Genomic DNA, 144,179 nt, shown 5'->3' on the forward strand with positions numbered 1-144,179 from the left:
AAGCAAATTATTATTCTTCCCAATGATATGCTACGCTAATAATATAAATGCGTACTAGACTTGTGAGATTGAAATTGTGAACATTGCATTAACTTAATTGTTCCAAGTAGGTTTACACCACTTGGGGTGTGTACGTTTTCACCATCACTCGGACGTGTTTCATCTAAAATACAAATATAATAACAATTGCGACATACTCTACTTTTGCAATAAAGAATGTTATAGTGGAGTTAATGTCAAAATAGTGGTTTTATTCACTTCATTAGAAGTAGAATTCTTCGAAAAGGACATCAATGGTTGAATTTTGATCACCTATCTTGCAAATCAACGGTGCTTTATATAGTAGCCTGTAGCAAATGTATGCATATCTTATACTACAATGGGAGTCAATTCCACGATGAGAATGACATCCGTGGTAAAATTCTGGTTGTTCGACCACTACAATGTAGACCAAGATGCAAATCTTCACATATCATGTACAAATGGCATCGATGATAAAATTTTCATTGTCCAACCACTGTAATGCAGCCCAAGATGCAAATCTTCACATACCATGTACCATTTCTCATGCCAATTAAAGTGCCTTAGTTATCTTCTCAAGGTGAACCTTAGAGATTCATCGTCACCCTCACGTGCATGAGGATAATGATCAATGTTCTACATGAACATTCTTCTACATCAGTGGTAGTGGTTACTACCCATGTCTAGTAGGGTGACAACATCACCCAAGCCTCATATGAGGAATCAAGGTTAACAAAGAATCACTCATGCTGGCACATCAAAGAAATAGTGAAACACACTAGCACATAGAAGAGTATACATGTTCCTCCTCCTCCATGCCAAGGCAAGAGCTAGATCTAACGGTATTGTTTGTAATGGATTTGCTAGATTTGAGGCTGGATTTGGCATCACATCAACCACAGTAGCTATCTCCTAGAAGTCATAAGAATGTAGAATGGGTCTTATCTTGAGCTTCAAGAGTGTATAGTTGGTTCCATCCATTTCTAGTTACCAATGTGGTTAAGCCCTTGTGGCTATAGGTTGTGTCATCCCTCTAAATCTACTCCCAAAGAACTGTTGAAATATACAAGTGAATAGGGTGTGTGTGGGAACAAGCCCTTGGTTAGAGGCTGTAAAAGAGAATCTGTAAATGTGAGAGAACCTGTGAAAAGGTGAGAAGAATCTACTGGGAAAGAATAAAGGGTAGCATGAGAAGATTTAGGAAGTGTGGAGATATTTTGAGAAAAGTGAAGAGGTGGAGAGAATCAAGCACAAGAGGTGGAGATATTCTGGGAGAGGTGGAGTGAATCAAGGAGAAATCAGTGGGATTAGATGCTTGGATGTAAACACTATAAATTGAGGCATTGGCCTAATGAGAATTTTGCTGGTTTTTGATTATCCATGCCTTTATTAAGCTATTTGTTAATTACTCACTAATCACATCTTAATTATCATCTAATCACTTTGTTAATGATGTTAATTCTAGCATTTGATCCACCATAGCTCATCACATTGCTGTAATTTCAACATGGTATCAGAGCCATGCCTAGAATCCATCAATTTGTGAGCTCATTATCTTGCTAATCATTTTGCTAAATTAGGATTAGTAGAAAATTATAATTTTCCCTCTTTTTTCAACTAGTCTCTGCACCCCCAGCCAGTGGAGGAGCTCCCTCTCCTTGCACACTCAACCATTGCCCAAACCCTTCTAGCCCAAGATAGCTAAATCGTGCTCCAGCCATTCGAAACAGAAGCGCGAACCGTCGCCGGACGAAGGAGAAATCGCGATTTTCTACAGCGCTGTTTTTTCTGAGAAATTTGTAGATCTTGTCTTCATCCAATCAAATTGCTCTAATTCCTCATAGCTCTAGGGGTTTTCAAGCATGCTCTACAAGCTGGTGAAGTCAGAATTCAATTTGATCAAGTCTACAGTGAGATCCAAGCATCTAATCCCACTGATTTCTCCTTCATTCACTCCACCTCTCCCAGAATATCTCCACCTCTTTTGCTTGATTCTCTCCACCTCTTCACTTTTCCCAGAATATCTCCACACTTCCTAAATCTTCTCATGCTACCCTTTATTTTCTCCCAGTAGATTCTTCTCACCTTTTCACAGGTTCTCTCACATTTACAGATTCTCTTTTATAGCCTCTAACCAAGGGCTTGTTCCCGCACACACCCTATTCACTTGTATATTTCAACACCTCCCCTCAAGTGAATACTCCTAGAACACTTGGACCCTATACCAATTTCCCTCTTACTTGATAGTCCGCGACCAGTGCCTAGCACACCTCCCCTCAAGTTAACTTAGCACACCTGGACCCTGTATCAAGTAAGAGAGAAACTTGGTAAGTTGGATCCATTAGGAGAGGCCCCTCTCCTAAAGTAGATTTCTACATATGAACTCTCTCTCAAATTAGCCCCAAACCCAACTATATAGCCCATAACCAATTCACACTAAGTAAACCACGTGGTTGGCCTCTATACTAGCCTCGTTATGTCCACACACAGGACATAACAAGAGGGGTTACTGGAGTCCTTCCCCTTATCTTTATTTATGCTAGGAGAGATGGTGGAATTAAGTGGAATCACCACCATCCCTACTCTTTTGATGCATCTCCTCCTCCACGAGCATGCCACTAAACTCTTCAAAAGTTAAGACTCGGGAGGATTCCTCACCTAAGTGTTCAATGAGGTAACCAAGCTATCATACTTTTGGGTAAGATCCTGATATAGCTTCGTGCCAAATCTTCACTTGACTTGTTGATCCCAACCACAACCATCTAAGCTTGTAGATCCTTGATCCATGCAATGAACTTCTTGGTGGCTCTAGTAAGATCCTTGATCCATCTAATGAACTACTCGGCTACTTCACCATCAAAAAGCTTCTTTGATGTTAGCTGATTCTCAAGCATTTGTATCCTTGTCATATTCATTGTTTCGTTATATTGGTTCTATAGAACCACCCAAGCCTCATATGAGGAATCAAAGTTAACAAAGAATCACTCATGCTGGCACATCAAAGAATCAGTGAAACACACTAGCACATAGAAGAGTATACATGTTCCTCCTCCTCCATGCCAAGGCAAGAGCTAGATCTAACGGTATTGTTTGTAATGGATTTGCTAGATTTGAGGCTGGATTTGGCGTCACATCAACCCCAGTAGCTATCTCCTAGAAGTCATAAGAATGTAGAATGGGTCTTATCTCGAGCTTCAAGAGTGTATAGGTGGTTCCATCTATTTCTAGTTACCAATGTGGCTAAGCCCTTGTGGCTATAGGTTGTGTCATCCCTCTAAATCTACTCCCAAAGAACCACTTACCCCCACCAAGCTTTGTCTAGAGCTTGAGATCTAACACCATGTAGGAAAAATACACTAAGCGAAACTTAAAGACAAAAGAACTTGAAGCAAGAAATATGGAAAGTAATGTTGAATCACTATTGTAACCAAAGTTACTTATAAATTAATGGCGTCTACCCACATGTGCACTTTATCAAGGAGCTTTGATGGTAATCTAGGTAGATTCTAGATAGAGATACAAGGGCACACAACATAGTGAAGATAAATCTAAAGCTATTGATCTCGATATGAGATAAGGACTACCAAACTAAACTAGTCTATTAAAAAAAGGGCACACAACATAGTGAAGATAAATCTAAAGCTATTGATCTCGATATGAAATAAGGACTACTGAACTAATGACTATCGAGATAGGGGAGCAACCCCATCATCACCTGTACAGTGATAATGATGAGAATTTAGGGAGATCATCCCTACCCAACTCGTGGATAGGGAGTCTCCCCCCCACCCACACTTAATTTTGGGAAAAGTTATGCATTTCTTGCTCATATTGTACAACCCCTTAGTAATGTGAGAAGAAATGGAGCTTAAACATGGAAACGGTAAAGTGAGAGTACTTCCTAAATGGTAAAGTGAGAGTACTTGCTAAAGCCTATACATGATCTAGCCACCCCCCCCTCCCTCCCCCCCTCCCCCGCCCCCCAAAAAAAAACCACTGTCCTTGTAGCCGTCTGCACCTCTTTTGTTTCCATTCCCACCTAAAGCAACCCACTCTATCTTTGAAACCTTAAAAAGGATGAAGAAGCCAAGCTTTAATTGTCATGGAGGGGAGACCATCAAGAAAGCTAAAAGTAATTCTATAAGCTCTTAGAACATGAAGTTATGTAGAAACCTCCCAAAATCTTGATACTATGAATACACACAGCTTCAAGATGAAAGCGTGAAAGACCAACATCAATAACGCTAGGTTGAAGTTCAAGTAGTATGGGTGGAAAACTCACCTTGATAGCACTTTGTTAAATTCAACTACACTACTTGAGTTCTATAGGAGGATGAATACCTCTCTACCTAGCCCAACCTTCCTCTGTTACAACACATTAACTTTATTCTAGGAGAAAGACTAAAATCCACACAAAGAATGAACTCTCCCCCCACTCCCCCCCTTTAGCAGAGAGAGAGAGAGAGAGAGAGAGAGAGAGAGAGAGAGAGAGAGAGAGAGAGAGGAATGATGAGACAGAGATCTCAGAGGGAGTGCTAAATGTAAATGGTAGGTGTGAGAGTTTCCATGTGAACCTGAGAGAAAGGAGGTGTGAGCATTGAACATGTTGTGGGTGATGTGGGGCACTAAAATTGGAGATATGCATTAGTGTTAAAAGAATCATGATAAAATTGATGTGGGGCTTCTCACATAGAAAAAGAAAGTAATAGTCCTTTGCATAAAAGTGTACTAAATTGTGTATTGTTAGAGTTCATTTTCATGAAACTCTCTTTTATCATAGCATCTACAAAAATAGAATGTTGTTCCAAAAGTTGTCAAAATGTTATCAATTCTAGCGCTAGCTATTATTTGTCAACAAGACAAAAATGCACATTTAATACAGTTTATCAATGAAATCCAATTTTTGAAAATAATTCCGAAGTCTTAGATGGAAGAAGAACAATAGATGTAGGATGCCTGGCCGTCTATAGTGAAGGCATTTGAATGTCGAATTTGTAACCTTGATCGCATTGTCCTCCTCCTCAAGGAACATAAAAAAGAACACTCATGCCATATTAAATATCCTAGAGCAATTGTTGCACAGAGAATGAGTTTATAAGTTGAACTTCGGACGGGCGCGGTTGATAAAAAGGAACTTCACAATTAGCTTTCAAAACGTGTGAACGTTACCTTACTTCCTTTCTCTACACTATTTGGTCATGTGCCCGACCAACATGTGTGGAGTGGCTATTAGAAGTTTTACATGCAGTGCATCATAACTGAGCACTGGTGTAAATCTGCGCATCTTGTTAGGGTTTAGGGGCGTACATATTTATATTTAGGGTTCGTGAAGCCCATGTTTCTCGTAGACTTCAACGATACATCTGTGTAGGTATGGGTTCACATACTTAGGGTTTGAGGAGGTATCTCCACCACACATATTTAGGGTTTTACAACAAGGTTCTCGTTCAACGGTGCTTGTTTTAGGGTTTTCTTGCTCAGGGTATGAGGAGGCATCTCTGCAACAGAGCGCTCTCTCTCTCTCTCTCTCTCTCTACACACACACAGACACACACACTCATTCAATCTCTCTCTCTCTCTCTCTCTCTCTCTCTCGACGTGGTTCGGTGACCCCTTTGGCAGGGGCGCCGGCCGAGCGCCTAAACGGAGCGGCTCACAATTCTGTGCCGTAGGATCCTGCGCTAGCGTCGCTCATCAGTATCCCTTCCTACACTGCAGCCGTGGATTGACAGAGCGATGCTGTCTCCGGTTGCATGTGCGGGGCGTGTGGGGGGTGTCATATTCCATCGCCTTGGAGAGCAGCGTCGCTGCCATTACTCTTTGGGACAGACCATGCCGCCCACATTTCCTCCCTCCAGGTGCTTTATGTCCTATTTGTTTAATTGGTTAACCTGCGTAACCTTCGTAACCTTAATTTAAACTAGGTGGGTATAATACCTGGTGGTAAACCCGGGGTGCCTTCTTCATTAAAGAGTTAAGTCAATGCGTAAACACTCTCGCGAACAGCGGAACTTTTGCTAGATTCGATATATATATATATATATATATATATCATCATTCACGTTAATCCACCTGCGAACCGTCTTTCGCCTTGTCTTCTGCCCCCGGGGCTGCCTCCCCCTTATGTATTGTATTGATTTTGCTCTACCCCGATCCTCTCATTCTCCATATGGAAGTGAAATAGTGCATTGAACTCCCCAATCTAGAGACCAGAGGGCTTTTTTTGTGTAGCGAAGTTAGGTCAGATAGAAAGACGTGATGAGAGTAGACAATGCGCCAGGATGTGTATAGACATGTACCAACAGTGTTTTGTAGCTCAAAACGAGAGTTAGACTAAATGAAGAAGTTTCTAAGCAGAGAGAGATTTAGCCTTCGTGATATGAGCATCCTACAAAGCTACCCTTGGACAAACATCAATCATGATAAATTTGGGATCTATTCCGTACTAACAAACCTTATGTATCGGTGGGTCATCATATGCATACATTGTTACATGGCAAACAAATGTATAAAATATATTAAATGGTTCTATAGAACCAGTATAACGAAACAATGAATATGACAAGGATACAAATGCTTGAGAATCAGCTAACATCAAAGAAGCTTTTTGATGGTGAAGTAGCCGAGTAGTTCATTAGATGGATCAAGGATCTTACTAGCCACCAAGAAGTTCATTGCATGGATCAAGGATCTACAAGCTTAGATGGTTGTGGTTGGGATCAACAAGTCAAGTGAAGATTTGGCACAAAGCTATATCAAGATCTTACCCAAAAGTATGATAGCTTGGTTACCTCATTGAACACTTAGGTGAGGAATCTTCCCGAGTCTTAACTTTTGAAGAGTTTAGTGGCATGCTCGTGGAGGAGGAGATGCATCAAAAGAGTAGGGATGGTGGTGATTCCACTTAATTCCACCATCTCTCCTAGCATAAATAAAGATAAGGGGAAAGACTCCAGTAACCCCTCTTGTTATGTCTTGTGTGTGGACATAACGAGGCTAGTATAGAGGCCCCAACCACGTGGTTTACTTAGTGTGAACTGGTTATGGGCTATATAGTTGGGTTTGGGACTAATTTGAGAGAGTTTATATGTAGAAATCTACTTTAGGATAGGGGCCTCTCCTAATAGATCCAACTTATGGTTAGTTGATGGTTAGTCGCACTAGTGACAATTATGAGAGGATTGTGGGTGCATGGTATAGGACACATGTAGACATTGAGGGTGCGAGCTTTGCTATGGTTTCTTTGGTCTCTAGTTGGGGGGCGGGGTAGGGTGGGGGCTTACCATTATACTCGATATAGAGCAGCCTATAGTTGGGTGGAGGTCAGTCATAATTTCTTTAGCTCTAGCTCGGGGGGTGGGTGGGAAGGAGATGACTAGTTAACGTGGTTGAGTTTATGTGCATAAAATTTGTGCTCATATATTACTTAAATTAATACAATCAAGTCAACCATAGTGAAGCAAAGATTTGATATATTTTATTTTTATCAAAGGTTGTGAAAGAAGGAAGGAAGGAGATGACTAGTTAACGTGGAGTCAGGAATGGAGTCCAATACATGGGTGAAGGTCACCATGGAATCTTGCATGAGCAAAGACTTCATTGATATTGAGTACAGATGATAAAAGTTATTATTTACAACTTGGCCTTATACTTGTCATATATACCCTTGGTCCCTTTTCACACTTAGTAATACCTTGCCCCCCACTTTGGGCCATGCCCAAAACCATAGTCATTTACCACTTTATTACAAACCATCCCCACCCATAGGTTTCGTCCTCGAAACCTTATAACATTTAGGCTTCCAGATGGGTTGGGCATCCACATAAAAGTACTCAAGTCCATGTCCACCAAATATATGGAAAGGAATAACTCATATGAGAACATTTCCAAATGATCCATGGCTGTAAATTGCTTCCAATGGCCAAAAATTGCATATTAAGCATGCAAAACGATCCCAAACTTACTCTCCATGATGATAGCTCCTTTGCCAATATTTCCAAACGTAAGTTTCATGATCTCCAAGTAGTATGAAGTTCTCTAACAGTGATTTACTAGAAATTCCAGCAAGCAAAACCACTGTTATGCCTCTTTATTTGATCCACCAAATGCACCCATAATGTCTTCATTAACTTGCAAGCTTAAGGCCGGCTACCATGAAGCTTCATCATTGGGTAAACCTCTCCATTTGATAAGGTACTTCACCAAAGAGCGATTACGTAACACCTTCTCTCTAGTGTCCAATACCTTTTTCGGTATATATTCAATCATACCTTGCTCACTCATTGGAGGTAGCTCATCTTGTACTTTCATTAGTAGCCTCAAAAGACAACATTCTAATGCTTAGATGACTTGTGCTATTGTAAGCAAATTCTACGAAAGGTAACCACTCATCCCAAGCATATTGAGTATCATGGCAAAAGTGTCTCAAATACATCACCCATTTATTGACTCTCTTCGATTGCCCATCCATTTTCGGGTGATAGGCAGTGCTAGGAGTCAACTTGGTACCCATGATCTCAAATAGAATTCTCCAAAATGAACCCATAAAGTCGGCATCTCTATCACTCATAATTTGTTGAGGCATTCCATGCAACTCGAATACAAACTCCACAAATTGCCTTGCAACCATTGATGCCGAATGGGTGACCTTGGTAAGAATAAAGTGTGCCATCTATGTCAATTGGTGTGGCCACTACAAATAAGTTGTCCCAACCCTTCCTTGTGCAAGAAGTCCCGTGATAAAATCCATGGATATATGCATCCACTTTCCCTCGAGAATAGGTAAGGGCTAAAGCAAACCTCTCAGCTTATGTGTTGGATCCTTGTTTAATTGACACACCAAACACCTGATAATATATGCATGCACATCACTCCACATCCCTTTCCAAAAGAAACTCTTCCTTATCTTGTCGAAGGTTTTGTAGAGACCCAAATTACTCGCCTAGGGGTTGCATGCATTTCCTACATCACCTTACTCTTGTATGATGAACTATGTACAAGATAAATCTTGTGCTTATAGTACAAGAGACCATTCTTGAGCTCATAATGAGGCAAATCTTCATGGGTGCCTTGCTGTAATTTTTGCACCACTTGTGGCACCTCTTCATCCAAGAGATATTTCTTTTGAATATCCATGATCTAATCTTTGTGTAACTCAGATATTGCACTCAATGAACAAGCCCACATTCGTGAAAGAGCATCGGCCACTACATTATCTTTTCCCTTTGTATAAGTGATCTCAAAATCATAGTTTTGCAAAACAACCAACCATCTTCTTTGCTTTGGAGATAGAGTCGGTTGTGATAGAAAATATTTGAGCACCCTATACTCACTTCTCACATAGAAATGACTCCCATAGAGATAATGGTGCCATTTCTTGATTTTATGTAAGATGGCAATCATCTCTTGATCATAGACATGCAATTCCATGTCTTTATCATCCAATTTGCAACTCTCATATGCAATTGGAATAGGCCACTTTTGCACACAGTCCACCTTCTTGGGATCCACTCTTATGCCATCTTTCCAACTATATGACCAAGGTACTCCACTTCACTAGCCATGAATGTGCACTTGCTTTCCTTGGCACACAATTGATTGGCATGCAAAGCATCAAAAACCATGCACACATGCTTCAAATTCTCTTTTGCACCCTTGCCATACACCAAAATGTCTCTGAAGAAGGCCAATACAAACTTGTAGAGAAAGGGTTAAAGAACTTGATTTATCAAGGCTTGAAAAGTGGCAAGTGCATTGCATAACCCAAATGGCATAACCAAATAATGATAGAGACTCCTCTCGGTACTAAATGTCACCTTTTACTTATCATTACTCTTCATTCTTATTTGGTGGTAGTTAGGCCTCAAGTCAATATTTGTGAAGAAACGTGCACTCTTTAACTCATCCAAAAGATCATCAATGCAAGGTATAGGGTGGTAGTTAGGCCTCAAGTCAATATTTGTGAAGAAACGTGCACTCTTTAACTCATCCAAAAGATCATCAATGCAAGGTATAGGGTGGTAGTTAGGCCTCAAGTCAATATTTGTGAAGAAACGTGCACTCTTTAACTCATCCAAAAGATCATCAATGCAAGGTATAGGGTGCCTATGCTTGATGTAAGCCTTGTTCGAAACACAATAATCCACTTAAATTTTAAAGGTTCCATCCTTCTTCTTCACAAGAAGCACCGGAGATGCAAAAGGAGATTGACTTGGCTCCACCCATCCCATGTCCATCAATTCTTGCACTTGTTTAACCATATCTCTCTCCATTTTGGACAATCTATATGGTAGCTTGTTGATGGGCCTAGCATTAGGCTCAAGCTCTATCCCATGATCAATGTCCCTCTTTCATGGTAAACATTTAGGCATGTTAAATATATCCTTGTATTTAGGCAACTTTTGCATGCCCTTATGCACGTCTGTTTTGATGACATCGTTCCTCTCCTCCTTGGCAAAGCTGTAATACATACACATAACCCATCTTCTTGAGCTCTCTCTTAAGCTGAGTGGCATTGATCAAAGTAAGCATTGATGCATTCACTCCCATTTATTTAATGCTCCTTTCACCATGTAAAAACTGCATAAATCCTTGTTTCAAATTCATAGTGAAATAACCAAGACTTAAGAGCCAATCACACCCAAGAACCATCTCGATGGGTCCTATTTATCAAGAACAAGCAGATCAGCTTTGCATGTACACTCCTTTGAGAGCTCCAAGCTTATATCTTGACACATAATTGTGCGATTCATTTTAGCCCCATTTGCCACTTGAACTTCATGGAAAGTTTCCAAAGGTATGGGCCGTAATTTGAGACCACACAATGACTTCTAGTTCACAAAGCTATGTGTACTTCCACTATCCACCAAAACATGAGACACTCTTCCATTCACTTTGGCCTAAAACCTCAAAGTGCTTGCACCCTTGCACCCTTGTATCCCGCATAAGAATTGTCGCATAAGAATTGTGTGACAAGGTACATAAAGTTGGCTTCGTACTTGCATTGCCAAAAGTACACATAGGCATTCCATCATCCTTGCATCCCGCATAAGAATTGTGTGACAAGGTACATAAAGTTGGCTTCATACTTGCATTCCCAAAAGTACACATAGGCATTCCATCATCATAATCTTGCCAAGCCTCTTGCAAAGTGCAACCGAGATCAAAAGGAAATTCTCTCCAAGAACATGATCATCATCACTTTCCAAGCATTTACTGCAATCACCAAAAGCTTCATTTTCATCTCCATGATCATCTTCAATAGCCTTAGCCAAGACCATGTTAATGGTGATATTTTTGGCTTTGCAAGTTTTGAAATGCTGCTTGTTCCACTTTTCACCACATTTGTAGCAAAGCCCTCTCTTCCTCAACTCATTAATACGATCCTTCTTCATAAACTTGCTTTTATTGGCACCACCATTGGGTGGCTTTGGAGCATTATATGGTAGTGATGTGTGTGAACACACTTAGGAATGCAGGGCACTTTTTCTCTCACTAGGAGGTTTTTTCCCCCGTGCGTACGTACACCCTCTTATCTACTCATTTTGGGGCATGTACTTATCTTTTGTATCTCACACACATCTGTCAATTCTAATCTAGTGAGCTTGTGTGCTCTTAAGATTCTCTATCTTGTGCATGTGCATTGTTGCAACCCTAACCCTAATTCCAAGAATTGGTATTACAGCTAGCTTCCTTGACACTTGATCTAGTAAACGACCCTGTTTTTTTTTTTGTCTCCAATTGAGATACCCTCTTAGGCGAATAAGGTATATACTGGTGTGATGTATAAAAAATACATAAAATTTTTGAGATCCGCGACGTGATTCAGGCGCGTTTTGGACACCGCAAGGTTTCTGCAGACGTTCTCGAGAGGCGTCATTTTGGATTGATTCTGCTTGATTTTAGGTGTTTGGGTTTTGTGCAGCGACAAAGATTTGGTATGTAACAGCATCTACAGTGTCTTCAACAACATCGACCATCATAATTTGCCAGTAACACTCTATTCTCTACTCGGTGTTATTTTTCATACACTTTGCTGGTGATTTAGTCAGTTGTTGGCAGCCACCGGTCGGGGTTGCATTAAGTGAATACTGAGTACTTGTTGTGTGTTGAAAGATTTTGCATTTGGTAGACAGTCATGGCAGGAAGTAGTGATGTATTCCAACATGTTGTCTACTGAGGACAAACTCGATGGGACTAACTACCCATTGTAGTCCTATATGATGAGGCATGTACTGGTTGCTAAAGGCCTTTAGAATGTGTTTAGTGGTAGTGAAACTTGTCCTGTTTCACAACTACCAGTGCAACCAGGTGTTACACGTACATCTGAAGTAGAATCTGATATAGATGAGGTTCCTCCACATGCACCACCAGTACCTCCCACTACTGCTTAAACGAGATGGGATAGAAGAGATGCAAAGGCACATGCATTGCTTGCACTCTCTGTGAAGCATAGCATTATTCCTCATATTCGGTCATCAAAACAGGCATGGGATGCACTTGTTGCATTATACCAGGTGCGCAATGAAGCACGTGTTGCATATCTACACAAACAGTTGGAGTCTGAGCACATGAATGAGGGAGACTCAATGGACAGCTTCTTGACCAAGATTAAAGATTTTAAGGAGCAGCTCACTAGTGTGGATGAGATATATCCAGATAGTACATTGGTGCTCACAGTTCTCAATGCATTTCTGAATTCTTATCAGAGTTTTACCTCTACACTCATGATGATGAAGGAAAAGCCAAATGCCCTTACATTTGATAAGCTAGTTTCAGTACTCTTGCAAGAAGAGCAGTTTAGGCAAAACAAATCTGCTATGCGAGCTGGTGACCAAGATTTTGTTGCCAATCAGAAAGGCAAAGGTAAAGCTTCTTCGCATGGTGGCTATAAGCCAAATCAGAATCCTCAGGTAAGGATGCGGAGAAAGAAGGTGCTAAGCCTAAACAAAAGGGCAAGTGTCACTATTGCAAGAAAGCAGGGCACTACATAAATGAGTTCAAGAAAAGGCTAGAGAAGGAGAAAAAGAAAGAATCGGGCATGGCTGTGGTGGGGCTGATGCATCTGCACCAAGTGCAGAGAAGGAGGAATCTGTAAGTTTTGCTTAAGATGATTAGGCATGGACTGTACATTGCAGTTATGACCCTTTTGTTCATTATGTATGCACGTCAGTGGTAGAATTGGATGCTTGGTACTTTGATAGTGGTGCTAGTAAGCACATTACTTCACAAAAAAAATGTTCTCATCTTTGGAATCTATCCCAAGTGCAGGAACCGTCACATGTGCAAATGGTTCCTCATATCCTGTTAGAGGAGTTGGTAGTGTTATGCTCACTACTGAAAATGGGGGTGCATTTACTCTTTCTAAAGTTTTATATGTGCCAGGAATTAAGAAGAACATGTTATCAGTTTCAGCCTTAGCCTTGTCAGGCTTGATGGTGAAATTTGTTGGACGACAGATGTACAATTCAGGATATAAATGTTGGTTATTCTATCATTGTCTCAGGTACCTTGTTTCATGGCCTATACAAGATGGATGAGAAGTTGCAGCATGATGCTTGCTCAGTCTCTATGACTCGTGCTATGAGTGATGTAGAATTATGGCATGCACAATTTGGCCATATGAATTATGGCAGTTTGTTACAGCTTCAAAGGCATGATATGGTGTCTGAGTTGCCAACTCTTGAGACCCCTACTAGACATGTATGTGAGGGGTGTATTCTTGGTAAAATGCATCGGGCATCATTTCTAAAGGATGAATCTGAGAGAGCTGTTAAGAAATTACAGCTTATACCTAGTGATGTATGTGGTCCTATGAGGACACCATCTATTAGGGGATATCTCTACTTTGTTACTTTTATTTATGATTACTCTAGATATAGCTGGGTGTATCCATTAAAGTAGAAGTCAGAGGTTTTTATGTGCTTTAAAAGCACTTTGTATCCATGGCTAAAAATGCATGTGAATGTAAAGTTGGCACCCTTCGTTTAGATTGAGGGAGGGAGTATATGTCCAAGGAATTTCATGCATACATGGTTGAAAAAGGCATAAGGCATCAATGTACAGTGCCATACATACCTCATAAAAATGGTGTGGCTGAGAGGAAGAATAGGTCTCTCATGGAGATGGCACGATGTATGGTGAAAGCCCAAGATTTACCTCATGGTTTTTGGTTAGAGGCAACTATGTGCGCAAACTATGTGTTGAACAAATGCCCTACCAAGGCCTTGCAGTCTAAAACTCCTTATGAAGCTTGGCATGGCGGCAGGAAGCCTTTTGTGGCTCATTTGCGTGTTTTTGGTTGTCTTGCTTATACTCTTGTGCCTGAGCAACAACGCAATAAGCTTAATAAGGTAGTTAAATGCATATTTGTGGGATACAGTTCAGAAAGCAAGGGATATATACTCTACCATCCGACATCAAAGCGAATTTTTGTAAGTAAAGATGTCGTTTTTGTCAAAAACTTAGTTCAACCCATGATTTCATGCAAAAAACAACACAATGTATACTCACAGGACATGTTTGATTTGCTTCTACATTTGTTTAATGGAGGGCAGCCATATGTAGAGCAATTGAATGCTCAACCAAGTGCTGAAATTCAGCCTTTGTAGGTGCAAAATCATCCTGCAAATCAACCTTTTGATGAATCAATTATTGAGGATGTAGTGGATGAGGAGAGAGTAGCCATAGAAGAATCTAAGCATATGCCAAAATGGCTTGTACAAACATTGAGGGATATAAGTTGGCAGCTCCTTTACCTAGCAGAACTCGTGCAGGTTCTCATCATGCAAATTATTATCATGTGGATCATGTTCTCATTTCTACTTTATGTAATGAGGAGGAACCTATTTCTTTTGAGGAAGCACAGGATGATGATCATTGGATGCTTACTATGCAGGATGAGTATAACTCTATACTCAAGAATGACACCTGGTATTTGACGAATCTACCTCATGGCAAGAAGGCCATTGGTATTAAGTGGGTTTACAAGTTAAAACGCAAAGCAGATGGTAGCATTGATCACTACAAGGCCAGACTTGCAAAGGGGTATGCCGAGTAAAAGGGCATTGATTATGATGAGACCTTTGCACCCACATCTCATATGACTACCATTAGGTGTCTCTTTGCTTTGGCAGCACATCATGGGTGGAATGTACATTAGTTGGACATTAAAAGTGCATTCTTAAATGGTGATTTACATGAGGAGGTGGTTGTATTGCAGCCTCCTGGTTTTGCTATGAAAGGAGAAGAGTCTAAAGTATGTAGGTTGAAAAAGGCTCTTTATGGCCTTAAGCAGGCTCCTAGAGCATGTTATGAGAAGATTCATGCATGCTTGGTTGCAAACAATTTTTGCAATAGTCCAACAGAGAGTACCCTCTATGTGAAGAGGAGTAAGGACACATTTTTGGTCATCATTCTATACGTTGATGACATGCCACTCACGAGACCCGATATACATCAGATTTCAGCCTTTAAGGCTAATTTGAAGTCATCGTTTGAGATGTCAGATTTGGGGCCCTTGTATTACTATTTGGGGATTCAGTTTATGCGCAGCAATGCAATGATGGCATTGTTATGCTGCAGTCTAAATATAGACAGAAGCTATTGAAGAGGTTTAATCTTGAAGACTGTAAACCTGTGGTTACACCTATGGAGACAGGTACTCGACTTGGTCTTCAAGATGCTGGTGGAGACTCTTTTGATGCTAGTTTGTATTAGCACTAGGCTGTTGGATCCCAGTATGCGATCTCACAATTGAGCAGATTTATGCATAGCCTAGGTACAAAGCATTGGCAGGCTGTTAAGTGGGTTTTTTGCTATTTACAGGGCACTTAGTATTTTGGATTATTTTATCCAAAAGGGGGTGAGTCATAGCTGCATGTTTTCAGTGATTCAGATTGGGCTGGATGTTGTGACACACGAGTGTCCACTAGTGGGTTTTGCTTTCGCCTTGGTGATTCATGTATATCATGTCTTAGCAAGAAGTAGCCTACAGTGGCCACTTCCAGCTGTGAAGCTGAGTACAAGGCAGCTTTTACAGCTTCATTTTACAGCTACAGTTGAGTGTGTGTGGCTCAGACGTCTTATGGCTGATTTGGGTGTTGGACAGTCCTCTAGCATTGTGATTTTCACTGATAGCCAGAGCGCATTAGCAATTGCGATGAACCCACTGTTTCATGCTCGCATTAAGTACATCGAGGTGCATTACCACTATGTCGGGGAAAGACTCTCTGCAGTAGAGATCAGCTTGGTCTCTACGTGCCTACACATAATAACATGGTAGATTTATTCACGAAGGCTCTTCCTCGTAAAAAGTTTGAAGCTTTTCATAAAGCTTTGGGCGGCTTACTGCCTTTTCAAGATTAATCGGCCATACCCTATACATGTTCACATACTCACTTCAGGGGGGATTTGTAGCATTATATGGTAGTGATGTGTGTGAACACACTTAGGACCGCCGGGGCACTTTTTCCCTCACTAGGAGGTTTTTTCCCTTGTGTGTATATACACCCTCTTATCTACTCATTTTGGGGCGTGTACTTAATTTGTGTGCTCTCTGAAGCTTCTCTATCTTGTGTGTGTGCATTGTTGCAACCCTAACCCTAATTCCAACAAGCTTTCCATCCCCATTTGAAGTTTTAGAGGGATTTAACCCAAATCTAAAATTTGGCTTGGCACCACCTACATAGATGGTTGGATATCTAGGAATGGTGGGAGTTGAAGAAGCATCTCTTGCAAACTTCCCAAAAGTTGGAGCTTTCAAACCAGCCCTATCTCCACTTCTTGTCGGCCCTCTGTATGCATATTTTTCTTTATAGATCTCGGCATACATAATAGCTTCTTGGAGCTTATTAGGTCTTTGTGCTCTTACGTCTCCCCCAATAGCCGGTTTGAGACCCTTGATGTATTTGAGCATCTTGAACTTCTCACTAAAACCATCCACATGAAGAATAAGCTTCAAGAACATTTGTGTGTAGTCCTTGAATTCGCCAAACCCTTACTTCAAGTCATCCCATTAACCAATCAACTTGCCATTCCTCAACTTGGAAGGAAAGGCACTTTGCATGACATCCTTAAAATCACCCCATGTGGTAATCTCATAACCATTTCCATGCAAGTGTTACCACCATAACCATTTCCATGCAAGTGTTACCACCAAGTGTGTGCATACCCTTCCATGTGGAGTGAGGCAAAGTACACCTTAGCACGATCACCTCTTGGGTTCATCTCATAATACATATCCAACTTATGAACCCATTCATCATATTCTTCATTTCTTAATCCTTCTCCTTTGAATTTTGCAAAGACTACCTTATCGTTGATGCCTTTGAACTCAACATCATCTTCTTGGGCATTACGCATGCATAACCTCATGGGTGGATCTTCATGATCCCAAGGCTCACCCCCCACATGTGTAAAGTCAAAAGCCACATGTTTCCTTTTTGCATCACTGCATGATGTAGATGGAATGTGTGAAGGCAAACTCTCAAAAGATAATGATTTTGGTGGAAAATTCTCTTTATTTCCCTATTGCACATGCTCATATCCACCCAAGGTCTTGTGTTGATTAAAGAAGTCTCCTAGTTGTTGTGAAGGACTTAAGCCTTTTTCTCAATCAATCACATTTGCATTGCCTTGTGTAGGTAGTTCTTCCACCAGAGCTCTTTGCTTGTTGTGGATGGAATCCCCTTGAAAGCTTCAAGCAATGACATGTGATTCCACTTCATACTTTCAATCAAAATGGCTTGGTTCTTGTTCACATTCTCAACCAAGCTCACAAATACATTGGCTTGTTGGGCTTGATTTTGGTTCATTGATTGAAGCATCAAATGCATCATTTCAAGCATTTGTTGTGTATCATTGCTTACCAATGTCACTTGCACACTTGGACTAGCATGCCCACTTGCATTCATATAAGCATTGATGATTGTCTCATCATAGTCATGCTCCAATCCTTCATCAATGTTCGTGCCTTCCTCATGTGCAAGCAGACTCCCCATATTTGCCATCTCTTCCATCTCTTGCCATTTCTAAGGTATACCCCTTGGTGCCATGGCTGAAAATGGAAAAACAAATGGGTGTAGGAGGCTCAAAAGTTGTCAAAAATTGGAGATTTGTAGCTCTAGATAGCCCTAGATGTGTGCTACCCAACTATGCCAAAACAGTAGAATTTCTATATGCCCTAATATTTTGTGTTTAAGGGTTTCTAAAACACTGCTCTGAAAATGAAGAATTGACCCTAAAACCTTGAATATAGGTCAGAATCTTGATTGGATTGGCTTGATGGATTGCTAATGGCTAGTACTACCCACTCCCTGAACCATTTTACTTCAGTCTCAATGGCTAGGTATTCTTTGTTTTGACTTTTAGGTTAAAGTCAACTATGTCGATTGACCTGGAAAATGACTTCTGAATCAAGTGGTTTTTGGTTTATTGGGAAGATTATGACATATACTAACCACCCACCATATGTTCAAATGTCATAATTGAATTGTTGTTTTTTACTGGGCCAAGTTTTGACCAAGTGGTGACACTTGCTAGTTGGGAATGCAATCGGTGTTGGAATCAAGCACTTGTGAGAGCTCCAAATGTAGCTCTTGGATAGTACTTTCAAGCCATGAAAACCACTTTAAAACAGCCCCACTATATCCAAATTGAATTGATGATTTGTGCGACTGTAGAAATTGCCAAAATTATCAAAATTCTGGCATAACTTCCTTTGTATCTAGTGTCAAATCTCAATGAATCGAAGCATCAGATCAGCATTTGATTATAGCTTCTGATTTAGCTCTCAGTATTTAGTAGTTAGCCGGGTTACCCATTTAGCAGTCGATTGTTTCGGCACACTCTATATTTGGTATTTAACTTTTAGCTTTTGTCCTGATTTAGATTCCATCCATCAACTAATTCAGATTTTGTTTCACCAAATTCCTTCGGTCATCTGGTTCAACATCCATCTGTCAGCACTGCAGTGGTTCCACGTCCGTCTATCAGCTGATTTTGACTCCAGGATTCCATATTTAGCTTCTGACCTACTGATGCCATGACTTTGACCTGTTTGATGCCACATTAGCTTTCGACCTGCTGACGTACTACTGCCACGTTAGCTTTCGACCTGTTGATCTGCTACCACACGTTAGCTTTTGACCTGCAAAACTACTGTTGCCCTATGAAATTTTGATCTGTTGACTTGCTGATGCCACATTAGCTTCTGACCTACCAACTTGCTCATGCCACATCATCTTTTGACTTGCTAACCTGCTCATACCATGTGAGCTTCTGAACTGCTGACCTATTGATGTCACATGAGCTTTTGAGTTGCTAATCTGCTAATTCAATGTTTCGATCTGTTTACTCCGCTTGTAGCTTCAAACCTGTAGATTACTGATTTGGTAAATTTACACATGCATTGAGTAGACATTTCAGGTACTTTGATTCAGCGTTTGATTCTAATCTGTTGACTCTGCCTATAGCTTCCAATCTACTAATTCAACATTCGATTTTGATATATTGACTCCACTTGTAGCTTCCAACCTACAGATTACTAATTTGGTAAGTTTACACATGCATTGAGTAGACATTTGAGGTACTCTGAATCCCTTGAAGCTACTACTTATGTCAGATATACTTCAACTTGCCCTTTTGTCTGCTGTGTAAAATGTTCGAAAACATTAGTGACTCCTTAACAATCACATGCACTGATTTGCCTCCTTTGCCCTTATCAAATGCTGATTGGTACCTTTAGTCTGAATCAAGATTGTCAGCTGGCGCTATGCCTAACATTGATCCCGGTGATGACAGTCCTTAGCTGATTATGTTTTAATAGCAATTGTCAACAGAGTTGTCTCTATGGCAATTGCATTTGAGGGGGGAAACATGTGTGTATTCCTATTGGTGATGTTTGTGGTCACTTATGCATTTGACCTCTCAGTTGTGCTATGTCTTGGAGACATACCTATATGCAGTGAAGTTTACTTTTGCTGAAGATGTATTACTTTCTTTTCCAGCTCCATGTTCTAGTTACCTCACCTTTGTAGCTTATCTACATGGATGTTAATGGAGTTAGACTGTCACATTGCCTTCATCTTGGTTGTCTTGTCATCACTTTGCATAATTCAGGGTTCCTCTACAACAATCTATGTGGGATTACACATGTTCTTTATTTTGCCATATTGAGAGGTTGCTTTGTACTCTCATGGTCTGGCTAGATATATGCCCTACTGCCCCCAATTGATAAATTGTTATATAAGTATTTTTGGCCAGGTTTACTAAATCAGCCCATTTCCTTTGCTAATTCCACCTTGTTGCCTTGTCATGTTATTTTTCAGATGTATTGGCATTCAGTGGCTCTTGACAGTTTATACATTGTTGTTTTCCACAGTGCTCACATCTTCTGCTTATTGCTGACTGATCTGAGCCTATTTTGGCTCTGAATTGGTCCTCTGCTAGGACAATCAGTCAAAGTCAGTAGCCCCCATTTCCATATTGCTCTACTGCCATAAGTCATGCATTGCTTGAAGAGATTACAACCATTGTGATTTCCTACTATGACAGTAGTCGAACACGCGCTGCCTCTCCGAAAATGCATCTTGTATGACTGATACAACCCTTGTTACTTCTGCATTACCTCAGGAGTCATTTTCTCCTTTTTCTACTTTGGCAGCTAATAATCGGGTTCCAACCATGCATTTAGCTTTCAACTCTACTACATTTGTTGACAATCACCAGATGTAGTAGTTAATTTTTTCATGACGTCACACCATGCATTTGATGTTTCAGACATTGAGCTTTTGCACTATTTGGGTATCCAGTTCATACCAGTTGAGGGGGGCCTCTTACTATATGAGATTTTGATGCTGTCCCTTATCAACACACTATTGGATGCCTTCTCCTCTATGTAATACCCGTCTTGTGTTGTTCAACATGCAGTGTCAGTTACACAGATTTAAACATTTCCCTAGTACTTGGCATTGGCAAGAAGTGAAGCATTCGGTCTTCTTTATGCTTGTATGCCTTACAGCCACCCGCACGATGATCTAACACTAAGGTGTCAAATGGTGGTAACTGTTTCCAACAATAGCCACTTCAGGTTGTGAACCTGAGTACAGTAGCCTTCACAACTATTTCAAAATAAGTTGGCTCCACTATTTATTAGTAGCTCTTGGTATTAGATAGCCATTTATTGATAGTCAAACCCAGATATGTAGTCGTGTGGATTCTGTTTTTTAATTGAAAGTCAAACCCAGATTTGCAGTCGTGTGGATTCTATTTTTTTATGCATGGATACAGCACGTTGAGGTGCATTTTAGCATGTCAAGAGATGTTCCATGTAGGAGATAATGCCTTGAGTAATGTGCCTAGACATGCCCATGTGGCAAATGGGTTTACCCATTGTTCACTATCTCATAGGTCATCCTTTAGTTCATTTTTCTTGTCATTTAGACCCTAATTGTTAGTGAGAAGTTAGACAAGAACAACTTCCATGCTTGGAAGTTCATAATGACCAATTTCCTTATGGGTAAATGATTTTGGGACTATGTCAAAGGAGACAATGATGAGCCTCCTAAGTTGTTTGAAGAGACTACCACTTCAGCAGACATAAAGGCAATCAAGGATTGGAACCACGGTGTAAGGAAAGTCATGTATTGGCTTTCAACAATTAGTGTCACAGACACGATGATAGGACACATATAGGATGTCAACACTCCAGCAGCAGTTATGTGGCAGAACTTGGTGTGCAGATGTTCCATACCAACACAAAGGCAAGAAAAATGTAACTAAAACAAGAGCTACATACTGTGGAAAAGAAAAGCATGTCTATCAATGAGTATGCTTTAAAGATCAAGGGCATCGTTGAATCTCTTGGGTCTATCAATGTATCTATGGGAAGATGATGACTTGGTAAGTGTCTGTTTGAATGGGCTTAGCAAAGAGTACAAGCTATTCAAGACCTCCATTGCAGTCAGGGAGAATATTCCCAACTTTTGGGACTTGGTGTCTATGCTGATCATAGAAGAAAAGTCTTTAGGTGTGAAATCTTCTTCACATCAAAACTGGCCTTCTACTCCAATTTAGGTAGAGGTAGAGGTAGAGATCGTGGTCGAGGCCAAGGTGGTGTGGCCAATAAGGAAATCAAAATTTTGGACAATTCACAACAGCAATCATACACAGGTGGAAGAGGCCAGTCTAGAGGCAGGGGGAGCCAAAGAGGCCGAGGTGGTTGGCAAAGAAATCAGAATGCAAATAGCATAAAGTGCTATTATTATGGCAAACCAGGACACATGGCAAAGAACTGCTATCAAAAGCAGAATGACATTAAAAGTGGAAAGTTACAACAAGGCAACTATGCATCATCTAGTAAACAAGGAGGTGATGACAGAAGTGATTAGCTGTCTGTGATGCAGCACATGCCCAGTTCTATAACAGGAGATGTGTTAGGATCTCAAGATACATGGTATGTGGATTTTGGCACCTCTAACCACATGAGCAGTCATGCTGAGTGGTTTAAAGACATGTAGAAAAACCAGGTTATGTAGAAATATATAATGGTACTACACATCCCATTGCGCATGTTGGTAAAGTGCCATTGTCTATGTAGGATGGCAAAATTGTAAGATCCCCCTGTTCCCACCGAGCAACTGATTCGGGGTACTAGCAGCGGAAGTAGCACTTCTCGCGCGGGACAGGAATCCCACATTCGGGGCCTCGCCCACGAATATCCAGACAAGAGACTAATCCGTCGGTTTTTCCAAAACCGGACTCGAAAAAACTTCCCTTACCCGGAAAGCACGGGCGATTCCACCAGGAAAACTTTTTACTCTAGCGTAGTCAAGAACATTTCTGATCAAGCTGATCCAATTGCACCTTCAAGATACTTGATCAGATCAAGGAAGAAACTTGCACTTGGATCATTGAGATCAACGCTTTTTTCCCCCATTCAAGAGGCACAGCCGTTGATTCCTATCCATAGAACAATTACTATCCGGGATTTACTTTATCTATCGTAATAACAAAAGTTGAGTCTCGATTTACGGATCCATCAGTCCAGCCTAACCCCATCCAAACCCATGGGTTAGCCAACCGCCCAACCACTGTAGTGATGGGATCCAATTAAGAATTTGGTTAGGTTTTGTCCCGAGTACCAAGGAAAAGAGTTCCCAGGCCCCCTAGCCGGATGTTCATGCAAAATAAAACTAGTCACACCACTCACACACCCAATATGAAATTGCCTTTTCACAGATTCAACTAGTTTTAAAACAATCCTTTAATAAAACCATAGTATCACTGATCATCATCTTCCAATTTATCCGGTTGATGCTTAATTTTCCCATCATTCCTTCATCAGAGTATCTATGGCATCATTGGCAACTAGGACGCTCACCACCTGTCCACTCAGGGGCCGTTTCCTAGTTCCTAGCCCATAATACTCGGCAATATAATCACTTATCAAGATGGACTCTCGTTGAAGATCAGCAAGATCAACCAACAAATCCATATAAAGAGCCATGGACTCATCCATTGAAGACCAGCAAGGTCAATCAACCAGATCCATGCCCGATTTCAGAAAACAACTCTTACTCCTTGTTCCAATATCTTCCTCGACGCACGCGTGGGTATCCTGGGCGACCCAGAGCTCGAGCACCGTATGGTCAGCACCCTCTAGGATCCTTCGCAGGTGACCTAGCGCTTCACTCATAGGCCGCTTCCTTGGGGTGGCCCCTCATCCACCGTACCGGAAGCTCACCATTTTAATCGCACTGAGGCTGGTCAAGACCTCGGCCGACCTTGCTACGCGAGACGTCCTCCATTGACTCTCCGTCAGCAGTTGCAACTTTATCAGTTAAGTCTCCACGACCTTAATCACAAGATGGTCAACATGCTTTCCCAGCATTCTTGACATAAAACAGTCATTTGCAAACAGCATTTACAAACAGTCACAAAATACAGTTACTATATTAACTCTCATTTTTCCACATTATCCCTCATCGATCCACATTGCTTATTCCACATTCCAGTTATATGTGTACTCATCCCATCACATCATTTTCCATCTCTTCACTTCAGATTCCTTCACATCACATATCATATATTCACATCCATACATATATCCACATCCACATCCATACATCCACATCTACATCCATGCATCTATTTTCACATCCACATCTACATGCACATTCATGTATCCTCATCCATACATCCACATCTACATGCACATTCACATCCATACATCCACATCTATATGCTTACATTCACATCTACATGCATACATCCACATCCCATCCATGCATCTACATCGACATCCTCATTTACATCCACATCTACATGCATACATCCACATCCCATCCATGCATCTACATCGACATCCTCATTTATATCCATACATCCACATTCACACTCACATCTACATGCATACATCCATACATACACATCCACATTTACATCCATATTCTCACCCTATCACAACCCATATACATCTTATCCCATCACATACACTTCTTACCTCATCCCATACACATCCTATCACTTCTTAACTCATCTTATCACATCCTAACTCATCTCTTATGCATACCTCTATGCATGAAATTCAATTATGCTAAAAGTAAGTCTTTTATAATAAAATATTCATCTCTTATGCATACCTCTATGCATGAATTTCAATTATGCTAAAAGTAACTCTTTTATAAAAAAATATTCATCTCTTATGCATACCTCTATGCATGAATTTCAATTATGCTAAAAGTAACTCTTTTATAATAAAATATTCATCTCTTATGCATACCTCTATGCATGAATTTCAATTATGCATAATATAAAAATCAATTTCTCTAGGATTACAATGTATATCTTTCAATTAATCTAGGATGATAATTCTTAGAATATGGTAGGAAATCCTCTTTTCATGCTTTGAATGAAATTATTTTATGTGTAAATTTTTATAAAATTTTGCCATAGCTCCGCTACTATAACTAATAAATCTCAATTATTTTAAAAGATAGATTATCTTTAAGGGAATGATTAGAATGATCCCTAATTGGATCATTAACCCTTAATGGATTAATTCAAAAATAATCATAAACTAAAAGCATAGATAAAAAAAACTATTAATTTGTTCTCAAGCATAGATTAATCTTGGATTAAGAAAAAGCTTTATGAAAAGCTTCATTTGGATTGAGAATGGGTCATGAGTATGACCATTTCTTAAGTGAGAGAGAGAAAAAACCATTAGAATTAAACATAAATAGAAATTTATGTAATTCTTTACTATCATTAATTAATTAACTTCAATAGCATTTCAAAAACCATACCAATTAAGCTTCTCAAGCTTGAGAGGGGTTGAGAAGAGAGAATCATTGAGAAATTATAGAAAAGATCAAAATTCACTATACTTACCTTATAATTTGCTTGATTCTTTATTCACGGTAGAGGCCCCCAACCAATCAATTGGTTTAGTATGTTGATGGAGCAACTAATGGGGATTTAAGAAATAGAGAAGTGTCAAAAACTAGTGAATTATTAAAGAATTCACAGTTCTTGGCTTAGGTGGAGTAGAGTAACAATGCATAAGACACTATATTTTTTTCAACAAGGGAAGGCTTCTATTTATAGGAAAAATTGAGCTCCTAACCAAACAAACTGATTCTAGAATTTTCCAAGTCAGTTTGGTCACTTTTTGATCATTTTTAGGTCAGTTAAGCTAACTTTTTGGAACTAGGCTTGAATGAGGAGAGAGGAGAGATGAAATATCTCAATTTTTATGAGTTTAAAACTCATTCAAGCATGTGAAATATGCACCTCCTTTAAAGAACTCCCCTTCCTTACATATGTGTCAAAATGGAATCATTATACCCAAAATATCTCATATTTTTAATATTGCTCATAGTTTTTTACTAATAAATCTTGTACATTTTCAACTCTTCATCTTATGTGAAATATGCACCTCCTTTAAAGAACTCCCCTTCCTTACATATGTGTCAAAATGGAATCATTATACCCAAAATATCTCATATTTTTAATATTGCTCATAGTTTTTTTACTAATAAACGTTGTACATTTTCAACTCTTCATCTTATGTGAGCATTTACTCATTTTTGGATACCCAAAATATCTCATATTTTTAATATTGCTCATAGTTTTTTACTAATAAACCTTGTACATTTTCAACTCTTCATCTTATGTGAGCATTTACTCATTTTTGGGTATCTTCTTTTACAATTTGGATTTATCTCCTCCCTACACATGGATTGATGCTATTGGCCCATAGGAACCTTAATTGGACCATAATCCAAATTTTTTTGAAAATCTAGATCCTTAGGCTAAGGTCCTTTATACCCATTTCTAATAAATTCTAATTGCACATTGGAAAGTTCTTTTTGAATTTTTGTTTCAAGGAAACTTATTTTAATAAGATGAGATAATTTTTTATCCAAAAATATTTAAAATCTGAATATTCTCTCTCTAGAATATTTTCTCTCTCTAAGTTAAAACAGTTAGAAACAAGGTCTTTATATTTCTGAAGAGGGATTGATTACAGGGGAAGACACTAGACATCAAAAGGGGGTTGGGGGAGGAATCTTACATTCTACCCCACTTAAAAAACGCGAGATGTCCTCATCTCGCAACTTGGAATAATTTCGCAAGATGCACGAATAAAGATTAACCACCAAGAAAAGTCTCAAAGAGAGTAAGATTCAAGACAAGGACAAGATTTAAACTTTATTCATTCTTGGAATATATACAGTAAAGATAGAAGAACTCTTTACACTTCCATAAGCCCGTCCATCATATGATCACAAAAGCAGCACTCACAAGCCGCGCATGTATAAGGTAACTCATCTATGGGAATAATTCTGTTGGTTATTGCCGCACCTATCTCAGTGGTATGAGGTGATCTAACAGAAGGACCTCTGAGAGGTAAGCCAAAAATGGGGTAAAGACATATCTTCTCATGAGGAAGAAAACACGCCAGTAAGAAGACCCGCTCAGAAAAACCTAAGATGTCTTGATCTCATGACGCAGTAGTATCGGGGACCCAAACCCAAAGCTTCAATAACCATGGCCAAGCGGACATTGTTACGAAAGTGTTGCTGACCCCAGGGTGTTACCCTAGTTATGTTTTGATAGGTCCGCCATTTGGTCTGAGCTACAGAAGTTCCTAGGTGAGGAAAAAGTGAGCGCTCATACTGTTCTATAAAGTCTTTCTTCACAGACTCTCTTGCGTCTTGAAGGTGAGAAATCATCATGGATAAAACTAATTCCTGTTGCCAAGCCATGAAGGAGATTAAGAAGAAGGGAGATCGATGGAAGTAAGATTACTGTGAGCGATAAGTAAAAGTTACGACTTATATAAAGGAAGGAGCTAGCGTAACTTAGAAGCCAACGGTAACTTGCCACTGAAGTTTTACCGTCTTTCCATGATTTGGGTTTGGCACAATTTTCTATAGAAGGCATTAAGAACTTTGAGATAAGGAGATAAAAGAAGCTCGTAAGCTAAGTCACTTACTTTCTTTGAATTCAGATAAGGTTCACAATATCTGGGGGATAACTTCTTAAACTTCCCAATAGATAAAGAACTTCTTTTGGGCCGTACTCGAATGAAGACCAAAACCTTGGTATCCAAAACACCGATTTTTACTTCTGAACTCATTGTTCTGAATCCTTAAAACAGGTGGAACTCCTGAGAAGTATTCTAGGAAAAGGGTCTTCCTTTTTTAAACAGAATCTTTCTTTTATTTTAGAGAGGGAATAATTATAAGATCAAAAAGGGAGATTCTTACTCCTGTATACCTCGAAGGCTGGGGAGGAATCTTACATTCTACCCCACTTAAAAAAGTGCGAGATGTCCTCATCTCGCAAGGTAGAGGACAACTCTTTTTCTTAAGATCCAATTTTATTATGGGGTTCCTTATATTTTGGTCAACCCAACAGAATACTGGGATAAATATCCCTTATATAGAACTCATAATTAAATAACAATTCATTCAGATCTTATCATTCATATCTTTAACATGATAATGGTCCATTAGACCGAAAAATTTTCTTCTGAACATTCCTCCACGGGAATTTCAGTCAAGCAAGTTCTCAATTTGTCATCCCTTAACTTGATCTACCGATCAAGTGTTAACAGTAACAATTTGACAGCACAACCCACTAATCTCATAGTGATTTACTGAATTCATTATCGTCATTCTAGTTATATGAATATCATCACAGGGACTCGTCCCATTAATCCTCATTGTGGTTTCATTATATTTCAACTAAATTTCAGAAATCATCATTTTTCAATCAGAATTTTCAATCAGAATCCAAATCAATTCATCAATTCTCAAACAGAATTAAAAATCATATCAACCACATTCGAAATCATCATCTGGATAGCATTAACGCTTATAATTTCAAGTCTTAGATTTACTCGTATACACTGTCAGTAAAGAGCTGCAGTTATACTCTCGGTATATACGGTAGTCACGGCCCTTGGAATTATAAGGTAAATACCATCATGTCTAGGCCTCAAGCAAGTCAGGGATTCTATATAATTGCGGTACTTCCATCTGAAGACCCAATTACCAAATTACGAATTTCAGTTTGAATATCAAATTGTATGAATTATATCACACAATTATAACCTTTTTGTGTTTCTTGATAAATTTTTGACATATTTGTCTTCTCAGTTGATCTTTATTAACCAAATGCTCTGATACCAACTGTAAGATCTCCCTGTTCCCACCGAGCAACTGATTTGGGGTACTAGTAGCGGAAGTAGCATTTCTCGCGCGGGACAGGGATCCCACATTCGGGGCCTCGCCCACGGATATCCGGACAAGAGACTAATCCGTCGGTTTTTCCAAAACCGGACTCGGAAAAACTTCCCTTACCCGGAAAGCACGGGCGATTCCACCAGGAAAACTTTTTACTCTAGCGTAGTCAAGAACATTTCTGATCAAGCTGATCCAATTGCATCTTCAAGATACTTTATCAGATCAAGGAAGAAACTTGCACTTGGATCATTGAGATCAACGCTTTTTTCCCCATTCAAGAGGCACAGCCGTTGATTCCTATCCATAGAACAATTACTGTCCGGGATTTACTTTATCTATCGTAATAACAAAAGTTGAGTCTCGATTTACGAATCCATCAGTCCAGCCTAATCCCATCCAGTCCCATGGGTTAGCCAACCGCCCAACCACTGTAGTGATGGGATCCAATTAAGAATTTGGTTAGGTTTTGTCCCGGGTACCAAGAAAAAGAGTTCCCAGGCTCCCTAGCCGGATGTTCATGCAAAATAAAACTAGTCACACCACTCACACACCCAATATGAAATTGCCTTTTCATAGATTCAACCAGTTTTAAAACAATCCTTTAATAAAACCATAGTATCACTGATCATCATCTTCCAATTTATCCGGTTGATTCTTAATTTTTCCATCATTCCTTCATCAGAGTATCTATGGCATCATTGGCAACTAGGACGCTCACCACCTGTCCACTCAGGGGCCGTTTCCTAGTTCCTAGCCCATAATACTCGGCAATATAATCACTTATCAAGATGGACTCTTTTGCCATAGCTCCGCTACTATAACTAATAAGTCTCAATTATTTTAAAAGATAGGTTATCTTTAAGGAAATGATTAGAATGATCCCTAATTGGATCATTAACCCTTAATGGATTAATTCAAAAATAATCATAAACTAAAAGCATAGATAAAAAAAACTATTAATTTGTTCTCAAGCATAGATTAATCTTGGATTAAGAAAAAGCTTTATGAAAAGCTTCATTTGGATTGAGAATGGGTCATGAGTATGACCATTTCTTAAGTGAGAGAGAGAAAAAACCATTAGAATTAAACATAAATGGAAATTTATGTAATTCTTTACTATCATTAATTAAGTAACTTCAATAGCATTTCAAAAACCATACCAATTAAGCTTCTCAAGCTTGAGAGGGGTTGAGAAGAGAGAATCATTGAGAAATTATAGAAAAGATCAAAATTCACTATACTTACCTTATAATTTGCTTGATTGTTTATTCACGGTAGAGGCCCCCAACCAATCAATTGGTTTAGTATGTTGATGGAGCCACTAATGGGGATTTAAGAAATAGAGAAGTGTCAAAAACTAGTGAATTATTAAAGAATTCACAGTTCTTGGCTTAGGTGGAGTAGAGTAACAATGCATAAGACACTATATTTTTTTCAACAAGGGAAGGCTTCTATTTATAGGAAAAATTGAGCTCCTAACCAAACAAACTGATTCTAGAATTTTCCAAGTCAGTTTGGTCACTTTTTGACCATTTTTAGGTCAGTTAAGCTAACTTTTTGGAACTAGACTTGAATGAGGAGAGAGGAGAGATAAAATATCTCAATTTTTATGAGTTTAAAACTCATTCAAGCATGTGAAATATGCACCTCCTTTAAAGAACTCCCCTTCCTTACATATGTGTCAAAATGGAATCATTATACCCAAAATATCTCATATTTTTAATATTGCTCATAGTTTTTTACTAATAAATCTTGTACATTTTCAACTCTTCATCTTATGTGAAATATGCACCTCCTTTAAAGAACTCCCCTTCCTTACATATGTGTCAAAATGGAATCATTATACCCAAAATATCTCATATTTTTAATATTGCTCATAGTTTTTTACTAATAAAACTTGTACATTTTCAACTCTTCATCTTATGTGAGCATTTACTCATTTTTGGATACCCAAAATATCTCATATTTTTAATATTGCTCATAGTTTTTTACTAATAAACCTTGTACATTTTCAACTCTTCATCTTATGTGAGCATTTACTCATTTTTGGGTATCTTCTTTTACAATTTGGATTTATCTCCTCCCTACACATGGATTGATGCTATTGGCCCATAGGAACCTTAATTGGACCATAATCCAAATTTTTTTGAAAATCTAGACCCTTAGGCTAAGGTCCTTTATACCCATTTCTAATAAATTCTAATTGCACATTGGAAAGTTCTTTTTGAATTTCTGTTTCAGGGGAACTTATTTTAATAAGATGAGATAATTTTCTATCCAAAAATATTAAAACTCTGAATATTCTCTCTCTAGAATATTTTCTCTCTCTAGGTTAAAACAGTTAGAAACAAGGTCTTTATATTTCTGAAGAGGGATTGATTACAGGGGAAGATACTAGACATCAAAAGGGGGTTGGGGGAGGAATCTTACATTCTACCCCACTTAAAAAAATCGAGATGTCCTTATCTCGCAACTTGGAATAATTTCGCAAGATGCACGAATAAAGATTAACCACCAAGAAAAGTCTCAAAGAGAGTAAGATTCAAGACAAGGACAAGATTTAAACTTTATTCATTCTTGGAACATATACAGTAAAGATAGAAGAACTCTTTACACTTCCATAAGCCCGTCCATCATATGATCACAAAAGCAGCACTCACAAGCTGTGCATGTATAAGGTAACTCATCTATGGGAATAATTCTGTTGGTTATTGCCGCACCTATCTCAGTGGTATGAGGTGATCTAACAAAAGGACCTCTGAGAGGTAAGCCAAAAACGGGGTAAAGACATATCTTCTCATGAGGAAGAAAACACGCCAGTAAGAAGACCCGCTCAGAAAACCCAAGATGTCTTGATCGCATGACGCAGTAGTATCGGGGACCCAAACCCAAAGCTTCAATAACCATGGCCAATCGGACATTGTTACGAAAGTGTTGCTGACCCCAGGGTGTTACCCTAGTTATGTTTTGATAGGTCCGCCATTTGGTCTGAGCTACAGAAGTTCCTAGGTGAGAAAAAAGTGAGCACTCATACTGTTCTATAAAGTCTTTCTTCACAGACTCTCTTGCGTCTTGAAGGTGAGAAATCATCATGGATAAAACTAATTCCTGTTGCCAAGCCATGAAGGAGATTAAGAAGAAGGGCGATCGATGGAAGTAAGATTACTGTGAGCGATAAGTAAAAGTTACGACTTATATAAAGGAAGGAGCTAGCGTAACTTAGAAGCCAACGGTAACTTGCCACTGAAGTTTTACCGTCTTTCCATGATTTGGGTTTGGCACAATTTTCTATAGAAGGCATTAAGAACTTTGAGATAAGGAGATAAAAGAAGCTCGTAAGCTAAGTCACTTACTTTCTTTGAATTCAGATAAGGTTCACAATATCTGGGGGATAACTTCTTAAACTTCCCAATAGATAAAGAACTTCTTTTGGGCCGTACTCGAATGAAGACCAAAACCTTGGTATCCAAAACACCGATTTTTACTTCTGAACTCATTGTTCTGAATCCTTAAAACAGGTGGAACTCCTGAGAAGTATTCTAGGGAAAGGGTCTTCCTTTTTTAAACAGAATCTTTCTTTTATTTTAGAGAGGGAATAATTATAAGATCAAAAAGGGAGATTCTTACTCCTGTATACCTCGAAGGCTGGGGAGGAATCTTACATTCTACCCCACTTAAAAAAGTGTGAGATGTCCTCATCTCGCAAGGTAGAGGACAACTCTTTTTCTTAAGATCCAATTTTATTATGGGGTTCCTTATATTCTGGTCAACCCAACAGAATACTGGGATAAATATCCCTTATATAGAACTCATAATTAAATAACAATTCATTCAGATCTTATCATTCATATCTTTAACATGATAATGGTCCATTAGACCGAAAAATTTTCTTCTGAACATTCCTCCACGGGAATTTCAGTCAAGCAAGTTCTCAATTTGTCATCCCTTAACTTGATCTACCGATCAAGTGTTAACAGTAACAATTTGACAGCACAACCCACTAATCTCATAGTGATTTGCTGAATTCATTATCGTCATTCTAGTTATATGAATATCATCACAGGGACTCGTCCCATTAATCCTCATTGTGGTTTCATTATATTTCAACTAAATTTCAGAAATCATCATTTTTCAATCAGAATCCAAATCAATTCATCAATTCTCAAACAGAATTAAAAATCATATCAACCACATTCGAAATCATCATCTGGATAGCATTAACGCTTATAATTTCAAGTCTTAGATTTACTCGTATACACTGTCAGTAAAGAGCTGCAGTTATACTCTCGGTATATACGGTAGTCACGGCCCTTGGAATTATAAGGTAAATACCATCATGTCTAGGCCTCAAGCAAGTCAGGGATTCTATATAATTGCGGTACTTCCATCTGAAGACCCAATTACCAAATTACGAATTTCAGTTTGAATATCAAATTGTATGAATTATATCACACAATTATAACCTTTTTGTGTTTCTTGATAAATTTTTGACATATTTGTCTTCTCAGTTGATCTTTATTAACCAAATGCTCTGATACCAACTGTAAGATCCCCCTGTTCCCACCGAGCAACTGATTCGGGGTACTAGCAGCGGAGTAGCACTTCTCGCGCGGGACAGGAATCCCACATTCGGGGCCTCGCCCACGAATATCCGGACAAGAGACTAATCCGTCGGTTTTTCCAAAACCGGACTCGGAAAAACTTCCCTTAGCCGGAAAGCACGGGCGATTCCACCAGGAAAACTTTTTACTCTAGCGTAGTCAAGAACATTTCTGATCAAGCTGATCCAATTGCATCTTCAAGATACTTGATCAGATCAAGGAAGAAACTTGCACTTGGATCATTGAGATCAACGCTTTTTTCCCCATTCAAGAGGCACAGCCGTTGATTCCTATCCATAGAACAATTACTATCCGGGATTTACTTTATCTATCGTAACAACAAAAGTTGAGTCTCGATTTACGGATCCATCAGTCCAGCCTAACCCCATCCAGTCCCATGGGTTAGCCAACCGCCCAACCACTGTAGTGATGGGATCCAATTAAGAATTTGGTTAGGTTTTGTCCCGGGTACCAAGGAAAAGAGTTCCCAGGCTCCCTAGCCGGATGTTCATGCAAAATAAAACTAGTCACACCACTCACACACCCAATATGAAATTGCCTTTTCACAGATTCAACCAGTTTTAAAACAATCCTTTAATAAAACCATAGTATCACTGATCATCATCTTCCAATTTATCCGGTTGATTCTTAATTTTTCCATCATTCCTTCATCAGAGTATCTATGGCATCATTGGCAACTAGGACGCTCACCACCTGTCCACTCAGGGGCCGTTTCCTAGTTCCTAGCCCATAATACTCGGCAATATAATCACTTATCAAGATGGACTCTCGTTGAAGATCAGCAAGATCAACCAACAGATCCATATAAAGAGCCATGGACTCATCCATTGAAGACCAGCAAGGTCAATCAACCAGATCCATGCCCGATTTCAGAAAACAACTCTTACTCCTTGTTCCAATATCTTCCTCGACGCACGCGTGGGTATCCTGGGCGACCCAGAGCCCGAGCACCGTATGGTCAGCACCCTCTAGGATCCTTCGCAGGTGACCTAGCGCTTCACTCATAGGCCGCTTCCTTGGCCCCTCATCCACCGTACCGGAAGCTCACCATTTTAATCGCACCGAGGCTGGTCAAGACCTCGGCCGACCTTGCTACGCGAGACGTCCTCCATTGACTCTCCGTCAGGCAGTTGCAACTTTATCAGTTAGGTCTCCACGACCTTAATCACAAGATGGTCAAAATGCTTTCCCAGCATTCTTGACATAAAACAGTCATTTGCAAACAGCATTTACAAACAGTCACAAAATACAGTTACTATATTAACTCTCATTTTTCCACATTATCCCTCATCAATCCACATTGCTTATTCCACATTCCAGTTATATGTGTACTCATCCCATCACATCATTTTCCATCTCATCACTTCAGATTCCTTCACATCACATATCATATATTCACATCCATACATATATCCACATCCACATCCATACATCCACATCTACATGCACATTCATGTATCCTCATCCATACATCCACATCTACATGCACATTCACATCCATACATCCACATCTATATGCTTACATTCACATCTACATGCATACATCCACATCCCATCCATGCATCTACATCGACATCCTCATTTACATCCACATCTACATGCATACATCCACATCCCATCCATGCATCTACATCGACATCCTCATTTATATCCATACATCCACATTCACACTCACATCTACATGCATACATCCATACATACACATCCATATTCTCACCCTATCACAACCCATATACATCTTATCCCATCACATACACTTCTTACCTCATCCCATACACATCCTATCACTTCTTAACTCATCTTATCACATCCTAACTCATCTCTTATGCATACCTCTATGCATGAAATTCAATTATGCTAAAAGTAACTCTTTTATAATAAAATATTCATCTCTTATTCATACCTCTATGCATGAATTTCAATTACGCTAAAAGTAACTCTTTTATAATAAAATATTCATCTCTTATGCATACCTCTATGCATGAATTTTAATTATGCTAAAAGTAACTCTTTTATAATAAAATATTCATCTCTTATGCATACCTCTATGCATGAATTTCAATTATGCATAATATAAAAATCAATTTCTCTAGGATTACAATGTATATCTTTCAATTAATCTAGGATGATAATTCCTAGAATATGATAGGAAATCCTCTTTTCATGCTTTGAATGAAATTATTTTATGTGTAAATTTTTATAAAATTTTGCCATAGCTCCGCTACTATAACTAATAAATCTCAATTATTTTAAAAGATAGGTTATCTTTAAGAGAATGATTAGAATGATCCCTAATTGGATCATTAACCCTTAATGGATTAATTCAAAAATAATCATAAACTAAAAGCATAGATAAAAAAAACTATTAATTTGTTCTCAAGCATAGATTAATCTTGGATTAAGAAAAAGCTTTATGAAAAGCTTCATTTGGATTGAGAATGGGTCATGAGTATGACCATTTCTTAAGTGAGAGAGAGAAAAAACCATTAGAATTAAACATAAATGGAAATTTATGTAATTCTTTACTATCATTAATTAATTAACTTCAATAGCATTTCAAAAACCATACCAATTAAGCTTCTCAAGCTTGAGAGGGGTTGAGAAGAGAGAATCATTGAGAAATTGTAGAAAAGATCAAAATTCACTATACTTACCTTATAATTTGCTTGATTCTTTATTCACGGTAGAGGCCCCCAACCAATTAAGCTTCTCAAGCTTGAGAGGGGTTGAGAAGAGAGAATCATTGAGAAATTATAGAAAAGATCAAAATTCACTATACTTACCTTATAATTTGCTTGATTCTTTATTCACGGTAGAGGCCCCCAACCAATCAATTGGTTTAGTATGTTGATGGAGCCACTAATGGGGATTTAAGAAAGAGAGAAATGTCAAAAACTAGTGAATTATTAAAGAATTCACAGTTCTTGGCTTAGGTGGAGTAGAGTAACAATGCATAAGACACTATATTTTTTTCAACAAGGGAAGGCTTCTATTTATAGGAAAAATTGAGCTCCTAACCAAACAAACTGATTCTAGAATTTTCCAAGTCAGTTTGGTCACTTTTTGACCATTTTTAGGTCAGTTAAGCTAACTTTTTGGAACTAGACTTGAATGAGGAGAGAGGAGAGACGAAATATCTCAATTTTTATGAGTTTAAAACTCATTCAAGCATGTGAAATATGCACCTCCTTTAAAGAACTCCCCTTCCTTACATATGTGTCAAAATGGAATCATTATACCCAAAATATCTCATATTTTTAATATTGCTCATAGTTTTTTTACTAATAAATCTTGTACATTTTCAACTCTTCATCTTATGTGAAATATGCACCTCCTTTAAAGAACTCCCCTTCCTTACATATGTGTCAAAATGGAATCATTATACCCAAAATATCTCATATTTTTAATATTGCTCATAGTTTTTTACTAATAAACCTTGTACATTTTCAACTCTTCATCTTATGTGAGCATTTACTCATTTTTGGATACCCAAAATATCTCATATTTTTAATATTGCTCATAGTTTTTTACTAATAAACCTTGTACATTTTCAACTCTTCATCTTATGTGAGCATTTACTCATTTTTGGGTATCTTCTTTTACAATTTGGATTTATCTCCTCCCTACACATGGATTGATGCTATTGGCCCATAGGAACCTTAATTGGACCATAATCCAAATTTTTTTGAAAATCTAGACCCTTAGGCTAAGGTCCTTTATACCCATTTTTAATAGATTCTAATTGCACATTGGAAAGTTCTTTTTGAATTTCTGTTTCAGGGGAACTTATTTTAATAAGATGAGATAATTTTCTATCCAAAAATATTAAAAATCTGAATATTCTCTCTCTAGAATATTTTTTCTCTCTAGGTTAAAACAGTTAGAAACAAGGTCTTTATATTTCTGAAGAGGGATTGATTACAGGGGAAGATACTAGACATCAAAAGGGGGTTGGGGGAGGAATCTTACAAAAATGAAGTACTTGGAGGATGTTCTTCATGTTCCAAATATTACAAAGAACTTGGTTTTTGTTGGACAGATGGTTGAGTAGTGAGGTTTAATCCTCAAGGATGTTTTGTGGAAGACTTCAAAAATCAGTGTCGCTTGGTTGCAAAGGGTAACAGAAATGGTAGGATGTTTACTTTAGATATGATCATGCCTGAAGTAAAGACAACCATGTTTGTGCCACATGGAACATGTGTCATTGCAGATATTGACATATGGCACAAATGCATTGGTCATGTGAATGTACAACGATTGAAGTCTATGTAGGCCCAAAATATTGTTGTAGGTTTGCCAAAATTTAAGGTTCATGGTATGCACAAAGTATGTGAAGCATGCCATCTTGGTAAGCAGGCCAAACATGTCAGTGCAAGGCCATTAGATGTCATACATTCAAATGTATGGTGGGGACCAACCAAGACTGCAAAACAATTACAAGTTGTAGGTATTAAGTTACATTCATTGATGACCACACTAGGAAAGTGTGGGTTTACTTCATGAAGGAGAAAAGTGAGGTGTTTGCTCACTTTTAGTAATTTAAGGCCTTAGTCGAGAAGGAAAAAGGCATGCAATTAAAATGCCAATGAGTTCAGTGATTTCCTAAGGAATCTGGGAATCAAGAGACAGTTTACATGCAGGTACACTCCGCAACAGAATGATGTTGTAGAAGAAAAAACACGCATGTTGTAGAAATGGCATGTGCCTCGAGGTTGTGGACAAGAACAATGTCCAAGCATAAAAGTTCAGGATGAGAAACTTCCTCATGAAAACGAATACTAGGAGTTTATTTTAAGTGTGACAAGGAGGGACCGAAGCTTCCTGAAGAAAATGTATTAGTTGTGTTTGTTAGTGTATCGGATGCTATGATTGATCTTATATAAGATGCTACAACACCTAAGGATATAGAGGTTACCCTGGTTAAGTTGTATAGCACAAGTATCAAGGCAAGAAAGATGCAGTTGAAGCAAGAGCTACATACTATGCAGAGGAATAAGATGAGTATAAGTGATTATTCATTGAAGGTAAAAGGGCTTATACATGGTGCTACTTTTGAGGCTGCACAAACCATGAAAGTATGAAATGGCAAAATGAGTTGAAAGAAGGTAGCTAGGTGGACAGAGCTCTTATTGGAGTTTAACCTAAAACTCCACTACCAAAGAGGTAAATTTAATGTAGTGGTGAATACACTAAGTCGTATGTCGATGATAAACGAATTGAGTTTTACCACAATCAAGAGTAAATTCTTAGATTTACTACGTGGAATGTGTGAGCATGATCCTAGTTTTTTAGAGGTATGGCGGCTTGTACTTGTCAATAGCCTACACCTTCCTCGCTCGTCGAAAGGAGCGCCAATCTAGAGCGATTAGTCAAGGTTTCGACAAGAAGAAGAGCGAGAACTAGTTTGGAGAGAGACAAGGTGCTATGATTGATCTTATATAAGATGCTACAACACCTAAGGATATAGAGGTTACCCTGGTTAAGTTGTATAGCACAAGTATCAAGGCAAGAAAGATGCAATTGAAGCAAGAGCTACATACTATGCAGAGGAATAAGATGAGTATAAGTGATTATTCATTGAAGGTAAAAGGGCTTATACATGGTGCTACTTTTGAGGCTGCACAAACCATGAAAGTATGAAATGGCAAAATGAGTTGAAAGAAGGTAGCTAGGTGGACAGAGCTCTTATTGGAGTTTAACATAAAACTCCACTACCAAAGAGGTAAATTTAATGTAGTGGTGAATACACTAAGTCGTATGTCGATGATAAACGAATTGAGTTTTACCATAATCAAGAGTAAATTCTTAGATTTACTACGTGGAATGTGTGAGCATGATCCTAGTTTTTTAGAGGTATGGCGGCTTGTACTTGTCAAATGCCTACACCTTCCTCGCTCATCGAAAGGAGCGCCAATCCATAGCCATTAGTAAAGGTTTCGACAAGAAGAAGAGCGAGAACTAGTTTGGAGAGAGACAAGGTGAGTCTCTTGGGTTAAGTACCGAGACGCAGAGATCATGGGTGAACCCTTCACCACAACAACTTGACATTGGTTCATTTGGTGGTGATAAAGTTTGTCAAGGAGAAAGGTAAAGATGGTATTTCATTCGATGAGTACCTACTCTATAAGGATAGAGTTTGTGTACCAACTAGTGGTGACTTTTGGCACCAAATTCTTATTGAAAGTCATGATAGTCCGAGTGCTAGACATCCCAGGATACAAAAGACCTATGCACTAGTTAAAAAAGATAGTTTTATTGGCTTAGTTTCTTTAAGAGTATCCAAGACTTTGTGCTGAAATAATGCAACAAGTGTCAAGTCAATAAATATGAACACCTCAAGGTTGGAGGTTTGCTACATCCATTGGACATCCCCAAAGGTAAATGGGAGAGTGTTTCCATGGATTTTATCATTGGTTTACCTAAAATGAATCGAGGGAATGATTCGGTTTGGGTAGTAGTTAAGAGACTGACCAAGATGGTCAAGTTTATGCCTACTAATAAGGAGGTGAAAACTCCTTCGCTAGGTTATTTATCGAACATCTCTACAAGCTATATGGCCTAGATATAGTTTTGGATAGGGATAGAAAGTCTGATAGTCAGTTTTGGAGAGGTCTTCAAAAATTTAAACACTACTCTAAGTATGAGTACAGCTAATCATCCCCACAGTCTGACAATCAGACCTAGAGAGTCAACCAAGTATTAAAGAACATGCTTCAAGCATATGTCAGTAAAAAACAATCCAATTAGGAGGAGCACCTCCCACATTTTGAGTTTACTTATAAAAGTTCCAAACATTCTGCAAAATGGATTTAGTCCATTCATGTTGATGCATGGTCTCGAGCCAAGATCTCCTATGGTGGCCGTAGGGCTACAAAAAGAGAAGATTCAGTCTGTCCTCACGGATTTCCTTGAAGACATGAAAGATATGCTAAAAGCAGCAAGAGATAGCATTCGTAGTGCTGCACAAGGTGCTGCACAAGGTCATGCAAAAACATATGCTGAGACAAGAGCCATAGAGAAGCGACCTTTGAAGAGGGTGACTTTGTTTTCGTGAAAGTCCTTTCAAAATCGTCTAAAGACGGGAAAGCGTCAAGACTCTCCTTCCGTTTAAAATCCTTGAAAAGATTCATACCGTGGTATAAAATTTTGAATTGCCGGAGAGCTCTTGAGAACATCCTATTTTTCATGTTAATAGACTCTGAAAAACCATTGACGGTAAGGAGAATATGGTTATTCTGACACACCAGCACCACCAACCAAGATTGCAGAGATTATCTTCCACTTATACAGAACACGTAGCACAATATCCATCTCATTGCTTTAAAATGCAGGCACTTATACAAGAATCCTTTGGCCTTGGTGGATATGGAAGGAGAGTGCTCAATGTGGCATGGCTTATTCTCTTCTAGCTCTACTATACGAGCTCTTAAATTTCCATTTATCCATGAGGCAAGTCTCTCCAAAGTTGAGAATTTCCTTGAAAGAGAGCAACGATCGGTGTTAACACATCCAAGAACAAGAAGGTTATGAGGCCTACTATGTCCACAGGTGATATTCAGATTCACTTAGAGGTGGTGCATGTTTAGATATCGAGCTCAACTAATGCGAATATTGGTGACATGCCAAGTTGACAACTTCGCACTTAAGCCATTGGCATGGTTGATATGCCAGCAATGGATGACAAGATGTGTGACACCACATTTGGATTACTAGACTATAACATAGTTATAACGGCAGCTCATATAGTCAGGTTCACACTATGCATCGACTTTTGTATGATATAGTAGGAGAGTACTTTCCCTTATAGTATGTGCGCTTATTTATTTATGTTAATGGTTGTAAATAAAAGAAGAGAATAGAATAAAATTCAACCATCCATCTCTCATGTGTGCTTAGCTACACTTATATGTGTGTATGTGTGTGTTTTCTTGTAAATGAGCTCAAGCTCATCCTCTCCCTCTTATGATATCAGAGTGCCAATTAGTGTGAAGAGCTCAAGAGGCAAGTAACAAAAGCGGTATACACTGATAAAGGGTAATTCTATCTCTTTCCCTCTTTGATTTTGGAACAAAAAATTTAGGTAACTATGAGATATCGAGGCAAATAGGAAAGTCATTATCTCAGATTGAGGCTCCTCTTGAATAAAGGAATACCTTATTGTGTATAACTGAGATTTTGCACGTTTCAACCATTTCGAGACGCTCTGTTTTGGCTTTATAAATTTTATGCATTCATTATAAAAGTGTCGATTTTTTACTATGTATGCCCAACTTTGAGTTCGATGAAAGTTACAACAAAAATTTGGTTACAGGACAGTCTGTGTATAGATTATGAGGTGCTGAATATATGTTTATGTGATTCGTTTGCATACAGTTGTAGTATAACACATTTACAGTACTACTTTGTTAGAGATTGTAGATTTGACACAAGTGCAAAAGTCTTTTGTAAGCACTATTTGAATATATGTTTATGTGATTCGTTTCCATACAGTTGTAGTATAACAAATTTACACTATTACTTTGTTAGAGATTACGACTTTGCTGCAAGTGTAAAAGTTTTTTGTAAGCCCTATTTGATACCTACAAGTAAAGATGTCTCACAATTTATCACATTGTGAGCGAGAGGTTGTGGGACAAGAACAATGTCCAAGCATAAAAGTTCATGACGAGAAACTTCCTCATGAAAACGAATACTAGGAGTTTATTTTAAGTGTGACAAGGAGGAGGGACCAAAGCTTCCTGAAGAAAATGTCACTTCTCAACAAGCATATGCTTATAAGTCATGGCCTAAGAAAGCCAACAAAATGATGTATTAGTTGTGTTTGTTAGTGTATCAGATGCTATGATTGATCTTATATAAGATGCTACAACACCTAAGGATATAGAGGATACCCTGGTCAAGTTGTATATAGCACAAGTATCAAGGCAAGAAAGACGCAGTTGAAGCAAGAGCTACATACTATGCAGAGGAATAAGATGAGTATAAGTGATTATTCATTGAAGGTAAAAGGGCTTATACATGGTGCTACTTTTGAGGTCTGCATAAACCATGAAAGTATGAAATGGCTTTCAAGTCAAAATGAGTTGAAAGAAGAAAGCTAGGTGGACAGAGCTCTTATTGGAGTTTAACCTAAAACTCCACTACCAAAGAGGTAAATTTAACATAGTGGTATGAATACACTAAGTCACATGTCGATGATAAAGGAATTGAGTTTTACCACAATCAAGAGTAAATTCTTAGATTTACTACGTGGAATGTGTGAGCATGATCCTAGTTTTTTAGAGGTATGGCGGCTTGTACTTGTCGACAGCTTACACCTTCCTCGCTCGTCGAAAGGAGCGCCAATCTAGAGCGATTAGTCAAGGTTTCGACAAGAAGAAGAGCGAGAACTAGTTGGAGAGATAAGGTGAGTCTCTTGGGTTATGTACTGAGACGGAGAGGACAAGCATGAACCCTTCACAACCACTTGACATTGGTTCATTTGGTGGTGATAAAGTTTGTCGGGGAGAAAGGTAAAGACAGTATTTCATTCACGATGAGTACCTACTCTATAAGGATAGAGTTTGTGTACCAACTCGTGGTGAATTTTGGCACCAAATTCTTTTTGGAAGTCACGATAGTCCGAGTGCTAGACATCCCAGGATACAAAAGACCTATGCACTAGTTAAAAGATAGTTTTATTGGCCTAGTTTCTTTAAGAGTATCCAAGACTTTGTGCTGAAATGCAACAAGTGTCAAGTCAATAAACATGAACTCCTCAAGGTTGGAGGTTTGCTACATCCATTGGACATCCCCAAAGGTAAATGGGAGAGTGTTTCCATGGATTTTATCATTGGTTTACCTAAAATGAATCGAGGGAATGATTCGGTTTGGGTAGTAGTTAAGAGACTGACCAAGATGGCCAAGTTTATGCCTACTAAAAAGGAGGTGAAAACTCCTTCGCTAGGTTATTTATCGAACATCTCTATAAGCTATATGGCCTAGACATAGTTTTGGATAGGGATAGAAAGTCTAATAGTCAGTTTTGGAGAGGTCTTCAAAAATTTAAACACTACTCTAAGTATGAGTACAGCTAATCATCCCCACAGTCTGACAATCAGACCTAGAGAGTCAACCAAGTCTTAAAGAACATGCTTCAAGCATATGTCAGTAAAAAACAATCCAATTAGGAGGAGCACCTCCCACATTTTGAGTTTACTTTATAATAGTTCCAAACATTCAGCAAACTGGATTTAGTCCATTCATGTTAATGCATGGTTTCGAGTTGAGATCTCCTATGGGTGTAGGGCTACAAAAGGAGAAGATTCAGTTTATCAAGGATTTCCTTGAAGACATGAAAGATATGCTGAAAAGCAGTAAGAGATAGCATTCGTAGTAGTGCACAAGGTCATGCAAAAACATATGCTGACAAGAGCCACAGAAAAGTGACCTTTGAAGAGGGTGACTTTGTTTTTGTGAAAGTCCTTATTATGAAGTCGGAGACTCTCAAGACGGGAAAACGTCGACTCTCCTTCCATTTAAAATCCTTAAAAAGATTGGTACCATTGTATAAAATTTTGAATTGCCGAAGAGCTCTCGAGAACATCCTTTTTTTCATGTTAATAAACTCTAAAAAACCATTGACCATAAGGAGAATATAGTTACTCCTAATTTTCTGGTGGTACAACTTCTTGAACCATTGACTACTTCACATGAACTTGAAAAGATTCTAGAATTCAAGGATCAAAACACGAGACATACTGCGTACCGAGAGGTACTTGTTAAAATGGAAAAACAGGAAAAACAAGAAACATCTACATGGGAACATTTAAGTATGCTAACCAAGAACTATCATGAGCTTGTTTTCGCGGGCAAAAACTCTTCTTAGAGGAAGGTAATGTAACAAGGCATGTAACACATGTAAGATTCGACAAGGCTTCGAGTACGCACCAGAGTGTGGGTGATGAGTAACGGGTTCAAGGGTGAGTCGTCCAGGTCAGAGTATCGCCGGGGCGACCACACTAGTGTAGGCAGGCAAGCCACTACATATAGCCTAGCGTGATGGGTGCGTGCTCATTCTTGCTCTATGGCTGGGAGATAAACACGAGCCATTCCTCTCTCATGCCATTTCTCTCTCATTTCGCGTAGCCAGAGTCTTTTCGCAAGAGTTCTCAAGCTCATCCTCTCCCTCTTATGATATCAGAGTGCCGATTTGTGTGAAGTGCTCAAGAGGCAAGCAACAAAAGCGGTATACATTGATAAGGGTAATTCTATTTCTTTCCCTCTTTGATTTTGGAACAAAAAATTTTGGTAACTATGATAGTTCGAGGCAAATAGGAAAGTCATTATCTCAAATTGAGGCTCCTCTTGAATGAAGGAAGAACTTATTGTGTGTAACTGAGATTTTGCACGTTTCAACCATTTCGAGACGCTCTGTTTTGGCTCTATAAATTTTATGCATTTACTATGAAAAAATTAATTTTTTACTATGTATGCCCAACTTTGGGTTCGATGAAATATACAACAAAAATTTGATTACAGGACAGTCTGTGTAGAGATTATGAGTTGGTGAATATATGTTTATGTGATTCGTTTGCATACAGTTCTAGTATAACACATTTACAGTACTACTTTGTTAGAGATTACAAATTTGGTACAAGTGCAAAAGTTTTTTATAAGCACTATTTGAATATATGTTTATGTGATTCGTTTGCATACAGTTGTAGTATAACAAATTTACACTATTAATTTGTTAGAGACTTTGTTAGAGATTACAAATTTGATGCAAGTGTAAAAGTTTTTCGTAAGCCTTATTTGATTCTCACAAGTAGAGATGTCTCACAATTTATCACATTGTGAGCAAGAGGTCGTGGTGGACAAGAACAATGTCCAAGCATAAAAGTTCAAGACGAGAAACTTCCTCATGAAAACGAATACTATGAGTTTATTTTAAGTGTGACAAGGAGGAACCGAAGCTTTCTGAAGAAAATGTCTCTTCTCATCAACAAGCGTATCCTTATAAGTCATGGCATAAGAAAGCCAATAAAGTAATGTATTAGTTGTGTTTGTTAGTGTATCGGATGCTATGATTGATCTTATATAAGATGCAACAGCACCTAAGGATATCGAGGATACCCTGGTTAAGTTGTATAGCACAAGTATCAAGGCAAGAAAGATGCAGTTGAAGCAAGAGCTACATACTATGTAGAGGAATAAGATGAGTATAAGTGATTATTTATTGAAGGTAAAAGGGCTTATACATGGCCTCATGTCTAGTAGAGCTCCAATGGATGATGATGAATTGATGTCGGTCACATTGAATGAACTTTTCGGCAGTGTATGAACAATTTCAAACATCTATTCGAGCTCGTGAAAACTTCCCAAAATTTGGCGTATTATAATCCTTCTCATCTCACCAAGTAGATGAAAATTGAGAGTAAATCATCTTCTAAAAATTATAGAAGAGTAAGCCCTCTACACGAACACCAATAAAATAAAAACATATCATTTTCTAAAGATCAAGATGTAGGCCAATTTGAAGACTTAAACCATAAGAAGATATAAAAACAAGATTCTAATGTATAAACAAGTAAAAGAGACTACTCTAGAGGCAAGGGAATCCAAAGAGGTCGAGGTGGATGGCAAAGAAACTAGAGTGAAAATAGCATGGAGAGTTATTATTATGGCAAACCAAGAATGCTGTAAAAGCAAAATGGTATCAAAAGTGAGAATCTACAACAAGAGGATTATGCATATCTTCAAGTAAGCAAGTCGAGAATAGAAGTGAGTAGTTATATATGATGTAGCATATGCTTAGTTCTATGACTATAGATGCAAGGAACCCTAGAGATATATGGTATATTAATTTGGATATCTCTAACCGCATGACCAACGTGGTTTAGAGATGACTGAAAGTGATATTTTAATTTCGATGCCTACTAAGAGTGATTCAAAGATGTAAATTTTTTAAAATCGACGTATAGAAATAAGTGATAGTACTATGTATCCTATCGTGCACATTGTTAAGGTGTCATTGTATGTAGGCTAGCAAAATGAAGTACCTGATTGGTGTACTTCATGGTTTAAATATATAAAGCTTTGTTTTTATTGGACAAATGATTGAATTCGGATCATCAAGTGAGGTTTAACCCTCATGGCTATTTTTAGAGGACTTTAATGATCAATACCGTATAGTTGCAAAAGGACAACACCATCGATACAATATTTACATTAGAGCCCATCAAAAATGGCATCTTTCAAAGGATGCCACTATTATGTATCATTCATTGAACACCACATTGAGAAAGTGTTCGTTTGCTTCATAAACTTCAAGAATATGGTTTAGAAAGACAAACACACATAAAATGCCTAAGATTAGATGGTGAAAAAACATATTTCTCCAATGACTTCAATGATTATCTAAGAGTGTATGTAATAAAGAGGTAATTTACAAATAGATACACTACATAAACAAAATGCTAAAAACAAAAGAGTCATATTGCAAAAGTTACTAGTGCATTGTTTGATAAATGACAAAGAAATACCTAACTACTTTTAAGGTAAAGTAGAAGGTATAATTTACGTTACACTTGCAAGAGTTAATGGCATACCACTTGAAAAACACCTTTCTAACAAAAAAATCTTATCTCAACATACTTAACAATGTTTGATTGTATTACTTATGTACCTATGCTATATAAAGTGAGAAGTAAGAACCCAAAGTAGAAAAATGTATCGTTATTGAATTCTCCATTGAAAGGTTAAAGATACTATAATCCCACTACACGTGAGATGTGAGTGAGCAAGAATATTGTTTTATATAAGATGAGTAACTCATATATTCAAAAGAAGAATTCCATAGAGACTGATGTAAACAATAATGCGACTACAAGGAATAGAGAGTGATAATAAAAGTCAAGGATGCCAATGATGGCTGAGGATATGATTGAGGTTTTTATTGAATGCCCACAAGTACCAAACAACTTTTGTTGAGCCTCCACTTAAGAATGTAGAGTTGTCTATAGTGGTTGCCAATCTACATATGTTAAGCATGAGATATTAGTGATTATCACCCTCTACATGAATATATGATAATAAAATATAAATTACAAAAGTAATATCCCGATCAATTAAATAGATTAAAATATGCTCTTTGTAAAGACAAGGACGAAGGTTATGAGATGGTTTAAGAAGACATTTGCTAGAGCTCTTTTAGCAACTTTTCGTTTAGCTAACTCCACTCTTAATGGCAAAAAAAGTCAATAGGGACGGACCCACCTAGATGTAGAATCAAGGATGGGAAAGGTAATTTTGAGATAGTAAATGTTACAACTCTGCAATATCCATAATGTGGAGAACAATACATTACTTGTAGGTTATAGAACATTCACATCTATTCCTAACCTTTCTACCGTCTAGCTTGAAATAGAAGTCTGGAAGAGGATCATTTACCATTAGAGAAATCTCTTACCTAGAAAGACAAAAGGCCAATCCCTCTCTACATTAATTGTTATTATGCCATGACCTTTCAAAAGAACAACCACATCCATCATAGTGGAATGTGTGGAATCCCACATGTTTTGATGTGGGCTAAGCAAATCACCACATAAGTACCATCTTTTATACCTATCCATTTAAACAAATAGCATCTTAAATGCTATGTTTTTGGTCAAAGGAAAGCACAATCATCAAATTTATACATCACATTGAGACATGTGAAAAGACATTTACGCATCATTTTTCTCTAGCATACGATGCACATTATCCATGATCACAATGTAAAATGCCTATTCAAGATTAGAAGAAACTCATCATAAAGCTTAGTGAGGATATATCACCTTTCAATGTTAAGCAAATTATTATTCTTCCCAATGATATGCTATGCTAATAATATAAATGCGTAGTAGACTTGTGAGATTGAAATTGTGAACATTGCATTAACTTAATTGTTCTAAGTAGGTTTACACCACTTGGGGTGTGTAAGTTTTCACCATCACTCGGACATGTTTCATCTAAAATACAAATATCGTAACAATTGCGACGTACTCTACTTTTGTAATGAAGAATGTTATAATGGAGTTAATGTCAAAATAGTGGTTTTATTCACTTCACTAGAAGTAGAATTCTTTGACAAGGACATCAATGGTTGAGTTTTGATCACCTATCTTACAAATCAACGGTGCTTTATATAGCAGCCTGTAGCAAATGCATGCATATCTTGTACTACAATGGGAGTCAATTCCACGATGAAAATGACATCCGTGGTAAAATTCTGGTTGTTCGACCACTACAATGTAGACCAAGATGCAAATCTTCACATACCATGTACAAATGGCATCGATGATAAAATTTTCATAGTCCAACCACTAATGCAGCCCAAGATGCAAATCTTCACATACCATGTACCATTTCTAATGCAATTAACGTGCCTTAGTTATCTTCTCAAGGTGAACCTTAGAGGTTCATCGTTGTGGTTATGTAGAAAGATGCACCCTCACGTGCATGAGAATAATGATCAATGTTCTACATGAACAATCTTCTACATCAGTGGTGGTGGTTGCTACCCGTGTCTAGTAGGGTGACAACATCGCATTGTGCATTTCTTCTACACGTGTCTAGTAGGGTGACAACATCGCATCATGCCATTTAATATATTTCATACATTTGTTTGCCATGTAACAATGTATGCATATGATGACCTACCTAGGAGACAGATAGCTAAGGTTTGTTAGTACGGAATAGATCCCAAAAATTTGATTACAAGACAGTCTGTGTAGAGATTATGAGTTGGTGAATATATGTTTATGTGATTCGTTTGCATACAGTTGTAGTATAACACAATACAATACTGCTTTGTTAGAGATTACAAATTTGGTACAAGTGCAAAAGTTTTTTGTAAGCACTATTTGAATATATGTTTATGTGATTCGTTTGCATACAATTGTAGTATAACAAATTTACACTATTACTTTGTTAGAGATTACAAATTTGATGCAACTGTAAAAGTTTTTTGTAAGCCTTATTTGATACCTACAGGTAGAGATGTCTCACAATTTATCACATTGTGAGCGAGAGGTCGTGGACAAGAACAATGTCCAAGCATAAAAGTTCAAAATGAGAAACGTACTCACATGAAAACGAATACTAGAAGTTTATTTTAAGTGTGACAAGGAGGAACCAAAGCTTCTTGAAGAAAATGTCACTTCTCAACACAAGTGTATGCTTATATGTCATGGCATAAGAAAGCCAATAAAGTAATGTATTAGTTGTGTTTGTTAGTGTATCGGATGCTATGATTGATCTTATATAAGATGCTACAACACCTAAGGATATAGAGGATACCCTGGTTAAGTTGTGTAGCATAAGTATCAAGGCAAGAAAGATGCAGTTGAAGCAAGAGAGAGCTACATACTCTGTAGAGGAATAAGATGAGTATAAGTGATTATTCATTGAAGGTAAAAGGGCTTACACATAGCCTCATGTCTAGTAGAGCTCCAATGGATGATGATGAATTGATGTCGGTCACATTGAATGAACTTTTTGGCAAAGTGTATGAACTATTTCAAACATCTATTCGAGCTCGTGAAAACTTCCCAAAATTTGGCGTATTATAATCCTTCTCATCTTACCAAGTAGATGAAAATTGAGAGTAAATTATCTTCTAAAAATATAGAAGAGTAAGCCCTCTACACGAACACCAATAAAATAAAGACATCATTTTCTAGAGATCAAGAGGCCGATTTGAAAACTTAAACCATAAGAAGATATAAAAACAAGAACCAACCTTATCTCAACATACTCAACAATGTTTGATTGTATTACTTATGTACCTATGCCATATAAAGTGAGAAGTAAGAACCCAAAGTAGAAAAATGTATCGTTATTGAATACTCCGTTGAAAGGTTAAAGATACTATAATCCCACTACACGTGAGATGTGAGTGAGCAAGAATATTGTTTTATATAAGATGAGTAACTCATTTATTCAAATGAAGAATTCCATAAAGACTGATGTAAACAATAATGTGGCTACAAGGAATAGAGAGTGATAATAAAAGTCAAGGATGCCAATGATGGTCGAGGATATGATTGCGGTTTTTGTTGAATGCCCACAAGTACCAACAACTTTTGTTGAGCCTCCACTTAAGAATGTAGAGTTGTCTAGTGGTTGCTAATCTACATATGTTAAGCACGAGATATTAGTGACTTTCACCCTCTACATGAATATATGATAATAAAATAAATATTACAAAAGTAATATCGTGTGCAATTAAATAGATTAAAATTTGCTCTTTTGTAAAGACAAGGACGAAGATTATGAGGTGGTTTAAGAAGACGTGCTAGAGCTCTTTTAACAACTTTTCGTTTAGCTAACTCCACTCTTAATGGGTGGCAAAAAAAGTCAATAGGGACCCACCTAGATGTAGAATCAAGGATGGGAAAGGTAATTTTGAGATAGTAAATGTTACAACTCCACAATATCCATAATGTGGAGAACAATACATTACTTGTAGGTTATAGAACATTCACATTTATTCCTAACCTTTCTACCATCTAGCTTGAAATAGAAGTCTAGAAGAGGATCATTCACCATTAGAGAAATCTCTTACCTAAGAAAGACAAAAGGCCAATCCCTCTCTACATTAATTGTTATTGTGCCATGACCTTTCAAAAGAACAACCACATCCATCATAGTGGAATGTGTGGAATTCCACATGTTTTGATGTGGGCTAAGCAAATCACCACATAAGTACCATCTTTTATACCTATCCATTTAAACAAATAGCATCATAATAACCTATTTTTGGTCAAAGGAAAGCAAAATCATTTTTCTCAAGCGGTTTTATTCACTTCACTAGAAGTAGAATTCTTTGAAAAGGACATCAATGGTTGAATTTTGATCACCTATCTTGCAAATCAACGGTGCTTTATATAGTAGCCTGCAGCAAATGTATGCATATCTTATACTACAATGGGAGTCAATTCCACGATGAGAATGACATTCATGGTAAAATTCCCCACTACAATGTAGACCAAGATGCAAATCTTCACATACCATGTACAAATGGCATCGATGATAAAATTTTCATTGTCCAACCATTGTAATGCAGCCCAAGATGTATATCTTCACATACCATGTACCATTTCTCATGCCAATTAAAGTGCCTTAGTTATCTTCTCAAGGTGAACCTTAGAGGTTCATTGTCACCCTCACGTGCATGAAGAATGTTCTACATGAACATTCTTCTACATCAGTGGTGGTGGTTGCTACCCGTGTCTAGTAGGGTGACAACATCGTATTGTGCCATTTAATATATTTCATACATTTGTTTGCCATGTAACAATGTATGCATATGATGACCTACCTAGGAGACAGATACATAAGGTTTGTTAGTACGGAATAGATCCCAAATTTATCATGATTGCTGTTTGTCCAAGGGTAGCTTTGTAAATTTATCATGATTGATGTTTGTCCAAGGGTAGCTTTGTAGGATGCTCATATTGCGAAGGCTAAGTCTCTCTCTTTGCTTAGAAACTTCTTCATTTAGTCTAACTCTCGTTTTGAGCTACAAAACACTGTCGGTACATGTCTATACACATCCTCTCATCACATGTCTTTCTATCTAACCTAACTTGGCTACACAAAAAAGCCCTCTGGGGAGTTTAATGCACTATTTCACTTCCATATGGGGAATGAGAGGATCGGGGTAGAGCAAAATCAATACGATACATGAGAGGATCGGAGGTCAAACAAGCAAGCCGAAAGCCTGGAGGGGTGGATTAACATGAATGGTGATACCATATATATATATATATATATATATATATATATATATATATATATATATCGAATCTGGCAGAAGTTCCGCTGTTCGCGAGAGTGTTTACTCATTGAATTAACTCTTTAATGAAGAAGGCACCCCGGGTTAACCCCTAGTTTAACTTAAGGTTACGCCCACCTAGTTTAAATTAAGGTTACGCACGTTAACCAGTTAAACAAATAGGACATAAAGCACCTGGAGGGAGGAAATGTGGGCGGCATGGTCTGTCCCAAAGAGTAATGGCAGCGACGCTGCTCTCCAAGGCGATGGAATATGCCACCCCCCACACGCCCCGCACATGCAACCGGAGACAGCATCGCTCTGTCAATCCACGGCTGCAGTGTAGGAAGGGATACTGATGAGCGACGCTAGCGCAGGATCCTACGGCACAGAATTGTAAGCCGCTCCGTTTAGGCGCTCGGCCGGCGCCCCTGCCAAAGGGGTCACCGAACCACGTCGAGAGAGAGAGAGAGAGAGAGAGAGGGAGAGAGAGAGAGATTGAATGAGTGTGTGTGTCTGTGTGTGTTATAGAGAGAGAGAGAGAGAGAGAGAGAGAGAGAAAGAAAGAGAGAGCGCTCTGTTGCAGAGATGCCTCCTCATACCCTGAGCAAGAAAACCCTAAAACAAGCACCGTTGAACGAGAACCTTGTTGTAAAAACCTAAATATGTACGTCCATTGCTCCCTAAACCCTAATAAGATGCGAAGCTGTGTGGTGAAGATACCTCCTCAAACCCTAAGTATGTAAACCCACACCTACACAGATGTATCGTTGAAGTCTATGAGAAACATGGGCTTCACGAACCCTAAATATAAATATGTACGCCCATTGCTCCCCTAAACGCTATGTTCCTTGAGGAGGAGGCCAATGCGATCAAGGTTACAAATTCGGCATTCAAACGCCTTCCAGGCATCGTACATCTATTGTTCTTCTTCCATCTAAGACTTCGGAATTATTTTCAAAAATTGGATTTCATTGATAAACTGTATTAAATGTGCATTTTTGTCTTGTTGACAAATAACAGCTAGAGCTAGAATTGATAACATTTTGACAACTTCTAGACCAACATTCTATTTTTGTAGATGCTATGATAAAAGAGAGTTTCATGAAAATGAACTCTAACAATACACAATTTAGTAAACTTTTATGCAAAGGACTATTACTTTCTTTTTCTATGTGAAAGCCCCACATCAATTTTATCATGATTCTTTTAACACTAATGCATATCTCCAATTTTAGTGCCCCACATCACCCATAACATGTTCAATGCTCACACCTCCTTTCTCTCAGGTTCACATGGAAACTCTCACACCTACCATTTACATTTAGCACTCCCTCTCTGAGATCTCTGTCTCATCATTCCTCTCTCTCTCTCTCTCTCTCCTAAGGGGGGGAGTGGGGGGAGAGATCATTCTTTGTGTGGATTTTAGTCTTTCTCCTAGAATAAAGCTAATGTGTTGTAACAGAGGAAGGTTGGGCTAGGTAGAGAGGTATTCATCCTCCTATAGAACTCAAGTAGTGTAGTTGAACTCAACGAAGTGCTATCAAGGTGAGTTTTCCACCCATACTACTTGAACTTCAACCTAGCGTTATTGGTGTTGGTTTTTCACGCTTTCATCTTGAAGCTGTGTGTATTCATAGTATCAAGATTTTGGGAGGTTTCTACATAACTTCATGTTCTAAGAGCTTATAGAATTACTTTTAGCTTTCTTGATGGTCTCCCCTCCATGACAATTAAAGCTTGGCTTCTTCATCCTTTTTAAGGTTTCAAAGATAGAGTGGGTTGCTTTAGGTGGGAATGGAAACAAAAGAGGTGCAGACGGCTACAAGGACAATGTTTTTTTTTTGGGGGGGGTGGAGGGGGGGAGGGAGGTGGGGGTGGCTAGATCATGCATAGGCTTTAGCAAGTACTCTCACTTTACCATTTAGGAAGTACTGTTTAAGCACCATTTCTTCTCACATTACTAAGGGGGGTGGGAGGGGGGGAGGGAGGTGGGGGTGGCTAGACATGCATAGGCTTTAGCAAGTACTCTCACTTTACCATTTAGGAAGTACTATTTAAGCACCATTTCTTCTCACATTACTAAGGGGTTGTACAATATGAGCAAGAAATGCATAACTTTTCCCAAAATTAAGTGTGGGTGGGGGGGAGACTCCCTATCAACGAGTTGGGTAGGGATGATCTCCCTAAATTCTCATCATTGTCACTGTACAGGTGATGATGGGGTTGCTCCCCTATCTCGATAGTCATTAGTTCGGTAGTCCTTATTTCATATCGTGATCAATAGCTTTAGATTTATCTTCACTATGTTGTGTGCCCTTTTTTTAATAGACTAGTTTAGTTTGGTAGTCCTTATCTCATATCGAGATCAATGGCTTTAGATTTATCTTCACTATGTTGTATGCCCTTGTATCTCTATCTAGAATCTACCTAGATTACCATCAAAGCTCCTTGCTAAAGTGCACATGTGGGTAGACGCCATTAATTTATAAGTAACTTTGGTTACAATAGTGATTCAACATTACTTTCCATATTTCTTGCTTCAAGTTCTTTTGTCTTTAAGTTCCGCTTAGTGTATTTTTCCTACATGGTATTAGATCTCAGACTCTAGACAAAGCTTGGTGGGGGATCTGGCTGTTTACCACACGATACGCACGTCTCATGATTCTGCCAAAACGATACATCGTTAAATTTTCTATTTGTCTTCGTTTCGAGATTCTAAGACTTAAGAAGTTAAAACATAATTCCTTTAAACAAGGTGATCGTTCTACTAGAGATCCACGACACACGTCTTGAGAAAACAGTTCTTTATTTACATAAGGTTTGCAATATATACATAGAGCATCATGGCTCCAAAAAGTCAATGCCTCAATTGCATATGCATGAAACGGCGATACTGTGCTGTGGACATACCGCGATGCAATTGTGCTCTTACCGCCATTGGTGCTACAATCCTACTCCTCGGGATAAAACGACTGAGAAGCCTAAAAATATGACAAGTGATTCTAAAATCTCGAGGTGTGGGGTGATAAAGTATAACACCACGAACCACCCCTAGTCTCATCAAAACCAAAGCTAAAGAGACGTTCTGTCTCAGGTTGCCAACAAGCGTGGATATATTGCCCTGAGAACCACATATGCTATCGTCTCTCCATTGGGTCTGGAAAATACAGCTCCTGGAAATGATTAGCAAGACGGCAGTCATATCCTGACTTTGGGTAAGGTCGGGGATACCAGATAAGTACGAGGCCTCCTTCTATACAATCCAATTTATCAATTATAAGTCTTCATTAATGAAGCTTAATCTGAATGAAACACAACATATGAATGCACCTTTCTAAGATTTTATTATAAATTTCTGACAAAATTCATCCTGACTTTGGGTAAGGTCGGGGATACCAGATAAGTACGAGGCGTCCTTCTATACAATCCAATTTATCAATTATAAGTCTTCATTAATGAAGCTTAATCTGAATGAAAATACAACATATGAATACACCTTTCTAAGATTTTATTATAAATTTCTGACAAAATTCATCTTTGATTCTTGAGCTTTCAAACAAAGCTCTGATACCAGCTGTGAGACCCCTGCCCTCTATGCGCATCAAACTCAGGAGTGATAGCAGTGGAAGTAGCAACCTCTTGCGCAAGGCAAAGCTTCCCACTTGAGGCCTCGCCCCTATGGATGTCCGGGCAAGGGAATAGTCCAGCGGTTCTTCCGAAACTGAGCCCGAAAAAACTTTCCTCGCCCAGAAAGCATGGGCGATTCCTCCAAGAAAATCTTTTAATGAGAATTTATCTAATGAGGTCAAGAGCCTTAACTATCCTTTGTAATCCGACCGAACCTGCAAGTCACATGGCCGAATCAAGGAAGGACTTGCACTTGGTTCATAGAGATCATCACTTTTTTCCCCTGAAGTGAGGCACAGCCGTTGATTCTCCCGGTGACCTACTTCAACTATCGTAATTTAAACATAACTGAACTTTATTGTAGGAATCCACCGATCCAGCCTAACTCCAACTAGCCCATGCGTCAGCCAACCGCTTAACCACTGTATTGGTGGGATCCCTTGTTAGATATTCGTAACGCCACTACGGGCATTACCACGAGAGGGGACGGCCTCTGGCTCACCACCCAGCCATAGAGGAAGAATGAGGATTTCCCCTCATCCCCCAGGCTATATAGTGTGTGGCTTGCCGTCCACACTAGCCTAGCCGCCCATGACTCCGCATGGGCGTCCTCTCCCACTGAACCCCGGACATGGCCATCCAGTCTGCCCCGCCGTCGGTCATCACATGCATTACAGCCTACGTGACATTACCCCCTCCTTAAGAAGAGTTTTCGTCCTCGAAAACAAACTGGGAAAACCTTTTGGAAATTGCACTATGGCGTTCCCAGGTAGCTACCTTCTCATCCCTATCTGTCCTCCTGGTACACTTTATGTCGGGTTTGTCTGTCACGATAGTGTAGAATCTTTTCAGGTTCATGTGGTATCTTTGGTGGCTCTATCAAGTCCACCAAAATATCTGGAGAAACTGCGTTCTCTAACCCGTGAACTGATTTCTTCAGTTTACTGACATGGAAGACAGGATGGACTTGAGAACTCTCCGGTAACTCAAGTTTATATGCTACGTCCCCAATCTCTTAAGGATTTTAAAAGGACCACAATATCTCGGAGAAAGTTTATCACACTTTCCCGTTTTCATGATTTCTGACTGCGCAGGAACCTTGAGGAATACAAAGTCACCTTTCTACGTCCTTTATCCACATAAGTTTTAGCGCGATCCTGAGCGCTACGAATGCTCTCATGGCGGCTCTGAGCATATCATTCATATCTTCAAGGAAATCCTTGACAGATTGAATCTTCTCCTTTTCAGGCCTATAGCCATTGGAGATCTCGGCTGGAATCCATACATTAACATGAATGGTGTAAATCCAGTCGCTGAATGCTTGGAACTGTTATAAGCAAACTCCAATATGGGCAAATATTCTTCCCAATTTGATTGCTTCTTACTTACATAAGAACGCAACATATCCTCGAGTATTTGGTTAACCCTTTCTGTTTGACCATCGGACTCCGGATGATCTGCCGTACTCATACTCAGAGTAGTATCCAACTTTTTGAAGACTTCCCTCCAAAAATGACTGTTGAACTTTCTATCTCTATCCGACACTATATCTGCGGGCAGGCCATATAGCTTGTAGAGATGTTCAATAAAGAGTTTTGCCAACTCTGGCGTTTTTACAGTTTTCTTCGTGGCAATAAACTTTGCCATTTTAGTTAACCTGTCCACTACCACCCACACCGAGTCATTCCCTCGACTCGTCTTGGGTAAACCAGTAATGAAATCCATGGAAATGCTTTCCCATTTCCCTTGAGGAATCTCCAGCAGATGGAGTAGTCCTCCAACCTTAAGACGTTCATGTTTATTGACCTGGCACTTACTGCATTTCAGCACATAAGTCTGGACGTCCTTAAACAAGCCAATAAAACTGTCTTTTTACTAGTGCATAGGTCTTCTGAATCCCAGGATGACCCGCACTTGGACTATCATGACTTTCTTTAAGAATTTGGGCCCGAAAGTCACCAATAGTTGGTACACATATTCTACCCTTGTAGAGTAAGTACCCGTCGTCAATGGAGTAATTAGCATATTTCTCCCCCCGACGAAGTTTATCACTCCCCTTTGAAACCGTGGCAGTCAAAGGTGATGAAGGGCCTACGTCAAAACTCTCTGGCTCCAAACTATACCCAGAAGACACGGCTAGTCTCTCCGGACTAACTCTCGCTTCCCTTCTCGTTGCACCTTCGGCCAGGCTAGTGTGGATGGCAGGCCACACACTATATAGCCTGGGGGATGAGGGGCAATCCTCATTCTTCCTCTATGGCTGGGTGGTGAGCCAGAGGCCGTCCCCTCTCGTGGTAACGCCCGTAGTGGCGTTACGGATATCTAACACTCAATGTCACGTAGGCTGTAATGCCTGTGTGACCGAGGACAGACCGGATGGCCATGTCCGTGGTTCAGTGGGAGGGGACGCCCATGCGGAGTCATGTGCGACCAGGCTAGTGTGGACGGCAGGCCACACACTATATAGCCTGGGGGGATGAGGGGCAATCCTCATTGTTCCTCTATGGCTGGGTGGTGAGCCAGAGGCCGTCCCCTCTCGTGGTAACGCCCGTAGTGGCGTTACGGATATCTAACACTGTAGGGTGTCTGGAATCTTTATCAAACATCTCCACATACTATATGGTCTGCCCGCAGATATAGTATGGCATAAGAGATAGGAAGTTTGATTGTTATATTTGAAGGGAAATTTTCAAAACTTACATTTACTCTGAGTTAGAGTGGAGTTTAACCATCCGTAGATTGATGGTAGTTAGAAACTCAACAAGATTCTAGAGCATATGCTTGTGCAAAGATGTTACTCTAAGAGAGAAAGTATCTCTCAGCTTTGGAACTAATCCTTGTGATGCATGATTAGATTGGCTCTAGTTTATTTCTCCCACGTGTCCGGTCGAGCTCGACCGTCGCTACGGGCAATCCGACGTGCCATTACAGGCTACGTGACATCCCTCTTTATAAAAATTTGGTTGTGTTTTGTCCCGGGTACCAGGGAAAAGAGTTCCCATGCTCCCTAGCTAGCACTCATGCAAATATATTAAATAGAAACACCACTTACACACCCAATATGAAATTACCTTTTTTTTCATATTCATCTATTTTCAAGACATAACTGCAATAAAGCCACATCATAATCCTCAGTACTCGATTTTCATTGTTTTACAATCAAGTGTTCTCCAGACTCTCCGTTGAAGACCAGCTAGTCAACCAACGAGATCCATTTTCATAGTTTCCAGTTCACTTAGATAATTTCTTGCCAATCCATGAAGATCTCCCTCGACATACGCATGGGTGTCCTAGCAGCCGCGCGAGCCCGAGCATCGCCTGGTCAGAACCCTCTAGGATCCTCCTTAGGTGTCCTAGCACTTCACTCAGGGACCGTTTCGTTGGCCCTCGCCCATTGTTGTTGGAATTAGGGTTGCAGGAATGCACACACAACTTCAAGAAGATGAGGAAGCTTGAGCACAACACAGTAGTGTATTATGAGTGCCAAAAATGAAAGATAACAAGCCCTAGAAGATAATGGGCGTATATACAATGCACGGGGGAAAAAACCTCCTAGTGAGGGAAAAAGTGCCCCGGCGGTCCTAAGTGTGTTCACACACATCACTACTATAATATGGTAACAAATCCCCCCTGGAGTGATGCGGTGAACAAGAGCTAGCACTCATGTATAGGGAAGTGTCTAGCTATGTGGACGAATCCACAAAAGGGAGTAAGCCCAAAGCTTTGCGAAAAGCTTCGAACTTCTCACGAGGCAGAGCCTTTGTGAAAAGGTCTGCAAGGTTATCCTGTGTTGGCACATAAGCCAAACTGATCTCTCCTGCAGAGAGTCTCTCCCTGACATAATGGTAGTGCACCTCAATGTGCTTCGTACGAGCATGGAACACTGGGTTCCGCGCAACTGCCAATGCGCTCTGACTGTCAGTGAAGATGGTGGTGGCAGATGGCTGCCCAACACCCAAATCAGCCATAAGGCGTCTGAGCCACACACACTCAACCGTAGCTGTGAAAGCTGCCCTGTACTCAGCTTCACAACTAGAAGTGGCCACAGTAGGCTGCTTCTTGCTCAACCATGATATGCATGAGCTTCCAAGCATGAAGCAAAAACCACTCGTGGACACGCGTGTGTCATAACAACCAGCCCAGTCAGAATCTGGAAAAACATGTAAATCTGGCGGCAATGATGAATCTGAAAAAACATGTAAATCTGGCGGCAATGATCCCCCCTTGGGATAAAACAACCCAAGATGCCGAGTACCACTCAAATAGCGAAAGATACGCTTCACTGCTTGCCAATGCTTAATGCCTGGGCTATGCATAAATCTGCTCACCTGTGAGACTGCAAACTGAATGTCTGGCCTCGTAATGCATACATAAATGAGGCAACCAACAGCTGTCTGATAGAGTGTGACATCAAAGTGATCTCCAGCATCATGAAGACTCAACTTCAAACCTGTCTCCATTGGAGTAGCAATAGGCTTGCAGTCTTCAAGGCCAAATCTCCGCAACAATGTTTCAATATACTTTGTCTGACACAAAGCAGTACCTCCATCACACTGCTTAAATTGTATCCCCAAATAATGATGCAAATGCCCCAAATCTGACATCTCAAAAGAGGCATTCAAATCAGCCTTAAAATCAGCAATATGACTCTCATTTGGTCCTGTGAGCAGCATGTCATCGACATAGAGAGCAATGATTAGATGTACACCATCCACACGTTTAACATACAAAGTGCTTTCTGTTGGACTATTCTGAAACCCATGTGCAGTCAAATATGCATGTATTTTTTCATACCAAGCTCGTGGAGCTTGCTTTAAACCATATAAAGCCTTTTTTAACCTGCACACTTTGTTTTCCTGCCCTCTTTGAACAAAACCACGAGGCTGCGATACATACACCTCCTCATGCAAATCTCCATTTAAGAACGCAGTCTTTATGTCCAGCTGATGTACATTCCAACCATTATGAGTTGCTAATGCACAGATGCTACGAACAGTGGTCATACGACATGTGGGAGCAAAAGTCTCATCAAAATCAATGCCCTTCTCTTGAGCATAACCTTTTGCAACAAGCCTAGCCTTATGGCGATCCACTGTGCCATCAGGCTTACGCTTCAATTTGTATACCCACTTAGTGCCAATGGCCTTCTTGCCAGGGGGCAAGTCACATAAAGACCATGTATTATTCTTCATAATAGCATCGTATTCTGCTTGCATAGCAGCCATCCAATTTTCTGAACTTTGTGCCTCATCAAATGAAACAGGCTCACTTTCATCGCACATACTAGAAACAGCCAATGCATAACAATCTGACGCATAAGAGGCACCATGAGAGCCAGAACGAGTGCGACTAGACAAAGGGGCATCCAACTTGCTGTCACGCAAAGTCTGCACCAGCCATCTAGGCATGTTCCTAGAGCCCTCAATCTCTTGTCTCTCATCCTCAAGTGCATCATGCACATCTGCATCAGATATAGGCTGATCTGTGCCATCATTTAAAACCTGCATAGGCTGAAAAACTGCCTCATGAGGTATTGCACTTGACTGTGCACCACTGAAAAGAGGCAACAATGTATCATAGACATCACGTGAGCTGATATCTGTCTCCTTAGTACATGAAACCAAGGGCTGAACTGCATCTTCCACAAATACAACATCACGGCTAACCAAAATGCGCTTTGTCTGTGGATGATACAAACGATAGCCTTTGCTCTCAGCACTATATCCAACAAAAATACATTTGACAGCTTTGTCATCCAATTTTCTGCGATGTTGCACAGGCACTAATGCATATGCCAGGCAACCAAAAACACGTAAATGGCCAACAGATGGCTTGCGGCTATGCCAAGCCTCATATGGAGTGACAACCTGTAATGCTTTGGTGGGACACCTGTTTAGTACATAAGTGGCACACATGACAGCCTCAAGCCAAAAACCATGTGGTAGACTTTGACTCTTAACCATACATCTTGCCATTTCCATGAGAGACCTGTTTTTTCTCTCAGCCACACCATTTTGCTGTGGTGTATACGGCACTGTACATTGGTGTTTTATCCCACGCTCAGCCAGAAATGCATTAAATTCTGAAGACATATACTCCCCCCCTCGATCTGAACGGAGGGTGCCCATCTTACTTTCTGACACATTTTCAGCCATAACCAAAAACTGTTTGAAGCACAAAAACACTTCGGACTTTGCCTTCAAAGGATATACCCATGCATGCCTGGTAAAATCATCAATGAAAGTCACGAAGTAAAGGTAGTTTCCAAATGATGGAGTTTGCATGGGACCACAAACATCACTGTGAACAAGCTGCAATCTGCGTTCAGCTCTCACTGATCCATCTTTGGGAAAGGAAGCACGCTGCATTTTACCCAATATGCAGCCCTCACAAACATGCTTGACAGGTGCCTCAAGCTTAGGCAAAGAAGACACCATTTCAGATTTCTGCAGGCGCAGCAAACTTGCAAAATTCAGATGACCAAAACGTGCATGCCACAGTTTTGCATTTGAAATAGCCTGCGTATCCATAATAGCACATGCTGAATCCTCTACACATTTGCCATCCATATTGAGCTTATACAGCCCTCGACATAGTGAACCAGATGCTACAATGATGTCACCACAAGAGAGATCATGAACAGTACATCTGTCATCCACAAATTTTACAACCAAACCTGTTTTGGCAAATGCGGATACTGACAGCAGATTCTTTTTGATCCCTGGCACATACAATGCATCAAAAAGTGTAAAGGTGTTGCAATTTGCAACATTCAGCACAATCTGTCCAACTCCTTTAACGGGATAAGAGGAGTTATTGGCACAAGTGACAGTATTCCCTGTGGGAGCAGACTCAAGGAAAGTGAATAAACTGCGCTGCGAGGTGATATGCTTAGTGGCACCACTGTCAAAGTACCATACATCTGAATCTACTGCAGACATACATGTGTCATGCAAAGATGGGTCATAACTGCACTGCGCATTGAATGCCCATTCTGTATCTTGAACAACATTAGCAGATTCATTGTTAGAAGGAGAGGCATCTGCAACAGCCATATTCGCTCCAGCCTCTTTCTTCTTAGCCTCTTTCACAGCCAGCTTAGGACACGCTTTGATGACATGATCATTTCCCTTACAGTACTTGCAAAATGTCTTCTGTTTGTCACCCTTCTTCTCATCTTTGTCTTCCTTCTTTGGTTGCGCAGCATTTGCAGATTTCTGCTTACTAGAAGAAAAGCCAGCTTTACCTTTCCCGCTTCTCTGACTAGCAACGAAAGCTTGATCTGCGACACGCATAATATTCCTGTTTTGCCTTGACTGGTCTTCTTGCAGCAAAACAGAAACTAACTCCTCAAATGATAAGGCATTGGGATTGCCTTTCATCATCAAGCGAAGAGTGGAAGCAAAACCCTGATAAGAATCTGGTAGACCATTCAAAACAGTTTGCACAAGTGAACTGTCTGACAGGATTTCATCTGCAGAAATGAGCTGCTCTTTGAAATCCTTGATCTTTGTCAAAAAGCTATCCATAGAATCACCTTCGTTCATATGCTCACTCTCCAACTGTTTTCGGAGGTAAGCAACACGAGCCTCATTTCTTGCCTGATACAATGTGGCAAGTACATCCCAAGCATCCTTAGAAGTCCTGCAGGAGCGAATATGTGGGATAATGGTACGTTTGACAGACAGCGCAATCAAGGCATGAGCCTGCGCATCTCTACCATCCCAACGAATCTGCTCTGCTGAAAGTGGTGGTTCTCGAACAGCTGCTACAGCACTTGTGCCTGCACCATCATCAACAGTACCTGTTTCTAATGTGTTTGCAGCATTCCCAGCCACAATAGGACGTGCATCAATACCCTGCACAATGTTCCATAACCCCTTTGCTACCAATACATGTCGCATCATATATGCCCACAATGGATAGTTGGTGCCATCCAACTTATCCTCAGCAGCCAACATGCGGAATACATCATTGTTGTCAGCCATGGCCAATGACTGTACTACTAGATGTAAATGCTGTCTGTAAGAGGTAAACCTGTATAAAATCGACCTGTGCTATGTAGCACAGCCCAAAACAGACGAATGGGCACCTGTCCTGCAGATTTTAATCTTGACAGAAAATCTGCACAGTAGGACGATTTTGCCTGCGCAGTACTTGGAATGCAAAAACGGAGGGCGAAATGACTTCAGATCAAAATTCTGAAACGAACAAGCCCTACAGGCTCTCCCACGGCATATACTAACCTGCAGACACTCGTGAAACCTCGTCGCAATCGGAGGAGATGAAGCGGCAGGTGCCGGTGATGCTGCCCGGGAGGAGGAAGCCTGCTCTGATACCAATTGTTGGAATTAGGGTTGCAGGAATGCACACACAACTTCAAGAAGATGAGGAAGCTTGAGCACAACACAGTAGTGTATTATGAGTGCCAAAAATGAAAGATAACAAGCCCTAGAAGATAATGGGCGTATATACAATGCACGGGGGAAAAAACCTCCTAGTGAGGGAAAAAGTGCCCCGGCGGTCCTAAGTGTGTTCACACACATCACTACTATAATATGGTAACAATTGTATCGGGAAGCGCACCATTTTTAATCGTACCGAGGCTGTCAAGACCTTGGTAGGCTTTGCGCGAGACGTCCTTCGATGACTCCCCGCCGGCTATTGCAACGTAAACTCTCCTTAGATTAACAATAAACCAAATGCTTCCTCCAGTATTCTGGCGTAAGACAATCCTTCAAAATTAGAATTTCTATGCAAGTAAGATTTTCCCATTGAGTTTGATTTCGTCTCATGAAAAGCTATTTCATGAGAAAACATCTTAGTATTGGTTTCACAAGACCCTCTTTTCAAAACTTAGACTTCCTCATTGAAAGTTACGAATCTCGCATCTCGAGTGATCCATCTATCAAATACAATCAATGAATTTCTAGCTTATTTCTAGACGATTTCGGATCTTAGGAAAAATTCTCTAAATCAGCGGTTATCCCTTCTTTGTAGTACTGAAGAGTGGGAATGGTTATCTAATAAAAGAATTATAAATAATCCTACTCGAGAGAATAATGAAATTTAACAAGGATATTGCTTTTTCTAAATGATCCTTTAATAAATATGCATACATCATTTTATTAAAATATTAATATAAAAATATTCTTAATTATTCTTTTCTCCATTTGATCCTAGGCATCAACATGCCATAATTATCTACATAAAAATATGATGAAACTTTCTCTTTTTGATACCAAAATTAATTATGCATATTCCTATTTTAAGATACGATGAAAATTTCACTTTTGATAAATAAAAATATCCATGTATATACATACCATGAATATACCCATTTAAAATATAACAAAATTTCTTCTTTATGCATAAACCTAAGCATAATTGCATCTTAGCATCTTGTTTATTAGAAAAATATCCAAATATAACTTCCTTATGAAAATAATGATAAAAATGTTAGTATAAGCTCTCTTTCATCTTAAAATGAATAAATATGAATTTTCTTAACATAAAAAGAAGCTTAAATTAATTAACTTTATTTTTAAGTAAATTAAAAATTATAAAAATGTTTAATCTCCATCTCTAGCTTGTTAGGCCTAGAGTTTTGGGTAAGAAAATGACATTAGAATTAAAGCTTATCTTTCCAAGAAAGATTTAACCATAAAAATGAGTATTCTTTCAAAAAGAGATTACAATTCAAAAACAATACATTTAAGCATAAGAGATTAACATTAATTCATTAAAACAGCATAAATCAATAACGACATGGTAAAAAAAAAAACCATGAATTAGAATGCTTCCCAAGTATGTAAAGAGGTTAGGAAGAAGATTACCATCCAAGAAGAGAGTAAAACACCATTGTTTTAGGCTTATCTTTGGTTTTTGGCTTGATTTTTTAGGGAGATGTGTAACCCTCAAGAAGAAGCTTGGCCACCAAGAAGAAGAGGGTAATCTCCAAGAGAAAAAGAGGATTAGTGAAGCTCCAAGGCTTCACAATGGAAAGACAAGGTAAAGAAATAATGAAATTACACTAAATTAAAAATTACATTAGCATCATGTAAATACACTAAGATGAAAATACAAAAGAATGGGGATAATGATCAATGTTCTACATGAACAATCTTCTACATCAGTGGGGCAGTGGTTGCTATCCATGTCTAGTAGGGTGACAACATCGCATTGTGCCATTTCTTCTACAACAATGGTGGTTGCTACCCATGTCTAGTAGGGTGACACCATCACATTCAGGTTTGTTAGTACGAAATAGATCCCAAATATATCATGTTCGCTGTTTGTCCAAGGGAAGCTTTCTAGGATGCTCATATTGCGAAGGCTAAATCTCTCTCTACTTAGAAACTTCTTCATTTAGTCTAACTCTCGTTTTGAGCTACAAAACACTGTTGGTACATGTCTATACACACCCTAACGCATTGTCTACTCTCATCACATGTTCTTTTATTTAACCTAACTTCGTTACACAAAAAAGCCCTCTTGTCTCTAGACTGGGAAGATCAATGCACTATTCCACTTCCATGTGGGGAATGAGAGGATCGAGGTAGACCAAAATCAATACAATACATGAGGGGGAGGTGAAACAAGCAAGCCGCCCCGGGGACAGAAGACAAGGCGAAAGCCTGGAGGGATGCAGGTGGATTAACATGAATGGTGATACCATTGATATATATATATATATATATGTATATATATATATATATATCGTATCTAGCAAAAGTCCTGCTGTTCGCAAGAGTGTTTACTCATTGAATTAACTCTTTAATGAAGAAAGCACCCCGGGTTAACCACCAGGTATTATAACCACCTAGTTTAAATTAAGGTTACGCACGTTAACCAGTTAAACAAATAGGACATAAAAAGCACCTGAAGGGAGGAAATGTGGGCGGCATGGTTTGTCCCAAAGAGTAATGGCAGTGACGCAGCTCTCCAAGGCGATGGAATATGCCACCCCCCACACGCCCCGCACATGCAACCGGAGATAGAAGAGACACCGGAGCATCGCTCTGTCAATCCACAGTTGCACTGTAGGAAGGGGTACTGATTAGCGACGCTAGCGTAGGATCCTACGACACAGAATTGTTAGCCGCTCCGTTTAGGCACTCGGCCGGCGCCCCTGCCAAAGGGGTCACCGAACCACGTCGAGAGAGAGAGAGCGCGAGAGAGAGAGACAGAGAGAGAGAGCGCTCTGTTTGCCCTCATACCCTGACCAAGAAAACCCTAAAACAAGCATCGTTGAACTTGTTGTAAAACCCTAAATATGTACACCCATTGCTCCCTAAACCCTAATAAGATGCAGGCAAGTGAAGCTGTGTGGTGGAATACCTCCTCAAACCCTAAGTATGTAAACCCATACCTACACAGATGTATCGTTGAAGTCTATGAGAAACATGGGCTTCACGAACCCGAAATATAAATATGTACGCCCATTGCTGCCCTAAACCCTAACAAGATGCGCAGATTTACACTAGTGCTCAATTATGATGCACTGGCCGGCCTGTTGCGTGACGAGTGGTGATCAAGGCAAGGATGCAACACAAAGATGGAAGCAGGAAAACAAGAGACTTGACATTCTTATTTAGGGCTCTTGTAAAAAGTTCCAAGTTGTAAGTGAGTGTGGGAGTGGGCTTGAGAATAATCTCACATGGGAAGTTTTGGGAGTTTTAGGAGTTTTAGTATAAATAGTGGCTTATTTGAGAGCTTATGGACACATTGGGCTACACTCATGCTTGAGCTCTCTTGAGACTAGCTCTCCCTCTTGTTCATAGAGGTGCAAGCTCTTCTCTCTCCCCATCTACACTATTGTATGAGCAATGCTCTTCTAATTCAATGCAATGAGATGATGTTTTTCTCTCTTCTCATCTCTATTCTCTAGTGTGCATGCTTCTTTGTTGATGCTTGTGGATTCTCTATTAGGCTTTGTGTGGTAGTGGATTCTCTATTAGGCTTTGTGTGGTAGTGGATTCAAGCTTAAGCTTCTCCATAGCTTGTAGCTTATCCATGGGCAAGGCATTGCTTAAGTAGTGAATGAGAATGCATGTTTTTTTTTCAAGTTCCATTAAGCTTCAAGGTTTGTGTGCATGCTAGGGAAGTAAGTGCTTGAGAATGAAGTATGCTTTGAGCTTGTGTATGCATTAGCTTAGCTTTCTTCTTGTATTGGATGCATGAATGAGTGGGATGATGAGTGAATGAGTTATGGCAAGATCGAGCTTGTGTGTGTAAAGTCTATGTCAAGGTAGTGGTGTTCATAGCATTCTCTCCCATTCGTGGATAAGCTTCCGTGCATCGGTACGGGTTGAATCCCTAGCTCCGAAAGGGATGTAAATCCCATTGGATTGAGCTACACGCGGATCATGCTACTCTTGCTACAAGTGTAGAGAGTCTTCCGTCTCTCCATTGGCGCCGCTGCCGGGGGGAGAAGACTCAAAACCGGTTGAGAAGCTTGCATTACTACCACTAATTCTTTTTGTTTTTAGGTTTAGGGTTAGCACGAGTGTGGAATCTTGGGCTAGTGATTAGAAGAGAAAAAGAGGAGGAGAGGCCGGATAAGGCTGCATGGGTTTTGAAATTTGGCAGAGGTCCCAAAAGTTTTAATTTGAAACAGATAGGCGTCGTTTGTTGAATCACGCAGGTTGTTGTATAGGTAAATGACCCCACTCACTCTAACTTTCTGGACTTGGCATCGGCAAGCAATTTCGCTTTGTGAAACTTGAAAAGCATGGCCCACAATCTAGACACCCAGAAGAGGCTACCTGCTATTGCTAGAATGATGGTGGACATCCAGTAATACGCAAGCCACCTGGGAACCACAGAATCTGCTTGACCGGAGAAGTAGAATCTGCAGAGGTTCCACGTGAGCCACGGTCCCAGAAAGCCCCGAACAAAAGTGAAGATCGGGACAAAAAGCGGGGTCAGGAGGTGTGGTGGCCGACAGCTGCGAAGGCTGCAGAGGCCGCTAGGAGGCGAACTCGAGCTTCAGCACAGCTGGCGAAGAAGGTTAAGAGGGCGCCTGGCCGCTGAAGGGCCGCGAGGAGGTGAAAGAGCTGACCGCTGAAGGAAGCAGAGAAGGCATCAGGCGGAGGCGAAGGCGAGGGCTAGCCGAGCTTCAGCTCTGCAGGCGAAGCGAAGGGCCAGGAGGAGAAGTTAAGGCGGTTGGCCATCTCTGCTTCACCCGCAGAGCAGAGAGGGCGGCGAAGGCGAAGCCAAGAAAGTGAAGGTGAGGTGGCGGAGGCTGAATGAGAAGGACTAGGAGGTGAGGTGGCCGGCAGCTGTGGAGACGCCTGGCCTCGCTGAAGGAAGAAGAGGTGGCCGGCGAAACCATGCAGCAGAGAAGGGCCAGGAGGTGAGGTGGCCGGCGGTGGTGAGGTGACCGAAAGAGAAGGCCGGGGGCGCACCGGCACCTGGCGGCGGCGAAGGCGTCAGCAAAGGCGAAGGAGACGTGTGGAGGTGAAGGCGGCAGCAGAATCGCGAGGATAAGAGGATACGGTTAGTATTTTATTTTTTATTTTTTATTTTTTTTATTTTTTTTATTTTTTTGTTAATTTTTAATTTTTCAAAATCTGCATACCAATTTTCATGTTTTTTGCATTTAAAAAAAAATAATAATAATAAGTAACCAAAAAATTAAAAAATAAAAAAATAAAAATAATTTTAAAAAAAAATCTGTAAATTATGTGTTTTATTTTGAGTCCATATTTTCTGCATATTCTGTATTTTTTTTAAAATTTTTGTAATTTTTTGCACAATTAGTATTTTTTAGTATAATTTGTATTTTTGTGTAATTATTAAAAAATAAAAATAAAAAATAAAAAAAATAAAAATAAAATATGTATTTACACACATATTCATGTTAGTTGCATTTAGTGGTTAGGTAGGGTTTATAAAAAATTATATATATATATATATATATATATATATAAATTCAAAACTGGACACTGCTACGTGCTAAAAATAGCGTATGCATCTACGCTCGGGAACAATACTAGGGGGACGTAACACTAGTGCACCATCTAGGGTAACCACTCAAGGGAGCGGCACTCAATCGGTTGTTGGGCAACTTGGAGAGCATTCTCGAGACATCTTCGGAGTCTCAAACAGAGAGTCTCTCAAGAACCAAGAGTGATATTTCAATGGACATAAACGAGTCATTTGGCATGAATAGACCATCCACACCCATTGGTATGGCAGATTCTGCTAATCCATTTGAAATCCCAGATGGGGAGTTGATTGACAACATGAGACTCCATTTCTTGTATACAAACGCGCATGGCGGTGAGATCTACAAAGATCCAATGAGCCGGTTTGTTGTTAAAATTGCAGACATTCATTCTGCATTTGAACCAACACCATGGGTAAACTACCAAGACGATATGTACATGGGTAGAAATGGAGTACGCTACGAGGTCACCAAAAATCCTGAACAAGTGGATGCTTTGGGTGTACTTCAACCTAGCGCACAAGCAAAGCAGAAAAAGGAGCTTCCATCAGACCCAAATGTGCCAGGAACATCGCGCAGACCTGGTACGCCCATTTCTTTACTTGAAGAATTGTTTTCTGACAGGAATTGGGAGGATAGAGAAAGAACGGGAAAAGAAAAAGAGACCAAGAAAAACCCATGGGACATAGTAAAAGAAATTCCAGTAGTTAAAATCTATCAAGACGACCCAATTAAAGAGGTGTATAGGGATGTGGTAGAAACCTACTATGCAACCACTAAGCACCCGAGCTTAGAGCTTCCAGTCACGCATACAATAACTGTAGAGCATCTAGAAGGTTTCACTAAGCGTGTTCATGATAGATGGGGGAATGACTTTAGAACCCTTGAATGGCCAGAGGTTAGGAAAATGACATGGAAAGGAAGGCCCCTTTTCACTGAGGTGTCTACCTTGGACACGACACGTCCAGATGAATCTGCCTTTCGAGGAGAAACACTAGCACCACCATGGGCTAGAACCCCAAGTGTGGCTCGACCCCACCTTCCATGCGAACAACTGCTAAAGGACCAGTCTTTCCAACGATTAATCCTACGAGGAGACCCGGGGCTATTAGAGAATCTAGGGGAGAAGAAAGACCACGAGCAAGTGGATATGTACCTCCAAGAGAACCCCATAGACCAAGTGAACTGACATTTGAAGAGCCTAGATTTAGAGGCCGGGACTCATATAGGAGACATGACGATGAATATTCTAGAAAAGTGAGACCATTTGCACTGCAAAAGCTTGTCAAGAAGTATGACGGATCCGGAGACCCATATGACCATATAGCAGCTTTTAAGCAAGCTATACATGCGAAGCAAGTCACGGATACGCATACGCAAATCGAAGGATTTGGCTTGACGCTAGAGAGTAAGTCTTTATCATGGTTTCAGACTTTAGAGCCTGAGGCAAAGCGGTCTTTCGATGGGCTGGAAAAGAGCTTTATAGCTGCGTTTTCAAAAATGGGAATTAAGCACAATGCGGTAGCTCAAATTTACGCTTTTAAGCAAAAAGATCAAGAATCTGTGCGAGATTGTGTAAATTGGCTAAAGCAGTATATCAATCGCATCGATGCCCTGACGATGAGAAGCCAAGCCAAGGAAGATTAATTTCTATCTTCCTGGAAGGCTTACGAAACAAGACGCTTCACGCTCACTTGTACGCAAGGAAGCATGTCATCTTCAATGAGTGTTGCATGGATGCCATGGATTACGATGACAACTTTGACATGACTGGCATGGGAAACCAAGATAGTCATCCGGACGATAAACGTAGCTCTGGGAAGGGCTCTGACTCTAGTGTGCCATTAGTTAATCCAGATCAGATTGTCGAGATAGTATTGAAAAAGATGGGGCAATACTACAGACCTTCCTACCAACCCCAACCATCATACATGCATACTGTACCTTACTACAGTAAAACCGAGCAGTGCCCAACCTTCTCACCATTGGTTGCCAATCAACCAACAAAGAAGTGGTGCCAGCTTTGTAAATGGAACTACACACATGTGACTTCGGACTGCAATCACATTGCAAGGATACAAAGGGAACAAGCAGCCAACTCTGCACCTAGACAGCAAGTTGTGAACCATGAGAGAACCTTAGTTGCTCAGGAGCAAGCACGGCCGGTGCTAGGAGCTCAACCTCCTCCACCTGGCACAGCTTCCTTTAGATATGTGGAATATGAGAATCCTGAATTAGGTATGGAGATGGTTAGCTCTCAACCATACTACATCGAAGTGGAGCATCCTCTTGTCGAACCCTACTTTGAGAACCCAACCGGACCAAGCCTAGTTCATGACTTTAATGGAGACCCAAGCTCTTTGATGCTTATAGGATCTCAGCCAAGACTCAAGGTTATCCAGGACCATATCCTACAAAGAGACTATACCCCACGCAACAAACAGGACCATGCTACAAATGTGGTGGACCACATTGGGCGAGAGAATGTCCAAACAAGAAACGACCCCTCTTAGCTAACATGGGCACAACATCTACGTTTCCACCTATAGAGAGGTTTTGCCAAGGGTGTAGCATTGACCATCTACCAAAGGATTGCTTGTTGAAGCCTGCGGATCCGGAAGCACAAAAAGCTAAAGCGTCCCTCAACTATGTTGAAGTGATTCCATCACCCGCGACATCTGAGGAGGAGAACGAACTAGTGTCGCTAAGAGTAGTGGCTAGAGCCCAAGCGCAAAAGAATGTCAAAGAGGTTGTTGAGAAACCCTCTGAGATTAAGGTTCTATCCAAAGATGGAAAAGAGAGAAAGAAATCAACTCGACGTAAACCACGCAGCAAAGGGAGTAAGAAGTCGAAGGAGCAGAAGAGCTCTGATGGAGGAAACTCTATCCCAAAAGAGCTAGAAGGAATGTTGAAAACGAAACAAATCGAAGAGAAAACTCAAAATGAGCAAAAGGGAAAAGCATCCGAGTCTGAGGAAAGCTCAGGAGGATCAGTCCTTGTGGACAAGATGTACGAGCCTTTAGATGCAGCGCTTCAAGCGTATAATAGTAGGATCACAGCTCTGACCGAGCTGCCTAAGAAGCTGCAAGAATATCCCAACCCTCGTGAAGAGACAATCAACTTGGCTATCCATAAGCAGTTGATTAGGGATACTCAGACTCTAATAGACGGCCCACCACCTATGTACGCAAGAGGACCTGCTTCTCTGAAGCCTAACTTAGAGACGATACCAGAAGCCACGCCAAGCATGGAAAAGGGAAGTGAAGTTGTATCTCTACATTTCCCAGAAATGCCTGAAGGAGATGATTTACCTCATACCAATGCAGACGAGTCAAAACCATTGACTACCGCGGATTTTGGAGATGAAATTCCTGAAATAGAGGAAGCAGTAGCAAGGGAGATGTGGGAAGTGGTGCAAAAACAAGTTGAGGATCTAGCATCTTCTGACAAGTCACCACCGTTATCTATAGTAGAATTCTCGAATCAAAGGGTTCAAGAATTTGATGCTTTATCTCTACCAGATGATGCTCAGACTGTTGTCTCAGCTCGGAGCAACAAGCTCACATGCAAGACACTGCCCTCATATTTAGGACTGTATGAAGCACATAGCCAAATCATGCGAGTACCATCAATGACACGACAACCTCATCAGGAACGAGACATAGGGAGTTTGCAAGCTTTAATGTCAACACCAGTTACGTGTACCATTCCACTCGCAGAGTTCTTAAAGCTTAGGCCAAGATTGTGGGGAGAAGTGGCTACACAATTAATTGAGCAAGGATTGTGGAACCAGAACATCCAGGTTAAGGAGTTGTTGAAGGCAAAGGCTTCTGAGCTAATGCTTAAGCAAACAATTCCGGTTCCTGTGAACAAAGTTGGCAAGCATTGTGAGGACGATGAAGGAAATACTACGCTTCCTGTGGAGATCAACAAGATTGAATCTATAGCTATTCTAGATAGTGGAGCAGGGGTGAGTATAGCAACAAAAACTATATGGGAAATGTGGAAAAAACCTGCAAATTAGAAGTACAAGGATGAGTTTACAATTGGTAGACGAAAATCTAGAGAGTCCCATAGGATTGCTTGAGAACGTTATGGTCAAGTCATGTGGCATTGAGTACGGACATACCTTTGCTATCGTAGACTTTGGCAAGAACACAAATTACGAAGTGATCCTAGGAAGGCCATTCATGCGCCAATTCAAAATGATTCGACTGGGGTTACAATTACTTGTACCTCAGACATGAGAATGTAACCACGAGGGTGAATCTGAAAAACCATGCTTATCGAGATGTGACGCACTCTCCTGTGTGGATGAGTTTGATTCCGCCTCTTCAGAAGCATCGGGAGCAACTATGTCTGAAGGAAGAGCTGATCTATGGATCTGTGGAGCATCTTGTCGAGACTTGCAACCTAGAAATGTTACCATAGACAGAAGTGTGACGGATGAGGCGTATATCCCTATACCTTTTCCTGAGAACTTGATAGATCCTTTAGAATGGAACCATGTTTTAGCTACCATAGACACTTGTGCAATGCCAAGGCAAACACAATTCTGTGATCCAGATGGGTATGACATTATTCCCGTAAGAATGCTAAGACCGATCTATGCAGAGGAACCTCAAGAAGCCCCTAGGTATGAAGCAAACAAATCATTATTGCTAGGAGATATGGTATCTGTAAAGGAAGTATCCCCTCTTGAGTACAGCTCAGCTGACAAGGTTTCTTGATGGATTTTCGGGCTACAACCAGGTATCTATTGATCCCAAGGATCAACACAAAACTGCATTTGCATATAGAATGGGGAGTGTTTGCATATAGAGTCATGCCTTTTGGTTTGACTAACGCTCCAGCCCAACCTTTTAGAGATTGATGAGCCATGCATTCAAAGAATACCTGCGATTATTTCTTGAAATATTCATGGATGACTTGTGTGTGCATTCCATAAACAAAGAAATGTAGAGTGTATCGCATATGCCTTAACCCTGATAAATGCAAGTTTATGGTTAGGCAAGGGAAGATTCTAGGCCACATTGTGTCTAGGAATGGTATATCCACGGATGCGGAAAAGATAGCTGTTATTGTTGAGCTACCTAGACATTACAATGCAAAAGGGGTACAAGTTTTCATGGGTCATTACAGCTACTATCGTAGATTTATCTACATGTACGCTGAAATAGCACGGCCATTGTACGCACTCCTTGTTGTATTTGAATGGACAGAGGATTGTGAAGAAGCCTTTGAAAAGCTGAAGAAAGCATTAGTGACGGCACCTATTCTCAAGTCGCCGGATTGGGATAATTTATTCCACGTACATATAGATGCTTCGGCTTTTGCAATTGGCTGTATTTTAGCTCAACTAGGCGAGAACAAAATGGACTTTCCAGTCTCATATGCTAGCCGCCAGTTGAATAGTGCTGAAAAAAATTACACCACCACGGAAAGAGAAGGCTTAGCTATGATCTATGCTGTGAAGAAGTTTCGGCATTACCTTTTGGCCAACAAATTTACATTCTTCGTAGATCATCAAGCCTTGCTTTACCTTGTGAACAAGCCATGTGCAACCGGAAGGATTGTACGCTGGTTTGTTATTCTACTTGAATTTGAATTTGAAGTAGCGGTAAAGAAGGGAAAAATGCATCAGAGGGCTGATCATCTTTCCAGAATAACTTCAGGAGAAGCACCCATTGGTATAGATGATGATATTCCTGACGCTACTCTATTCTTGGTTGAGACAGCACCAAGATGGGCAGAACCCATCATTCAAGTTTTAACGACAGGATTTGTTAACTCCATTAGTTCCACCAATGAAAAGATAATGACCTTAGAGCATTGTGCTCCTTATAAGCTTCTTTCTGGACGATTGTATAAATTAGGAAAAGATGGAATACTTTGTCTATGCCCTGACCCTGATCAATATGATGAGATTATCTCATATGTCCACGTGAGCTTAGGAGGCAGACATGTCTCTGGAAAGGATACGGTTAAAAGAGTTTTGTGGGAAGGATATTGGTGGCCAACACTTCATGCTGATACAGAAGAGTACGTACGGAATTGTAAAATTTGTAACAAAGGAAACCCATTCCTCATGTGACTCTATTTTATATTTCAACAACACCCAATTGGAGTTCGTACATTGTGAAGTATTTGACGCACGGTCATACGGACGATAAGATGCCTAGGCATAGAAAGAGAGCCATAGAGGTAGAAGCAGCAAGTTTTCAGATTATTGAAGGCCAGCTGTACAAAAGGGGCAAAGATGGAAACCTACGGACTTGTGTTTGTGACAGTGACTACCTTAGCGTATTGACTCATGCACATTCAGGAGTTGGGGGTGGACATTTCTGTGGAGAAACAACTGCTAAACTTATACTATGGTCAGGACTATGGTGGCCTACGCTTTTTCATGATGCAACAGAGTATGTCAAACGATGTGATCAATGTCAAAGAGCCAAACCTCCTACCAAGTATGAGGACATGCCATTGAGACCAATTATGGGGGTTAGAGCTTTTGCCAAATGGGGAATTGATTTTGTGGGACCGATTAAACCATCAGCACGCCATACACATGCTGAGTATATCATTGTAGCCACAGATTATCTTACGAAGTGGGTAGAAGCAAAGCCACAGTAAAAAACGATGCTAGGACCACTGCAAAGTTTTTATACGAACATGTGTTTACACGCTACGGTTTACCTATTGAGATTGTGAGTGACCAAGGTGTGCATTTTATCAATGAAGTCATTACCTTTCTTTTGGAAGACTTTATGGTCATCCATAAGAGGTCATCGCCTTATCACCCGCAAGTAAATGGTCAAGCTGAGAGCATAAACAAGACTCTTTGCACTGCGCTTACAAAGATTGTTGAGGGACATAGAACAGATTGGGAACAGAAACTTCACTCAGTTCTATGGGCTTACCGAATTGCTTACAAAACATCTATAGGCACGACACCTTTCAATCTAGTTTTTGGATTGGACGCTATCCTTCCGATAGAATTTATTGTACCTACACTTCGAGTTGCAAAACAACTTGAGTGGACGGATCATGAATTCTCTACACGGATCGATGAATTGGAGAGGCTAGATGAAGACAGGCTATTGGCAGTCATTGGCATGTATGCTGAAAAACGACGCCAAAAGCGTTGGTATGATACGCATGTAAAGAAAGGTCGCTTCAGGAGAGGTGATCTAGTGTTGCTTTACACATTGAAGAAACAAAAACGCAAGCTGAAAATGCAAGGACTTGGTCCATTTGTGATCAACGAGAGCTTAGTGCGAGTGGTGCAGTAAGGTTGGAAACCTTAGATGGAGAGCCAATGACTAACTTCATCAATGATAGCCGCTTGAAGCGCTATGAAGAACCTCTAACAGATGATATGCTGATACGCATACATGCTAGTCAGACATGAAAAAAAGCTCAAGCTTTGTTACAAAGTCAAGCAAAAGAAGAAGCTAAGGCCAGAGTAGCACTAGCACGAGAGCGCCGCAAGGCAGCTATCATGGCCATCCACTTGAATGATAATGAAGACTTTGTAGATCCCTTTCATATTGAAGTAAGGATCCGTACTCAAAGAGCAATCTTTGCAGCGTCTGCACTTATAGATTCGGGAGCCGACTGCAATGTTTTGTCTTATGAAGCGTGGACATCATTAGGCCAACCTTTGCTCACCAATGCATCATTAAACTTCCAGAGTTTCTCTGGTGATGGAACCCCAGCCCTAGGCAAGTGCTGTATTAATATGTCCATTCAGGATCAATCTATGCACGTGACTTTTTATGTTGCTAACAAGAGCCAAGCAGTGGTGGATGTTATTCTAGGCAGATCATGGATTAGAACCACCAGATGCGGTATAGACTGGAACTCCCGACAATACACCTTGTTGGTAAATTCTACTCTCCTTAAAGGATCAAGTGCTTTGGCACTCCCATCTTTTCAAAAGGTGGAGACCATCACCACTGTGATAGAGACAACCTCAAAAGATCCAATGATTTGGGTGAATAATGACAATGACAATACTCAAGGATGGCATGTGCCAACATCTCTCTTATATGCACAAGGCTACGGAAGGGGGAAAGCACTTAGAATTCAAATCTGGTTACCTAAAGCAGCTCGCAAGCCAAGACCCAATGCTGCCAAGGAACATCCAAGGAATACAAAGCTAAAGAGGAGGTTCACCAAAACCAACAGTTCCACCTCCAACAAGACCACTCAACAACGGTGGATCCCAAAGAAGGTTCTGCAACAAGCACAAGGCTACTACGAGGGTGCTACTACCTTGTGGCTACCAAAAAAGAATGCAGGGACTACTGCAGCAAAACACATAATTATGTTCCTGAATCTACTCAAGAACATAAGCAGTCAATACCACCTCACTTACAGAAACCAAATCAATACTGGAAACCACGCCTTACCAAGCCTGAAAAAGTCCAGGTGGAAACACAAGCTGACGCGTCAATCAGACATCATCAGAAGGTCTCGAACAGGAAGGGATACTCCAAACTGACATGGGAAGAAAAAGGCAAGTGACTCACTTCTATCTCAGAGGCAACACATCAGAAGGAGGATATTGCAACCGAATCAAGTTCAGAGTCTATTCCTCGAAACACAAGCAATGTCAAAGTTTGTCTTACAAAATCGACAACCTTCAATCAGGCTCCTACACAAGTGGACTCCCTGACTATCAAGGAAAGAGCGTTCTTCCTACAACTACAACTATTTGGAATGTTGTTGGTATTCTACTCTTTCCCTAATCAAATTACATTACCAGCCATAAGTCTACAGGCATAGGTGTTAGAGTTGGGCACTCTGAAGACCCAAGAAAATTTTGAAAGCCCAATGGGATGGCAAGAACACAGCTGCCATATGGTTGCCAAAGCTCAGAAGTGTTCAAACATCTCCATTCACACCTCCTCCTATTTGTCCCAATGCATTTCCTATGCCTATCGTTAAAATCTCACCTCCGACTAAACTTCAATCTCTTGCACGTACTCTGAAATGGGTACCAAAAAGAGTCCAACAAAAAGGAACCTGTGCCATATGTCAACACCCCACAAACAATTTGCATAATGTTACATCCAAAAACAAACTCATTCTTGAAAGAGATATCATGCTACAAAAGCTACTTTTTGGCAATTCATCTACCAAATCTATTAGCTCTATTTCCGTCATGCCTGTACATACTAGCATTCTTCGTTCAACTTGCATTAAAATCTGAACACTCCCTTATGTGTTGTGTAGAATAACCAAAAGCTACTTTTTGGCAATTCATCTATCGAATCTATTAGTTCTATTTCCGTCATGCCTGTACATACTAGCATTCTTCGTTCAACTTGCATTAAAATCTGAACACTCCCTTATGTGTTGTGTAGAATAACCAAATGGAGACTTGGCTGGACACATGCAGTCCATCTTTGGACCTAGATAGCACTCACCCTGACCATCAACAAGGGGGCTACAGCATTGCACCTTTTCAGACGCACTCCCGATATTTTTATGCCCCAGTGGGTGAGGATCGTTGTGGATAAGACAATTTGTGGAGTTATACTACCAGCAACATCATCCGTTTCCACACTGCCGCGACTGTGCTCGTATGGTATTGGGGAATGCTTCCCATATATGTTGGCAGTGCCGCACATACTTCCGTCGCTATGGCAATGGTATGATGCAGCAGATCATGGGGGTCACACCTCAACGACATAATCTCTGGGTAATTATGATGCCGCAACGTGGACCCAACCAACAAAGACTCCCGTAAGAGGAAAGAGCTCAAACATGGCGCGAGGACACCCTTCGTTTGCTAACCCCTCCCAATTTGTAGGTTCTTCTTCCCCATGAATCTACATGTCAGTTTTGGCTCAATGTGAGTGAGTCTTTAGGAAACAGGTGAACTCATGCCAATCTCTAATGTTTTCTGTATTTTTCTTGTTGCTTGATTGTTTTTATAAATTTCACTTTACTAAGCATGGCAATATGCATCTCCTTTGGTCTAGAGTAGGGATAGCATTTTAGTAGCTTTAGACTTGATAGTGTAAGTTTGACCGTAATTGTTTTTACCCGTTTAGCAATACAAAGTAATTAGTGTTTTGTGCTAAAGGTAGAGTTCCAGACCTAGGACAAAGAGACTAAATTAATCATAGGACGGTCAGTGGATATCTTGCCCTTACTAGGACATTGCTTAGGGACAATCTAATAAACATTCCATAACAAAAATTGGCATGACAAAAATAAAAGAAAAGTGTATATGTTTGTGGCCTATTGCCTTGTTATTCATGGTAGGCGAGGGAGGTCTATACCTTTCCCAGACCAATGCCTTGTGTAGCAAGGAATAGCCATACCGCGGGTGCGCGAACATACTCTTGAAGAGAGCCCTGTCCACTAGCCTGAGATGAATACATTTTTTGTGAGAACCTTATCAATGGCCTCAAACTTGTCAACCTTGCTGATGAAAAGAATAACAGTTGCAATCTCAACTATTCCAGATGTCCAGGCATTATCTTTTTGTGTGTGGATCACGCCAAATTCATAGAGCACCTTTGTTGACTGGCTAGAAATCCCTTCGATAAGCATTCCAATGGTGATGAAATCAACAAAACACACAAGAATATATTCATATTGTGAGTTTAGTGTGTTCAAAGCAACTTGGAGAAAAATTCTGACGAGAGCTGCTCCTTTGTACCATGTAGGTCCATGATTGCCAGTTGAAATGGTACATGCTCTTCACTACAGAAGGCTATAATCTTTGTCATATCAAAACCCACCCCCCTAATTGTCCAAGGAATAGACTCTTGTTGAGATACAATAAAGTTACTACACTTTTTAGAAGTGAAGGATTTTTTTTTGAACGATTGAGAGCGCCCCTAACAAAGGACTGGCTGTAGCTCCTCAATTGATTATACTCATACTCCCCTAGCTTATATGTCTCACACACCTATTCCCAAGTCATCTTTTCCCTTGTCAGATCAAAATATAGAAGGCGGTTATTGCATCTTTGAGCACTCGATCTGTTTTTAGCTTCCAAGCCATCTCCTCCATATCCATTCTTTGATGGGTTTGCTTTCCCTTCTTAAGCAATATTCTATTATCAAGAAGTGTTGTTTGAATGTCCAAAAATTCACTCTTTTAAAGGCCTAAAATGCACCTAAACAACGTTGGGCCTAGCGTGACCGTTCCTAGTGCCTGCTGAATTTACCCACTCTTTAAAGTTGGAAGTTTGGGATTTTGATCAAGACCTTTAGTTTGAGTTTTGCCCTTTGTATTTGGTAGCAAGCCTTTTGCATATAACCTCATGATCTTAACCCAATTCGGCCATACATCATCATCACATAGAAGCAAGTGTAAATCATTTTTGACAAAATTCTTATGTAGTGTATGCTCCGTGGTCTCCACAAAGGCCTGCAAAGTTGCAAAGTAAGAAGTTAGCCCCCTTACTATAGATATCACAAAATATTAGGAGGAATCATGCATCTATGGGTTTTCAATTATTTGGAGCTTATGCTCAAACTTGAGTTTGAGCCTCACTTGCCACCAGTGCTAAACTAGTATATAATGGTGATGCTCGATCTTAGGTTTGAGCGTCACCTCCGTATGCAAATCTAGAACTTGCAAGTGAGGCTCCAACTTAAGTTCGTCGAGCCACAATTAGATATGCAAGTGCTACACCATCACATAGAGGTGAGGCTTGAAGTTCAATTTCTTTGCAAGTGCTTGCTCCTCTTCTTGCACCCGAGAGCCTGCCATGTCTTCAACTGCTATTGTGCTTACATCAAGGACTTTTGTTTTGTCACCCTCCTTTTTATATTTTGAAGAAGTTGCACCAGCTTTTCTAGATGCTTCAAGTGCACTGTTCACTATGGCCCTGCCTTTTTTCTCCACAATTTTCCTAACTTGAGTTGTTGTTGTCTCCTTTTCAGGTATGGACTTTTTTCATGAATCCAAAGCCTTATTTGCATGCCTCACCGCTTTCACCAGGTCCTCCACATTATCCACCCCTGAGTCTTCTTGATTGGAAAAGTCAATGATCTTCAATCCTAGCTTTACAATAGAATTGTCCTTTCCTAGTTTACTGCCAGTCATGTCAGCTGGGTGAAAAGCGTCCAATGATAAGCAAAACTTATTTGCTTTTGTAGTTTCTCCTTCTGGCAATACATTGCATGTGAAGCATGGGTTTGCTCTTGCATCCACATCATCCTTAGCACCTACTACAATCCCCATATCTCCATATGATATATCACCTTGAGACAGAAACAAATGGAGGACTCCTTTAAAGTTTGCACTAGCATCGTAGCTATCCACAAACCATTTTACTCCTTGGTTACTCAATTCGAACGTTTTATCCACCTTAATTCTAGGAGTGACACTTTTAGCTTGAGTTGTTGTTTCGAGAGCATCCAGAGTAAAGATTGGTGCACCATGTGGTTGCGAGGTAGCGGGCACTCTGCTAGCTTCCATTCCTGTGAAGTACAAAAAAAGTTTCAAAACCTTAGAAAAAAATGGATTTAAATGCTACATATCAAATCAAAACCTATCAAACTTAAGAAACTTAATGCATGCTACAATTACTGATGCTTCACTTAGTTTTCTTGAATAGCGGGGGCCTCACTTGCATTTACATAATCTATACAGAAGCTCGACTTAAGCTGGAGCCTAGATCTAAGTTGTGCACTCATATGCTAGGGGTGCGCTAGCATAGAGAGACAAGGCTCAAACTCAAGTTTAAGCCTTAAGGCAAAGTTCCATGTATGGGAGGCTTGAACTTAAGCTAGAGTCTAGATCCAAGTTGTGCACTCATATGCCAGGGGTACACTAGTATATTGGAGCCTTAAGGCGAAGTTCCATATAGGGGAAATCTGAACTTAAGCTAGAGCCTAGATCCAAGTTGTGCACTCATATGATAGGGGTACACCAGCATATAGAGACAAGGCTCAAGCTCAAGCTCGAGCCTTTAGGCCAAGTTTTATGTAGGAGAGGCTCGAACTTAAGCTGGAGCCTAGATCCAAGTTGTGCACTCATATGCTAGGGATACGCTAGCATAGATAGGCAAGGCTCCAACTCAAGTTGGAGCCTTAAGGCCAAGTTCCATGTAAAGTTAAGCATGGAGAATGAGCCTTAACACATAAGTTCCATGTAGGGGAGGTTCAATCTGAAGTTCAAGCCTTAAGGCTGGTGTACACTAGCATCGAGAGCAAAGGCTCCAACTCAAGTTCGAGCCTTAAGGCCAAGTTTTATGTAGGAGAGGCTCGAACTTAAGCTGGAGCCTAGATCCAAGTTATGCACTCGTCGATGCTAGGGATACGCTAGCATAGATAGGCAAGGCTCCAACTCAAGTTGGAGCCTTAAGGCCAAGTTTCATGTAAAGTTAAGCATGGAGAATGAGCCTTAACACATAAGTTCCATGTAGGGGAGGTTCAATTTGAAGTTCGAGCCTTAAGGCTGGTGTACACTAGCATCGAGAGCAAAGACTCCAACTCAAGTTTGAGCCTTAAGGTCGGGGTACACTAGCATGGAGAACGAAGGCTCAATCTGCAGTTCAAGCCTTAAGGCCGGGGTGCACTAGCATGGAGAGCAAAGGCTCAAACTCAAGTTCGAGTCTTAAGGCCGGGGTGCACTAGCACGGAGAGCAAAGGCTCAAAGTCAAGTTCGAGCCTTAAGGCCGGGGTGCACTAGCATGGAGAACGAAGGCTCAATCTGAAGTTTGAGCATTAAGGTCGGGGTGCACTAGTATGGAGAGCAAAGGAGCAAAGGCTCAAACTCAAGTTCGAGCCTTAAGGCCGGGGTGCACTAGCATGGAGAGCAAAGGCTCAAACTCAAGTTTGAGCCTTAAGGCCGGGGTGAACTAGCATGGAGAGCAAAGGCTCAAACTCAAGTTCGAGCCTTAAGGCCGGGGTGCACTAGCATGGAGAGCAAAGGCTCAAACTCAAGTTCGAGCCTTAAGGCCGGGGTGCACTAGCATGGAGAACGAAGGCTCAATCTGAAGTTTGAGCGTTAAGGCCGGGGTGCACTAGCATGGAGAGCAAAGGCTCAAACTCAAGTTCGAGCCTTAAGGCCAGGGTACACTAACATGGAGAACAAAGACTAAATCTAGGTCGAGCATTAACACATAAGTTCTATGTAGGGGGCGAATGGAGGGAGGCTGGAACTTAAGGTGGACTCTATATCCAAGTTGTGCACTCAGATATGTGACACATATACCATGTTTATATAGGAAACCCTTGTTATTTAGATTATATACTATGCACAAAGATCAGTTTTACAGGTTCTCGACATATGTGAAGATACAAAAGAGAGCAGCAACAGAAGTGCAAACAATCTACGATGAGCAACGATTGACAAATGGCACACTTAGCGTGCAATCAAGTAAGCGTTTATATTGATATAGACAATCAATTAAAGAAGGACTTACTTGGCGCGTAAAGTATTCAATTAGATGAGAGAACACACGAAATGCAGATGGACGCACGAAAGTCTCCGATGTCGCACAGACGTGAGACGGATGCTTGAAGTCTCCGATGGCGTGTGGGCATGATGGTTTTGTAGGAAACAAAGGTCGGAACCAACGCAGACGTGTCGATTGCGGGAGGAAAAGAACCTGTTTGAAACGCAGGGCTGAAATGGAAATTCAAAGTCGGGCGCCGAGCAAGTAGTTGGGGGGAAATTCGAAATTGGGGCACGAGAGCCGAGCGGGGAGAAATTTAAAATTCAAATTTGAATTTGGGAGAAATTCGAAATTCAAATTTCAAATGGACAGAAGGGAAATTTGAAATTCAAATTTCAAATGGAGAGGGGGGGGCGCTGCAGAGGGAGAGAGGGGGGAAATTTAAAATTCAAATTTCAGGGCGGCGGCTAGGCGGGCGCTGCAGAGGGAGAGAGGGGGGGTGGGGCGCTATGACGAGGGGGCGGTTGGGCTTGCGCTGCGGCAAGAGAGGAGAGGAGAGGGGGGCTGGGGCTGGCGCTGGCGCTGCGAGAGCATGGAGAGGGGGGCTGGGGCTGGGGGCTGGCGCGCTGGCGCTATGAGAGCATGGAGAGGGGGGGTTGGCACTGTGAGAGCATGGAGAGGGGGGGTGGGCTGGCGCTGTGAGAGCATGGAGAGGGGGGTGCGAGGGGGGGTGGTGCGAGAGAGAGGGGAGAGGGGGGTGGGGCTGGCAGAGAGAGGAGAGGGGGGCTGGGGCTGGGGCTGGCGCTGCGAAAGCATGGCGAGGGGGGTGGCGCTAGCGAGAGAGAGGAGAGGGGGGGTGGCTGGCGCTGTGAGAGCATGGAGAGGGGGGTGCGAGGGGGGCTGGGGCTGTGAGAGCATGGAGGGGGGGTGGCACTAGCGAGAGAGAGGAGAGGGGGGGTGGGGTGGCGCTGGCGAGAGAGAGGGGGGGTGCGAGAGCATGGAGAGGGGGGTGGCGCGAGAGAGAGGAGAGGGGGGCGGGGCTGGCGAGAGAAAGGAGAGGGGGGCTGGGGCTGGGGCTGGGGCTGCGAGAGCATGGGGAGGGGGGTGGCGCTAGCGAGAGAGAGGAGGGGGGGTGGGCTGGGGCTGCGAGAGCATGGAGAGGAGAATGGGGCTGGCGAGAGAGAGGGGGGGTGCGAGAGCATGGAGAGGGGGTGGCGCGAGAGAGAGGAGAGGGGGGTGGGGCTGGCGAGAGAGAGGAGAGGGGGGCTGGCGCTGCGAGAGCATGGTGAGGGGGGCTGGGGCTGCGAGAGCATGGAGAGGGGGGTGGCGCTAGCGAGAGAGAGTAGGGGGGGTCGGCTGGCGCTGTGAGAGCATGGAGAGGGGGGTGCGAGGGGGGCTGGGGATGGTATCTAAAGTCATTACAGTAGTCCAGTCGGAAGAATATGAAGAAAACAATAGCTCAATCGAAATCCTTCTTCTCAACCGTGGATGAGGTATGCTCCCTAAAGTTCTATTTAATTCAATGTTTTATGTCTACTTTAGTAAATTTAAAGTCATTATAATAATTATAATATTACATGTTAGGACAATATGAAACTAACAAAGGATGATCATATGAATGAGGAGAATACCAATGGTATTGGTACATTGCAGGTAATATAATTTATAAATACTTCTTTCATGGCTGGCGTTGGGAGAGCATGGAGAGGAGGGCTGGCGCTAGCGAGAGAGAGGAGAGGGGAGGTGGGCTGGTTTCACTTTTGTTTATATACCCTTCTTCACCCACACCCCACTTGTTCTCTAGGATTATTCTAGCTTCCCTCTCTATTCCTACTTGCTTGTGTAATAGATAAGGCTCAAACTCAAGTTTGAGCCTTGAGCTTGAGCTTGAGATTTGTTCTCTAGGATTATTCTAGCTTCCCTCTCTATTCCTACTTGCTTGTGTAATAGACAAGGCTCAAACTCAAGTTTGAGCCTTGAGCTTGAGCTTGAGATTTCTTCTTTCTTCCCTCTTTCCCCATACACCCAAATATACTTTCAGCTTTCTACAACTTTACTGTCAGCCTCCTAGAAGCGAACTAGCATCCGCGGGTGAGACTCAAACTTTTGTTGGAGGAGCCTACCCTTCTAGCTAACATATGCAAGCTAATATATTATGCAAGTGAGGATGATAACTTTAACTGGAGCCTCCTAACAAACTAACATATGATGGTGAGGCTCATGAAGCCTCCTACTAACAAGCTAGCATATGCAGGCAAGGCTCAAGCTTTAGATGGAGCCTAGCCTCCTAGCAAACTAAGGTGAGATTCAAACTTTGGTTGGAGCCTGAACTCATGTTGAGATTGAATTACATTTATAGTTTTGTGTACTACCGTAAAAACATGGCTTCAATCTTTCTTATTGAGATCTTGATTTTCTCAGGGATTGGAGGGTCTAAAACAAGGTGCTTCCGAGTTTCTCATTGATGGTTCTGCAAGGAAGGCACACGGTGTTATTCTATCCATTGATGCATCTCAAACATGTGGTTTTCAATTCATTGGTGAGACATGTGCAGCAATACATGTTTGATGACACATTTCTCATTCCATTTGCCACAATGGATGCAAGAACAATATCTCAAGCAATTGGAAGCATCATCAAATGGCCATTGGTCAACCTTGTTATGGACAAAGACATTACTAATACCAACAAAGAGGATAATTTTGCGGAACTTCTTGTTGATCAAGAAGATCACTTTATAGATAGGGAGAGGTGGAAAGAGAAAAGTGTCATCCTCTGGGATGACAACAGATCTACAAAACTTGGCAATGAAGTAGTATTGCTGGTCCACCCATACGAGGCTATAAATTGTAGAGAACTAGGGGAGAGTAGCTTGGGTGTCATTATAGAAGGATCTTTGCATCCAAGTTTAACTTGTGCTTTAGGTCTGAATTTGGTTAGTTGGCTGATCAGGCAACTCACATTTGAGAATGGTGAACCATTAGTGAAGGACACAGAATCTTCTTCTATTGATGAGGGTATTCAAGATCACTTCATGCAAAAAAATATTGACAGCCTAAACAATTCAAGTGATTAAAAAGAGGATGATGATGTAGAGGGCAATGATGGCGATAGTTCTGATGACAGACACCATGATGCCATGAGCACTGACTATGATATCATTGAAGGGATAAATAAGAAAAGGAGCTATGTCCATAGGGTAAGGGTAATGAAAAATTACGATAAAACCCATGGAGCTAGCAAAAAATGTGATGTTGCAAACATTCACAAATGTCGCAACCATTGATTGTTGTGAGAAGCGATGTTGTCAATTTGGAGATAGATCTAAAATCATGCAAGCTAGGGTACACTTTTGGGGACAGAGCTATAGTACACGATACACATTTGTACTGGATTGCATGGGCATGGCCTATAGACAAGGTCAAGATGACGAGTGCTTTGAGTTCACATTTGATGGGAAGAAGGTTTGTAGTAAAGCATGGTATGTAATGCATGGCATTGGTAAGTCAACGTTCTATAGGCTCAGAAGAACTTCTTGAATGGTGCATGTAATGTCAGTCATGGCAACAGTGGGATAATACATAAGGGCATGACACATGTTGAGATGGCAAAATCAATCATATAGGGCTTCATAGATAATAATGCTGATCAAATGCCACATAGGTCAAGGACAACTATGGATGGAGCCCACGAGACCCAACGTGTTCTACCAGCAATGTACAAACAGGTGGACATATTGCGTGAAGTGAATGACACACTTGTCTCATAATACCGGCATTCGAATACCGGCCACTGTCACAACCATCATTCTCAAGATTGTGAAACACTGAGTTCAAGATAGTTAGTTTATCAAAAACCAGCACCTTCTCAAAATGCGACATTTGTACAGCAATCAAGGTCAAGTTAGAATCAACAAAAAATCAAGAGGAGCGTGCTAGATACATGGCACAAAGAAGGGCACACATGTTGCAGCAAATGAGTTGTAGAAATCTATACTATGCTTGGAGGAGCTCTTCCGAAATGAACCCAAACAGGTATTTGTGTATTATACATGATAAGATGGACCAGAGTCAGACTGCCATACCACAAATTAAACCAGTTCCTAAATCTCTCAATGGGGTTGAGAGGCTTCCAGTATCCTTAACAGGAGTGCTCACTCATGGACATGGACAAACAGCTTATGGTCACTTTACCTTGGGATTATGGCCAAGTGATCCCAACTTCACAATTTCATCTCTCTCAAAATGTTTAAGAAACTTAGAAAGAGGAGAGCAACACATGTATGGTGACTTGAGCTCACAAAACTCAGATGCAGAACCACGAACAGATCTTTTTGATTGTGTTTTGTCTACTATGGCCCTGTATCAGCATATGGAAGTGCTAAAGGAGAGAAACGCATATTGCAAGCAGAGCATTGAGGATGCAGATGCAGAGACACATGTAGAAACAAATGTGGATACAGAGGGAAATTGTTCTTCACATATGCAGTCAGTCTTTCATATGGAAGTGCTAAAGGAGAGAAACGCATATTGCAAGCAGAGCATTGAGGATGCAGATGCAGAGACACATGTAGAAACAAATGTGGATACAGAGGGATTTTGTTCTTCACATATGCAGTCAGTCTTTCATACTAACACACATGTGCAGGATAGGGGGAATGTCAATGCCTCAAGTTTAATGCCATCAAATTCAAGGACATTTTTCAAGAGATTGCCAAGGACGTTGTTGTTGCAACTTGACAACTGTGGTTTTGAAAATAAGAATTGTTATGTATTTGCCTATCTATCACTATTGGTTGCACGAGGAGTGTTTGACATGGTGCAGCTTGGTTTTCTTATGGTTGGTCATACTATTGATGCATTGTTTAGTCGCTTCTCTGAGAAGTTGAGGAAACAAACCATTTCCACATTTCCACATTTAATGAAGATCTTTAATGAGTGTGTTAGCATGCCTCCAGCACCCTTCCTCCTATAAAAGGTGGCAGACTTCAAAGGCTTTGTCAAGGGATGCTTACATGATGGAGCTGATAGCTTGATTGGACATTCAAAGCCATTGCAATTCAGGTTTTATATGAGTGATGGAATACCTTTGATGCAATACAAAGTACACCCTAAAAATGTTGATTGGTTACCAGAAAGAAGTATAGAGTTATGGAAGAGAAATGACTAGGAAGGACCCAAGCTTCCTGAAGGTTTTCCAAAAGTATTGCCACCCTTTGAGTATGTTAAGGAAAATGAGAAGATTGTGGAAGGCTTAAAAAAACATGTCAATTGGTGGAAAGAGCACTTGTAAGAGAAAGGAGACCAAAGTGATTATGCTAAGTGGATCAATCTGGTCCTTGCCTATTGGAGAATCTTATGCTAAACATGCAAACCCCTAGTGCAAGGGAAGACATTGGATTTCATGAATTTTGGCCAAGGAGTGTATGCAAAAAAGCTGAGCCTCTTAACCTTCAAGTGGAGGATGATGTAGAATGATTTGTTAGCACATGGGCAACTAGCTTCGTAATCTTTTAGCAATGTTGTATGAAGCTACCAAACTCATAGTTCAATCATTATTCAGATTGTAAGGCTCTCTTAAGCTTTTAGATTTATGGTTCACCCATTGTTCAAGAATTTTGATTCAATACAAATGGTGATCTTTTTATTTCTATCACCTAGTCTTTCTTACAACTTAAAGTTACATTGAATATCCTTTCTTTGTTTCTATGTTTGATGGTCAACTGGAGGCTATGTGACATAAACAAACTTAATTCTTGGTGTGCATGTGTGTGTGTGTGTGTGTGTGTGTGTGCAGGCAAATTTACATCCCACCAACATCATATATACTTGTTACAAATGTACAATAGTACATAAATCATATCGCATTATTCAAATGCTTGTTGAGAACATCCAATAATAAATCGTGCATATCGCACAATAAACATTGTATTGGATCTAACAAAGAATTGTCCCAAAATTGTGCATATTTTCCAAAATTCCTAAATTTGAGTTATTCCGAAGAAAAAATTGGTTGGCTCTTCCTTTCACCAGGTTTTGATCTACTTCAGAGTTGGACCCTGATTTTGCCAAATTCCAATATTTTCCAAAGAAAATATCTGTGCTGCATTTTTCCCTGAGTGAATCGTACAAGTTAGAAGTAATCTCAGTGAAGCATAGCTCATTAACTTCACCGATTCGACTCAATGCATCAGCAATGTGATTTAAGCTACCCTTTTTGTATTTAATCATAAAATCGAAATCCTGCATCAACTCAGCCCATCTTGCTTTTCTACCCTTCAAGTCCGGTTGATCAAAGATTGATGATCTGTCAAGACCATAAACTGAGACCCGTAAAGATACTGTCTCCATGCCTTTAAATCATAAATGATTGCATACAACTCTTTCTCCTGAACTGGGTACCTAGTCTATGCATCATTGAGTTTCTTACTCTCGAAGGCCACAGGCTTCCCATCCTGGAACAAAGCTGCACCTACCGCAAAATCACTAGCATCAGTCTCAACAATGTAAGGTCTGCTAGGATCTGGCAAAGCTAACACAGGAGTATCTCGAACTTTATTTTTCAAAATTTCAAAAGCCTCCTGTAGCTTATCATTCCAACCAATTGGAGAATTGGACTTTTTATTTTTACCTTTAAGAAGATTGGTAAAAGGTACAGTCAACTTCGAATAATCTTTAACAAATTTTCGAAGAAATACCACAAAACCTAAGAAAGATCTTAGCTGTTTGACCGTACGCGGAACTGGCCATTCCAAAACCTTTTGGATCCGATCCAAATCTATACTTAAGCCATCCCGAGAGATCTTATGACCTAAATATAACAATTCCTTTTTTAAAGAAATCACACTTAGATAATTTACAATACAGTTTTTTCTTCCTGAGCCTTTCTAGAACCTCTTTAAGATGACTCTCATGCTCATTCAAAGTTTTGCTGTATATCAAAATATCATCTAAGAAAACCACCACACATTTTCCTAACAGATCTTGAAATATATCATTCATCATCTGTTGGAAAGTTGCTGGTGCATTAGTGAGACCAAAGGGTAACACTAAAAATTCATAATGGCCATATCTTGTCCTAAAAGCAGTTTTAGGAACATCTTCCTTTGCTATACAGATCTGATGATAACTTGTTCGCAAGTCAAGCTTTGTAAAATACTTAGCTCCATGCAACCTATCAATAAGATCATCTGATCTAGGTAATGGGTATCTATTTTTAATTGTAACCTTGTTAAGACGGTTATAATCAATACACATCCTCCAAGTACCTTGATCCTTTTTCTTAACCAGGAGAACTGGTGCACCCCAAGGAGACTTACTTGGTCTAATTTGACCCATCCTCAAATATTCAGCTAGTTGTTTGGCTACCTCATCCTCCTCAGATTGGCTAAGCCGATACGGAGGAATACTAACAGGTTCTGCCCTTGGTACTAGCTCTATTTTATGGTCCACCTCTCGTTTAGGAGGTAATCCATGAGGCAATTCATCAGGAAATACATCTTGAAATTCGCCTTTAATGGAACTTAACACTTTACTTTCCCAAACATCTAAAGAAACAGTGTTTGCATCAAAATGAATATACGAAGACACTGGGATCCATAACCAATTGGAAAAGTTCATAGTTAAAAATATCTTCCATTAATTCCAGCTCATTGATAAACGTTTCCTTGGGTACAACAATGTTTCCTTTAAGAGTTACAAGGCTTCCATTGTGATGAAAAGACATCAAATGTTTGACCCAATCGATAAAAAAATTCTTATTTTTGCTATGAAACCATTCCATTCCCAAAATTATATCAATATGACCCAAGCTCATGACATGGAAATCAAGCCTATTTGAGTACAATTGGATGTCTAATGGTAATTTTGACACCTTCTTGTCCCAAAATTGGACTTGTCCTCCAGCCATCCTGACCTTGTATATGTGATCATTCTGCATGGTTTCCAGCTTCATCTTCTGTACCACAATATTGTCAGTAAAATTGTGAGTACTACCAGGATCAAACAAAATATGAACCTGATGTCCTTTTACTGATCCATAAACATGAAATAATTTGTTTGGACCATAAACGTCTTTATTGAAAGTACAATCTGAACATTGGGTTCCTTCAAGATGCGAAACATTAACTTCAGAGAATTTACCTTGAAGTTCTGTAATGTGAACAGATTTCCTTGGAATAAACTTTTTCGGTGCTGTCTTTTGAACAAGCGCCGAAGTTGTTGTAGCTTCATTCAAAGGACAAAATTTCTTTGTATGCCCTTTCTCTTTGCACTTAAAGCATGTGAGTTTTTTCCTACTCACAAACTTTGGTTTTTTGCTGGCATTGTCACCATTTTTTGGTTTTGGTGTGAAAACCAATTTCCTTTTTTGTCCACTGTTTGAATAAGTGAAAGTGGGTTTCTTTTCATTTGACGCTGGTTTTGATGAACTGGCGCCAACCATTGTCTTATGAAAAACCTGAGCAGCCTGAATAGCATCTTCAGCCATTTTAACTTTGCACTTCTTCACCTCGTATTGATAATCACGAGATAATCCATTGATGAAAATACCACACAAAGTATGATCATCAGACTTGGCTTTAGCAGCCCAACTGTCTAAACTTTTGCACATAGTTATCAAAAGACTGATTTGCCGTGCTATTTTTAACCAACTTGGCAATAACTTCGAATTCATCCTCTGGTTGGACAAATTCTTTCTTGAATGCAACTTCAAAATCTAGCCAAGTAGTGGGAATAGAATCTTCTTTTAGATCCTTCCACCAAGTCAAAGCTTTCCCCTTTAATAAACCCTGTGCCATTTGCAATTTTTGCACATCAGTGAAAGGGTGAAAAGCAAAGTGTGTATTCCACCTGTTAAGCCAGGCATCCACACATTCTGGTGTCTTCTCCTTCTTCTCTCCGCCATACACCTTTGGTGCAAAAGACGGAGCAACTGCATTGGTAGCTATAGATGAGGTGGCTAGAAGAGCTTTTTGCAGAGTTAAAATCTGCACCTTAAGTGATTCCATCTCATCATGGCACTTTGTTATAGTAGCCTCGAGACGTTGTGTCACCTCCAAAAATTCACTCTTTGCTACCGCCTCCTCTTCTTCTTCATGGAACTTATGATCTTCCCTTCTAAGGTTGGGATGATCACTCATGTCATCGACATTGTCATTGACCGAGAAGTCAATATGAGCCATGGTAAATGAGTTCTCTTTGAATCTGGGTTAAACTTTTCATCTTTCTCTTGACCCCACTTGACCAAAAGTTCTAGTAAATTAATTCACTAGAAACCACTGCACATAAGAAATGCTTTAATTAGCATTTGGTGGCTAGACATTGGCTAAAAAATCATGAAACATCATCTAGAATCAATCCAAACGAATAAAATATTAATACAAGGCATGCTCGTATTAATAATATGCAAATAACCCGCATTTGTTTAGTGTGAGTACATAAAAAACGTACTATAACACCAAATATTCCTCGAAAATAAAAATTCTCGAGAAAAAAGAATTACCATGATTTTTTTCTAATTTTGCCTAATTTCACAGGGCCTCAAAATATGTTAATTTTGAAAACCACCAAAACCCATCTTATGGCATTCCAAACCTATAATTTTTCAAAAAAAATTTAGCAAGTAAATTTGCCAAAATACCATTGATATTTTTTAAAAAAAATATCAAATTTTAGGATTTCTAAAAATAATTTCTAGAAATTTCCTAATTTTTCCTGAGAATCCCATCGCTCACGAAATTTCCAATTCCGCCCGACAATTCTCAAATCCAATAAAAATTTATAATTTTAATGGATTTTCTAAATTTCTAGGTCAAAAATATATTTTTAAAGAAATTTGAATGGTCACAGGCGCCCAAAAGGACACACCACATGCCAAACACCAACCCCACATTTTTTTGAAATTTAAAATAACCTTTGTCTAATTTTTCACTAATTTTTAAGATTTTTTTTAAAAAAATTTTAATCAACCCCGAACGCATTAGAATACGAACGGTCAAAAAATTTCGGAATTCCAATGGTTTTCCCGGAATACGGAAAGCCAAAAGTTTTGGAAAAATGAAAAGACAAAAAAATCAGAATGTGAAAGGTCAAAAGTTTCCGGAATACGAAAGGTCAAAAGTTTTTCCGGAATTCGGAAAGCCAAAAGGTTTCCCGAGAATGCGGAAAGCCAAAAGGTTCAAGGGAGAAAAAAAAATCCAGAAGAAAGAATACAATTTTCAGAGAAATAATATATTTTTTTCAGGATTTTTTTTCCTTTTTCCAAGCTTTTCCAAATGAAAATATCTTGAAAAGAAATATATCTTTTTCCAGAAAAAAGTTTTTTTTTAAAAAAAAGCTTATATGCTTTTAATTTAAAAGCTTTTAAAAAAATTTATAAGGGGGGGGGGCGAAATTTGCCCGCCGGCTGCTCTACGCAGCCCCCCGTCCGCCGTCTGTGCGTCAGAAACTAGAGAGAGGGAGAGGGATACCTCTCCTCTCTCTTCTCTTCTCTCTATCATCTTCCATACCACCTCTCTCTACCATCTCCTTCTCTTCTCTTCTCTTCTCTGTTAGAGATTAGAGATATGATTTAGATTAATTAATCACTTATTAATCATAATTAGTGTTTAATTATGATTAATATTTAATGACCTTTACGCACACGGGAGAGAACCCACACATCAATTGACTGCTCCACATTGCTTTTCAGCAAGAAAAATTGGCAGAAAATTGAAAACATGCCCGCGGAAAACCCGCAAAATGCATTAAAAATACATTTTTTAACCATAAAAATGCTCAAAATATTTCTAAAAAATTAGGAAAAAATTCCTAAAGTTTTTAGAAATTTAGGAAATCCATTCTACCAACAATATCCACAATAAAATATGTGGAATTTGGTAAGAATTTCCATTAATGCTTATTTTAACCATAAAAAATAGGAAAGAAATAGCATTAAACTCACGAAATTTTCCCGCAATGTCGATTCATCCATTGAGTAATAGTAACACACGTTCCAATCGCCATATCGACGATCCACGTGCAAAATCACCAAAATAAACTAATAAAATAATATTTTATTTAGTAAATATAAAAATTTACTTTTAAAAAAATGCCAAAAAATTAGAATAAGAAAGTAGAAGCAACAACAATTAGCTAGAGATAGCTCTGATACCACTGTAAAAACCCTAAGATCTCTCTAGATAATTAACATGCATAAACATGCATAAATCAAGCATAAACTCTACCACCCAACCACCCCCCAGCCAAAGGGTTGCACACATGAAATATAATGGAGTACCACATACCTTAACCTTAGTGTCCCATACCACCAAGAGATATAACTCCCATACAACAGCACTCAGCTCTATAGTGAAATGGCAAGAATGTAGATACAATCCTCTACACAAGAGAACATCCCTTGGTGTGCCCCATGTCCCTATTATATAGGAGGGCCCTCAAGTGACTCTTGACTCTCAATTTCCCATGTGTGACCCTTGGATGCCTGACCCTAACCTTAACCCTTAAGGTTAGTACTAACCCATGCTCCACTAGAGCTTGTTCCCATGCTCCCATGCTCATAAGCCTAATGTGGGTTAGCCTCCTAGTATATGCACATATAATGTGTACATAACAGGCGGAGACTCCCTATCCACGAGTTGGGTAGGGATGATCTCCCTAAATTCTCATCATTGTCACTGTACAGGTGATGATGGGGTTGCTCCCCTATCTCGATAGTCATTAGTTCGGTAGTCCTTATTTTATATCGAGATCAATAGCTTTAGATTTATCTTCACTATGTTGTGTGCCCTTTTTTTTAATAGACTAGTTTAGTTTGGTAGTCCTTATCTCATATCGAGATCAATAACTTTAGATTTATCTTCACTATGTTGTGTGCCCTTGTATCTCTATCTAGAATCTACCTAGATTACCCCATCAAAGCTCCTTAATAAAGTGCACATGTGGGTAGACGCCATTAATTTACAAGTAACTTTGGTTACAATAGTGATTCAACATTACTTTCCATATTTCTTGCTTCAAGTTCTTTTGTCTTTAAGTTCCGCTTAGTGTATTTTTCCTACATATTGTTAGATCTCAAGCTCTAGACAAAGTGTGGTGGGGGTAAGTGGTTCTTTGGGAGTAGATTTAGAGGGATGACACAACCTATAGCCACAAGGGCTTGACCACATTGGTAACTAGAAATGGATGGAACCAACTATACACTCTTGAAGCTCAAGATAAGACCCATTCCACATTCTTATGACTTCTAGGAGATAGCTACTGTGGTTGATGTGACGCCAAATCCAGCCTCAAATCTAGCAAATCCATTACAAACAATACCGTTAGATCTAGCTCTTGCCTTGGCATGGAGGAGGAGGAACATGTATACTCTTCTATGTGCTAGTGTGTTTCACTGATTCTTTGATGTGCCAGCATGAGTGATTCTTTGTTAACTTTGATTCCTCATACGAGGCTTGGGTGGTTCTATAGAACCAGTATAACGAAATAATGAATATGACAAGGATACAAATGCTTGAGAATCAGCTAACATCAAAGAAGCTTTTTGATGGTGAAGTAGCCGAGTAGTTCATTAGATGGATCAAGGATCTTACTAGCCACCAAGAAGTTCATTGCATGGATCAAGGATCTACAAGCTTAGATGGTTGTGGTTGGGATCAACAAGTCAAGTGAAGATTTGGCACAAAGCTATATCAGGATCTTACCCAAAAGTATGATAGCTTGGTTACCTCATTGAACACTTAGGTGAGGAATCCTCCCGAGTCTTAACTTTTGAAGAGTTTAGTGGCATACTCGTGGAGGAGGAGATGCATCAAAAGAGTAGGGATGGTGGTGATTCCACTTAATTCCACCATCTCTCCTAGCATAAATAAAGATAAGGGGAAGGACTCCAGTAACCCCTCTTGTTATGTCCTGTGTGTGGACATAACGAGGCTAGTATAGAGGCCCCAACCACGTTGTTTATGTTGAAAGAACGGTAGAGGAGGAGGAGACACACACACAGGAGCAAACCCTAATGTATATTCCAAACCCTAACCATAGAGGGAAGCCATGTCCACTCTCACACAAAGCATAATGCACTAATCCATAATCCACACTACACACAATGAGTTGTGTCCACACTCTCCTAACCCTAGCTAATGTCCACACACTATGACCAGCTGGACACGCGGTCATTTATGTCTCACACATGTTCCTACCTAATCTGCCAGCACATAGCATAGCTGGCTCACACTGACATCGAGCTTGAATCTCAACAGCCCAGATCTGATAAGATTCGGTGTGCTCCAAGCTTCACAGCTCCAATGGCAAGCTTCACAGCTTCTTTTCACAGCTTCTTCTCCCTCTTCACTCACTCACTCATAAACCCTAATAAACAGCACAAGGCTCTGATACCATGTTGAAAGAACAGTAGAGGAGGAGGAGACACACACACAGGAGCAAACCCTAATGTATATTCCAAACCCTAACCATAGAGGGAAGCCATGTCCACTCTCACACAAAGCATAATGCACTAATCCATAATCCACACTACACACGATGAGTTGTGTCCACACTCTCCTAACCCTAGCTAATGTCCACACACTATGACCAGCTGGACACGCGGTCATTTATGTCTCACACATGTTCCTACCTAATCTGCCAGCACATAGCATAGCTGGCTCACACTGACATCGAGCTTGAATCTCAACAGTTTACTTAGTGTGAACTGGTTATGGGCTATATAGTTGGGTTTGAGACTAATTTGAGAGAGAGTTCATATGTAGAAATCTACTTTAGGAGAGGGGCCTCTCCTAATGGATCCAACTTATGGCTAGTTGATGAGAGGGGCCTCTCCTAATGGATCCAACTTATGGTTAGTTGATGAGAGGGGCCTCTCCTAATGGATCCAACTTATGGTTAGTCGCACTAGTGACAGTTATGAGTCCAATACATGGGTGAAGGTCACCATGGAATCTTGCATGAGCAAAGACTTGATTGATATTGAGTACAGATGAGAAAAGTTATTATTTACAACTTGGCTTTATAATTGTCTTATATACCCTTGGCCCCTTTTCACACTTAGTAATACCTTGCCCCCCATGTTGGGCCATGCCCAAAACCATAGTCATTTACCACTTTACTACAAACCATCCCCACCCATAGGTTTCGTCCTCGAAACCTTATAACAGTTAGGCTTCCAAATGGGTTGGGCATCCACAGAAAAGTACTCAAGTCCATGTCCACCAAGTATATGGAAAAGAATGACTCATGTGAGAACATTCCCAAATGATCCATGGATGTAAATTGCTTCCAATGGCAAAAAATTGCATATTAAGCATGCAAAACGACCCCAAACTTACTCTCCATGATGATAGCTCCTTTGCCAACATTTCCAAATGAAAGTTCCATGATCTCCAAGTAGTATGAAGCTCTCTAACAGTGATTTACAAGAAATTCCAGCAAGCAAAACCACTGTTATGCCTCTTCATTTGATCTACCAAATGCACCCATAATGTCTTCATTAACTTGCAAGCTTGAGGCCGGCTACCATGAAGCTTCATCATTGGGTAAACCTCTCCATTTGATAAGGTACTTCACCAAAGAGCGGTTACGTAACACCTTCTCTCTAGTGCCCTATACCTTTTTCGGTATATATTCAATCATACCTTGCTCACTCATTGGAGGTAGCTCATCTTGTACTTCCACTATTAGTCCCACATAGGCTTTCAGATGAGAGACATGAAACACATCATGTTTACGTGTGGTTGCCGGTAGCAATACCTTATAAGCTACTTGCCCAACTCTTCCCTCAATCTTGTATGGACCATTGTACCTATGAGCCAGTTTGGTGTTTGTATTACCCTTGAGAGATGCATATCTAGATTTTGGTATGCATAAAAGTACCCAATCTCCCACATTGAATGCCACAAATATCCTATGGGCATCAGCATATTGCTTCATACTCCTTTGAGCATTCTTCAAACTATCCTTGCATTATTGTATGAGGATTTTCATTCTTTCCACCTCATCCATTGCATTTTGATTTGCAATCTCCTCCTTATTGATCATCATTGGTGCATTCACTTTGTACTCCCATAAGTAGCCTCAAAAGACAACATTCTAATGCTTGTTGGATATATCACCCAAATCCATTCAAAGGTTGAAAGGGGCTATATAACCTTGATTTCTTTACTCAAGCCACATCCTCAAAAGGGCGCCTACTTCAAATATAGCCTAGAGGGAATATTGCTCATTTATGGCATACCCACATGGGGGAGATGGCATACCCACATGGGGGAGATGGCCTCTTATGCTTGTAAGACATCATAGGTGATGTCATGTGGTCATGTACTACTTGCCTATATAAGAGGCTTTTGCTAATGAAGAAGTAACTCGTGTATTTCCATGATTATGCCCAAGCTATGTCTCATTAGTATCTCCTAATCCACTCTTAATCATGTTTATAATCATGACCTAACCATGACTATAACCATGTTTGATCCTCCTTAGTTTTGTTAATCCATTCCCAATACCAAGATTTGGTATCAGAGCCACGTTAATACAACCTCATCCCTCTCATTTGCCTCATCATTAGTGTTTAATTAGCTTAATCATAAGCTTATCCCTTCCTATTTCATAGCCTGAAATATAGGGCTGCCTTGGAGCATCCACAGCTCACACTCGCCTCCACGAACTCGTACGGGATTCAAGCTGTGCATTCTCAACATCATAAAGAAGCTGCAGCTTGGTGGAATTAGGCGGATTTTGAGCAGAGACGCCAGCATTGCAGACGAAACCGGCGCCAATTTTTTTGGGGGAAATCAGTCCACCGATTGAACCAGTGCAAGATTCACTAATTCGCTTTGGCTTTGGGGGTTTTCAATAGCTGCAAACACGCCTGTGCAGTCATTTTCTTGAATGGATTAGTGGTTTGGTGGCTTCAGGTCTGACATAATCTCAGAAAGCTCATTTGATAACAGTTAAAGCATGAATGATTAACTCACTTAATCACTAGTAATTAGTGCTTAATCTGGCCTCAAGTCATTGCTATTGAAGGTGCTAAAGGCATTTGGTGTTTAGACTTAGGCTTCTATCTCATTCAAGGACATCTAGTGATACAATTTTTCAGAAATTGTTGAGCTTCATGTATGTGGTGATATTTCTATATGTTGATGATGTTGTAATTTACATCATTGTTTAATCAATGACTGAACCATCTGATGCTGAATCATCAAATATTCAACATTTGAGGCCTAAGAAGAAAAGCAAAAAGCCAAGGAGACGGGTAAGAAACAATGTCTACAACTCAAGAGCAAACAATGTTTTAGGAGGGCATGATTGGTCTGAATTTTTCATAAATAACCTTCATCTATTTGGTGAAGGTATCTAATCTTGTAAAAGCATTAGACACTGCCCTTGAGGGATACTCAAGTGGTAAGACCTTGCTTTATCATCATGTCTACATCCTCATTTCATGTTGATAAGTTTAATGGGATAGGCTTTCATACCTGGCAAGTTAGAGTAAGATTTATTCTCATGAAGAAAGGTCTGTGGGGAGTTGCTAGTGGAAAGGAGAAAAAACCTACCACTAGAGATGGTGAACAAGGATGGTTACCTAGGGATGAGAAAGCTTTTGCCATAATTGCATTAGGTCTAAGTGACAACTACATACATCATATCTCTAATGCAAACAACTCAGCTGAAGCATGGGAAATCTTAGAGAAATTATTTGGGGCAAAAGGGAAGCATTCCAAGATAGGGCTGAAAATCCAATTCTTTAAACTTGAAAAGAAAGCTTCTGAGTCTTTACCTACTCATCTTAATTATATGAAAAGCCTAATGTCACAACTTGCAACAATAGGAGCACCAATAGATAAGGAAGATGCCATTGCAATTTTATTGAAAAGCATGCCTTATGATGAATATGGGCACTTAGTGTCAACTCTCATGAATCTTCCGGATCCTACTTTAGAGGCCATTGAAGCTGCACTCCTTGAGGAGTACAAGAAGAAGCAAGAGAATATAGGGATAATGGAAGGGGCATACTTCTCCAACAACAAGTCACACTTCAAGAAGAAGAACTTCATCGACACAAAAGGAAAGAAGAAGACTTGTGGATTCTGCGGCAAGGACAATCATATTGAAGAAAATTGTTTCTTCAAACAAAAGGCACAAAAGGCATTTCTCGCAAGTCAAGACAAAGAAGAGGTGCAAGAAGAGGCCTCCGAAGAGGCCAATTTTATCGAAGAAGAATGGGCCTTTTGAGTAAAATCAAGGGATAGCCCATACCATGTTTAAAAACCTCTCCATCCTAAACATAACTATCTCATTGTAAGCTTTACTATGGTATTCTAGCATCATCCATCATTGCTAGCATTGTAAACCTAACTGGAATAAGACCTACGGGCACCAGCATGGTCATCATAACTAGTTTTTGTATGTTGTAACTAGAACCTAGAATTGCCATCATAAAGGTAGCATTGTCATGGATTTGGTTGAAGGAGGGTTTGTTGGATATATCACCCAAATCCATTCAAAGGTTGAAAGGGGCTATATAACCTTGATTTCTTTACTCAAGCCACATCCTCAAAAGGGCGCCTACTTCAAATATAGCCTAGAGGGAATATTGCTCATTTATGGCATACCCACATGGGGGAGATGGCATACCCACATGGGGGAGATGGCCTCTTATGCTTGTAAGACATCATAGGTGATGTCATGTGGTCATGTACTACTTGCCTATATAAGAGGCTTTTGCTAATGAAGAAGTAACTCGTGTATTTCCATGATTATGCCCAAGCTATGTCTCATTAGTATCTCCTAATCCACTCTTAATCATGTTTATAATCATGACCTAACCATGTTTGATCCTCCTTAGTTTTGTTAATCCATTCCCAATACCAAGAATGCTTACATGACGTGCTATTGTAAGCAAATTCTACAAAAGGTAACCACTCATCCCAAGCATATTGCGTATCATGGCAAAAGTGTCTCAAATACATCTCCACCCACTTATTGACTCTCTTCGATTGCCCATCCATTTCCGGGTGATAGGCAGTGCTAGGAGTCAACTTGGTACCCACCATGATCTCAAATAGCATTCTCCAAAATGAACCCATAAACTCGACATCTCTAGAGCATCTCTATCACTCATAATTTGTTGAAGCATTCCATGCAACTCAAATACAAACTCCACAAATTGCCTTGCAACCATTGATGCCGAATGGGTGACCTTGGTAAGAATAAAGTGTGCCATCTATGTCGATTGGTGTGGCCACTACAAATAAGCTGTCCAAACCCTTCCTTGTGCAAGAAGTCCCATGATGAAATCCATGGATATATGCGTCCACTTTCCCTCGAGAATAGGTAAGGGCTAAAGCAAACCTCTCAGCTTATGTGTTGGATCCTTGTTTAATTGACACAGCAAACACCTTATAACATATGCATGCACATCACTCCACATCCCTTTCCAAAAGAAACTCTTCCTTATCTTGTCGAAGGTTTTGTAGAGGCCCAAATTACTCGCCTAGGGGTTGCATGCATTTCCTACATCACCTTGCTCTTGTATGATGAACTATGTACAAGATAAATCTTGTGCTTATAGTATAAGAGACCATTCTTGAGCTCATAAATGAGGCAAATCTTCATGGGTGCCTTGCTGTAATTTTTGCACCACTTGTGGCAACTCTTCATCCAAGAGATATTTCTCTTGAATATCCATGATCTAATCTTCGTGTAACTCAAATATTGCATTCAATGAACAAGCCCACATTCATGAAAGAGCATCGGCCACTACATTATCTTTTCCCTTTGTATAAGTGATCTCAAAATCATAGTTTTGCAAAACAACCAACCATCTTCTTTGCTTTGGAGATAGAGTTGGTTGTGATAGAAAATATTTGAGCACCCTATGATCACTTCTCACATAGAAATGACTCCCATAGAGATAATGGTGCCATTTCTTGATTTTATGTAAGATGGCAATCATCTCTTGATCATAGACATGCAATTCCATGTCTTTATCATCCAATTTGCAACTCTCATATGCAATTACTCTATGATCTTGATACAATACGGCCCCAATGCCTCTTCCACATGCATCCACCCCTTATTGTGAATGGCTTTGAAAATTCAATACACACCAAAATAGGGGCTGATGTAAGCATTCTTTTGAGCTCTTCAAAACTCTTATCTGAAGTTACATCCCAAAAGAATGTCTCCTTCTTGAGCTTCTCCGTCAATGGTGTTGCTATATGCGCATACTTCTCAATGAGTCTCTTATAAAATGAAGAGAGTCCCAAGAAACACCTCAATTGTGTTGTATTGGTTGGAATAGGCCACTTTTGCACACAATCCACCTTCTTGGGATCCACTCTTATGCCATCTTTCGAACTATATGACCAAGGTACTCCACTTCACTAGCCATGAATGTGCACTTGCTTTCCTTGGCACACAATTGATTGGCATGCAAAGCATCAAAAACCATGCACACATGCTTCAAATTCTCTTTTGCACCTTTGCCATACACCAAAATGTTGCCAAAGAAGGCCAATACAAACTTGTAGAGAAAGGGTTGAAGAACTTGATTTATCAAGGCTTGAAAAGTGGCAAGTGCATTAAACTCTTATCTGAAGTTACATCCCAAAAGAATGTCTCCTTCTTGAGCTTCTCCGTCAATGGTGTTGCTATATGCGCATACTTCTCAATGAGTCTCTTATAAAATGAAGAGAGTCCCAAGAAACACCTCAATTGTGTTGTATTGGTTGGAATAGGCCACTTTTGCACACAATCCACCTTCTTGGGATCCACTCTTATGCCATCTTTCGAACTATATGACCAAGGTACTCCACTTCACTAGCCATGAACGTGCACTTGCTTTCCTTGGCACACAATTGATTGGCATGCAAAGCATCAAAAACCATGCACACATGCTTCAAATTCTCTTTTGCACCTTTGCCATACACCAAAATGTCGCCAAAGAAGGCCAATACAAACTTGTAGAGAAAGGGTTGAAGAACTTGATTTATCAAGGCTTGAAAAGTGGCAAGTGCATTAAACTCTTATCTGAAGTTACATCCCAAAAGAATGTCTCCTTCTTGAGCTTCTCCGTCAATGGTGTTGCTATATGCGCATACTTCTCAATGAGTCTCTTATAAAATGAAGAGAGTCCCAAGAAACACCTCAATTGTGTTGTATTGGTTGGAATAGGCCACTTTTGCACACAATCCACCTTCTTGGGATCCACTCTTATGCCATCTTTCGAACTATATGACCAAGGTACTCCACTTCACTAGCCATGAATGTGCACTTGCTTTCCTTGGCACACAATTGATTGGCATGCAAAGCATCAAAAACCATGCACACATGCTTCAAATTCTCTTTTGCACCTTTGCCATACACCAAAATGTCGCCAAAGAAGGCCAATACAAACTTGTAGAGAAAGGGTTGAAGAACTTGATTTATCAAGGCTTGAAAAGTGGCAAGTGCATTGCATAACCCAAACGGCATAGCCAAATAATGATAGAGACTCCTCTCGGTACTAAATGTCATCTTTTACTTATCACCACTCTTCATCCTTATTTGGTGGTAGTTAGGCCTCAAGTCAATATTTGTGAAGAAACGTGCACCCTTTAACTCATCCAAAAGATCATCAATGCAAGGTATAGGGTGCCTATTCTTGATGGAAGCCTTGTTCGAAACACAATTCTAAAGGTTCATCCTTCTTCTTCACAAGAAGCACCAGAGATGCAAAAGGAGATTGAATTGGCTCCACCCATCCCATGTCCATCAATTCTTGCACTTGTTTAACCATCTCATCTCTCTCCATTTTGGACAATCTATATGGCAGCTTGTTGATGGGCCTAGCATTAGGCTCAAGCTCTATCCCATGATCAATGTCCCTGTTCCATGGTAAACATTTAGGCATGTTAAATATATCCTTGTATTTAGGCAACTTTTGCATGCCCTTATGCACGTCTGTCTTGATGACATCGTTCCTCTCCTCCTTGGCAAAGCTGTAATACATACACAATGACTTCTAGTTCATAAAGCTATGTGTACTTCCACTATCCACGAAAACATGAGACACTCTTCCATTCACTTTGGCCTTAAACCTCAAAGTGCTTGCACCCTTGCATCCTGCATAAGAATTGTGTGATAAGGAACATAAAGTTGGCTTCATACTTGCTTTTCCAAAAGTACACATAGGCATTCCATCATCATAATCTTGCCAAGCCTCTTGCAAAGTGCAATCGGGATCAAAAGGAAATTCTCCCTCAAGAACATGATCATCATCACTTTCCAAGCATTTACTACAATCACCAAAAGCTTCATTTTCATCTCCATGATGATCTTCAATATCCTTAGCCAAGACCATGTTAATGGTGATATTTTTGGCTTTGCAAGTTTTGAAATGCTGCTTGTTCCACTTTTCACCACATTTGTAGCAAAGCCCTCTCTTCCTAAACTCATTAATACGATCCTTCTTCATAAACTTGCTTTTATTGGCACCACCATTGGGTGGCTTTGTAGCATTATATGGTAGTGATGTGTGTGAACACACTTAGGAATGCCAGGGCACTTTTTCCCTCACTAGGAGGTTTTTTCCCCCGTGCATACGTACACCCTCTTATCTACTCATTTTGGGGCATGTACTTATCTTTTGTATCTCGCACACATCTGTCTATTCTAATCTAGTGAGCTTGTGTGCTCTTAAGATTCTCTATCTTGTGCATGTGCATTGTTGCAACCCTAACCCTAATTCCAAGAATTAGTATTAGAGCTAGCTGCCTTGACACTTGATCTAGTAGTCTGCCTCTCTCCTCCTCACACGACCCTATTTTTTATTTTTTGTCTCCGATTGAGATACCCTCTTAGGAGAATAAGGTATATACTTTAGTGTGATGTATAAAAAATACATAAAAATTTTGAGATCCGCGACGTGATTCGGGTACGTTTTGGACACCGCAAGGTTTCTGGAGATGGAGAGGCGTCATTTTGGATTGATTCTGCTTGATTTTGGGCGTTTGGGTTGTGCAGCGACAAAGATTTGGTATGCAACTACATCTACAGTGTCTTCAACAACATCGACCATCATAATTTGCCAGTAACACTCTATTCTCTACTCGGTGTTATTTTTCATACACTTTGTTGGTGATTCAGTCAGTTGGCAGCCATCATCTGGGGTTGCATTAAGTGAATACTGAGTACTTGCAGTGTGTTTGTTGAAAGATTTTGCATTTGGTAGACAGTCATGGCACGCAGTAGTGATGTATTCAACATGTTGTCCTACTGAGGACAAACATGTTGTCCTACTGAGGACAAACTTGATGGGACTAACTACCCATTGTGTTCCTATATGATGAGGCATGTACTGGTTTGCTAAAGGCCTTTGGAATGTGTTTAGTGGTAGTGAAACTTGTCCTGTTTCACAACTACCAGTGCAACCAAGTGTTGCACGTAATCTGAAGTAAAATCTGATACAGATGTGGTTCCTCCACATGCACCACCAGTACCTCCCACTGCTGCTCAAACGAGATGGGATAGAAGAGATGCATAGGCACATGCATTGCTTGCACTTTCTGTGAAGCATAGCATTATTCCTCATATTCAGTCATGTAAGACTTCAAAACAGGCATGGGATGCACTTGTTGCATTATACCAGGTGCGCAATGAAGCACGTGCTGCATATCTACACAAACAGTTGGAGTCTGAGCACATGAATGAGGGAGACTCAATGGACAGCTTCTTGACCAAGATTAAAGATTTTAAGGAGCAGCTCGCTAGTGTGGATGAGATATATCCAGATAGTACATTGGTGCTCACAGTTCTCAATGCATTTCTGAATTCTTATCAGAGTTTTACCTCTACCCTTAGACTCATGAAGGGAAATCCAAATGCCCTTACATTTGATAAGTTAGTTTCAATACTCTTGCAAGAAGAGCAGTTTAGGCAAAACAAATCTATTATGCGAGCTGGTGACTAAGATTTTGTTGCCAATCAGAAAGGCAAAGGTAAAGCTTTTTTGCATGGCTATAAGACAAAATCAGAATCCTCAGGTAAGGATGCGGAGAAAGAAGGTGCTAAGCCTAAACAGAAGGGCATGTGTCACTATTGCAGGAAAGCAGGGCACTACATAAATGAGTGCAAGAAAAGGCTAGAGAAGGAGAAAAAGAAAGAATCGGGCATGGCTGTGGTGGCTGATGCATCTGCACCAAGTGCAAAGAAGGAGGAATTTGTAAGTTTTGCTCAAGATGATTAGGCATGGACTATACATTGCAGTTATGACCCTTCTGTTTATTATGTATGCACGTTAGTAGTAGAATTGGATGCTTGGTACTTTGCTAGTGGTCCTAGTAAGCACATTACTTCACAAAAAAAATTGTTCTCATCTTTGGAATCTGTCCCAAGTGCAGGAACCGTCACGTGCAAATGGTTCCTCATATCCTGTTAGAGGAGTTGGTAGAGTTGTGCTCACTACTGCAAATGGGGGTGCATTTACTCTTTCTAAAGTTTTATATGTGCTAGGAATTAAGAAGAACTTATCAGTTTCAGCCTTAGCCTTGTCAGGCTTGATGGTGAAATTTGTTGGACGACAGATGTACAGTTCAGGATATAAATGTTGGTTATTCTATCATTGTCTCAGGTACCTTGTTTCATGGCCTATACAAGATGGATGTATTTGAGAAGTTGCAGCATGATGCTTGCTCAGTCTCTATGACTCGTGCTATGAGTGATGTAGAATTATGGCATGCACAATTTGGCCATATGAATTATGGCAGTTTGTTACGCCTTCAAAGGCACAATTTGGCCATATCAATTATGGCAGTTTGTTACGCCTTCAAAGGCATGATATGGTGTCTGAGTTGTTAACTCTTGAGACCCCTACTAGACATGTATGTGAGGGGTGTATTCTTGGTAAAATGCATCGGGCATCATTTCTAAAGGATGAATATGAGAGAGCTGTTAAGAAATTATAGCTTATACATAGTGATGTATACATATAGCTTATACATATAGTTAAGAAATTATAGCTTATACATAGTGATGTATGTGGTCCTACGAGGACACCATCTATTAGGGGATATCTCTACTTTGTCACTTTTATTTATGATTACTCCATATAGCTGGGTGTATCCATTAAAGTAGAAGTCAGAGGTTTTTATGTGCTTTAAAAGCACTTTGTATCCATGGCTAAAAATGCATGTGAATGTAAAGTTGGCACCCTTCGTTCTTTAGATTGAGGGAGGGAGTATATGTCCAAGGAATTTCATGCATATATGGTTAAAAAAGGCATAAGGCATCAATGTACATTGCCATACATACCTCAGAAAAATGGTGTGGCCGCGAGAGGAAGAATAGGTCTCTCATGGAGATGGCACGATGTATGGTGAAAGCCCAAATTTACCTCATGGTTTTTGGTTAGAGGCACGATGTACATTGCCATACATACCTCAGAAAAATGGTGTGGCCGCGAGAGGAAGAATAGGTCTCTCATGGAGATGGCACGATGTATGGTGAAAGCCCAAATTTACCTCATGGTTTTTGGTTAGAGGCAACTATGTGCGCAAACTATGTGTTGAATAAATGCCCTACCAAGGCCTTGCAGTCTAAAACTCCTTATGAAGCTTGGCATGGCAGGAAGCCTTTTGTGGCTCATTTGCATGTTTTTGGTTGTCTTGCTTATGCTCTTGTGCTGCCTGAGCAACAACACAATAAGCTTAATAAGGTAGTTAAATGCATATTTGTGGGATGATACAGTTCAGAAAGCAAGGGATATATACTCTACCATCCGACGTCAAAGCGAATTTTGGTAAGTAAAGATGTCGTTTTTGTCGAAAACTTAGTTCAACCCATGATTTCATGCAAAAAACAACAGAATGTATACTCACAGGACATGTTGATTTGTTTCTACCTTTGTTTAATGGAGGGCAGCCATATGTAGAGCAATTGAATGCTCAACCAAGTGCTGAAATTCAGCCTTTGTAGGTGCAAAATCAGCTTGCAAATCAGCCTTTTGATGAGGCAATTATTGAGGATGTAGTGGATGAGGAGAGAGTAGCCATAGAAGAATCTAGGCGTATGCCAAAATGGCTTCTGCAAACATTGAGGAATAGCAAGTTGGCAGCTCCTTTACCTAGCAGAACTCGTGCAGGTTCTCATCATGCAAATTATTATCATGTGGATCATGTTCTCATTTCTACTTTATGTAATGAGGAGGAACCTGTTTCTTTTGAGGAAGCACAGGATGATGATCATTGGATGCTTGCTATGCGGGATGAGTATGACTCTATACTTAAGAATGACACCTGGTATTTGATGAATCTACCTCATGGCAAGAAGGCCATTGGTATTAAGTAGGTTTACAAGTTAAAACGCAAAGCAGATGGTAGCATTGATCACTACAAGGCCAAACTTGCAAAGCAGATGGTAGCATTGATCACTACAAGGGCAAACTTGCAAAGGGGTATGCCCAGTAAAAGGGCATTGATTATGATGAGACCTTTGCACCCACATCTCATATGACTACCATTAGGTGTCTCATTGCTTTGGCAGCACATCATGGGTGGAATGTACATTAGTTGGACATTAAAAGTGCATTCTTAAATGGTGATTTACATGAGGAGGTGTATGTATTGCAGCCTCCTGGTTTTGCTGCTGTGTGAAAGGAGAAGAGTCTGAAGTATGTAGGTTGAAAAAGGCTCTTTATGGCCTTAAGCAGGCTCCTAGAGCATGTTATGAGAAGATTCATGCATGCTTGGTTCCAAATAATTTTTGCAATAGTCCAATAGAGAGTACCCTCTATGTGAAGAGAAGTAAGGACACATTTTTTTGTCATCGTTCTATACGTTGATGACATGCCGCTCACGGGACCCGATATACATCAAATTTTAGCCTTTAAGGCTGATTTGAAGTCATCGTTTGAGATGTCAGATTTGGGATCCTTGCATTACTATTTGGGGATTCAGTTTATGCAGCAGCGTAATTATGGCATTGTTATGCTGCAATCTAAATATATACAGAAGCTATTGAAGAGGTTTAATCTTGAAGACTGTAAACCTGTGGCTACACCTATGGAGACAGGTACTCGACTTGGTCTTCAAGATGCTGGAGACTCTTTTAATGCTAGTTTGTATCAGCAGGTTTGTATCAGCAGGAGGCTGTTGGATCCCTTCTTTATGTGTGTAACATGAGGCCAAATATACAGTATGCGATCTCACAATTGAGCAGATTTATGCAAAGCCTAGGTACAAAGCATTGGCAGGCTGTTAAGTGGGTTTTTCGCTATTTACAGGGCACTCAGTATTTTGGATTATTTTATCCAAAAGGGGGTGAGCTATAGCTACATGTTTTCAGTGATTCAGATTGGGCTGGATGTTACAACACACGAGTGTCCACTAGAGTGGGTTTTGCTTTCGCCTTGGTGACTCGTGTAGATCATGGCTTAGCAAGAAGTAGCCTACAGTGGCCACTTCCAGCTGTGAGGCTGAGTACAGGGCAGCTTTTACAGCTACAGCTGAGTGTGTGTGGCTCAGACGTCTTATGGCTGATTTGGGTGTTGTCCAAGCATCAAATCAGCATTTGATTGTAGCTTCTAATTTAGCTCTCAGTATTTAGTAGTTAGCCGGGTTTACCCATTTAGCAGTCGATTGTTTCGGCACACTCTGTACTTGGTATTTAACTTTTAGCTTTTGTCAGCAGAGCTGATTCAAATTCCATCCATCAACCAATTCAGATTTTGTTTCACCAAATTCCTTCGGTCACTCTGTAGTCTAGAGAGGCGACACCTGCACCGTGTATACTTGCCTAGAAGGCTTAGCATCCTGTTACCATATTATAGTAGTGATGTGTGTGAACACACTTAGGACCGCCGGGGCACTTTTTCCCTCACTAGGAGGTTTTTTCCCCCGTGCATTGTATATACGCCCATTATCTTCTAGGGCTTGTTATCTTTCATTTTTGGCACTCATAATACACTACTGTGTTGTGCTCAAGCTTCCTCATCTTCTTGAAGTTGTGTGTGCATTCCTGCAACCCTAATTCCAACAATTGGTATCAGAGCAGGCTTCCTCCTCCCGGGCAGCATCACCGGCACCTGCCGCTTCATCTCCTCCGATTGCGACGAGATTTCACGAGCGTCTGCAGGTTAGTATATGCCGTGGGAGAGCTCGTAGGGCTTGGTCATTTCAGAATTTTGATCTGAAGTCATTTCGCCCTCCGTTTTTGCATTCCTAGTACTGCGCAGGCAAAATCGTCCTTCTGTGCAGATTTTCTGTCAAGATTAAAATCTGCAGGACAGGTGCCCATTCGTCTGTTTTGGGCTGTGCTACATAGCACAGGTCGATTTTATACAGGTTTACCTCTTACAGACAGCATTTACATCTAGTAGTACAGTCATTGGCCATGGCTGACAACAATGATGTATTCCGCATGTTGGCTGCTGAGGATAAGTTGGATGGCACCAACTATCCATTGTGGGCATATATGATGCGACATGTATTGGTAGCAAAGGGGTTATGGAACATTGTGCAGGGTATTGATGCACGTCCTATTGTGGCTGGGAATGCTGCAAACACATCAGAAACAGGTACTGTTGATGATGGTGCAGGCACAAGTGCTGTAGCAGCTGTTCGAGAACCACCACTTTCAGCAGAGCAGATTCGTTGGGATGGTAGAGATGCGCAGGCTCATGCCTTGATTGCGCTGTCTGTCAAACGTACCATTATCCCACATATTCGCTCCTGCAGGACTTCTAAGGATGCTTGGGATGTACTTGCCACATTGTATCAGGCAAGAAATGAGGCTCGTGTTGCTTATCTCCGAAAACAGTTGGAGAGTGAGCATATGAACGAAGGTGATTCTATGGATAGCTTTTTGACAAAGATCAAGGATTTCAAAGAGCAGCTCATTTCTGCAGATGAAATCCTGTCAGACAGTTCACTTGTGCAGACTGTTTTGAATGGTCTACCAGATTCTTATCAGGGTTTTGCTTCCACTCTTCGCTTGATGATGAAAGGCAATCCCAATGCCTTATCATTTGAGGAGTTAGTTTCTGTTTTGCTGCAAGAAGACCAGTCAAGGCAAAACAGGAATATTATGCGTATCGCAGATCAAGCTTTCGTTGCTAGTCAGAGAAGCGGGAAAGGTAAAGCTGGCTTTTCTTCTAGTAAGCAGAAATCTGCAAATGCTGCGCAACCAAAGAAGGAAGACAAAGATGAAAAGAAGGGTGACAAACAGAAGACATTTTGCAAGTACTGTAAGGGAAATGATCATGTCATCAAAGCGTGTCCTAAGCTGGCTGCGAAAGAGGCTAAGAAGAAAGAGGCTGGTATGGCTGTTGCAGATGCCTCTCCTTCTAACAATGAATCTGCTAATGTTGTGCTAGATACAGAATGGGCATTCAATGCGCAGTGCAGTTATGACCCATCTTTGCATGACACATGTATGTCTGCAGTAGATTCAGATGTATGGTACTTTGACAGTGGTGCCACTAAGCATATCACCTCGCAGCGCAGTTTATTCACTTTCCTTGAGTCTGCTCCCACAGGGAATACTGTCACTTGTGCCAATAACTCCTCTTATCCCGTTGAAGGAGTTGGACAGATTGTGCTGAATGTTGCAAATGGCAACACCTTTACACTTTTTGATGCATTGTATGTGCCAGGGATCAAAAAGAATCTGCTGTCAGTCTCCGCATTTGCCAAAACAGGTTTGGTTGTAAAATTTGTGGATGACAGATGTACTGTTCATGATCTCTCTTGTGGTGACATCATTGTAGCATCTGGTTCACTATGTCGAGGGCTGTATAAGCTCAATATGGATGGCAAATGTGTAGAGGATTCAGCATGTGCTATTATGGATACGCAGGCTATTTCAAATGCAAAACTGTGGCATGCACGTTTTGGTCATCTGAATTTTGCAAGTTTGCTGCGCCTGCAGAAATCTGAAATGGTGTCTTCTTTGCCTAAGCTTGAGGCACCTGTCAAGCATGTTTGTGAGGGCTGCATATTGGGTAAAATGCAGCGTGCTTCCTTTCCCAAAGATGGATCAGTGAGAGCTGAACGCAGATTGCAGCTTGTTCACAGTGATGTTTGTGGTCCCATGCAAACTCCATCATTTGGAAACTACCTTTACTTCGTGACTTTCATTGATGATTTTACCAGGCATGCATGGGTATATCCTTTGAAGGCAAAGTCCGAAGTGTTTTTGTGCTTCAAACAGTTTTTGGTTATGGCTGAAAATGTGTCAGAAAGTAAGATGGGCACCCTCCGTTCAGATCGAGGGGGGGAGTATATGTCTTCAGAATTTAATGCATTTCTGGCTGAGCGTGGGATAAAACACCAATGTACAGTGCCGTATACACCACAGCAAAATGGTGTGGCTGAGAGAAAAAACAGGTCTCTCATGGAAATGGCAAGATGTATGGTTAAGAGTCAAAGTCTACCACATGGTTTTTGGCTTGAGGCTGTCATGTGTGCCACTTATGTACTAAACAGGTGTCCCACCAAAGCATTACAGGTTGTCACTCCATATGAGGCTTGGCATAGCCGCAAGCCATCTGTTGGCCATTTACGTGTTTTTGGTTGCCTGGCATATGCATTAGTGCCTGTGCAACATCACAGAAAATTGGATGACAAAGCTGTCAAATGTATTTTTGTTGGATATAGTGCTGAGAGCAAAGGCTATCGTTTGTATCATCCACAGACAAAGCGCATTTTGGTTAGCCGTGATGTTGTATTTGTGGAAGATGCAGTTCAGCCCTTGGTTTCATGTACTAAGGAGACAGATATCAGCTCACGTGATGTCTATGATACATTGTTGCCTCTTTTCAGTGGTGCACAGTCAAGTGCAATACCTCATGAGGCAGTTTTTCAGCCTATGCAGGTTTTAAATGATGGCACAGATCAGCCTATATCTGATGCAGATGTGCATGATGCACTTGAGGATGAGAGACAAGAGATTGAAGGCTCTAGGAATATGCCTAGATGGCTGGTGCAGACTTTGCGTGACAGCAAGTTGGATGCCCCTTTGTCTAGTCGCACTCGTTCTGGCTCTCATGGTGCCTCTTATGCGTCAGATTGTTATGCATTGGCTGTTTCTAGTATGTGCGATGAAAGTGAGCCTGTTTCATTTGATGAGGCACAAAGTTCAGAAAATTGGATGGCTGCTATGCAAGCAGAATACGATGCTATTATGAAGAATGGTACATGGTCTTTATGTGACTTGCCCCCTGGCAAGAAGGCCATTGGCACTAAGTGGGTATACAAATTGAAGCGTAAGCCTGATGGCACAGTGGATCGCCATAAGGCTAGGCTTGTTGCAAAAGGTTATGCTCAAGAGAAGGGCATTGATTTTGATGAGACTTTTGCTCCCACATGTCGTATGACCACTGTTCGTAGCATCTGTGCATTAGCAGCTCATAATGGTTGGAATGTACATCAGCTGGACATAAAGACTGCGTTCTTAAATGGAGATTTGCATGAGGAGGTGTATGTATCGCAGCCTCGTGGTTTTGTTCAAAGAGGGCAGGAAAGCAAAGTGTGCAGGTTAAAAAAGGCTTTATATGGTTTAAAGCAAGCTCCACGAGCTTGGTATGAAAAAATACATGCATATTTGACTGCACATGGGTTTCAGAATAGTCCAACAGAAAGCACTTTGTATGCTAAACGTGTGGATGGTGTACATCTAATCATTGCTCTCTATGTCGATGACATGCTGCTCACAGGACCAAATGAGAGTCATATTGCTGATTTTAAGGCTGATTTGAATGCCTCTTTTGAGATGTCAGATTTGGGGCATTTGCATCATTATTTGGGGATACAATTTAAGCAGTGTGATGGAGGTATTGCTTTGTGTCAGACAAAGTATATTGAAACATTGTTGCGGAGATTTGGCCTTGAAGACTGCAAGCCTATTGCTACTCCAATGGAGACAGGTTTGAAGTTGAGTCTTCATGATGCTGGAGATCACTTTGATGTCACACTCTATCAAACAGCTGTTGGTTGCCTCATTTATGTATGCATTACGAGGCCAGACATTCAGTTTGCAGTCTCACAGGTGAGCAGATTTATGCATAGCCCAGGCATTAAGCATTGGCAGGCAGTGAAGCGTATCTTTCGCTATTTGAGTGGTACTCGGCATCTTGGGTTGTTTTATCCCAAGGGGGGATCATTGCCGCCAGATTTACATGCTTTTTCAGATTCTGACTGGGCTGGTTGTTATGACACACGCGTGTCCACGAGTGGTTTTTGCTTCATGCTTGGAAGCTCATGCATATCATGGTTGAGCAAGAAGCAGCCTACTGTGGCCACTTCTAGTTGTGAAGCTGAGTACAGGGCAGCTTTCACAGCTACGGTTGAGTGTGTGTGGCTCAGACGCCTTATGGCTGATTTGGGTGTTGGGCAGCCATCTGCCACCACCATCTTCACTGACAGTCAGAGCGCATTGGCAGTTGCGCGGAACCCAGTGTTCCATGCTCGTACGAAGCACATTGAGGTGCACTACCATTATGTCAGGGAGAGACTCTCTGCAGGAGAGATCAGTTTGGCTTATGTGCCAACACAGGATAACCTTGCAGACCTTTTCACAAAGGCTCTGCCTCGTGAGAAGTTCGAAGCTTTTCGCAAAGCTTTGGGCTTACTCCCTTTTGTGGATTCGTCCACATAGCTAGACACTTCCCTATACATGAGTGCTAGCTCTTGTTCACCGCATCACTCCAGGGGGGATTTGTTACCATATTATAGTAGTGATGTGTGTGAACACACTTAGGACCGCCGGGGCACTTTTTCCCTCACTAGGAGGTTTTTTCCCCCGTGCATTGTATATACGCCCATTATCTTCTAGGGCTTGTTATCTTTCATTTTTGGCACTCATAATACACTACTGTGTTGTGCTCAAGCTTCCTCATCTTCTTGAAGTTGTGTGTGCATTCCTGCAACCCTAATTCCAACACATCCTTCTTACCCTCATTGGAATTTTATAGCACCTAGCTTAGGACAAGCTACCTTACTATGTCCGGGATCAAAACAGTGAAAGCATAGTTTATCCTTTTTTGCTTGCTTATATTGCTCTTTCTTTCGCATGTGCGTGGGATTCCTTTCTCTTTGTGAGATTTTTATGTCTCTTGGTCCAATGAAACCCTTTTACCCCTTTGCTCTCTTGCTCTCCATGACGCGCTTGTCCCTTGTCACTCTGAAAAAAATTTCTTTTAAATTTTGATGTCCTGCTCTCCCCAGGCTGCTGTTTGAAAACTGACTATGATCTATGAGATATAGCATTGTATATCTAAGCATATTTGATCGCTTTGTCGAGGTCTTTAGGTTCTTTGGGTTGCACATAGCTTTCGTACTCGAGTTCTAAATCATACATATATTCGCACAAAATTTAGAATGCATCGATTCCCTTCAATTTCAAAACTATCTTGCAATACTTTGAAATATACTACATGAGTGTTATGCTCCTCATGGAGCATCTATCCCACTTACGCCATGACCTCTGAAGCTTGTTCACAGTTAACAATTCCTTGTGGAATGTTCTTTCAAACTCGATCCAAGTGTGAGATTGTCTAAGACTATGGGCTAGGCTCATCCACCATTTGTACATCAAAGCTGGTCTCAACCACTCTAAGGATATGTAGATCAGACTATTTTTGCAAAAAATTATTGACTACATCCTTGTTGTGTTCTTTTTCTCCCCCCCCCCAAAGACTGGCGCTTTGAGATATTTTAAGATGTTTGTAAGCTGCTTTGGACTGCATGGTAGACACTACGAATTGCCTTCATGAAGATCGTACGGAATCTCGTCAAGAAACGATGGGGCTGCTGAGTGGCCCCCCAAATAGTGATGTATGTCTCGAAAGGCTTTCAAGATATCTCATTGGTTAACAAAACCTAAATTCTATCTTAGTAAAATATCAAGCTACAATGAGTTGATCAAATTACTCATCAATTATAGGTATTTGATATTTATTTTTAATCATTTTTTGATTAAGAGTATGGTAGTCTATGCACATCCGCATAGATCCATCTTTCTTCTTTACCAAAAGAATGGGCGATACCCAAGGCAAAGAAACAGGTTTAATAAAACTCTTCTTAAAATAGTTGGTCAACTGTCGCTCCACCTCCTATGCTTCGGAGTGGCTAAGCTTGTGTAGGCTTATTTATTTGTTTTGATCCAGGCAGTACCCTAATGGTATGATAATCATCCCTCGACAATGGAACACCATTTGGTAGGTCTTCAAGAAAAACATCCCTATATTCTTGTGTTTAAAGAATTACATACTTTTCATTTTTCAAATTCTCATTTTTAACTTTGGACTGTTTTATGTTTTGATCACAAGCAGATAAAAGAGGGTTTACACAAGCAGATAAAAGAGGGTTTACAAATAGTGGGTCTCCGCTAAATTCATTAATGTGTTCTGTTTCAACTACAAAAACAATAACATCATTAAAACAAAGAGTACAAGAATATACCTAATTAACCAGGTTGAGCTCGATGGTGTGGTATAACTCCATGGAAGAAATCAATGGTGACGTGCACATCATGCTCACCATGCAAAGCAATAATTCTACCCTCATGCATAAACTCAAAGCTGTTGTATTGGTAAGTACCATGTATGCTAGGGCTCAAGTGGAATAACCACTCCCTCACTATTATCACATTAGCTCTAGTCAAGTGCATCACTTGAAAGTCTAGTCTCATAATCTTGAAATGAGACAAGCACTCCTAAAACCACCATGTCCCAAACAGTTTGATAAAACGCCGCTAAGGAGACCATGTACTTATGATCGTTACGCGTTTCAAGAAATTTCAATTTCTTAACCAATGCATAGTTAAGAAAATTATGTGTGGCACTGTCGTCGGATCATTATGATGACTCTATGGTCATTGATTGAATCGTGCATTTGGATCGAATCATGTGGCCCAAACAATAGCTAGCACATTGCCTACGTAACACTACCGGCGTGGGTGCTATCAGTGTGACAGACTGTCACCTCCCTAAAATCTGTAGTTTGGAGAGGAAATACCTGCACCATGTATACTTGCCTAGAAGGCTTAGTATCCTTCTTACTCATTGGAATCAGCTTAGGACAAGCTACCTTACTATGTCTGTGTTCAAAGCAGTGAAAGCATAGTTTATCCTTTTTTGCTTGCTCATATTGCTCTTTCTTTCGCATGTGCATGGGATTCCTTTCTTTGTGAGATTTTGATGTCTCCTTGTCCAACGGCCCCGTTCCCCTTTGCTCTCTTTCTCTCCATGACGCGCTTGTCCTACTTGTCCCTTGTCACTCTAAAAGAAATTTCTTTTAAATTTTGATGTCCCACTCTCCCTAGGTTGCTGTTTGAAAACTGACTGTGGTCTATGAGATATAGCATCGTATATCTAAGAGTATTTGATCACTTTGTCGAGGTCTTTAGGTTCTTTGGGTTGCACATAGCTTTTGTACTCGAGTTCTAAATCATGCATAAATCCGCACAAAATTTAGGATGCATCGATTCCCTTGAATTTCAAAACTATCTTGCAATACTTTGAAATATACTACGTGAGTGTTATGCTCCTTATGGAGCATCGATCCCACTTACGCCATGAGCTCTGAAGCTCGTTCACAGTTAACAATTCCTTGTGGAATGTTCTTTCAAACTCGATGCAAGTGCAAGGCTATCTAACACTATGGGCTAGGCTCATCCACCATTTGTACATCAAGCTGGTCTCAACCACTCTATATTCCTCAGGTGTATGTCTAAGGTTATGTAGATCAGACTATTTTTGCAAAAATATATTGATTACATTCTTGTTGTGTTCTTTTTCTTCCCCCCCAAAGACTGGCGCTTTGAGATCTTTTAAGATGTTTGCAGTTGCTCTGGACCACGTGGCAGACACTACGAACTGCCTTCATGAAGATCGCACGGAATCTCATCGAGTAGAGTCTAAATGCACTTTGCTTGGTTGAGAGAACTCAACAAAAAATGATGGGGCTGCTGACTGGCCCCCCAAACGGTGGTGTATGTCCCGGAAGGCTTTCAAGATATCTTGTTGGTTTTGCTCTAAAGGTTAGGTTCTTTTAAACAACTCCAAGAGGGTTTCATGCGAAACCTCCTATGTGAGAACCTCATCGGGTTACGTATCTATGGAATCATCCTCCTCAATGTCTAAGAGGTCCTTGTTCGTGTCTAAGCTCATTTGGGTAGTGTTTAGATCTACGTCGTCTACTCCCTGAATGTGGGTCATCTTTAGCCGCCGAAGGACTAATCTATGGAGTCGTTAACAGACAATGGTAAGGTCAGGGTCGCACCATGAGAACTACCAGTCGCATCCGTGCAAAGTCAAGTTGTGAGCGGAGGAGGAATGGCCTCTGTCTGACATGCATGTATTACTTGATGCACACGAGCAAGGTCGACTTGTGTCAAGCTAGAAAGAGATGACAAGACCCTGGAAACACCCCCTAAGGTACCCTCTGAGGTTAGGGTTGGTGGGCTATCACTGGATGAGATGAGTGCAAATGATAAATTATGCAAAAAGAAAGATGCACTTTATCCCCATCAAGTTTCGGTTGGGGCTGCTGTGAGGCATTAAAACCTTTCCAAGCCTTCTTGGGTGGTCAAGTCGAGATGGCCGAGTTGGTCTAAGGTGCCAGATTCTGGAAGGGCTGCTGTGTGGCTACCCATGGCTGTACGAGCCCGTTGGGTTGACCTCCGCGCCGCTGTACTTGCCGGTGAGCTCTCTCTTTGAACCATAGGGTTGTGGGTCGTTGGGCTTCTCCACTTAGAGAAGGCCCGCTGTGTTGGCCGTTTCTGGGTTGCGCTGTCGTGAGCAGCTGTGGAAACCAGAGCACGTCGCTTCTGGTATTGGCCGCTTCAAGCGCCCAGCATTTGTAGCGGCCAGCACTTGAGTTTACACGATATCTTCTTTGCGGCAGTCTCTCAGATGAGGTGAGGCTGAGCTGCTCTGTAAGTGGGAGGTGACGAAGACAATGACGGGAGAGAGAGAGAACTCAAGAGCGCGAGAGCTTCCATAGAGCCCCATGAGTATGCACAATAGCTCTTTTGCATAGATCTATGCATGTAAAAGATCTCTTATGCATGCTTTCAAGAGGATGAAGAGCATGCATAGAGGTTTTTAGCAATGATGTTAGATAAAACCATATTAAACCCAAGACATTGCACCATATTAAGTAATGATGAAGAGCATGCATAAAGCCATTGCACCATTTTCCCTAATAAGTTGGCACCATTTTCCCATATATATATATATATATATACATTAGAAAGTATATTGCCCACCCTTTCCCCCCTCCTCCACATACACATATATATATTCTAATATTATATTATGTGCATGTGTAAGAGAGAATATACATACCTATACATACATAGATAAACACACACACACACACACACATTATGTATATATGTATGTATGTATATATAGGTATGTAAGCATGTAGATATAAATAGGTCTATATGTATGTTGACGCACACACACGCACATGATACATGCACACATGCACAAAAACACACACATACACACTCGCATACATGGACACATGTGCACACACATAGAGATATGCACACTTACATGCACACACACACTCAAGCTTGCACATACACATATGTACGTATACATGCATACAAGCACATACATATATACACACATACATGGGCAACTACAGCACATGATGTGGTCTTTCCAACTGAAACCCTATTTAAAAAGGATTCCATGTCAGGCTCGCTTCCTTTGTACCATTATGTCAAGTACCCAAGTTGTTTGGTGCATTGCATGTACGAATTTACAATGTCTGTCACACAAGCATCATAGAGGGATATCTTTCTTTTGTACCCTTCACCAGCCATCCAACTTGCATCATGCACACTCTACGAATAATTTGTTTTTGGTACATGTGCTTGTTCCCAAGGACTACCATTTTCCTATAACACAAATGTCAACCCCGTGTTATGGCGATATCACAATAACTCCGGCTTAATCACATAATTTTTTAAAGCGATAGCGGTAAAGAGATCAAGAGATACTCACATCATTATGTAGACTTCTCCAATGAGCAATTCTGTTTTCCCATCATCTAAACCATATATTAAGTGCATAAATGTTTTCTTATGGAACATTTTCAGTGCACCACCATCCTCTTATATCTATAGCAATTATGTTTTCCCATCATCTAAACCATATATTAAGTGCATAAATGTTTTCTTCTGGAACATTTTCAGTGCACCACCATCCTCTTATATCTATAGCTTGCTTCACTGCTTCTGTCTTAGAGCGACACAACCTCTATATGGTCTAATAAATTTAAATTCACAATAGTGTTTATGTCAAATGTGGAGAATGGGAATAAGTATGTGACTTCGCGCGGGTCATTATTGTCTGAGCAAGGGTCTGCAAGTAAATAAAAAGAAGGTATTATATCCCAAACTTGGACATTATTTTGTGTCTTTGGTAAGTTGATTGAAAATACAAACATCTTGATATTTCATTATTGGTAGTGCATGAACACGGCTCACCATCACAAAGGGAGCATCATAGCAAACACAAACTTGACTTTGGGACACAACAACATGCACAACATAAGGGTACTATGATATGCTATGTTTTGATTCCTTGGTCATATGTAGAGTTTTCCTATTTGTGTGATTGTGAATCTTTACTATGAATGAATAGGGAACAAGACATATATTGATATCATGTCACTTGATGTGCGTGACTTGATTAAATAGCCTAGCCTCACTATGTGAGTATTTCTCCTTTGAATGTTTTTATCAATGTCTAAGTTTTATGCGTGACAATTAGCTGTTTTATGCCTCAAGGATTTCATCTTGGCTTAGCAAAATCAATGTTTGTGGGCTTTCTTACCAAGGAACTCCTTCCAAGGAGGTTGCTAGTCTTATGTGGGCTGATTTTCCAACTTAGGTTGGCAATAAAACGTGCATCGCCTATAGTTTGTTGACCGGAGTGGAATGTTTTCCACTATGATCTTTCGTTAGCCTCATCGCAGTTGACAAGGACCTTCCTTGCAGACGAGGGATGGTACATTACCCTCAATCTTGGTAGACATTTACCCATCATAGCGAAGCATGCTAAAAAAATGGTTTAGTGTTGCATAAAACACAGACACTTATATTAGATGATGGATACCTTGATGAGGATGGAGAGGAGGTATGTTTGTTGTAATTTTTTTAGTTACAATGCATGGTGTTATGAATAAAGTTTATTTATGAGAAACACAACATTGCCATGTCTCACAGATTATAGATGGAGTCATTGGCCTTTTCTATCGAAAAGGTTGTTCTATTCCCTACATGCCTCACAAGTTGGGTGCAAAGTTCTCTTCAAAGTGCATTCCTTCCAAAATCAGTGTGTTGTGTGAGACTCTAGATGATCACACAACATTGGCAAGGGATTATGTTCGAGGAGGAGCTAAGCGTAGCGAGCTTTTCTTTAGGTATGGGAACAAAACTAGTGCTTGTACTATAATTGTAAAAACTTATGTTAAAGACATTCTCTAAGTTTATGTTGGTTGCAATTAGGTGGTTGTTGACCACCTTTATCGATCGCATGGAGAGTGTGCTTGATATTTTCTGCGGATGCAGAAGGTTGGGTTCAGTTTCACAGGAGATGCAAAGGCATTGCCTTTGCAATGATAATGACCGAGTTTTGGTTGACACAATGTTACAGGATTTGCCTTGTGGACACTCTCACATAGTGATCTGGGGATGGAGTTTGGTAGTGGTCTCAAAACTCTTGTGGATCTCATATTTTGTTTTCTATTCTGGTTTGGTATGACACATTGACATGGATTGTTTTGGTGCATTAAGAGGCTTTTTGGTTTTAAGAGGTTTGGTTTTATATGTGTCATTTTTACTGTTTTTTGACACACATTCAAAATGATAGCCATTATGTAGGTGATGAATTTTAGTGCAAAGTTTGTCTCTAGCTTAGGCTTAAGCTTTTGTCTCTAGATTTTGTTTAAGATTAATAAGGTATATGTCTTAAATATTTTTATTCCTATTGATGATGCAATGCTAGTCATCTGTGTTTTTGTAGAGAATGAATCTTTCATAGAAGGATAGAATGCCAATATTTGAAAAGAGTGATATCCCCTTGTGGTATTTAGGTGTGTCTGTAATGGATGTGGGGTAAGGACCCACACTGTCCAAAAAAGAAGTATGTATGTTATATTTATATGCATGCATGGTGATTTATGAATATATTTAAATATATATACAATTCATACAATAACTTATTCTTTGATAATCACAATCTTCTTAGGATACTAGATATCAAACTTGAATTTAGATGTACAAATAAAAATTACTTTTCGTAAAAAACTTTTACAATTTCAAATAAAAACATGTGCATTAGCCTCTCTCTCTCTCTCCTCTCTCTCTCTCTCTCTCTCTCTCTCTCCCCTGTGCACTCATGTATGCTCTCTAGAATAAAAATCCTTCTAAATAATAAATCAATACTGAAAACCTTGAGTTTTTCACAACTTATTTGTCTATCTTTAAATACATACATAAGTATGCAACTTCAAATTTTAACAAAAAAGCTCAAAAAATTAACCAAAAAAGCTCAAAACAAAAAACTCGCAAAAAAAAAACACCCCTCCTAAAATGCACCCCACATACATGTTTAACATGGATCTCAAGCTATGGTAACCATCTCTTGCCTTTTAAGGAGCAACAAACAAAATTCAAGTAACCAAGGCGAGCATGACACATCTCCGCATAACTCATAGCATGTGACTAACTAAACCTAGTACCAATCTCTCTTTCTTGCCCAACATGTTATGGCTTAGAGTAGTGGGCTTACCGAGGATACTACAATGATGTCTCTCTCAGATGATGTCATCCCCACCTTCCTCCGTATGTACCTTTCATCAACAAATATGTCCGACAAATCTGACGACCATTAGACCTACTCTAGTAATGGTAGAAAAACTGACTAAGTTCTTTTTAATACCAAGTACAAACAAAACATCTAAGAGTGATTGTCCTCCCATCATTTACACCAATAAGCATAACTTCTCCAACTCCTTTCACTACATATGTGAAGTTCTTTGCACATGTGACTTTGCCTCCTTAAGAATTAGACTCAAGGAATGAAAACAAACCACGATGAGAAGTAATGTGCTTACTAGTACTACTATAAAGACATTTGATATGTCATTTACATACATACATCATGGACACAATGATCATAATTATAATACACAATAAATGCTCCAATGCAATTTTTGTTGACTCTTATCTTTTCAACACTTGGTGTTGATGATGTAGGAGCCAAAGTCATGCCTAACTTTTTGCTCTCCTTCCCCAACCTATTGATATAATGGCATAGCTTCTGACAATAGTTACACTTGCTTGGCTTCTTAGGATTATCACCCCCCTTCTAAGTATCCTTGCTAAAAGACTAGGCTGATTCTTCCTTTGGCTTGTAGCCTCCCTAAGAGAAGGGTTTGCCTTTAACTTTTTGACTAGCAATGAACGCCTAATCTCCTACACGCATAACAATTCGATTTTGATGGGATTTCTCTTCTTGCAAGAGCATTGCAATCAACTCATCCAACATAAGAGAATTGGGGTTACCCTTCATCATAAGCCGAATGTGGATGTAAAACCTTGGTATAAATCCTACAAAGCTATGAGAACAATAGACACTTACGAATTGTCTAGATAGGCCTCATCAATACAAGCTGCTCTTTGAGATCTTTGACCCTTGTGAGAAATTCAACCTTCGAGTCACCCTCACTCATATGCTTGGACTCTAACTGCTCGTGCAAGTACGTGCCTTTTTACGCACTTGGTAAAAAGCACAGCAAGCGCATCCAAGCCTACTTGGCAGTTTTACATGCGCAAATATGTGCTGATTCCACTGCACTGCACTCGCACATAGGCACAAGTGTTCTACAGCTTATGTCCACAGGAAGCGTCTGAAACTCCCCTAGTCCTACAACAAAATACTGAGAGATCTCGAATCATGAAAAAACAATGACACCTGGTCGATATAAAATAACCTGAAACTGATAAGCAAACTTAACTTAATGCAAATTTAAAAAGTAGTTGGAAGTCGAGTCTGCAATAATAATCCTTGCTAATTGCTAAAAACTAATGGACAACTATTTACTAGCATATTACAAATCACACCAAAATGGCTCTACATATATCTAGTCCCTTGACTAATAAGTACTGAATTTTCACTGCAAAAAAACAGCTCCCTTTACAGGACAAGCAAGACAGTGCAGCAGAAGCAGCCATACTGGAGGATCTCACAACTTGCCCACCCGCGCTACAATGTATAATTGTGCGAACGCAGCAACCTCAAGGGGTGAGAGCTTTGGCTATTGATCTCCCAAATGCAACCCTGCTGCCTGCATAGTCAGCACATAAAATAATTAGAACCGAGTATTTCATGCTGTGAAAAACCAAGGTTGGTGTGGTTGGTTTTCACACCATCCAAAAAAATGCATAGATCATGATTTGCCTTACAGCTTCTAGAAAAAGCTAATAAACTACAAAGAGACAAGACCCACCATGCTTCATGTGAAAGATAAGCTTGATGAGCCTAAGAGGGGCTGCAAAGCTTTCACAGTGTGGGCATTTCACAGCTTTTTTGTCTGACTCCAAGAACTTCTCAAATCTCCAAACACCGAGGAACATGGTAGTAGCAATGTGAGGGAACAAGGAATTGAAGGTCCTAGTCAGCATGCCGCCAACTATCAATTAAATGCCCCCACATACACCGGAACCTCGGTATTTTTGCCTGCCTTTATCCTGCCAGCAACTTGATCTTTTAAATTTGACAGTTCATGGCAGAGCCTTCAACCTGTGAGAGCGCTGCAAACCAAGGCTGGCAGGGGCAGGCAAGGCCCGGCGCCTCATTGGCGCCGAGCTTGGCTGAAACTTTCTTCAGGTTGCAAATGAGGTTGCTACACAAAGAAACCACATCATAAGAAAGATAAAATACTTCCAAAAAAAATATGGACAGTATAATGATGAAATCTCTAGCATAAGCTTTAGCTTGCCTGGGAGATATACTGGGGGAATCGTTCTTGTGAATGAACATATGCCAATGTAGGAGCTGGACGTGTAAACTGCTGAGGATGCATATAAACCCCTGATCCTGAATGCGATCCTACATGACCTGGATTGAAGGAGCCCATCATGGAATCTGGACGCCCATAACCTAAACCATTTGTCGAGCCTGCCCATGGACCCCGCACAGGGTGCGGCGCAGCTCGGTGCAAGGGAGGCTCCACACACATCTGCGGCCGGATGGGACCACCTAATTGTGGAAATTCCGTATTGTACGTAATTAGCGGAGTGTAGACCGCCTGCATGCCATAAGGACATTGGCTTACACCAAAGCCAGGATCAAAACGTTGCATGTATCTGAAAACAGCAGGAGAACGCATAAGCAAAGGAAGGACAATATTCTGTGCACAAAAGACTCTTAGGATTCCAATACAGTTGCAGCTCATAGAGATTGGCGTCACCTGTCATAATTCCGATCATAATCTGGATCCTTCTTATCCTTCTCCCGGTCCCGAAAGATAGCAACCCTATTGTTCACCTTATAGATCACAGCAGATTCTCTTTCTGGTTTCCCGTTGGCTATCCTAGGGAGACCATAATAGAGCTCTGCCCTTGTGTTTGCCTCAGAAGGTTGCTCAACTTTCTTGTCATAATGGAGACTATCAATGGCAAACAGCTCCATGGTAGGACAGTTGTCAAGAACCAATGGTTCCTCCTCCCCCTTCCCTCCAAAGTCACTGTTACTAAATATTCTAGCCCTGGCCTTGTTGTATTCCTCCTTCCTCTCCTCCACACTTTTAGTTGGATTCAATCTGGATGAAAACTCGCCAGAACCATTGCTATCCCTGTTGAATTTAGAAGATTTGTTGGGCCTTCGCTTAAGCTCGATCCTTCGCTGTGCTGCGTGCACCTGCTTTTCTCCTGCTGGGGTGTCAGCTGGAATGTCAGCCAAGCGTACTCTTGGAAACCGGCTCTCTGCTGTCTTCCTTGCAATTATGCGTGTGCTATCAGGATTGCTACAATCAGCCACTGAAGACTGCAAATTATAATGCTGCACCACTCTGTGAGCGGCAAGCCGTAGATAAGATGACGGCATCGGTTGGAATTCGAAATGCTGCACTTTTGGATTCCGCATGAACTTTTCAACATCCTGCTCCAGCCTTAGAACTGCAGGGCAATAATGGTGTGTTTTTCAGCAGAAGCAACTATTAAAAACTAAAATTTCCACCGAAAAAACTCCTTTCCTCCAACAATGCAATTCACTGAATGATCAGATGATGCACTACATGCTCAGGTAAAAGCAAAGAAACACAGACTAACTCCTGAAAAAAAAATCTTAATGCTTAGGCCGACTGATAGCGCGGACACCATTTTTTGTGAGCTAGATGTCAATGCAAAGCAAGCAAGGGTGTGTGATGCGTAAAGGTATTATCAGAGAACCCCTATACAATCAAATGATGAAAATCCACTAAATGCCAAAACCCTGTGATGAGAATCCTAAATGCTTGGGTCTCAGAAGCAAGATCAATCCAAACCACTAAATGCCTCAGAGATGGAAATCCACTAAAACCCTTATATGTCCCTGTGATGCAAACCCAATAAAATCAAGATGGCTTGAGAACCCTTCAATTGCACAAATGTAGTTTCCTTTTTAATTTACAACCCTAAACGGCTAGATGATGTATATCAAAAAGAAAAACCCTACATGATTGCAAAAACTCACTTGTTAATCGATCTTTGCCCTGGAGAGCTTCCCGTAGAAAACTGTCGACCTCCTCCGGATCAATGGACAGAAAAGCTTCATCGCTCCCGGATTCCGACGCAGAAACGGTAATAGCAGGCGCGATCTGTGCCGCACCCCCGCGCCGAGGGCCGCCCTCATCTCTGTCCACCTGCTGGTAGCCTAGGGTTGAGGAGCCACAGCGTACTTTCTTCATGCTCGCCTCCAAGTCCGCCATTTCCCAAGAGTCTGGAGCTCCATCACCGTCGTCAAACCTTAGACTTGCCTCCGAAGAGGCACCCGCACACTCCACCACTTCGGAGCCCATGGACTTTCGTCTGCGAATCAGAGGGGTCTGATCAAGAGAAAGAAAGGGACCGCCATGACCGATGGGGGGTGGGGGATCGACGGCTTCGGCACTGTACAAATCGAATTTCGGAGAAAATCGAGGTGGGAGAAGTAAGGGTAGGAAAGTTCAAGACGCCATCTCTGCAGAAGGCTATTGATGATGTCCTCGTTCAATAGGCGCCTGTCGCCTGCCGTTCGATCCGATTCTTCACCCTCTGCCGTCCGATCGCGACCAACACCCATCTAGTCGCGGGCTCTCGTGCTCTTGCCACGTGGCTATAATCTGAGCCATCTAATTTTCCACGCATTCCACGTGTAATCTCACGGGTTGGATTATGTCCCAGGCCTAGGGCACACTTGTTACTCGACATCAATAGAGAATTCAATGGAACTACTGAACCACACATTTGTCTGGAAGATTACTTGGAAAAATTAGGATTATGCCCCCTTCATAATGGGAAACCCGATCCCAACTGTGATCTGTGAACCCCCCAAGATCACATGTTGCTAGGACAACAGGCACACCATTGGCACTTGTGCCTCGGCATCAATAGAGAATTCAATGGAACCAGTGAACCATACATTCGTCTACTCTAGTTAAATGTGTGGGGCAGAAGGCTCACACACTCTCCCCTTTGATCGTTTATCTCATTCACCCACATCATTACTCATTCCATTGATTAGAGACTAGTCTAATTAATTTTTTGCTATATGTTGCGGGCGGCATTAGAGTGATGCTTATACATTGGTTGCTTGGTTCACCCTTTTTAAGTAGAAGTGTGGGTGAACAACCTTCAATAAGCCATGTTTGCATCAACCATGAAGATGAGTTATGTCATCCCCAACTACAATTCGTTGTAACATGGGGCATACATGGATGCTTCAACTAGCACCCCAACCCTTGATATCCCCTTCACCTTCTAGTGAAACTTAGAACTTTCTAACTTGAGTTATGTCATGGGTTGAGTTATGTCATCCCCAACTACAATTCATTGTAAACATGTGGCATACATGGTTGCTTCAACCACCACCCCCAACCCCTTGATATCCCCTTCACCTCCTAGTGGAACTTAGAACTTGCTAACTTGAGCATGAGGCCTTTACAACATTGAACATGACAACTTTGTAAGTGATGTTCAATGACAACTTATAAAGTTGCTAACTTGCTAACTTGGTAACTTGAGCATGGGGTCTTTACAACTTTATAAGTTATGACTACCATGGAAGGGTCACTGTTAGTCATAAGATGACACAGTGCTATGGAAGGGTCATTGTTGGTTGGTGGTGTTGAGGTTTTGTGTTGGCTATTGGGCGGATGGAAGCTTTGAGTTCTTTGTTTCTGCCTTTTAGTTGGTGGTCATTGTGTATTTGGCCTCCAAATGTTGTTTTAAAATGGAGTGTTGTTTTCTGCATTCCTTAATAATAGCTCTCTGCTCCTTTAGTTCTTTAATCTTGTATTTGTGTCTATTAAAGAGTGGGCTCATCTAAGCTTTTTTTCTTGGATCCTCTAGTCCTCGTGGTGGCCACAATTGCCTTCAATTTACTTATCTTGCATTTCATCTTGGTTAATTTTCATGTGTCTTTCTTTTATTGCTCTTCATATTTTCTGTTATGTTGTTCATAGCCTGCATTGTGAGCAATTTGACAACGGTAAGTTTGTCTTCCAAAGTCTTCAGAGTTTTTATTAGCACCATAGCATGCTCCTTTATTTCAATGTTGAGCTTTTGTGAACTTTTGTATCATGTGGTAGGCTTCTACAAGTTTGGTATTTTCCTCACTATCCAAATCAGGGGTGGATGTGTCTTGGTGATCTAAAGATTCTGTCATACACTAATAAGTACCATATGGCTCCATATTCCAAAGCTCTGCTTTCGCAAAAATATACATCAAAAGATTTGCTTCTTTCCTTCATGACACATTTGCACAACATTAGGGACCAGAAGATGGGAGATTATGTGGTGCATAAAGAGTGATATACTCTCAAGTTTAAGCTCGGACTCTTTCTAGGAGCTTGCTACTATGGCCACTATGCTAAGAAGACAAGGAACAATGTCAAGGAATCTGAAAGGCTATTCATTGGCTACTTCCATAGCTACTTCCACTAGGGAATTTACAAGACAAACCTTGAATGAAGAACCAAGTATGTGTATATAGACTCAGAAAACAGAGTCTTCAATATTATTCCCAACTAGGGAACTAGTTCACGTCGTCCATATCCAGTAAACCTGTTTTACCTTTTTAATCAACTATGTAATTTACATAATTTTCTCTTGTGATGGGAGTGAAGTTATGCTCACATAATTTGGAATATATTTTCCAGTAAAAATGACTGATGAAACACCATTTATTAGTATTATTTTATTATTACGTGAGAAGGATAGTGGATTTGTGAATAAATATGAAGTGTAAATTGAGGGATAAATTGGTTGTGTGCCATGGATTTGGCACATTAAATTAAATGAAACATGAGATAAAATGAGGTAAGTGAATTTCCCAATTACCCATGTGAAATTTTGGATAGGTTTTGTAAAATTATTAATGTAAATTTTGAGTTAATATATTAATAGAAACTTAATGATTATAAACCAATACTGAAATTTGTTGAATGGACTTAATAAAAAAATGGAAGCTATATTTGGATCTAGTTTTGGTGACCAAAATGGTCATAGAGCTTCACGTGTTGGACATGATTCACCTCTCATTGTGTTCATATCCCCTTAATTTGTTAGGCTTCTATGGGTGCAAGAGGTGTACCTTAGTAGTGTCAGACATGATTCACCTCTCATAGTGTTCATATCCCCTTAATTTGTTAGGCTTCTATGGGTGTAAGAGGAGTACCTTCGTAGTAACCACAGATAATTATATTGATCCGGCTAAGAAGCGAAGAGCTCTTCACAAAAAAACGGAAGCTACATCTACATCTAATTGGTGAGACCTAGAGCTAATGTTGTGGGACAGGATGCACCTTAGGGTGTTCCTATCCCCTTAATTTCTTAGGATCCTATGGGTTTGAGAGTTGTACCTCTATAGCAACCACCAATGGTTGTTATTGATCCGACAGAGCCGAGAACTCTTTATCAACAGGTATAGGGGATCTCTAGACCAGGTACAGGGGATCTCTAGACCAGAATTTCACTTGGTGCGTAATAGTGGACTACACCACAAGCAGTGCCATAGTTTCTCTGGTGAGAGTAATGGTGGACTGCACCACAGGTAGCACACCTAGTTTCTTTGGGGCGTATCCCCCTTCACTCCAAAATTGTATCCTAATGAGGAGAAGAAAGAGAGACATGCAGATTATTTCAGAGCTTGGTTGAGTAGTAGGTGAGAGTCTCATTTTTCCATTGTGCACTATACGGAGGAGCACATGATATTGGTGATTAAGATGTACCTTTGAGGTCGAGCCTTTATCTCATGGCACGACCTTAAGGATAAACCCCATGCTTCAATGTTTATGGAGGCATTTATGAGAGAGCCTGAAGCGACTTTGAACATTTACGTCTTCATATTATTCAATTTCATTAGAACCTTTGATGCATTTATGCAAGACTTTAGAGAGCTTATCTAGTTGGGTTAGAACCTTTGATGTTACTGTGGACTTTTGCCGTCTTTATGTCTTCATATTATTCAATTGCCTTATAACCTTTGATGCATTTACGCAAGAGTTTAGATAGCTTATCTCTAAGTTCTTTGATCTTCTAAATTATTATGTCCACCTCTTCTAAATCGTTATCATTATGTCCACCTCTTCTCCTTATAAGCACCTCCTTGGGATTATCAAAATTAAGTACGGTGAAATATGATTAAGTCCTTTGAGGACACTATTCCCTTGTTATAGCTGTTGCCATATATATAGGCATTGATGTGTGTGAACACACTTAGGACCGCCGGGGCACTTTTTCCTTCCTTAGGAGGTTTTTTTCCCCGAATTGTATATACGCCCATCATTCAAGGGTTAACTTATCTTTTGTACATTGACACAATCTAATACACTATGTGTTGTGTGCATTCTTGCTTCTTCTTCTCCAAGCTTTGTGTGCTTTCCTGCAACCCTAATTCCAACAATTGGTATCAGAGCAGGCATCGGCTCCCAGGGCTACGTCGCTAGCACCCTCCGACTCACGTTATCCGATTGAGGTGATCTTTCACGAGCGCTTGCAGGTCCCTGTACTCTGCAGGTAAGCACGTGAGGCTTTACGTTCTCAGAAATTGCATCTGAGGTCGTTTCGGGCTTCGTTTTTGCATTACAAGTTCTGTATAGGTGTTCGTCATTTTGTGCAAAAATTTTGATAGTGCAGTTTTCTGCAAAACAGGCATACGTATTCTATTATGGACCGTGCTACATAGCACGAGTTGTTTTCTGTTCAGTCTTTGCTTCATTACAGGTAGCTTTTGCATCAGTTTCAGTCAGTGGCCATGGCTGATAACAACAATGATGTATTTCGTATGTTGTCTGCTGTGATGACAAATTGGATGGAGACATCAACTACCCACTTTGGGCATACATGATGCAGCATGTTTTGGTTGCAAAAGGAGTGTGGAACATTGTGCAGGGTATGGATGTACGTCCAGGTTCTGTGGATGTAGGATCTGTTGAGGATGTTGCAGGTTCTAGCAGCTCTACTGTTGCAGGTTCTAGCAGCTCTACTGTTGCTGCTGTTTTACCCACTGCTGAACAAGCTCGTTGGGATGGTAAAGATGTGCAGGCTCATGCCTTGATTGCACTTTCTGTCAAACATAACATCACTCCACATATTCGTTCAGCTAAAACAGCAAAAATAGGCTTGGGATATTCTAGCTGGTTTGTATGCAGGTCGTAACGAGGCAAAAATCTCTTACTTGCGTAAAGAGATAGAATTGAAGATTATGCAGGAAGATGATGACATGAATGTTTTTCTTGCTGAGATTAAAGATCTCAAGGAACAATTGATTTCTGTAGGTGAGATTATTCCTGATCATTCTCTTGTGTAGACTGTTCTTGATGCTTTACCTGAGTCATATCAGACTTTTTCTTCCACGTGGAGACTTGTTACTGAGAGGACAGACCTGATGTTGTCAAGTATGATACTTTAGTCAACAAGTTCTTGCAAGAAGCGCAGTCCAGGCAAAACAGGGCTAAGCAGCGTGCAGTTGATCAGGCATTTGTTGCTGCTACCCAGCAGAGAAGAAGTGGTAAGGCAGCCCCTTCCACTGTTTCTTCTCCTATTAGTAGGTCTACAACTTCTTCTCCTTCCACAGGTAGCAACAATAGGTCTGAGAAGGCTCTTGATAAAGGCAAGAAAAAAATCAGGTGTAACTATTTTAAGGCAACTGATCATGTCATTAAGAATTGCCCTAAGCTAAAGGCTAAAGAGGCAAAGAAGAAAGAGTCAAATGCAACTACAATAGCGGATGCTTCTACAAATGCAGATTCTGCAAATGTTGTGCAGGATACAGAATGGGCGTTTAGCGTGTATGGCCAGTATGACCCATCTGTACATGATGATGCATGTTTTGGCAGTTTCTGTTGACTCTGATGTATGGTATTTTGACAGTGGTGCTATAAAGCACATTACCTCGCATCGTGATATGTTCACTTGTCTTGAGGCTGTCCCTAATGGGAATACTGTCACATGTGCCAATAATGCTTCTTACCCAGTGAAGGGCATTGGTAAAATTATGCTTACTGCTGCAAATGGTAGCACTTTCACACTTTCAGATGCTTTGTATGTGCCAGGGATAAAGAAGAATCTATTGTCTGTCTCTGCGCTTGCTAGACTTAGACTTGTAGTCAAATTTGTGGATGACAGATGTACTGTTCATGATTTGACTTCTGGTGATACAATTATTGCATCTGGCACCTTGTTTCGTGGGCTGTATAGGCTCAATTCTTATGACAAGTGTGTGGAAGATTCAGCAAATGCAGTTTCTGATGAAAAGGCAGTTTCAGATGAAAAGGCAATTTCTGATGAAAAGGCAGTTTCAGATGCAAAACTATGGCATGCTCGTTTTGGTCATGTGAACTTTGCTAGTTTGCTGCATTTGCAAAAATTTGATATGGTTTCTTCATTTTCCCCTCTTGAGGCACCATTAAAACATGTTTGTGAAGGTTGTATTTTGGGCAAAATGCAGCGTTCTGCATTTCCTAAGGATGGTTCTACATTTCCTAAGGATGGTTCTGTGCGGGCCACTCGCAAATTGCAACTTGTACATAGTGATGTATGTGGGCCTATGCAAACTCCGTCATTTGGTAAACACTTGTACTTCGTGACTTTCATTGATGATTACTCAAGGCATGCATGGGTATATCCACTGAAGGCAAAGTCCGAAGTGTTTTTGTGCTTCAAACAGTTTTTGCTAAACAGTTTTTGCTTATGGTTGAAAATGTATCCAATTGTACTGTGGGCACCCTCCGTTCTGATCGAGGGGGGGAGTACATGTCTAAAGAGTTTGATGCATTTTTGGCTAGTCGTGGGATAAAACACCAATGTACAGTGTCGTATACCCCTCAGTAAAATGGTGTTGCTGAGAGGAAAAACAGGTCACTTATGGAGATGGCACGATGTATGGTCAAGAGCCAAGCTTTGCCACATGCGTTTTGGCTTGAGGCTATCATGTGTGCTGCATATGTACTTGGTGTCCCACTAAGGCCTTGCAGTCTGTTACTCCATACGAAGCTTGGCATGGCAGGAAGCCTTCTATTGGTCACTTGCGTGTCTTTGGTTGCTTGGCCTATGCTTTAGTGCCTGTGCAACAACGTAGAAAATTGGATGATAAGGTTGTCAAATGCATTTTTGTTGGTTACAGTGCTGAGAGCAAGGGTTACAGATTGTATCATCCGCAATCAAAGCGTATCTTGATTAGTCGAGATGTTTTTGTGGAAGATGCTGTGCAGCCTTTGTTATCATGTACCAAAGAGACAGGTGTGAGCTCATGGGATGTATTTGATACGTTGTTGCCTCTGTTTATAGGTGGAAATTTAAATATAAGTCCAGCCTATGCAGATCTCAAACGATATCATAGATCAGCCTATTTCTGATTCAGATTTACAGGATGTAATTTATGAGGATAGGGCTGAAAATGAGCAGGCTAGAGGTATGCCTAAATGGCTGGTGTAAACCTTGCGTGATAGTAAAATTGATGCACCTATTTCTAGTCATACTCGTTCAGGTTTTCAGCATGCCTCTTATGCATCAGATTGTTATGCTTTGGCTGTGTCTAGTATGTGTGAAGAGGAAGAACCTCTTTCATTTGATGAGGCACAAAAATCAAAAAATTGGTTGGCTGCAATGCAAAGTGAATATGATGCTATAATGAAGAATGGTACATAGTCTTTGTGTGATTTGCCTATTGGTAAAAAGGTCATTGGATGTAAGTGGGTTTTTAAGTTGAAACGAAAGCCAGATGGCAGTGTTGATCGTTATAAGACTAGACTTGTTGCAAAGGGTTATGCTCAAGAAAAGGGCATTGATTTTGATGAGACCTTTGCTCCCACTTATCGTATGACTACCATTCGTAGCATTTGTGCATTGGTAGCTCATAATGGTTGGAATGTACATCAAGACTGCGTTCTTGAATGGAGATTTGCATGAGGAGGTGTATGTATCGCAGCCTCGTGGTTTTGTTCAAAGAGGGCAGGAAAACAAAGTGTGCAGGTTGAAAAAGGCTTTGTATGGTTTAAAGCAAGCTCCACTTGGTATGAAAAGATACATGCATATTTGACTGCACATGGTTTTCAGAATAGTCCAACAGAAAGCACTTTGTATGTTAAACGTGTGGATGATGTACATCTAATCATTGCTCTCTATGTCGATGACATGCTGCTCACAGGACCAAATGAGAGTCATATTGCTGATTTTAAGGCTGATTTGAATGCCTCTTTTGAGATGTCAGATTTGAGGCATTTGCATCATTATTTGGGGATACAATTTAAGCAGTGTGATGGAGGTATTGCTTTGTGTCAGACAAAGTATATTGAGACATTGTTGTTGTGGAGATTTGGCCTCGAAGACTGCAAGCCTATTGCTACTCCAATGGAGACAGGTTTGAAGTTGAGTCTTCATGATGCTGAAGATCACTTTGATGTCACACTCTATCAGACAGCTGTTGGTTGCCTCATTTATGTATGCATTACGAGGCCGGACATTCAGTTTGCAGTCTCACAGGTGAGCAGATTTATGCATAGCCCAGGGTCTCAGCATTGGAAGCCAGTTAAACACATCTTTCGCTACTTGAGTGGCACCATACATCTTGGGTTGTTTTATCCTAAGGGGGGATCGTTGTCGCCAGATTTACATGCTTTTTCGGACTCAGATTGGGCTGGTTGCTATGACACAAGAGTGTCCACAAGTGGTTTTTGTTTCATGCTCGGAAATTAAGAATATCTTGGTTGAGCAAGAAGCAACCTACTGTGGCCACTTCTAGTTGTGAAGCTGAGTACAGGGCAGCTTTCACAGCTACGGTTGAGTGTGTGTGGCTCAGACGGCTTATGGCTGACTTGGGTGTTGGACAAGAGTCTGCCACCTCTATCTACACTGATCGAGAAACCCAGTTTTTCATGCTCGCACAAAGCACATTGAGGTGCATTATCACTATGTCAGGGAGAGACTCTCAGCAGGAGAGATCAGCTTGGCATATGTGCCAACATAGGACAACCTCGCCGATCTTTTTACAAAGGTGCTTCCTCGTGAGAAGTTTGAAGCTTTCCGCAAAGCTTTGGGCTTGCTCCCCTTTGTGGACTGATCTACTTCGGGCATGGCACTTCCCTATACATGAGTGCCAGCTCTCGTTCACACCATCACTCCCAGGGGGGATTTGTTGCCATATATATAGGCAGTGATGTGTGTGAACACACTAGGGACCACCGGGGCACTTTTTCCCTCCTTAGGAGGTTTTTTTTCCCCGGCTTGTATATACACCTATCATTCAAGGGCTAACTTATCTTTTATACATTGACACAATCTAATACACTGTGTGTTGTGTGAATTCTTGCTTCTTCTTCTCCAAGCTTTGTGTGCTTTCCTGCAACCCTAATTCCAACAATAGCAGAAGGGAAAAGGAAAGAACCTCGAGCAATAGCAGCCCATAGACCTAGCACGCACAGGTCTATGTTTCTTACGAGACCCCTCAATAAGAGGGGTTAAGTCCTTCATCATAGCAACATCATGGAAAAGCAAGCTCCAGGATGCAGATTGCCTGGCTCACTAGAATAAGCAGTCAAGAAGTTCTTCCTTCTTTCGAGCGATGTGAACAGGCAAAGCACACCATCCCTATTGTGTGCCACCCTTCTTCCCCTTCTCGTGGGCATGAGTCTTCAATTCACTCAATTCCTTTTGCTATTGCTCTAGGGTGATAGGGTATGTCAAAGTTCAAGCTTGGGGAGAAGGGGGGTTATTCATGTTCTTCCCCTTCTCATTAAGGCCATGTAAATGGCACAAATGAGTGTTTTTTCCCCAATCCTTGTGCACCGGCCAAGGGGGGCATCGACACACCTCCCTTCTTCCTTAATACAACACTAGTATTGGACCCGCGCGGCGTTTCTATGGTGACCAAGGTTCTAGAAAAAAACTTGTTCCCTCTCTACATCCATCTCTCTCTCTCTCTCTCTCTCTCTCTCTCTCTCTCTCTCTCTCTCTCTCTTCCCTTAACACACACATATATGTGTATACATATACATACATACATACGTACATGTGTGTGTGTGTGTGTGTGTGTGTGTGTGAGTGTAAATGTAAATAAAAACATACACACATCACCATGGCCCCCCCATCCAGAGATGTACCTGGAAGTTGTTGATGCTGAGGTTTTGGTGCAAATGTTCTCTAGTGCATGAGTATGGATACATACTCATGGAGCAGCTGCTACATTCATTTAGCCAAAAGAATAGTAAGCAATAAGCTTAACAAATATATAGTGGCTATTGTGTGATATGGCTTAATCCGTGATGGAAAAATGCAGGTTCTTAAGCCGTTGAGATGGAACTCCTGAATTGTAATTCCGTAAGATGGAATTCCATGATTTTGACCTCGAGTTTTTTTTTCTCTTTTTTTTTTGGTCATCTAGATCATGATTTGTAAGCAATAGCTTCTTGTGCTTGCGCTCATTTCTCACTTCCAAAGGGATGACAAGAGCATTGTTATTTTGTTCTTGATGTGCGCCTAAGTCTTCGTGTTTGTTCTTGAATTTGTTGCTGAAATGATGTCGAGGCAGTAGAGAAGACTGCTGATTGTTTACTTGAATAGACAAGCTCTTGTGTTGGTGCTGAATGTACGAGAGTGGTTGAGTGATTTACTTCCTGTTGCTTGGGCCTCCATTCTTATCAAACTTTAGGTGAAGTTGTTGACATTGTTTGATTTTAGCAACCATATGATGGAATTACCATCATAGTATCCTTGTTGTTGAAGTACATGCACAGGCACCCATCTTTGACGAACACTGTAATTTGGTGGCCGATGTGCTTGTTGTTGAGGCTTTCTTCCTTGTGCAAGCTTAGGGGACTTTGTGATGCACTTGGGGACCCAAGCTTTGGTAAATCTTTGGTAGTACCCTTGTGCTTGCAGCAGTGTTTTTGGTACCCATACTTGTTGCATTGGTGGAGTTCTTTGAGGAGCTTGCATAGGCTTTTGTGGACGGTGTTGTGGAGTACTTTTGTTTTTCCTTGGCTTTCGAGTGCTGCGTTGAGGAAGAGGTTTTGACTATCGAGGCACCCAAATTTGATTGGCACCTTCATAGTAGCCTTGAGCTACAAGTATTTGATTCTCCACCCACATTTTAATACTATTAAGATATCGTGGTTGTGGTAGTCTTGGTGGAGTTTTCTTTTGGGTTGGTGTGGAAGGTTTGGGGCCCTCCTTGACTGTGGTGGCTGGTGTGCTGAGGCTGTAGGTTTGAGACTCATGGGCATTGTTGATGATGATGAGGTTAGAGTCTCTTGTGGGGCAGCTTTCGATGATGAGGCCTTTGAGCATGTGGTTGTCTCCTTTGGTGAGGTTTGTCGAGGAAGATGCATAGGCTCCGGGGTCTTTCCTTTGAGTTCCTTGTTAGAGATAGATGGTTGGGCTCTGGGAACTTCTTCTTCAGGAATAGCTACTGATTGTGAGGTTTTGGCATTGAACTTCGTAGGTAAGTATGGGGTTGAAGGAGTAGAGGCTTGTGATGTAGATAATAGGTCATTGTGTAGAGGGGCTTTTGTGGAAGAGGCTTGTATCCTTTTGCGTTCAGCATCATAGATATCCATTAAAGTTGGATCCTCTTCCTTAAAGTATGGTATTGTTAACTTTTTGCCATTGACCATCATGATGACTCTATCGCTAGCAAAGCACAATGGTGCTTGGGCGTAGTGACAGTCCATTTATGTCCCAAGATTAAATCTGCTTCCAACCCATACTCAACCACAAAAAACTTGCAAGTAAGGGGGTCAGTTTCAATATACATTGTATGTTCAAAGTACCCCAAACGTGGCATGTTCAAGTATTGTGTAAAGTTTATTCTTTCAGGATGATAGGCCGTGAGTGTTGGCTGACCTAACAAATCCCATAGCTCGAGGGTCATGAAATTGTGTTCTCGTGTTGGGGATAAAGTTGTGCTTGAGCTGTGGTGATTTTATTTAAAATTTCCAATCCCACCAAAATCCTAGGGATCTTTTCAGTAAGACATGTTGGAAGTTCCAGCTCCTACAAGGTTTCTTCCTCCCATAAAAAATAGCAATTGTACATTGCCTGCAGGAGTGTTCAAGGTGACTCTTTGCATGGATTTATCTAGTGAATAAACGATTCACTTATCCAAGGTCCACCAAGGACGACATCATACTCAAGGGAATCTAGGGTAACATGGAATGTAAATTCCATATCGCCCCCATCAATTTGTTTGAGTAGTGTATCTAAAGTACCCTGGAACTTCAATCTTTTGTCCATTGGCTCCTCTTGCAAGACGATTTCTTACAGGGATGATTTTAGGTTGTCCTAATAATGACACCCAAGCGTCTATTGTCATAATGTTATAACTAGCTCGAGGGCTAATCAATGCGCATTTGGCTGAACATCATTGCCTATAGGGAAATCCAACCATACCATGATAAAATCTTCCAAAGGAACCATGGGTGTTTCGGTTATTGTTTCAGCTTCAGATCCTGTGTCTATTTCATATTCCCATTCACTTTCATCCTCTGTTTGGGTCTCATCCTTTTCAAGAGTACCCAATGTGTACACTGGCACACTTGGCCCTCTGACAATTCTTAATAAGGGCTGTTGGGAAACTTATGAATCCTCACAGTCCTGTTTTATGGACTTCGTTATGTCCTTGTATAACTCAGGATGAGCCATTAAACATGCAAGTGCTGATGTGATGCGTGCTGGCTTTATCATGAGAGAAGAGCATTCCTCCGAATGAGGTTTTGAGAGAATGTTTTAATCTTGTAAGGGAATTATCGAATTAGTCACATGCTTTCTCAAGCCTATAGTTTATACAGTCTGTTTCAAATGACTCTTCTGTAGAGAGTATGTCTTCCTCTTGAAAGGGAAAGCGGTACTCATCTAGGCTTTGTATTTTGGTTGTTGTTTTAGGATTGGCATTATGAGGCTCAATCACAACCAGTAACCCTATAAGACATTCAACCAAGCTAAGCATGCTCTCTTGAGCTTGCTTTTTGTGACCTCTCATCCAACATGATGAAAACCAAGTTCACAGACTTAGGTTTTAAAAAAATCAAAGTTCAAACATTAACTTTAAATCATCACAAAATTGACAAAAACTAACACTTATATTAATTAGATTAGGTTGCTATATCAAAAATTATTGCAATATCAAACGCGCCATCAACGAAAACCTAATAACTAGAAGGGAGGGAGGTGTCATTACATTTCTTTCATTAGGCAAGGTTAGCTAAGGACAAGAGATACATCATGTTCTAAAAGTATGGGCTGATGTATAACCATATGCTTCTTTGCATGCAAAGGAAAAAAGAAGGGAGGCCATCGACGAAAACCTAATAACTAGAAGGGAGGGAGGTGTCATTATAGGCGAGGCTAGCTAAGGACAAAAGATACACCATGTTCTTAAACTATGGGCTGATGTATAACCATATACATTTTTTGCATGCAAACCTAGTACATTGATATATATGAAGTACAAGTGTTTACATGCAAGGAATGGATTTTTCTTTTTCTCTCTATGCTAAAAATCGAGGCATGTGCACAGAGGCTCTACCTTGATGTGCACATTATAAGAGTTTTCAGTATGCACCTAAAAAATCACATGAGAATTAGGTTTGATGGTACACTCATCAGCAAATACAATAGCATTCATTGTAACAGCTTTTTCGATTCTTTTTTCTGCCTCCTTTGAGATGCCATGTCTCCATTTCTTCCTCCTCTTGTGAGATGAAACTGTTGGTATAGAGAGTAGTTTGAAACTTGCTTGTGATAATTCAAATCTGCCCACATTTGTGCCTCTTTGCAATGGCCAATAGGCTAGGAGATCTGGAGCAAGCTTCACACACGGATCCACATGCAAAGTGTGACTAATGTTAGGATAGAACCACATCCATTGAGCTTTAGGTCTTGTTGAGCCTAGATATTCTCTTGCATACCAAAAACTAGGGGTAACTAGTCTAGGTGAACGGCTTTGTAAGATATTGTTGCACTTCTTACCTTTAATAACCCCAAAGCACTTCCTAGAAGTCAGATGGATCCAAGTGTTATGGCTCACCCTAACCCTCCTTCAAACACATCCAAAAAGAGATTACCTGGTGAACCGCAACTGTCGTGAGGATCTTTCCAATGGCCGAGCTCGTAACCCTTGAGGTCTTCAAGCTCTACAACTCCTTGAGAAGCAATTCCACCGCGTCTTCCACGAGTGTTGTCACACCGTCGCGTTGCACTACGGGTCCTCGTCCCTCCTCTCACCTCACTTCACTCACACACACACACTAGCATGCATTAGGGAGAGAGATTAGTAAGAGGATTAGCATGCATTAGGGAGAGAGATTAGTAAGAAGATTAGCAAGAGCAAGACTCACTAGCATGCATTAGGGAGAGAGATTAGTAAGAGGATTAGCAAGACTCACTAGCATGCATTAGGGAGAGAGATTAGTAAGAGGATTAACAAGAGCAAAACTCAATTGCACAATGGGAGAGAATGTTGTATTATGAGAGAAATTCACTTATATACATGGCCATAAGTGTTCACACTCACTTAAACTCTAGCCGACCGGGCACTTTAGGCTCATAAGAGGCCTAATGCTATTACAATGACTACTCTCATAATATATCCATGAAGTACATCACTTAGGACTTCATCTTAGCTTGCTACCACATGCTCTTGAAGCAGAAATCACCATGATTACTCTGTCACACCATTACGGGCACCCGTCCAAGTTGTAGCTTTGGACACTATTGCTTCATATCTTGAATGTATGTTCCTTTGGTGTATCTACTGTGACTCCTTGATGTAAGATAATGGTGGTAGCTCTTGTTAATATCTTAAAATTGAATTAACATCCCCCCCTTCCTGATGATGATCGCGTATGCGTGATCGTTGACCTTTGTGTGGGGAGAATGAACAAGCTTTGTCGATGGCTTTGATGTTGAATGACGTTCAATGGTCTTTGTTCCTCCGGAAGAAAGAAGAAAAGCTAGTTAATGAATGAAGAGGTTAGTCGTTTATTAGAAATTCCTAACAAGGTGGGGGTGGGGTTTTTTGCGAATGATTGCATTTTTATATTTGTGTGAGTCCCCTTTTTTTGGGGGGAGGGGGCGCTCAATTTATTTTTGGCAATCATCGGCAAGGTTACATGTGAAGTTAGTGGGGACACTAAGAGATGTTAATAATGGAAGAGAAGAGAGAGAAGGATCCGGAGGAACGTAGACTTAATCATCAGAACGAGATGGTGATTTTAGTTCCTCATTTAATTCATTGAAGCAACATTCATCCTTTGAAGTAATTGGCTTGTGATGATGTCCCTTTGTGTGGCAGGATTCTTATCAAATGTTGTTGAGTAGGACCTGATGGTGTCTTCTTCTGCCCATTTTCTTTTTATGATTTTATGTATATTTAAGTGCTCTTAGAAGTAGATTTTCATGAAGTACAAGAATTGAGTTATATAGACTCTTATTGAACTGCTCTGTGTGTTGAAGTAGCTACTTGTTGGTGAGGATTGAAAGAATTACGTCAACTTGCGAGGCTAATATAGATATCTTCACTAAGGATTAAAGATCATTGATTGGTGAAGATTGTGGCATCGTTTGGAGAGGTTTGTAATTTGAAGGAAAATTCCAGGTGATGGGTTAACACTATATTGGGGAATATGGGAATTTCTCATAAGTTTGGGACATGTGGTCAAATCTTTGGATTAATCATAACTTGAACACCGTTACTCCAAATTGAGCGCTCTATAGCTCACTAGATGCCATCTTTCAAGCGCTTTCCAACAATAGGTCACATGATATGGTTTTGAAAAACTTATAGGCATGTTATCCAGGTCCCACCTTTTTAGTATTCAAAAAATGGGAGTTGGGAAATTCCCAAACTCACGAATATAGTGTTGGTTGTACCATTGACTAGGCTTTCGCCCACCATGGCCCCCCCATCCAGAGATGTACCTGGAAGTTGTTGATGCTGAGATTTTGGTGCAAATGTTCTCTAGTGCATGAGTATGGATACATACTCATGGAGCAGCTGCTACATTCATTTAGCCAAAAGAATAGTAAGCAATAAGCTTAACAAATATATAGTGGCTATTGTGTGATATGGCTTAATCCGTGATAGGAAAATGCAGGTTCTTAAGCCGTTGAGATGGAACTCCTGAATTGTAATTCCGTAAGATGGAATTCCATGATTTTGACTTCGAGTTTTTTTTTCTCTTTTTTTTTCCTTTTTTTTTTGTCATCTAGATCATGATTTGTAAGCAACAGCTTCTTGTGCTTGCGCTCATTTCTCACTTCCAAAGGGATGAAAAGAG

At 40.5% G+C, this 144,179-nt stretch overlaps 1 protein-coding gene across 1 annotated transcript; it reads right to left on the minus strand.

The window, feature by feature from the left end:
• Nucleotides 1-125,150: 125,150 nt before the first annotated feature.
• LOC147608167 (uncharacterized) lies at nucleotides 125,151-128,462 on the minus strand. Its single transcript, XM_086789571.1, has 5 exons — nucleotides 127,901-128,462; nucleotides 126,639-127,344; nucleotides 126,168-126,534; nucleotides 125,676-126,071; nucleotides 125,151-125,513 (listed from the first exon to the last, which is right to left on the minus strand). The coding sequence occupies exons 1-4, from the start codon at nucleotides 128,223-128,225 to the stop codon at nucleotides 126,021-126,023; spliced, it is 1,449 nt and encodes a 482-aa protein (XP_086645697.1). The 5' UTR covers nucleotides 128,226-128,462; the 3' UTR covers nucleotides 125,151-125,513; nucleotides 125,676-126,020.
• Between the last annotated feature and the right edge of the window lie 15,717 nt (nucleotides 128,463-144,179).

This window comes from Cibotium barometz, chromosome 54, assembly GCF_041138505.1.
Source record: "Cibotium barometz isolate CiBa-2024 chromosome 54, ASM4113850v1, whole genome shotgun sequence".
In the NCBI taxonomy this organism is placed as follows: Eukaryota; Viridiplantae; Streptophyta; class Polypodiopsida; order Cyatheales; family Cibotiaceae; genus Cibotium; species Cibotium barometz.

Coding starts and splice junctions, on each gene's coding strand:
- LOC147608167 (XM_086789571.1), bottom strand. CDS start 128,225: ATGGGCTCCGAAGTGGTGGAGTGTGCGGGTGCCTCTTCGGAGGCAAGT. Junction 126,535..126,638: donor TATGATCGGAATTATGACAG/GTGACGCCAATC, acceptor TGCTGTTTTCAG/ATACATGCAACGTTTTGATC. Junction 126,072..126,167: donor TCCCCCAGTATATCTCCCAG/GCAAGCTAAAGC, acceptor TTCTTTGTGTAG/CAACCTCATTTGCAACCTGA.